At 66.2% G+C, this 115,468-nt stretch overlaps 5 protein-coding genes and 1 long non-coding RNA gene across 23 annotated transcripts; 3 read left to right on the top strand and 3 right to left on the bottom strand.

The window, feature by feature from the left end:
- Positions 1 to 5,961: 5,961 nt before the first annotated feature.
- On the bottom strand, positions 5,962 to 10,246 carry SPON2 (spondin 2). Its single transcript, XM_084878719.1, has 6 exons — positions 9,738 to 10,246; positions 9,083 to 9,308; positions 8,585 to 8,808; positions 8,312 to 8,503; positions 7,839 to 8,013; positions 5,962 to 6,691 (listed from the first exon to the last, which is right to left on the bottom strand). Exons 2-6 carry the CDS (start codon positions 9,303 to 9,305, stop codon positions 6,507 to 6,509), a joined length of 999 nt encoding a protein of 332 aa, XP_084734845.1. The 5' UTR covers positions 9,306 to 9,308; positions 9,738 to 10,246; the 3' UTR covers positions 5,962 to 6,506.
- A 16,659-nt stretch (positions 10,247 to 26,905) lies between these two features.
- Positions 26,906 to 46,332, bottom strand: CTBP1 (C-terminal binding protein 1). Of its 10 annotated transcripts, none has more exons than XM_084878435.1 (10): positions 46,219 to 46,322; positions 39,504 to 39,685; positions 37,199 to 37,353; positions 32,437 to 32,581; positions 30,915 to 31,121; positions 30,081 to 30,295; positions 29,368 to 29,498; positions 28,696 to 28,823; positions 28,112 to 28,229; positions 26,906 to 27,765 (listed from the first exon to the last, which is right to left on the bottom strand). In XM_084878435.1, exons 2-10 carry the CDS (start codon positions 39,508 to 39,510, stop codon positions 27,579 to 27,581), a joined length of 1,293 nt encoding a protein of 430 aa, XP_084734561.1. In that variant the 5' UTR covers positions 39,511 to 39,685; positions 46,219 to 46,322; the 3' UTR covers positions 26,906 to 27,578. The 10 variants fall into 10 exon arrangements, with proteins under 10 accessions (XP_084734561.1, XP_084734565.1, XP_084734562.1 ...); XM_084878439.1 differs by having other exon boundaries at positions 26,906 to 27,762; positions 39,504 to 39,689; positions 46,219 to 46,317; XM_084878436.1 differs by having other exon boundaries at positions 39,504 to 39,689; positions 46,219 to 46,315.
- A 3,455-nt stretch (positions 46,333 to 49,787) lies between these two features.
- On the top strand, positions 49,788 to 69,670 carry MAEA (macrophage erythroblast attacher, E3 ubiquitin ligase). 4 transcript variants are annotated; one of them, XM_084878391.1, is made up of 11 exons: positions 49,788 to 49,934; positions 61,017 to 61,199; positions 62,806 to 63,009; positions 63,904 to 64,026; positions 64,561 to 64,674; positions 65,855 to 65,911; positions 66,475 to 66,551; positions 66,812 to 66,920; positions 68,068 to 68,201; positions 68,700 to 68,895; positions 68,992 to 69,670. In XM_084878391.1, the coding sequence occupies exons 1-11, from the start codon at positions 49,866 to 49,868 to the stop codon at positions 69,085 to 69,087; spliced, it is 1,362 nt and encodes a 453-aa protein (XP_084734517.1). In that variant the 5' UTR covers positions 49,788 to 49,865; the 3' UTR covers positions 69,088 to 69,670. The 4 variants fall into 4 exon arrangements, with proteins under 4 accessions (XP_084734517.1, XP_084734518.1, XP_084734519.1 ...); XM_084878392.1 differs by lacking the exon at positions 65,855 to 65,911; XM_084878393.1 differs by lacking the exons at positions 64,561 to 64,674; positions 65,855 to 65,911.
- A 2,555-nt stretch (positions 69,671 to 72,225) lies between these two features.
- Positions 72,226 to 90,695, top strand: UVSSA (UV stimulated scaffold protein A). 6 transcript variants are annotated; one of them, XM_084878269.1, is made up of 14 exons: positions 72,226 to 72,287; positions 73,053 to 73,152; positions 74,174 to 74,504; positions 74,991 to 75,111; positions 75,758 to 76,120; positions 76,879 to 76,991; positions 77,818 to 77,950; positions 83,498 to 83,611; positions 85,316 to 85,454; positions 85,779 to 85,904; positions 86,162 to 86,345; positions 86,540 to 86,651; positions 88,885 to 89,059; positions 90,446 to 90,695. In XM_084878269.1, exons 2-14 carry the CDS (start codon positions 73,055 to 73,057, stop codon positions 90,537 to 90,539), a joined length of 2,103 nt encoding a protein of 700 aa, XP_084734395.1. In that variant the 5' UTR covers positions 72,226 to 72,287; positions 73,053 to 73,054; the 3' UTR covers positions 90,540 to 90,695. The 6 variants fall into 6 exon arrangements, with proteins under 6 accessions (XP_084734395.1, XP_084734398.1, XP_084734397.1 ...); XM_084878272.1 differs by lacking the exon at positions 72,226 to 72,287 and adding an exon at positions 72,299 to 72,317; XM_084878271.1 differs by lacking the exon at positions 72,226 to 72,287 and adding an exon at positions 72,303 to 72,321.
- Positions 90,696 to 90,932: 237 nt separating this feature from the next.
- Positions 90,933 to 95,122, top strand: LOC311619975. Its single transcript, XR_014794616.1, has 2 exons — positions 90,933 to 94,630; positions 94,802 to 95,122. It is a non-coding gene; the product is annotated as an uncharacterized lncRNA (long non-coding RNA).
- Positions 95,123 to 99,615: 4,493 nt separating this feature from the next.
- NKX1-1 (NK1 homeobox 1) lies at positions 99,616 to 102,682 on the bottom strand (the record flags this gene model as incomplete). The annotated part of the gene is made up of 2 exons (XM_084878523.1): positions 99,616 to 100,463; positions 102,241 to 102,682. 2 exons carry the CDS (start codon positions 102,680 to 102,682, stop codon positions 99,616 to 99,618), a joined length of 1,290 nt encoding a protein of 429 aa, XP_084734649.1.
- Positions 102,683 to 115,468: the final 12,786 nt, after the last annotated feature.

The following is a 115,468-nucleotide window of genomic DNA, read 5'->3' as shown; positions in this document are numbered from 1 at the left end:
AAATATATTTTAAAAAAAACAAAAAAAAACAGGCCTTTGTCCGCTAGATCTGCCATTGGAGCTTTTTCACGGGCAACTTCGTTGACTTAGTCTTTTCCTTTGAACGGGCCGTACCTTCCTATTTCTCTGTAGCCCGTGATCATTTGTTGGGCACGAGCTGTTTGGATGGACTCTCGTGGTAACTCTGGAAACCACATCCTCCCCTTCCCAGGCAGGGTGCTGTCTGTTACTACTGTTCGAGTGCTGTAGGCTGTCTGTCAAGGCCACCGGAGGATGGCCCTAAGGTCCCCTCAGTCTCTCCTGAGACGTCCCCCGGCATGCCCAGTCACTCTCGCTTTCCCTGTGTGCACAGCTGTGTTAATACCTTCTCCTCCTGTTTGGCTCTGAAAGGGGAAAAAGTGAAAAATTAAGGGGGAGGGGACAGAAAAGGAGACCAGCTCTTTAAATCTCCTGCAAGCCGCTTCCCCTGGAGAGGGCGGGGCTTGTAAACCCCCCCCCCCCCACCGCTCCCTCCCCCCCACCGCTGTGATCAGAAGCACCAGTCACCAGATCCCTGGCCGACAAGGCCCTGTTGCCCGCCTGGTCCCTGCAGGCTGCACGTAGGCTGCTCCAGGAGCAGGCACAGCCGCCCGGCCCTGGCTGGAGTCCGGACGGGCAGCTGCTCCTGTGCTAAGAGCTGATGTTGAGCAAAATAAACACAATGTGCCGTCCACGTCTTCCCCGGGCGTGGCTGGCCGTCCTCAGACTCCATGCTCCAGGGCATTGCATCGACCGATTCTGGTGGTGGCCCGGGTGGACCGCGCCTCCTGCTCCCCGGCGCCCGGCCTTGGGCTCCTTCGGTACAAATAAGACGCTGGGTGAAGGGTGTTTGTTCCCACGCTGTCTTTGCGTTGCTTTTCCAGGGCAGAGGGGTGCTTTATGCCCCGCTCCTCCTCCAGGAGCTCCTCCTCCAGGAGCTCCTTCCCGGCGGCGGCCTGGTGTGAGCTCGGTTTTCTTCACGTGAGAGCGTGCGCTCCATCCTGGGAGCGGTGCTGCCTCGCCGCTCCGGCTGACAGTTCCTCTCAGCATGTGGACGGCGGCGTTGGCTGCCTCTGACCCCGTGGCTGCTGCTGGAAAACGCTGTCGCTCCAGCAGATATGCCTTCAGGGTGATCGGCCCCCGCTCCGGGCCTTTGAAGGCCGCCTCCTGTGTTGGTGGGGCACGGGCGTGGTGGCTTTTCTCTGTCCTGTTTGAGATCTATTAGCTTTCTGGTTGTAAAGATACCTTTTTTTAAAAAAGTTTTATTGTTTAAGGTGTTACAAATAGTAGTACATATGTCTCTTTTTCCCCCCCACTGACCTGCCCCCGCCTCCCCTCCCCCCCGGCACTGCCCTCGTCCCCCCTCGCCCAGTGTCTTGCGTCCGTTGGCTGTGCTTATATGCATGCACACACGTCCTTCGGGTGATCTCTTACCTCCCCCAACCCTCCACTATCTTCCCGCTGTAGTTTGATAGTCTGTTTGACACTTCTTTGCCTCTATCTATTTTTGTTCAACAGTTTGTAATGTTCTTTATGATCCATAAATGAGTGAGATCATGTGGTGTTTATCTTTCACTGACTGGCTTATTTCACTTAGCATAATGCTCTCCAGATCCATCCACGCTGTTGCTATTTTAGCTTTCTCCGCTACCACTGGTATATCCTCAGCGTGTCAGGAGTAAGGCTTCCCATTTTATCTTCTGTATCTTCTGGGAGTTTCCTGCCTCTTTGCCTCCTCTGTGATGCATTCTGGGGAATGTCCAGTAATGCCTTCCAGATCCCTAGCTCCTCCTCCGTCTGTGCCTGGATGGGCTCTTAAACCCACTGACCGAGGCCTGGCGGCCCACACCGTCTTTTCTTTCCGAAGGTAGCTGTTCCTTTATAATCATCCCTGTTGATTGGTCATTTCTGTTGTAGCTGCTGTGTTCTAGTTCTAATCATTTCATTATCTTGGCTCTCAGAATCTATTGGGAGTTTTTTCTGTTTACTTTCTATCAATTATAGGGACTTGCTTTTTGGTTTAACTGGGGCTTCTGGGGGGCACTCATGGCTTGAATTTGATTGGTGGAAGGCCTGAGACCCCACTGGGAGTTGGGGAAGCTTCCTGCAGAGAGAATCCATCTGCTCTTCCCTGGTGTCGAGGGACTCCGCTGCTGGGAGGGCCGGTTGAGCAGGAGAGCGCCAGGCTGTCTTCTGGACTCTGCTCTGGCCCACGCTCAGCAGCAGCCCCAGGGGCCCTGCCCTTCCAGCTGCTTACATAGTTGGCCTGACCCCAGTGCCTCTGCTCCAGGCCCAGTTAATGCTTTTGTTTGCTTATTTGTGAAAGTGGGAGGAAGTGAGAGCTCTCCCGACCTCTTATGGAATGTCAGTGTCTCAGATGGTGTTTCCGCCCGGGGTTAGGGTCCAGCAGAGTGTGTAGCGGTGGAGGAGGGGTGGGAGGTCCTTTCAGAGCGCCTGGGCAGACCCAGTGCCCAAGGCAGCCTCTGGGTTATGCCATCCACACATCCTTTTCTGTGGTCTTAGTGGAGTGTGGACAGACGTGGGGTTAGATGTGAGTGTTCAGCCCACCATCTCTGCCAGGACACCCCTCCCATCACTTCTCAATGTCCCGCCCCTACCTTCTTACCCCCCAATGCCGCCAGCTGATCCGCCCTGCCCTGGTCACGTGCTTGGTGTTGCTGAGCACGGAGGACCGTTGCCATGATCCTCCCTTTCTCCTGTATTTAGCACTGCAGATCACTTCTGCCTCCTCCTCAACGTGCCAGCTCTGGGCCCCACCCCTGCTGGGCCAGCCGGCAGCCCCCGAAGCCCAGGGCACACGTTCCCAGCCTGCCCGAGAGACCTGCCGGTATCACAGTAGACGCTGGGTCAACCACATTTGGCCCTTCAGCCACCCAGTGCATGGTAGCACCCTGAACCCACCTGTGCCTCAGAGTGTAGCTGTCCTCCTCATTCCCTCACTCTCCCTGGGCTGACCCAGGCAGCCAAAACCTTCCTGTACTGAATGTTGTGACTAGGGTCAACACCACCACCATCATCTTCACCACCATCACATTGTCACCGTCATCATCACCATCATCACCACCACTGTCACCGTCATCAACACATTGTCACTGTTATCCTCACCACCACCATCACTATTATCATCACTGTCACCATCATCATCACTATCCATTATCACCACCATCATCACCATCATCACCACCACTGTCACTGTCATCATCACCTCCATCATCACCACCACTGCCACCATCATCATCACATTGTCACTGTTATCCTCACCACCACCATCACCATCACCATTATCATCACTGTCACCATCATCATCACCATCACCATTATCACCACCATCACCATCATCACTACCACTGCCATCATCATCGTTTTCAGCACCATCACCACCATCACCACTGTCACCATCACCATCACCATCATCATCATAACCAGCATTCCTACTATCATCATCACTGTCACTGTCATCACCGTCACCACCACCACCAGCATCACTACTATCCACCAGCACCAGCACCATCGTCACCACTCTTCTCCAGAGCTGAGCACAGTGTAACGCAAGATTCCTTTACTGTTTACTTCCATCCTCTGCCTCCAAATCTCCGTGCCTGAACAGGACAAAGGCTGTATCTAAGTTGGCTGCAGGCTCAAGGCACTCTCCAGGGGGCGGCCTCAGTGTGTTAGCTCCAGGTGGCATCTGCGAAGGCGCCTCCATGTTGTCACAGGCTTTGGGGTCTGGAGCATCTGACATGAGCAGTAAAAGTTCTGGCCCCAAATGACACCTGTCACTTCTCCCGCTGCCCCGGAAGGAGGGGAGGCAACACGGTGTCGACGGCTTTGTACCGCTCTGTCTGCCCCCACCTGCAGTGTGCTTTTGGGACTGCACACGCCCTGTGTAGAGCCCATGGTCCTGGGAGACCTGCCTGCCTGCCGGTCTGTCACGTATAGTCTGTCAAGTCTGTGCTTGGTTCTGTGGAACGCTCTCAAGTTCGCTCTCTGGCTGCATAACACAGTCACGTGCTCAATCCGTTCTCCCCGTGACGATCCCGCGCCTGGCACGGTGGGTCTGACTGCAGTTTGCTGTTCCCTCTTTAGGGGGCCCTGCTGACTCCTGTGTGTCCGTGCGTTCAGACTGTGAACTCAGGTTACAGCGGGGATTCTGTGAGTCCCGAGTCCACGGCAGGGTCTCCGGGGAGGACTTGTGCTCAGGCCTTCCGGAGCCTCAGGGCGGCACCAGCCCAGGAATTTTCAAGCAAAACTCTTAACGGGTGTTTCAGCTCCCGCCTGTGTGTGTGAGCAGAGGCTGACGTTCAGGGATTTTCAGGGACAGTTTTCTTCTCTGCAGAGCCACGTGCAAGAGAGGCCGTGCCCTCGTAGGCCAGCTGTTCGCTCGCTCTTCACTCGGGGGAGGGGGCGCTGTGAGATGAGAGCCTCGGGCATCCCGGCAGGGCCTCCAGGGTGGAGGCTGGCTCCTGCGTGTGCTGCGCTTACCCAGCGGCTGGCTGTTTGGGCCTTGGAGGAATTCTGTGCTTCTGCCGCTTGGTCAGGGCATTGCTTTTTTTAAAATTTTTTAATTTTTAATTTTAATTTTTAATATATTTTTTACAGAGAGGAAGGGAGAGAGATAGAGAGCTAGAAACGTCGATGAGAGAGGAACATCGACCAGCTGCCTCTTGCACGCCCCCCACTGGGGATGTGCCCGCAACCAACGTACATGCCCCTGACCGGAATCGAACCTGGGACCTTTCGGTCCGCAGATTGACGCTCTACCACTGAGCCAAACCGGTTTCCGCAGGGCATTACTTTTTAAAAGGGTGTCTCATTTTGTCTGTATCCTATGTGTTCATTGTCAGACTCCGGCAAAACAGATGAGGAGCGTGGAGTCTCTGCTCATTTAACAAGCATTTGCCGTGTCTGCCACATGCCCAAGCGGTGCTGTGTGACTGTCAGCACGTGGGTGCCCTTCACCCCAAACCGTTCACTAGGAGCCTGCAAGGCCAGCTCCTAGGCGCAAGGGTGCCCGTGAGCAGACACCCAGCACGGGGCCTGAGGAGCCTGGCCAGTACCCCTCCCTGGGGAGCGCTGTCAGGAAGCGTCTCTGAGGGGAGCCCCAAGATTACATGCCCAGAACATTCCGCAGAACAGTGCCTCCCTCAGGGACACTGCCAGTCTGTTAGCAGCACTTCCAGGCGTGAGCGTGTGTTTAAGGCACTTGCTGGGCCTTCACCCGCCCTCCCCCCAAACCCCAGGCCTTCAGCAAAATGGTCACAGGCAGCTGCTTTCCCTCCTTCCGCCCCAAGGCCGAGGGTCAAGGTGACCTTTGGGGATCGGAATCCGGAGAGAGGAATGGGGCCAAGGAGGGGGTGTCTGCAGAGGATGGAAGGGCTCTGAGGTCGGGTTTGCAGGAAGGCCTGTCAGGGAGGGGAAGGGGCTCTCCTGGCCAGGAACTGGCTGTGTCAAGGGGGAGCTGAGCCCCCGTTCCTAAGAGGGCCAGCAATATGGCCCCTGGGTCCTGGAAGGCATAAGGGGGCGGCCCTCTCCAACCCCTGGCTGCAGGGTGGGTGAGAGAGGAACCCAAGCAGGAAGAATAAAGGCCTGAAAGTGTCTCCATCTCCCACCGTCCTCTGAGGCCCAGCCCAGCCTCCACTCCGCTCCATGGGGCGTCCCTGAGGGGTCCATGCTGGTAGCACAAGGTTTTGAATCCCCAACCTCAGACAAGGGCCAGGGCAGGCAAGCGGTGAGCCGTCAGGGCCATCTCTGAGGTGGGGGCCTGGGGAGGGGACTGCAGATGTGCAGGGAGCCTGGCACCATGATTTCATGTTCTCACGCTGTGTGCTCTTCAAGGAAGTCTGGGGGAGACCCTGCTCCAGGGCAGGTGGGCGGCCCTTGTCTGCCCTCATGCAGTGCCCGCCAGGCGATGGCCACCAATGTCAGGAATCATAGTCTTTATTCAAGTGCAAGATCAGTCATGTGACAATGCCAGGTGAGATACCCCAGCCTGACCCCTTTTTATCTCCTATGGCGTCACTGCTTGGATGCCAGGAGCAGCCAGTGCCCGGGCAGCCTTGCTCTGAGGAGCAGGCATGGTGAGGGCTCCTGTGCCAGCGGCGCCCGGGCACCAGGACCGAGGTATTTCACAGCCAGCTCGTGCGGCTCGCGCTCCTGGGCCGGGGCGGGTGGCTGTCCTGCAGGGCACCCAGCCAGGCATTGTGCACGGAGGACCACGGCCGCACGGCGGCGTACGCGCCGGACGTGGGTTGGAGCAGACGTGTGCGTCTCCGCACGAGGGGACCTTAGGACGTGGGGCCACAGCCACGAGGGGGGCTTGCAGGAAGGAGACGCCTGCTCCGATGCGCCTCCGGCCCGCGGGCGCTGTGCAGAGCGGCCGGCCCGCAGTGCGGCTCAGAGGTGAAGCTGCGCTCGGCCTGCTCGCTGAGCGGCCCAGCCGGGCGGGGGGCAGCAGCCTGGCTCAGGGCTCACACACAGTTGTCAGGGACGCACTGGGCCTCCTCTTCCAGCGCGGGGCAGGGTGCCCCGTGGTTGGCGGGCTGCACGCGGACATAGCGCGTCCGGATCCTGGCCCCCAGCTTCCCGCACAGGCCCTCGCACAGCCCCCAGGACGACCAGAGGGAGACCTCGCAGTCCAGCGGCGTCTCTGGAGCTGGACCAAGCACAGAGGGCCGTGAGCGCGGGGAGGAGGAGCTGGTGGCAGAAGGGCACCCCAGGGTGGTCGCCCGTGAGCCCAGTTCTAGACCGCGGAGTGGAGAGGAAGCAGAGTGGAGAGGAAGCTCAGTCCATGACAGGAAAGGCCGCCCACCCTCCTAAGGAACCACGGAGACGACCTGGCTTAATGCTCCTCCCACAGGCAGCGTGGGGACCACATTCCTGGGGAGGGGACCCCTGCTGTGAGCCCAGTCACTGACCGGCTCAGAGCTAGCCGGCGACCATGGCCCCGCACTCAACAGGCCTGACACAGGTATCCGCCCCCGTGGGCAGGCCACCTCCACGTCTGCCGTGGAGGCACCGAGGGGTCCACTTAGTGAAGCCCTTCCCGTCTGCCGTCTTCTGGGGGGCTGGGCCTCCCTCCCACCTCCTTTCGGCTGCACTTACCAATGTAGGTAAGTTTAGAGCTTGAATCAAGCAATTACCACGTCTTCCAGAATTCTAGTCATCCTCACAGAATGCTCTGAACCGCCAAACCCCAAGTTGTCCTGCCCCAAATGCTTGGAACCCCCACAACCCCATCTTCTCGCATCGCCTGCTGTGAACCACCAGGACCCTGGAGGTTTGTGCTAAAACCTGAGCTCGGGGCCCTGGGCTGCCTGGTGTGACTACCTCCCTGCCCCTGGTGTTGCTGGGGTCCTGGCCCAGCCTGGTGGTGGGCAATCCCCCCCAAAGCCTGGCTTAGAATGGGGTGCCCTCCATGGCAGGTTGGAGTGCTGCAGGGGAGCACCATGGGGGTGGACGACGTGACCTGGCCCCTGGACCGTCACTCCCTGTGGGGTCACGTGGGCGGCTGGCCTCGGGAGAGTGCGGGGTGTGAGGGGGTGTTATTGCCACGTCAGACAGTCCCTCTTGGGACAGTGCTTCAGGGTTACTCTTGGGTGAGAGGTGAAGCCGGTGCAGGGCTGGGCGTCGGCGCTGCCGTTGCCGTGAAAGCTGAGCTCAGCCCGTGTGACCCACTCACCGAGTGGTTCTCGGCCCCCGGCGCCAGTGGTGGCGTGGTGGCTCCCGCGGGCCTGGGCACTTGGCCAGGAGCACGCGGTTGAGGGCAGGGAGGGCGGTAGTGGGGGTGGGACTGGGCTTACCCGAGAGGCCGTCCCCGATCTCGTTGCCCCTGCCGGCCAGGTCGATGGCGGGAGGCACGAAGGCCCTGGGGCTCTGCCGGAGACGCACCAGGGTCACCCTGGCGATGGGGGGCAGGGCCTTCAGCCGTGGGTAGTAGAAGGAGTTTGCCGGGTGGCTGGGAGAGGAGGAGGTGATCTGGGGAGACGGAAGAAGGGCTGTCAGCTCGGTCGGAGGCCCAGGAGCCCACCTGCACCTGCTGTGTGCTTGGCCCAGGTGGGAGCCACAGGGCAGCGTGGACACACCCCCACTGGCCTTCGCGGCCCATCGGGGCGCCTGGCTCATGGTCCGGGCCCCCACCTCGTTACCCACCCCCCATCCTGCACACCCCTGTTCACCGTGACCCTACGGACAGGATGCTGTCCCAACAAGAGACAAAGCTGGGAAACAGGAGCTGCCCGAGTGGCCCGCGCTGTGACCGCCTCCCGTCCCTCACCTCGGTCACCGTGTCCTGCGGGATGGTCGCGAAGTTGGGGGAGGAGAAGGTGAAGCCGCTGTCTGTCCCCGCGTCATGTGGGAAAAGGTCCACGGTGACCTGCTCCCTCCAGCGGTTCCCGTCACACAGGTCCAGGCTGTCGGCGCCCACAAACCAGTCGGGGCTGGGGACAATCCGGACCACAAAGGACACCTGGGGGGGAGGGGGGCAGGGGCTCAGCCGGGTAGCCACCACGCCCACGCCTCTGCCCTCCTGCCCACCATCTGCACCTACCAGTGAGTGCCGGGCGTGCACCTCGAACTCCGCGGAGGTGTGCCCCATGCCGCTGGGCACGGCGGGGGCCGAGAACACCTCGTGCACGCTCTGGAGCTTCTCGCCGGCCGCCTCGATCTCCTTCATCAGGGCCCAGGCCTCGCCCCGCTCCGCGAAGTCCCGCAGCCCATTGCTGGCGTACTGGTTCTCCCGCCACATGCTGTAGTCGGAGCTGTGCGCTGCCCCTGTGGGCCCGATGCTGCATGAGCAGCCGCCCCACGTGAGTGCACCCCCCGTTCCCTGCCCCCCCCCCATTACATGGGGACACCCTGGGGCCTCGTGCTGCCCGGAGACACTGCCGGTGACCAGCTCACCGGCCAGCATGCAGTCGGCGTCCAGCAAACACAGCCGGCACCCAAGTGAGTTGGATTGGAGTGCCCCCAAACTGCGAGGGGCGGTGCTGCTGCCAGGTGCCGTCCCCCTGTGTGGACGTGCCAGGCAGGGCAGGGCTGCGCTTACCCAGCAGGGAAGACCATTGTGCGGGCGGCCGGAACAGTGGGTACTGCTTGGGAAAGGCCGTCTGGCTCCACTTGCCCGTGAAGGTGATGCGGTACTTGGCCAGGGGCCGGGCCGTGCACACGGAGTCTCCCCGCAGCGGCTGGCCGGCTGTGGTGCCAAGTGTGGCCAGGAGGAGAGCCCAGAGGGCCCTGCCCTGGGCGGCGGCCAGGGTCCGGGTGTCCATCACCTAGAAGAGGGGTGAGCTCCACAGGCTGCACAGCTGGTCCCCAGACACCCTGCTGCGTGCCAGCCCAGACGGGGACTTCAGGGACAGCCTGAGCCGCCCCGCCCTGCTCCGCCTCTGCCTCCGCTCGGGCTTGGCCTGGCCCCCATTCTGGAAGGTGGAAGCTGGATGTGCAGGTGTGTGTCTAGGAACCTAGGGTGCCCGGCAGGTGTGGGGCCCTGGCGCCCAGGCATGGTATCCCCGGTTATATACTCTGGTGTTGCCGTCCGAGGGAACCCAGAACCTGGAGGTCAGCCTTTGGACTCACTGTGCCAGAACTGCGTGGCCAACCCGGGCCTCCCTCCGGCGTGCTGCGGGTTTCTGTCGGGGTGGGGAATGCCGGGAGGCCGGTGACTTAGGGGTTGGGGTCAGAGGCGCACCCGCAGTACTCACCCAGAGGAGCAGCAGGAAGGCAGGCAGCTGGGCTGTGGCCTGGGGTGGTCCCCGCAAGAGCCCAGCACTCCAATTTGTGCTGAGGATGGCACCCGGCTGGCCAGCGGGCCCGGGTCCCCTCTGCGGCCGGCGGAGCGCAGACGAGAAAGGGACTGTGCCCCGCAGCTGCCCTGGCCGCCGGCTCTGAGGCTGAGAGGCTGCTCCGGCGCTGAGGTCACTCTGCTCTGGTCGGGTGCCTGCCAGTTGCCGCACCCCTTTCTTTGTCTTCCCCTCCCTCCCAGCCTCCCGCCCTCTCCTCTCCCTGCTGCTCTCTGCTTTCCCAACAGGCCTTCCCAGTGTCTCTGGAGGTGGTGCCAAAGCCAGCGTGTTGCCGCCGCAGCCGCAGCCTGCTGGTGGTGGGAGTGCCGGGGCCAGGCTGCGAGAGGGGCCTGGGGCGCCGCTTGCTTAGAACACAGCCGCCTCCTTCGCATCCAGCTGCCGAGAGCCGGGCGGGCGCCCCCCGGGAATCAGAACCACAGGCGGGCGGCGTGCTCAGAGAGACCTCCCTCCCTCAGGGCTGCCAGGTCCCTCGGGGCAGGAGGCGCCCGTCCCTGACCCACAGAGGGACAGAGGTCAGAGGCGCTTGGCACGCAGGAGGTGGCTGTCAGATCCCAGTCTCTCTGCTCACTGTCAGGAGGATGTTCCTAGGACCGAGCCACAGGCCTGGCAACGGGCAGGGGCAGGATGGTCTCGTTCCTACGAGCCGGGAGCCTTCGGCGTGAACAGAAAGCGTGCTGGTCTTAGGATGTTTCCCGAGTTCGAAAAGGAGAGGAAAAGGACCAACGAGAACAGAGTGCAGACAGACACAAGCCATGTCGCCTGCATTTCAAAGCAATAGCGGGCTCAGGGACGGGGCTGAGCACCGTGTGGAGGCCGAGGCCCGCGCTGGACCAAAGAGCTCCTGTGTGGGTGATGGCAGTCACTCAGGACACGCCACTCACTGAACACAACAGGGAACTGCCGCACGCTCACAGGAACAGCAGTGTGTGTGGGAGCCACTGCTGTTTCCAAGAAACCTTTGTGAGCAAGTGGCCCGGCTCCGCCTGCAGGCCCATCTTCCCGTCCGGCTCCTGCGCGGCCGGGCCGGCGAGCCGGGGTCGTCGTCTGTGCGGCCTCGGTGGGTCTGTGTGGACCCGCCGTCAGCCCGCGCCCTCGAGGGAGCGTGAGCAACGGCAGATGGCAGCTCCCAGCTCCTGGCGCCGGGTCCTCCCGGGAAGCAGCATCCCGGGTTTGAGGACAGGCAGGACATGCCTGGGATAGCTCGTCTGCTCTCCCACCGATCGCTCAGGCACAGTCCAGTCTGTTCACAGCCACGGGGGCCTCCGGGCTCACCCCACTTGACAGTAAGCCCAGGATGGCTAAGAGGCAGCCCAGCGTGCTCGGGGGCCCTTCCCAGCCACCACACCCATCGAAGAGCTCTCACCCCTCCAGTCCTACCTGGGGCATGCTGCCGGACCAGCGGCCAGGAGACAGGGTGGGGGCTGGGAGGAGGCTGGCCAGGAAGGCGCTGCCTTTGGTGGTAGAATGCCCCTCTTCAGGATCGTGCCTGAGGGGGTTCTTAGGACACGGGGCGGGGAAGTGCCCACTGTTTGCTGTGCTCGGAGAGGGGCATAGGAGAGTTCCGGGGCAGGTGGCCCCTGGCCCTTGGTCTGGGCTGGGCGTGGGTGGGGAGCCCAGCTATAGGGACTAGGCCTCCTTTGTGGGTCCTGACTCTGCTGCAAACCACTCTGACCTCAGGCTCCTCTTCTGCAAACCAGGACACTCTGTCTTGTCTCCTGCCGAGGACTGAGTGCTAGTGCTCTCTGGGTCTTGGTGGTGGGGACACAGAGTGGCCTCCAAGGCTTCAGGAGGAGGGACTGGAGGGGATGGAAAAGACACTTTTCGGGGTTCTGTTCTTCAGAGTGCTTGGTATACGTCAACACTGACTCGGGCCCCTTCCTGTAAGTCACTGTGCTCAGTCACCCCCGAGGTGGTGTCAGAGGATGAGGCCCAGGGTGTGGCTGTAAGCCAGGACTGTGCACCCCCACACTCCTGTCTGCACCCCACGCTCCCTGCCTGCTCCCCTCCCCGGTGACTCTAACAGCTACGGGGGACATTGCTGGCCCCTGGCCCCCGACCTCAGCGCCTGCCGTAGTCCGAGGAGTGTAAGTAGAGTGGACTCTGCAGGCCTCATGGCTGCAGCGTGTAGAGGTGTCCAACCCCAGGTGCTGCTGATGGGGAGCCTTGGGCAGCTGTGCAGGCTTCCGCGTGGGGAGGTGGGTGGTGCTGCTCAGATGGCCTCAGGGGCGGGGGTTTCCAGGAGCCCGAGTTGTGAGTTGCCGAGGACAGGCCTGGCATACAGGGATGCTGGGTAAGCAGTGTCATTCTCCTATCGCCAGCTTGGCCCTGCCGTGGACCCCAGACCCAGGATGCCCCGGGGCGCTATGCATCTATCTGGACCTGATGACCTTGGAGAACCCGTCATGTGGCTTCTGGCCCAGCGGCCTCTAGGCCTGGCCTGACCAGGCTCTTTCAGGGCCCTCCCTGGGCGTGGCACAGCCCGACGTGGGTGGGGAGAGGGTGGGGACAGGCAGGCTTCTCAGCACAGACTCGGGCCTGTGTCTGGCTTCCTGGGGGGATTAAGTGCCAGTCACACAGGCACACACTTGTCTGCTCACCCATTCAGCAGACATCCACCCGGGTCGTTCCCGCCAGACACCACAGACCGCACACTGCTTCCCCAGGGCGGCTCCGTCCTGCAGGCTGAGCTTCCCACCTCCGCCCGGTCCCCCTCTCTGCACCTTCCCTGCACCCATCTGGGCCAGGGCACTCCCAGGAGTCTTCCTGGTGCCCCCCTCAGGTCTGGGAGGAGTGCCTGGTCATGGCCAGGAGCTGGACTGGTGTAGGCAGAGGGTTTGCCTCGGGTAAGCCGTGTCCAGAGTCATTAAGACTGGGCAGACTGGCTGCGCTGCCAAAGCCACCATCTGCTCCTCGCCCACCTCCCTCCAGCTCGGCTCCCTCTGGCTCAGGTTGCTCAGAGCACCCCTGACCCATGAGGAACCCCAAGTCCCAGGCTTACACCCCCTCTGCAGTTCAGGATCTGGGAGGTGTCGAGCAAGGGAGCCCCACAGCTATCCCAGTGGGGGCCTTGCCTGCAGCCTTGCTCAGTAACCATGCCCCCTTTGACCGAGCTGGGGGTCGGGAGGCCCAGGGCTCAGACCAAGCGTGGCTGTGGCCTCCAGCTCCGCACTCCGAGGGGGCTGGGCCACACTCGGCCGCAGAGCTGGGCGGTGTGCCGTCCTGGCTGTGAGCCTGATGTGCCCGCCGCCCGGGAACACGGGTCTGTCTGTGCCGCGGCTCATTCACAGTGGAAGGCAGGACTTGGGCAAGCATGGCACCGGGGGGTTTCCGAAAATGCCCGTCCTTCGTCAGAGAGCACAGGCAGAAAGGTCAGAACAGGCTTCGTTTCAGCCGCATGCATGACCCGTGGCCTCCACGGGTTCTGCGCCTTTAAGCAAAACCATAGGAGACAAAGGCAGCCGTGCCCCGGCTCGTGGTGTGAGCGAGGGAGAGGTCCGGAGCACCTTCGGGGTCAGAGCCGAACAGCCCGGCGGTCTGACCTGACGCGGGCAGCCAAAGGCTGGCTCAGGTTCCGGTTTTACCGAGAAAACTGCTGAGCCGTGCGAAGAGCAGGAGGCCACGTTGCGAGGTGGCTCTGTCTGTCTGTCTGTCTGTCTTTACCATCTTCAGTGCCTGGCTCAGTGGTCTTAGGTCAGTCCCACTGCTGGGCACTGTCAGCACCACCAGCCCATCGTGAGGGGCAGTTCTTTCTGCTCGTGACCCTGTCCGACGCTCACGTCCCTCCTCCGCCCGGCGGGGCACCCCTTCTCCCCGCGAACGTGGCTGCGGAGAACCGCGTGAGGGGGACCTTACAGTGTTTGCCCTTCGCGACCTGCAGGCTGATGCACCCGAGTTGTAGCCGGCGTGTCCTTCCTCTCTGAGGCTGACGGCAGCCCCCTGCACGGAGGGGCCACGTTTGCTCATCTATTCATCCGCCCACCGACGCGGGTGCTCCCATGTCTGTAACCATGGGCACACAAAGACCTCTCCCGACCCGCTGCAGTTCTGTGGGGCACCCAGGAGTGGAGTCGCTGGGTCATAGCGTGGCTGTACTTTCCCTTCTTTGAGGAGCCTCCGTGGCTGTGCCATTTTGCATCCCCACCCACAGTGTACAGAGTCCCAGTGTCTCCACTTCCCCGGCAGCAATGAGGTGGCTGCGTTTACCCAGGCTCCCCCGCTGCCCCGCTCTGTGCCGCCTTCGTGGTGAAAACCAGGAATAGCCTGTCTGTCTGTCCCGGACGGAAAGGGCCGGGCTGGAGCCCGTTCCCAGCGCATTCCCGGAAAGTGCCGCTCCGACCTGTCCCGTGGTTTCTGGGAAGACCTGCTTGCAGGCCGCCTGTGCTCACTTGGCTCAGGGCTCCCCCAGCATGAAAGCTTTCCCCAGGAGACACAGCCTGGGCGTGGCCCCTCTCCAGCTCCTCACTCCTGCGGGCTGGGGGGGCTGTGTCCGAACCCCTGGAGGGGAGGGCGGCGGAGGGCCTGTCCCTGGCTGTGGGAGCAGCGGGCCCTGCGGTGCAGGAGCAGGGAGCGCCTTCGGTTCTCACCCCGTCAGGCGTGGCCCAGCACCCTCGCCTCCACTGCTGGCCCTGCGAGGACAGGCGTCCGCGCTGGCCTCTGGGTGCTCCTGGCTGGAGGAGTGAGCGCTCCTCACGTTTGTGTAGTCATCCTGAGTCACTCCTCCTGACTGACTTCTAATTTTTTAAACCAGGGCAAAGGGAAGTCTCTAGGTTTGCAATCACGTCATCAGCACAGATGGTTTCATCTATTTTTCTTCATGTTTATGTCACTTATTTGATTTTCTTATTCTGCGGTGTTTGCTCGGCCCTCCCAGAAAACGCTGAGTAACCATGGCAACGGCTGGCACCACCAGGCGCCTACAGGTCTTGGCCGGTTTTGTGTTCCTGTGTAGAATGAGCGCGGCCTCTGTTTGTGTGCCAAGCCTTTGATTTCTTCCGTTTTAATTAGTGTTACTAATAATGGCTGCTGGATTCCGCCACACTTCTCGTCGGCACTTACTGATCGGTTCTCTGAATTCTCTGTGCTGTTAACGAAATTGCGTCAGTCGGCCCCGGAGCCTGTGCAGGCCTGCGGGGTCCTGATGGACAGGCCTGCGGGGTCCTGATGGACAGGCCTGCAGCTGCTTCTCCCGGGGTTCTCTTCGCTTATCTCTTACTTGATGTTTTTCTCATCTTCATTTATAAGCGACATTTGTCCGTAGTTTTCTTTGTACCGCATCAGGTTTGAGTATTAAATTATACTGGTTTCATGCGATGAACTGCAGAGTTTTCATCTTCTTTTGTCTTGGGAAAGTTAGAACAGCACTAGAATGACTTCTCTCCCGAGCTAAGGCCAGAGCCTCCTGGGCCGTGAGCATCTTCCTCCATCTTTCCTGTATTCCTGTGGTTGGCAAACTCATCAGTCCGCAGAGCCAAATAGCAGCAGTACAACAATTGAAATTTCTTTTGAGAGCCACATTTTTTAAACTTAGACTTCTTGTAACGCTACTTCTTCAAAATAGACTCACCCAGGCCGTGGTATTTTGTGGAAGAGCCACACTCAAGGAGCCAAAGAGCTGCACGTGGCTCGCCAGCCCTGGTTTGCAGACCCCTGCTTTATTCTTTCACCTTCAATCACCGTCCCAGGACACACACACACACACACACACCCGTTCAGCTTTTCCCCTACTTTAAGTCATTGCGGTAATTTACATTCACTGGAAAACTACCTGTTTGCCCCAGACTGTCGAACAGCTGCTCAGATTCGCAGGTGATGGCACTGAGCACGCTCCCACCCCTCCCCCGTGGGCCCTTCTCCTTCCTAATCACGGTCTCCGGGCCCAGCCACAGCAGAGACGTGGGTCCTAGTCCGCCTTCATCGGACGGGTGTCTGCTTCGTGTGTTTTAGCAAGAACAGGATCATTTCTCCTTTCACCGGTCTGTTTTCTCTTAGCCTCTGGCTGTTCCTTCCCTGTTCCTTCATATCGTCCTCACGCCGGCTTCCTGAGCTGACTCGCCCCCCGCCGCCGAGTCCCGAGTCAGGGAGCCCTGGCTCTGCCCAGACGTGTTTACTTTCTGTGGCTTCCCCAGCAGCTCGCGTGTTCAGGTTTCATGTCCCGTCGTAAATAAGGGCTGCCTGTGAGCGTCTTAGTTTCCAGCTGCTAACACGGAGGGCATGTGCGTGACGTCCTTATTTGTTTTAAATCTTGTTGGATTACACTAAGATCGTTTTGATTAATGGACCTTCTTCAGACAGGCGCAGACCTCGTGGCCGGGAGCGCGTGCTGTTTTCCCTCTGAGGCCGGGAGGCTCGGTGTCCCCACGCCTGCTGGTGTCCCGGAGCCAGGAGCCGGATGTGGGGGACCCGTGAGCACGCCTGCCGTGGGCGGCCCTCCCTTCCCTCGGCCCGCGTGGCGTCTGGGCGTCTGGCCGTGGGCTTTCCGGTGCGCGTCCTGGCCGCTCGCTCACCGGTGCAGGGGCGAGTGTGGCAGCTCCCTCATGGCGCCCCATCTTGGCATTGGCCCCACGGCCTCCGTCTGACTGGGGGCACTTCGCTGGTCTCCCGGCGTTCCCGTGCACAGGGTGCAGGATGACGGATGCTCCCGTGCTCACAGGACCCCTGGCTGGCTGCCCGGGCAGTCCTCCTCCCTCAGCGGCCCACGCTGTCCCCGCACCGTCCTCCGCCCAGGGCTGCAGACGGGAGCTCCGGCCTCGGTGGTGGTTTCTCCCTTGAACCACACGCTCTTCTGGTCGGCAGGCCCATAGCTTTCCCGGCCCGCTGCGCCGGGCCTCCGGAGGGCCGTGGGGTGGTGAGGTGAGGCGAGGAGAGCGGAGGCCCCTGCGGAGGGCATGGCGGCAGCACCACCAGCCCTCTGCCAGCACTCACGGTCTCGCCCCTGTAAGAGCCTCCCCCGGCTCTCACGGACGCCTGAGGTCAATAACGCTGTGTTGGGATGCAGCCACGCACCTCCTTGTCTGTGAGCCTGTGGCCACTTTCCGGGTGTCCCTCCGACGGCAGAGTCTGTGACCGCCCCAGGCTGTGGAGACGTACTCCGACAGAGAGGAGCCTGGGCCCAGAGAAGCTGAGGAACAACTGAGGCCCCACAGCTGGCGAGGGAGGAGCCTAACGCTCCTGGCCTCCCGCCCCCAGAGCGCGTGGCCTCCTGTGGGGGCACCCGGTGGGAGACGGGGCTTCCCTGCAGCCCCAGCCGAGCCCTCGCTGGGAACCGGGCTGGGTACTCCAGGTGCGGCTTCCCGGTCTGGCGCTGAGAAGGCTGTGGGCGTGTGGGGCCGAGCGTGATGCTGGGGGGTGGGCGGCCTTGGGCTCCTGAGCCTGCTCCACAGGAGGCAGTGCCCCCGGTTCAACCACCCAGCACAGGCCTCCAGGACCCCGGGGTGGGCTCCACAGCCCTGCCCGCCCCCCTCACATCCCCCTCACCCCCAGAGGAGACCTGCTGGGGCTCCCTCGCCCTCCCTCTCACTTCTGGGTGGTGGGAGGAGAGCGGACCCTTCCTTTATTTTTTTCAAAATATATTTTATTGATTTTTTACAGAGCGGAAGTGAGAGGGATAGAGCCAGAAACATCAATGAGAGAGAGAATCATCGATCAGCTGCCTCCTGCACACCCCCACTGGGGATATGCCCGCAACCAAGGTACATGCCCTTGACCGGAATCGAACCTGGGACCCTTCAGCTCCCAGGCCAACGCTCTCTCCACTGAGCGGACCCTTCCTTTAAACCCGAGGTGGCCACCGGATTGAAATGGGCGACCGCCACTTTAAATCCTGTGAGGAGGCCGCCTCCTCCGCGGTGACACAGCCGGGGGAGTTCCTAGAAGGAGGCGTGGGCGCGTGGCAGAGGCGCCGCTCCACACCCAGGCTCTGCCTCCGTGGCCTGCAGCAGGGCCGCGCCCGGGCACCGGCCCTTCGAGAGGCAGCCCTGGAGCTCTGGGGCCTCGGGGCGCCCCGGCAGCCGAGGGTGCAGACACCTGGAGGGGTGAAGGCACCAGGGGCGGGTGCAGCGGGAGAGGGGCCCTCCAGGTCAGCCCAGCTGGGTGAGGCTTGTGGGCAAAGTAGACCAGGGAGGGGGGGCGCTGGCCTCTGGTGCCGAGCCAGCCACCCCAGTCCGATGGAGTCACGGCAGGACGGGCGCGGGAGAGACCCGGGCGGCGCCTTGGATTTCGGGGGAGGCTCCTGTGCCAGGGCCCTCCCTCTGGCCGGCCAGCAGGAGGTGGGGTCAGGGTCGCTGCTGGGGTTGGGCTGGGCCCCAGGCAGCCCCAGCTGGGTGTGCCTCCTTCCCCGGCTCTGGCCTGGAGCCAGTGAGCGAATGCTGACCCACATTTCCACTGAGCCGGCTGAAGTAGGCCACCGCAGGCCGGGCCAGGCCACAGGCTGTGGGCCGCCAGCACCTGCGCAGACTTCCCACCCGTGGGGGGAGGCAGGCTCCCGGTCCTCCTGGGGTGCTGGCCCTGCCAGGGGGTCGCTGGCGGTGGGTGCTGGTTGATTCCGCTCTGTCTGGGAGCCTGACCCCCTCCCCCTTCGCGTGCCCCTCTGCTCACTCTCACTGAAGCCGCCTTCTGGCTGCCACGTGTCCTCTGAGATGCTTTTCCTGTGGAGACAGCCGTGCCCTGGTGGTCACCGAGCACGGCATTGTGGGAAGGGTGGGAAGAGAGACTGAGGGGGCTAAAGCACAAGTCCCAGTTCCGGTCCCTTCCCAGGATCCAGCGTCAGCCCTGCCGACCGAGAGGGCTGCCAAGGCCGGGCTGACTCAGAGCAGCAAAGCCGCCTGGCCGCCTGCGGGTCACGCGGGAGGGGATTATCTCTCGGCTGAGGCGTGTGGGGCCGAGGAGCCCGGAGCCATCTGGTAAGCCCATCCCATCCCACACTCTGCGGAGGGAGACGGAGCCTCAGGAGGGTGTGGGCACGGGGTGAGGACGTGGGCCTGGGAGGGCCTGTGTGAACCCCGAGGAAGAGGGGGCCCCAGCACCCCTGAGCCTCTGCTGCCCTATCCGAGCCCAGGCAGTACCTGGAAAGGGACCTCTGGGGCAGGGGGCCCAGGAGGAAGAGGGCTGGCTGGGCCGGAGCCCCTGCACCCTCCACCCCCCCGGCCCCAGCCGTTGGGAACGTGTGCTGGGGAGGCCTGCACACACTTTGGTCTCTGTGACCCCTGTGTGACCCCGCCGGGCCCTGGTGGGGCACCCGCTGGCCCCGGGCCATCCCTGAGGAATTGGAGCCGGTCCAAGGACCGCTCCGGGGGTGGGTCCCAGAGGGGCGGGCGGGCGGCGATGTGGATAAGCTCCGCTGCGCTCCACGCTCCGGCGTCTGCTGTGAACGGGAATCTCAGTGTGATAGCCCCACGCTGCCGTCCCCCTGATGGTGGTGCTTCTTGGCGCTGAGGCCTGGACCAGCTTCTGTGAGCGAAGGCTCCTGGCCCGAGCTCGGGCCCAGGACACAGGTGCTGTTGGCGTCCGAGAGGCCGGCCGCCTCTCCCCGGCTTCGGCCTGGCTCTCCGTCAGGAGGACCAGGCAGTCTTTTCACCGACAGAAACTGTAACGCCTCGGACAGACAAGATGTAGAATGGACATGGGGAGGAGCAAACAGGAAGTCCTGGCCGATGTGAAGGCTCCATCAGCTCCCGAGGTCATGGGGGCCGGCACTTCCTGTTAGAATCCGAACTGTTGTTGTTGCTGTTCTTCTTTAATATATATATATATATATATATATATATATATATATATATATATATATATATATATATATTTATTGACTTCAGAGAGGACAGGAGAGGGAGATAGGAACATCAATGATGAGAGAGGATCATTGACCAGCTGCCTCCTGCACGCCCCCTACTGGGGATTGAACCTGCAGCCCAGGCATGTGCCCTTGTCTGGAATCGAACCCGGGACCCTTCAGTCCTCAGGCCGACGCTCTATCCACTGAGCCACACCGGCTGGGGCAGAATCCCAACTTTTCAAATTGGACGCAGCAACCTTCAAATTGCTGTGGAAGAACAGTGAAAGGGAAGACGGGGTGCCCTGGCCGGGGTGCAGGCCATCAGAACGTCATCTCAGCACGCCACGATCGGGGGCTCAGGCCCCTGGCAGGGCACACACAAGAACCAACCAGTTGCCCAGCTGGTGTTGCTCAGTGGCTGGGTGTTGATTCCCAGTCAGGGCACATGCCCAGGTTGCAAGCTTGATACTTAGTAGGGGGCAGGCTTGAAGCAGCTGATCAATGCTTTTCTCTCTCTCCCTCTCCCTTCCTGTCTCTAGAATAAAAGTATATATTTTTTTTTTAAAGAAGAGGAAGATGCAAAAATAAAAGCCAGCTCTTTTTTAAAAAAAAAAATCAGTGCACAATGAAGTGAAAACAAATTGATGTTTCTCTCCCATGTGCGCACTCTCAAATCCATGTATATTTGTTTAAATTAAAACTAAAAAGAAGGCCGGGCCCGGTTTGGCTCAATGGATAGAGCGTTGGCCTGCGGACTGAAAGGTCCCAGGTTCGATTCCGGTCAAGGGCATGTACCTTGGTTGCGGGCACATCCCCAGTAGGGGGTGTGCAAGAGGCAGCTGATCGATGGCTCTCTCATCGATGTTTCTAACTCTATCTCTCTCCCTTCCTCTCTGTACAAAATCAATAAAATTAAAAAAATAAAAAAAATAAAAAAAGGTCAGGGCGTGCCCAAACTCCGCCTCTGCCGTGGCCAGCTGAGGGACCTTAGTGCTAACTGCGCCTCCCTGTGCCTCAAGTTTCCACATTTGTCGAATGGGCGGCTGAGTGGGTGAGGGGACATGTGAGCGGTGCCAGCCCCCACAGCTGGCGTCCGGTGAGCTGGGTCGGGCTCAGCCCGTTAGTACCATTTGCAGGTCCAACTTGCGCCCTGTTGACATGGAGGGTGGCTCGTCCAGCGCCCCGGCATAGAGGCCGGAACATGTCAGAGGCCCCTGAATGAGAATCGGGGAAGATGGTGGCGAGGAGGTCCTTCCGGAACAGCGGGGGCCTGGGGCAGAGCAGGGGCGCTGGGAGAGCTGGTGAGGAGCTGGGGCGCCCAGCCCGCGTGACCTGCTCAGGCTGCCTCACTGCCTGGGGAACGTGGTTTCCGCTGGCCGCCCGCCTGCCGCGGACAGCTGTTCCCCATCAGGGCTCCTGGGCTGGCTGCCCTGTGTGCCAGCGGGAGCCTCGGCTGCTCCCTGCAGGCCCGGTGTGGACACCCCCAAATCACCCCTGCCCTGCGCCCGCCGCAGAGGGCAGGCCTGCGGGAGGACAGACGGCAGCAGAGCAGGAGGAGGCATGTGGGGGGCACGCTGTCCCGAGTGGGCTTCGCAGCCGGTGGAGGGGGAGAGGTGGTGACGGCATTGAGGACCCTCGGCCCAGGTCGGGGCCTACACCCCTGCTGCATAGTCTTGGGCACCCGAATCCCGGTGGATGGACCGCCCTCTAGACCTCTGGCTGGAAGCATTCCAGCTCCCTGCTGGACCCCACCTGTCATGGTCTCCAGGCCGGAACATTCTGGATGTTCAGACTGTCCTGCGTAGCAGGGCCCAGCCCCACAGGAGACTTCTTCTCTGGCTCTGGCCTCCCAGCAGGTGGGAGGTGCCAACTCGTCCGATTGGCCTCTGCTGGTGACGGGCGGCGTGGGCGTCCTTTCACAGTCTGCTGCCGCGTGTCCTCTGAGGGTGTCCGTTCGGGGTCTGTCGGTTTAGTCCTGGTTGCGTTCTTAGGGTGTGTAAGCGCCTCACCCTGCAGGTGACAGGCGCCTTCTGCTCTTCCCTGGCCTCCACCCGCTGGGGGACACGCAGCAGGGGGCCCTGAGGGCGGCCGGCCCCGTGGAACGCATCACTGGTCTCGGCGGATTGCACGGCCTCTCCAGACGCCGCTGCGTGTGCACTGAGCTCTGCCTCGCTCCGAGGGGGACAGCGGCCCTCCCCCCTGGGCTGCGATGTGGCCCCCTCACCGGACTCTGTGTTGTTTCGATCGGAACCTTCCGGTGGCGCGATGGAGAAACTGGTGATGCGATCGGCCGGTGGCACGTGAACCGCTCAGGCCGAGGGGCGCCGTGGCGAGGCCGGGCTCGGCCGGGCCCGCCTGTCCCGGCCTGCCCTCCTCGGCAGCACCTGGCACACGCGTGTGCACCTGCCTTCCCTTTCTCCTCTCCTCGCTGTGAGACGTGCTGGGCGCGGCTGCCTCCATCCTCCTATGGCGCCCACAGAGTTGGGGGGCCTTCGGGGGCTGCTCGAGGTGACGGGCGGAGGAGGGGTGTCCTGGACGCCTGCTGCTCCTGGCCAGCTGAGCCCTCCTGCCCTGTGCCCTCCTGGCTGGGGGCACACGGGGAGATGTGTGGAGGCCGGGGCCCCTGGCACAGAAGGCCGCGCTGGCATCGCCCTGGGAGGTCCTCTGGGCCAGGCCCCCTCCGCAGCAGCTGGACGGGGCGAACACCGGTCCCTCCTCTCACGTCCACGTCTTCATGGAACTGGTTGTGCCAGGTGGCTGAGAGCACAGTGCCTGACACGGTGGGCCTTGGGGCTCGATGAGCATTAGAGTTTAGAGCCACAGATGGAGGTTGAATGTCCCTGGGGTGGGGGGGCCCGCCTCAGCCCAGCACCCACTGTCCCCAGGGCCCCGTGGGAGCTGCTGGGCTCATCTCACCTGGCCACGCTGCCCAGTGTGTCACCAGAGGCCCCCAAGGACCGCAGCCTCAGGGGCCGCAGCCTCAGGGCCGGGCTGCAGGGGGCGGAGCATCATCTGTTGCTGATCAGGTACAGGCCCCTCCCCACACACCGGTCCTCGCTCACCGAATGCCCCACCCATGAATGCCCGGGCTGCCTGCTCCCCCCGTGGGCCCTGCCTGGGAAGCCCCTCTGAAGTGGACAGACGTTAACTGGTGGGGAGGCTCAGCGTCAGCAGCCAATAGGGATTGGGGTCCTGGGCCTCCAGGGACGGGGCAGCAGAAAGCAGCCTCTCCCCGGACTCCCAGCCTGGAGCCCTCCCGGGGACACCAGTGGACACGGAGGGCTGCCCTGCCCTGCCCTCTGCCTCCCCAGCCCCACTGGGAAGGGGCAGGAGCAGGAGTGGGGAAGGGAGCCCGTCCTGCTGGCCAGCTGGGGCCTGGGGAATGCCAGCCCAGCATGTGGTTCTCATTGTGGGTGCGCTGGCTCCTGTGTTCTCCCTCCCCATCCCCTGGGCTGCAGATGCCCCCAGGGTACGTAGTCCAGCCAGGCCGCACAGGAGCTTCCACAGCTCTGCGAGGGCCGGGAGCCAACAGCCAAGGTCACCAGGCCACTGGGTCACCCGGCCACTCCCCCCCGACTGCTGGGCACTCTGTCCATTCACTCTTGCCACCAGAGTGACACAGTGACCACACAACATTCTCACCCTCCCACAGGGACTCTGTCCTGGGGGCAGAGACCAGCTGAGAGCTGGGAGGGTGTGAGCCACTGTGGAGAGAAGGGCGGGCCCACAGCAGGGCACTGGAGGTGTGCCTGCTCAGTGGACAGCGGGCTCAGTGGGACATGGGGTGCCCCGGTGCCCAGACACAGCAGTGCCCAGCAGGCACTCATGCACCTCCACATAGGAGGCTCCCCAGGCTCAGCACTGGACCCGCCTCCGGGAGAGAGGGGGAGCAGGCCTTGTCCTGGGGGGCCTCAGTCAAGGATCAGAAGAGCTGGAGCCCCTGAGGGGCTGTGCTTTAAGCACCCCACTAGGAGCACAGAGGTCAGACCCAACCGTGGGTATGGGGGTGAGCAGGGTTTGCAGCCACTGGTGGGGGAGGGATAGGCAGGTGAGGGCGCAGCCTGGTCCGACTGGCCCCGCCAGGCCAGCTGAGCACCCCACGCCGCCCTGCACCCTGTCTGTGACCCTGGGAGCCGAGGCCGCTGCTCCCACCCATCACGGTCATCACCGGCCTGGCTGCGCCCGGGGCTGGTTCCCCTGCCGTTCCCAGGGCCTTCCATCTGCTGAGACAGCACTTCCACTGGAAAGCTGGCCTCAGCCCTGAGCTGGGGCTGCAGGGGAGTGTGCCAGGGCAGACAGCCATGGCCCGGGGAGGCCACGACCCCCCTGCTCAGGGCTGAGGGGGCGTGGAGGCTGGAAGTCCCCTGATTCCCACCAACAAGATGGAGGCAGCCTGTCCCTGGCCTCAGCTCAGCCTGCCCAGGCTTTTCCCCAAGTGCTGGGCTGGCCCCTCCCAGGACCTCCTCCCGCCCTGCCCTCCCAGCCCCCCTCCTCCCTGTGCCTGGGCAGGAGGGGGCAGGGCGCGTCCTGTTCTGGCCCCGCTGAGCTGCAACCCCCAGGGGACAGGCCCAGCTCACACCAGATGGACAGGTCAGGGGGCAGGCGGGGGGGGGGGGTGCTGGGAAGGCCACTTCCTGGAGCAGGGCCTCCCTGGAGAGCCAGGGAGGGGCCTTCCCTGCCGTGCGGGACGGAGCTGTGTGACAGGGTCTGGGGCTACTCTGGACAACCAGGAAGGACAGAGCAGGTGAGGGCCTGGCTGTGAGGGGGCGTCGCCGTGCCCGGGTGATCGGGAATTAGCCGAGAACAACGCCCTTGGCCTTCAAGGACAGAGAGGAGCCACCGGCCCTATCCCTGGCCTCCACGCGGCGGCATGAGCCCCACACAGGCCCCGAGCACCCTGGCCTGGCCCCGGCCCGGCCCCGGCCGATTGGGATGGTTTCCCTCCACGGTTTAGCTTCTGGGCCAATGAGACCTTCAGACGCTAGCTGTCTGGACCAGAATCCTTGGCCCTTATCAGCAGGGAGGCAGCCTGCCCCCCGTCAGGGCCTTGCCCTCGCCTTCACCCGCAGACTCTGGGCAAGGCAGGGTCCCCCTGAGCCTGTGCCCTGGACCTGGGCAGGAGGGCCTTCGGCTCCTGGGAGAGGGGGCCTTGTGTGTGGACTGCTCAGTCCCTGCCGACCGGCTGGCCATCAGGGGCGGAGGGAGGGTGAGTGTGAGCAGACCATGCAGTGACTGCACGTGAAGAGCCGCACTGACAGCTCACCTCACCGGTGACGTATTTAACGCGGACGGAGCCTTAAAACCGTACGAAAGTCCGCCGTCATCTCCCAAATGGAAGCTCGTGGGCCACAGGGACCTGGCAGTGCGGGCACCCTGGCCCCGGAGACGGCACATGAGCGGCCCCGAGGGGCCATACGGATGTGTCATGGCTCACGGCTCGGGGCCTGGGTGCTGTGGGAGCAGCTCTCCCAGCTGCTGGTGGGGACTGCGCCCCAGATTGGCCCAGGCTGAGCCGCCTTTGTGAAAGCAGGATGGGCAGGCAGGAGGAGCGGGCAGGTGCGGCCCTGGCGACCACGCAGCCTCCTGCACACTCAGTGCCGGCATCCCAGGGCCCCTGTGAGGGAGCGACTCCGGCTGTGGCCCAGGAGCTGGTGCGGCCGGGCACCGAGGGCCTCGGTCCATCTCCAGGAAAGCACCGAGCTCTGGGTTGGCTCCCGGGCCCTGGGCGGGGTGCCTGCCAAAGGCAACCAGTTGCTGTGACTCTTAGTCTCCCACCCCCCTCCTTCCCTCTCTTCTACTCTCTGAAAAACCAACGGAAAAAATATGCTTGGGTGAGGATTAACAACAACAAAAGAGCAGAGCCTGCGCCGGGGGGAGCGAGGTGATTTATGCACGGGGCTCACAGGAGCTGCCGGGTGCAGCTGCTGTGGTGGGGCCGAGCGGGGCCCTGGCCTCCTGCGCCTCCTGCTGCTGGTCTGGCACCCCGCAGGGCACCGCTGTCGGCAGAGGGCGGCGGGGCGTTCAGGCGGGAGATCACTGCTCTGGCCTCGGTGCCCCAGCTCTGTGTTGGGGACACGGCTGGGCTGATGCCTTCCTGTCAGGGCCCCTAGGCCAGGTGACCGGGCTCGGTGCCCGTGGCCATTGGCCTGAATGCCGGGTGCTGGGGAGAGGCTGCGGGGAAGCCGGGAGCAGTGCTGGTCATGGGGCCCCAGGTCGTCCTCCGGGGCCGGGCGCCGGCCCAGCACACCAGATGGCTCTCTTCACGCAGGCCTGGCCGCCGGAGTGGAAACCCTGAAGAGCTACCGCTGGCCCCGTCTCAGCCCTCCTGGTGTTGTTTTTGCTGGAAGACAATTCTACAAGCCCCATGGGCCTGGGGGGAGCAGCGGGCGCCAGGTGGTTTCGGACCTGCTGCCTCTGTCCTCCGAGCCTCTTGGGTCTGACGGCAGGGAGGCAGGGGCCAGGCTGGGTTGTGGGGGAGAGCTGCCTTGTTGCCCTGCCCCGGGCTCAGGACTGTCCCCAACTTCCTGTGCTCAGTGTCCCCAGGGCCTTGAACTCTCGGAGCAGCACCCACATTGAGGGGCGGAGCTGAGGCAATGGCTGCTGAGTTCCTTGGATGACCAGAGGCAGCCTGATGGAGGGGGGCCGGCACCACTGCACCAGGCCCGGGGAACCGCTCTTCACGCCAGCACCGGGGTCCACGCTGCTCTCGGGGACGCCGTGCCCTGAGCAGGGTGGCCAGGCCTCTGCAGTCTCAGCCCGACACCTGCCCAGGGAGCTCCGGCGCCTGCGAAAGGCGGGCCTCCCGACCGGTGCCCCGCAGCTAGGGCAGGGGTGACGGCTGGGAGGAACCGCCAGCGAAGGACGGCCCGGCCCGTCCGGTGGGTGAGGGAGCACAAACCCAGGCCGCACTGGCGCACAGGGCAGAGGTCAGGGGCGGAGTGGGTGCAGGGCCACACGGGGCTCGGGGCATCCTGAGGCCATGGGGTACAGGGTGGGCTCAGAGGTGAGGGTGCTGCCACATGCACAGGCTCCGCTCCGACTGACAGCAGGAGAGACATGGACTCGCCTTGAGCTGCTCCAGAACCAGCTGCCGTGAGAGCAGGTGAACCCACTGGCCAGGCTGGAGCTCCGCCCCCTCTGCCCGCTGGCAGCCCCTCCGCAGCCGTGCCCAGGCAGGAGGCTCCCTCGCACAAGGGTGGGGACCCGGCCCTGCAGTGTCCCAGGGCTGCCCACCCCGCCCCTGGCCCAGAGCCAGCACTGGACTCAGGGTCCTAGGAGAGCCACTGAAGTAGAAGCTGGCGTGCCGGCTCTTTCTGGGACTTTTATTTCTTTAAAATAATTCATACAAATGGTTACAGTCACGAACATGATTTTAACCAAAGTACTGCTAGCCTACCACATCAGCAGGACGGCACCGCCAAGGCCGGGCGCCGCGCCGAGGCCGGCACTGCGGCTCCCGCCCGCCTCCGCTGGTCCGCGGTGCTGCTGCATTTGGAACAGGGGTTCATGCCAAAATTAGGAAAAACAGCCTTGGTTTGTTTCTCTAAATTATTCTAAAGTAAGACAAGCGGATAGAAAAACAATGCACTGTGGCGTAGAAAGAAAGACGGGGAGGATCCATAGTCCTGAGAGGTTTGCCAACTGCACGTTCCGCGGAGAAGGAGCGATCGAGGGCTGCTGACGCCCTCGGCCGGCGGTGACAGCTAAGCAAACAAATCCTTGGTGATGTTCTAAAGGCTGCACACAGACAGGACATTCATGATAGAATTAACTACTAACTTCTTTTGCTTAACGAGGACGCAAAACACGGGGCAGCACGGGCCCAGGACGGGACTGGTCAGCAGGGAGGCCGGCGCCACCTCCGGCTGTGGGCGCCCGGACAGTCTGGAGTGCCGCCGCCATCCACGGCGCCTCCTCCGCGGCGCCTGTCCGAGGCCCGGCTCCGGCTCCGGCTCCGAGGCTGCGAGCTCCGCCCGCTACAACTGGTCGCTCGGATGGTCTCTATCCGCCTCGGGCTTGACGGTTTGGCCGGGAGAAGGGGCGTGGGGCGGGTGGGACACGGGGGGCAGGCCGTGGGACAGGGACATGGCGCTGGGGACAATGCCTTCCACGGCAGCCGGGATGCCGCTGGGAGCCACGCCCACCACGCCCGGGGGGTACCTGCTAGGAGAGGAGGAGGCCACCGTGAGCCCAGGGGCAGGGCAGGCGCTGCGCCCACACTGTCTGCTGGGAGGACCCGCCCTGGCCCCCTCCGCCTCCCCGTACCCCGCCCTGGCCCTCTCCGCCTCCCCGTATCCTGACCCCCTCCGCCTCCCCGTACCCTGGACCCTGCTCCCAGCATGGCCTCCACCTACATGGTCTTGTTCCCACCGCCTGAGGCCCCTGCTCAGGCTCTGGCTCCTGACCTTTGGGCCCACTGGGCCCGGGAGCAGACATCCAGGCCAGAGCCCAGGCTGAGCCCCTCTCCCCTGAGAACCGTCCCTGACCACGGCCCCCTCCGCCCGCTCACCTGTAGGCGGCCCCGTTGAGCTCGGGGTGCACGACGGCCGGGTCCATGCTGGCCCAGGGGGCGGCGGCGGCCAGGTGGTCCTTGTTGACGCAGTTCTTCAGGCTGTCGGGGACCCGGCCTGGGCGGCAGGGGCACGGGAGGGCGGCATCCGTGTTACACAGCGGCCGCTGGGGGCCCCGGGAGAGGCAGCTCGGTGGAGAACACGGGTCTCCCCCCATGCCTCCCTCCCCCCCGCTCCCCCCAGCACGGGTCCTGTCGGCCTGGCAGGGCCACCCCACCCCATGGGCTAGGCCTGGGGCTTTCGGAGAGCAGCTCAGGCCCAGCCCAGGCTGACACGTGTCCTCTGACTTACGCTCTGCTGAACCCAGGGGTGACCGCAAGGAGGGTCATAGGGCGGCGCGGGAGAGGCCTGGGCCGCACGTGCTCGCCCAGAGGGAAGACCGACCGGGCTGCCTCCCCAGCCTCGGCCCTGATGTCCCCCAGGGCGGGCCGCTCTCCCCGCCCGGGGCCAGCACAGGACGGGCTCAGCTGGAAGGGTGAGAGTGGAGGTGCCCTCCCCGGCCCTGCTGGCGCCCCCCGCCCACCTGTGATGGCTCTCCGGATCTCCCGGGCCGCCTCCTCGCGCATCTCGATGGACGCCTGCTCGCTGTACCAGGCCGCGTGGGGGGTGCAGATCAGGTTCGGGGCGTCCTTCAGGGGGCCCTGGCTGAAGCTAGGACAGCACAGCGCAGTCAGATCCACAGCCTGGCCCCCTCGTCAGACCCGGTCCTCAAGGCACTCAGACCTGTCCATGGCTCCCACCATCGGGGAGGGGCCTCGCCTGGAGGGAGCACTGGTCCCGGGAGCTTCTGGCTCGGACCCGGGGCCCTCCTGGCACCACCCACCAGGCTGGCCTGCGGCCTCAGACTGGCTTCTCGGCTGTGAGCTCTGAACATTGCCACGTGGGGGGTGGCCACCTCGCACACCTGGGCAACCATCACACCATGCCCTGGGCGTCCACAGGAAGTGCAGGTCTGAGCCCACCCCTCAGCAGGTGCAGGCCCTGAGAGCAGTCCTGGCCCAGGCCTGTGCTGGCCGCCGCCCGCCGAGACCGGGCCGGGCCTGGGGAAGGTCCTCCTGGAAGGGGCGGTGGGCTGGGCACGAGCCCAGTTACGCCCGTCTGTGGAGGGCTGGCTGCTGGAGGCTGCGGCCCGTCACGGTGCTGCCACCAGCGAGGGCCCGCACCAGGGAGCGTGCCGGCGGGGGAGGGGGCTCACCTGAAGGGCTCGGACTCGTGCACGTCCAGCGCCGCGCCCCGGATCCGCCCCTCCTTCAGGGCCTGCGCCAGCGCCTTCTCGTCCACCAGGCCCCCGCGGGCCGTGTTCACCAGGAAGGCCCCTTGTCGCATCTGGAAGACACCCAACGCCAGAGCAAGCTCGCAGCCGCCTCGCTGCCCGCGGCTGGCGGGAGGGCACTTCCCAGGCGGGCCACCGGCCGCGGGCTCTGCCGTGAGGGCCTGGGCTGGGCCTGGTGGTCCTGGCTCCCCGGGCTGGCCGGAGGCCGCTGTGGGAGTGGCCTGGTTCCCAGTCCTCGGGGCACAGGGCAGCTCAGGACACACGGCGACACTGGGAGCCGCCCAGTGCCAACACTTCTGTGAGGTAAGCCTCAACCTCAGGCGGCTCCAAGTCCCTCCGGTGGCCGTGCCCACCCCATTTGCCGGGGACTTGGCACCCAAAGCTCAGCGGCTTCACACCTGCCACAGGTCACGGGCTTTCAGGGGCTCCTGGTGGGGAGCCCAAAGCAGCCTATGCGGCCAGCTTCCCAGCGGCACCAGGAGCAGAGGAGGGCACTGGCCCTGGGACCGAACGGGGTGGGGGGAGGGCAGCCAGCAGGAGCCCTCTGTCCAACTCTGCAGGCCCTGTGCTGGCGAGCAGGCCGACCGCCCCTCCCCTGGCTCCGCCTGACTCTGCCCCCGCCCCGCCCCGCCCACCTGCTTGACGGTGAAGTCGTTGACCAGGTGGTGGTTGTGCTCGTTGAGGCCGCAGTGCAGGCTCACGCAGTCGCTGTGGAACAGCAGGTCCTGCAGGGTGTTCACCCTCTGCAGCCCCAGGGCCCGCTCGGTGCCGTCCGGCAGGTAGGGGTCGTAGAAGAGCACGTTGAAGCCAAAGGCCTTGGCCCTCAGCGCCACCGCCTGCCCGACGCGGCCTGCGGGGAGAGCGGCGTCACCTCGGCCAGGCCCCGCTCCGCCCGCTCTGCGCACACGCTCAGCGTGCGGCAGGCCTCGGCTCCGGGGCTTCTGAGCATGGGGCCCCGTCAGTCACCGGGGACCCCCGGGCCATGCAGGGGGTGGGCTCAGGAAAGGGCTGGAGGCAGCCCCCGGGAGCACAGACGCTCAGTGGGGGCAGCCCACGGGGCGGGCCGTGGGTCCAGCCTGCCCCCATGTGCTGGGCCAGACGCCACCCACCCGGGACAGGGGCCACGGATGAGCCGAGGGTGAATGAGGGACGGTATGTCAGCGGGAACACCTGCCTCCCCCACAGCCGCTGGGGACAGGCCCTGGTGGGCAACGTGGCAAAGGGACCTCGGGGCCACCTGGCCCGCCTGAGGGCCACGTCCTCAGCATCACACAGCAGGGAGGGCAGCAGGTGAGCGTGAGTGTGCGTGATTGTGGGCCCCTGGGTGATGTCTGCAGAGCCCGTGGCTGGTGTCCCTGGGCACAGAGGCCCGCACAGCCTCGGGGCGGAGCCCCTGCACCCCTCACCTCTCGGTGGGGACCTCACCGTCCGCCGAGCCCACATGGAGGGTGGGGCAGAGGCCGACTCACCTAGTCCAATGATGCCCAAGGTCTCGCCACGGATCCTGGCGGCTCCGGAAGCCACTTCCCGGATCTGCTCGACGCTCTGGACGCGAGTGCCTTCCCGCAGCGCCTGGTGCAGCCAGGTGGTCCTGCGGTACAGGTTGAGGATGTGGCACATGGTGGAGTCGGCCGTCTCCTCCACGGATGCTGCCGGCACATTGCAGACAGCGATGCCTGGGGACACAAGACATGCTGGGTGGTCACATGGCATCCCGTGCTCCACGCGTGAGTGGCCAAGGTCACGCCAAGGCCACCCAGAGGCCACAGACAAACACCCGGTGGGAAGCCGCCCCCGGGGCCGATGGAAGAGACGGGACAACTGGACGCCTGGGTCCTGGCTGGACCACCTGCTCCACCTCCGGGAAGGGGTCAAGGTCAGGGAAGAATCTGGAACCAGCCCCACAGCCACACGCCTACAAGCCTTGCTCCTGTCTTCCCGGCTCCCGGGCCAATGGAGGCTTCACTTTGGAGGGAAGGGCCCATCCTCTCATCCCCCACAGCCCCCATGGCCACTCCCCCCCCCCCCTCCCTGACCGCCAGCCTGACGGGCCCCTCAGCAGCAGAGTGACCCTGCAAAGTGAGCTGCCTCAAGCTTCTGCCTCGCCCCCACTTCTCTCCACGGAGCCTCGCCGACGCCTGTGGGCCCAGCGTGAGCCCTGGCCCTCACCCCCGTCCCACCAACGCATGGCGCACCCCTCGTCCCCGTCTCCTGACGAGGCCCATGCTGGGTTGGGCCCAGTAACAAACAGCTGCAGGAGGACCAGGAAGGGCCGCACCCCAGCTCCCTGGGAAAGCAGGAGGGGCGCAGGGAGGCCGGGTGGGAAGAAGCTGCCCGGCCGCCCCCCGGCAAAGGGGGAGCAGGTCCCGGACTTCCGCATCCCCAGGCCCGGCCTGCACATGACAGCAGGGTGTGCCCAGACTCCCTGCTGAGGGTCAGCCCAGCTGTGAGATGGTGACTGAGGGCCGATGCGCAGGGACAGGACAGTCCAGGCCACAGCCCCACCGAGGCGCCTCCCGGAGACACTGCCTAGGGAAGGTCAGCAGGGACCCAGGCCTGTGAGGCCCCCCCCGCTGCACGGGGGGGGGGGGCCAACACCAGACACCAGAGGTGCAGCTCGGCCTCAGTCTGCTTGGTGTGGCTGCACCTCCCTGGCTGTGCTGCATGGTACCGTCCACATCAAATCCGCTTCGCTGTGTCATGTGCATGTGTGTGCATGGAGTCACACGTGTACACACTCATGCATGTCCTAACTCACGACACGTACAGCCTTTCCCCTGTCTCCTGGACGGGGACGTGTGAAACCCAAGGACACACTGGCGGCCGGCCCGGGGGTGCCAGCTGCCCCGGACGGTACAGGCGCGGCAGGCCGAGGAGGCACTGGAGCCCATGACGCCAGCTTGGCTGCGGGGGAGGCGTGCTGTGCGGCAGGGCAGGCACAGCCCAGTGGGGGCCACACCCAGGACACCGCGCTGCGGAGAAGGCCCGTACCCAAGTCCCCGGCCGACTTGATGTCGATGTTGTCGAAGCCGCTGCCGATGCGGACAATGATCCGGAGGGCCTTGAACTTCTCCAGGTCCTCCCGCGTCAGCGTGATGGTGTGGTACATGAGCGCGCCCACCGCCTCGTTCAGCACCTGCGGGGGGACAGCGGCCTGAGTGCCCCGGCCGCCCCGCCGGCCTGGCCCAGCGTGGCAGCAGCCGTGGACACCTCCTCAGCCCCGCCCTGGCTGGGCCACCGCGGGCCGGCTTCCTGTGCGTCAGCAGGCTGGCTGGGGTCGGAAGCCACCAGAGCCGACCAGGTGCCCCAGCCAGGAGAGCGGTGCACGGGGACTGGGAGGGAGGTGGGCACAGACACTGCGTGGATGAGAAGGCTGAGCACCGGGGCACAGTGTCCCCGGAGTCCAGAGGGCTCGCCCCTCTCCCTGCAGAACCACCGGCAGAGCGCACACCCCCGGGGCAGCGCCGGCACAGGTCCCCTGGGCCCTCTGTGGGGGCAGCTCCGTGGGCTCCTCCTGGGTCGAGGAGAAATGCGCTGGCAGCAGCCAGATGCTGGAGGGTGACCCACAGCGTCCCATCTCCTGGCTCCAGGGCCGAGCGTGGGCGGGCCCTCGGGATGGCCGGGGCACTGGTATGACCGGCCGTGTCATCATTGGGGGCAGGGCTTTTCTTCCCGAGGACAGAGCCATGGCCCTGCAGCAAGGGCACCTCGGAGCCGCTGAACAGTGGCCGGCGGAGCCCTGGCTGCTCCCCCCCCCCCCCCCCATGCAGGCTGAGCCCTCTGGATGGCAGGGGCCGAGTCCCCGCCGCGCACAGCTTGCTGGGCTCCTAGACGCCACGTGAGCTGAGGGAGAAGCCCGCGCACCCAGCAGAGCCTGGACAGACCCGTTAGGTGGACGGGTGGAGCCGGTTTCCACGTGTGGGATGCAGGGCTACGGCCCGCCGCCTCCCACAACAGCCTCCACTGTAGCTGGACACGCAGCCAACCAGCACCCAGCTCCCTGGAGGCGGCGGCCCGGGGCCACCTGTGGGCCAGGCAGACAGAAGGCCGGCGGCGGGGCCTGGAGCCAGGGCAGCCCTGAGGGTGTGCGGCTGACCTGCTGGGTACCTGCCCAGGCCCCGGGGTCGGGGGAAGTCAGGCAGCGCAGGCAACAGACCTCTGTGCCAGGACGGACCTGGTGCAGGAGGGTCTGTGCCAGCAAGGAGCAGCCAGTGCCGACGGGCAGAGGGACAAACCAGGAGTGTGGGGAGGGCACAGCTGAGGCAGTGAGCGTGCGGAGGCCTCGGGGTGGAGGGGGTGGGCAGGCTCGGCCCCCTCTGCTGTGTGAATGGGGGGAGGGGGGGACACACAGAGCTGGTGAGGGGGCCCTGTGACAAGTGGAGTGGGCAGATGGAGGTGCCCACTGTGGGCGGGCACAGCCGCGCCCTAGAAACGGAGGTGGACCCATCGATGGAGTCTGAGGAGCAGCAGCCCGGCCTCGGAGACACGAGGGCGAGGGCGGGCACACGTGGCCCTCGCCAGGCTGAGGCGCAGCCGCCGACAGGACAGACAGACCACCCTCGAGGTAAGGGGAGGCGCAGCATGCCCGCGGGCTTAATCCCGAGGTCCGCACTGCTGCCGGAACCATGCTCGGTCCCCGCGAGGGACCCGTGACCTGCGCTGCCACGGGGGGAGCACGGCTGCGTCCATGCCCTGGTGTCCGTTCTCAAACACAAACCACAGAGCCGCCAGCCACACCGGAGGGCGCCTCCGCCCGGCCACGCAGCGCTGGGCAGTTTGAATGGGAGCGGTGATGGAGGCCGACTGCTAGCCATGGTTTTAGCTGGAGCTTGCCGGCCCGTGTGTCTTCACAAGTTTCTTCACGTCCGGCTCCTTTTCCCAGCCCAGAGGTCGGCAAACTCATTGGTCAACAGAGAGGCAACCGCGGTGCCAGTTTGCCAACCTCTGTCCTGGCCTGTGTTTACCCGGGCACCAGGCGCAGGCTCGGTGCCCTCAGCTCCAGGGCACGGGACCAGGGCCCATTGCAGAGGCTCCGAGCAGGGCCCGGCACTCCATGGCAGCAGGTTCCCCAGGTGCTGTCAGGTACCATGGCAAAGCCAGAGTTTGGTGGGCACCGGGCATAAGCTTTCGGGGACGTCTTTCCACTTGACGGTCTCCTGAGCCCACATCTACAGGCAGTCCCTCTGAAGCCTTCCAGAAGGTTCCTTGACCAGCCGCCATGTGCAGGCCCAGCATTGATGCTTCAGATGTCTCTCTGCAAGAGCCCGGCTGCCTGGAGCCACAGTGAGCAGTGCCCCAGTGCCTGGGGTCAGGGGGTCCCCTGCTGGTTTGTGGGTCGCAGGGCCCGGAGCATCGCCAACCACGTCTGTCGGTCCTCCTGCTGCAGGCCCTGCCAACATCCTGGTCTCCTCTGCCTCCGGCACTTCTGCATGTGACAGCTGCTTGCCGTCCAATCAGATGGCTCCTACCCACTGCTTCCTGGTCTCCCTCCTCACGGTCCTCAGTGCCCACACGTCAGGGACCCCTCGGTGTCACCAGGGCTCCCCAGGCCTTCGCCCCGACTGGAGGCCACTCCGTGTCCCCTTGGAGGGGCTGTTCCAGTGTCCGGTCCACTCAGCACGGGCGCAGCACCGGCAGCCGCCGGCCGCCACGACCGCGGTTCTGCGTTTCCCTGGACCTCCCCCCTTCCCCCCGTGCCAGTGCCTTCCTCCTGGCACGCTCCGGCGAGAGGGGCCGGGCGCCTGTGTCCCTTCCCAGTGCCATCTCCACCAGCCGTCCCATCCGTGCGCCCAGCAGCTCTGAGGCACCGGTGGCTGGGCTGGCCTTGGCTTTGCCGGGAGCGCCCCCCGCTGGCAGAACCCAAACTCGCGGGGTGACCCCCTTTCCTTCCGCAGCACTTGGGTGAGGTCGACATTGAGCCGCGGAGGGGTCAGGGCTCCACCCAGTGACACGCAGCCAGCCCCCCTCGCCACACCTGTGCAGGCGGGCGGGCGGGGAGCCTGCGTGTGTGACGCTCCTGGTGCCGGGGCATTCCCACCCCGAGGGCGGCGAGGCGCCAGCCGCCAGGCGGTTCCAGCGGGGAGAAGGCGGTGCCGACAGCGCTGGCACGTGGCCACCAGAGGGCGCCGGGGCGGCCGCCCCTCCCTCCTCTCCCATCACCTCTGGGCGTCGGGGGACTGTCCTTCCAGCTCCCCGTTCACACTGGCTGCCGGGCGAGCGAGCGGGCTGCTGGCTGAGGTGCTCCCTGACAGTCCGAGCACACTCCTCTGGGAGGCGATGTCTGTCTGTCTGTCCGCCCGCCAGGTGGGGGGCTCCCGGGAGGGGTTCCCTGGCCGAGGTGGTCCTGGCCAGTGACCACTGCAGAAGCCGGCGGCTGGGTCTTAGTTTTCAGATCCATCGGGAAACGTGTTTGAACACCCTGGTGGCCTTTTACCATTCCTCTTCGTCTCTCCCATCCCATGAACTTTTAGGAACGTCTTCCCAGTCTGAGAGCTTTGGGATTCACAAGTCGCCAGCGCTGCAAAGGGTGCCTGCCCCCAGCCAGCTCCCTCGGGACACCTCGCCCACCTCCAGCGGCCTTGCCCGGGGCGTGCGCCCAGCTCCAGGCTGTTACCACCTGTCCCTGGAGCAGCCACCACGGACACAGGCCTGGCCGCCAGCACACAGACACTGCCTGTCAGCTCCTGTCACGTGGGCCCCCAGCCCCCGGCACCGCTGCCCCCACAGCATCCCCTCGCCGGAGAGACCAGCGTGGCACCCCCTCAGACCTGACCTCAGCCCCAGCACCGCGGCTCTAGCGCCTCCTGCAGGTCGCTGGTTTCTGGGCAGCTCGCTCCCTTTGCAGCGTCTCAGGGAGGAGGGAGGAAGCCAGGCTGGGGGAACCTCACGCACTGAGCTGTTTCTCTGGCATAAAAGCCAAAGGTGAGGCCGAGGGGGTGACAGGCAGGTGCCCAGCCTAACGGGGACCACAGGCGTCTGGCCCACCGTGTTCTGAGACTCCGATCGGAGCGTGTGGACGCCACACGGGGCCCTCTCTCTCCCATCCATGCCCTTGTCCGGCCTCCTGCCCCGGACCTCCCACAGCCGCTCTTTCGGATCGAGATCCTCGGCAGCGTTTGCCACTTGCCAAGTCATCAGTTCCGGGGGAAGGTCGCGCTCTCTCCCGTTGGCTGTGCTCATGGCCTGGCTCTCCGCTCAGCGAGCCCCTCCACTGCCCGTTTCCCTGGACGCATGAGGCCGAAGCCACCAGCCTCCCCTCCGGGGGCGGCAGCCTCGGCTGGGCAGGAGCCGGCGGCCTGCGGCCGAGCTCACAGCTCGTGCGGGGTGGAGGCTGCTGGGTTCCGCCGCGTCCTTCTCAGGCCTGACCCAGACGGAGGCCCGGCAGGAGCCGGCGCCCGCAGCCGCCTCTCCCAGAGCAGCAGCCTGCCGGCCACACCAGGCCCGGCCCTCCCATGGACCGGCTCTGGGATGCTGCTCTTCTAAAACCGTGTCCAGTTCCCGCCTGTCTCAGTGGGAAGGTGGTTCTGAAGGTCTTAGCCGGGACTACAAACAGAAAACCGGGTTAACCCACTTCCCTTCCGGGGGACCCCAGCAGACACCACCGCGGCCCACCGCCCGCCGCCGGCTGCCGGGCCCCGGGCCCACAGCCCAGCTCCGCCCGCTGGCAAAGCTGCTGGACGGAGAGGACGGGAGCTCCTCGGAGTGAGGCCCTCTCCGCTTCCTGCCCGTCCGGTCCCGCCGAGCCCACGTGTACCTTCTCGTGGATCTCCTGCGTGGACTGCGCGTCACAGAAGGCCACCGTGGCCACGTCCTTCAGGATGGGCATCTCCACCGTGCAGTCCCGGCCGTCCAGCAGGGCCACCAGGGGCCGGGGGTGCAGGGGCCCGTTCATGATCGGGGGTCGGACGCCTGCAACGACAGACACGGTGCTCAGCCTCCGCTCGGCCCGGCCACCCCCACGCCGCCACCCCCAGCCCGCCACCATCCTGGGGACGCGCGCCCCTCAGACTGAGCGGAAACCAGTGGGAAAAGGACCCCTCGCTGACAGACCACTGGTGAGTGGACCCGCGGGGGGGACAGCCAGGGGCGGGGCCCGGGGCCGGCAGGGGGGGACGGGGGGGGGGGACAGCCAGGCGCGGGGGCCTGGGACCGGCGAGGGGGGACGGGGGGGGGGACAGCCAGGCACGGGGGCCGGGGCCGGCGGGGGGCACAGCCAGGGGTGGGGGCCGGGCCGGCGGGGGGGGGGGGGGGGACAGGCAGCCAGGGGTGGGGGCCGGGGCCGGCGGGGGGGGGGGGGGGGGGACAGCCAGGCGCGGGGGCCGGGGCCGGCGGGGGGCACAGCCAGGGGCGGGGCCCGGGGCCGGCAGGGGGGGCCGGGGGGGGGGGGACAGCCAGGGGTGGGGGCCGGGGCCGGCGGGGGGGGGGGGGGGGGACAGCCAGGCGCGGGGGCCGGGGCCGGCGGGGGGCACAGCCAGGCGCGGGGGCCGGGCCGGCGGGGGGCCAGCCAGGCGCGGGGGCCGGGCGGCGGGGTGGTCTCCACGTGGCACTGGGACACGTTTCCTTTCTGCCTCAGGCTGCGGCCTGGCTGCCCCTGGTGCCCAGGCAGACGGGTGGACACGGGGACCCTCTCCCGAAGGTGAGGCGGCGGGGCCTCGCTCTGGGCCTGTGGGGAACGGCTCCCCGTGCCCGTGCGTGCTGGCACCCGGCCCCTCGCGGGGACTGGCAGGAACCCACCGCACGGGCCAGCGCCCGGGGCTCAGGAGCAGCGGGAGGGGGTGACCATGCCAGCCCACTGCCACACCGCCCAGCACGCCACTGCTGCCGCGGGTGCTGCCCACCCACCGCCTTCACAGACAGCAAAGATGTGGACGTGCCGAGACCTGGCCAGCGGCCCCGTGTGGGGTCTGCAAGGCCCGCCCACGCCTCCGGGTCCCCCGACCACCAACCACTGCCTCCGGGTCCCCCTGCCCACCGCCTCCCTGCCCACCACCTCCGGTCCCCAGACCACCGCCTCCGGGTCCCCGCCCACCGCCTCCCCGCCCACCGCCTCCGGTCCCCGCCGCCCAGCAGCAGAGAGCCACGCCCCAGCTCGCCCGGCTCCACCTTCGTTTCGGGAGAACTAGGTTCCCACTGCCGTTTCCACGTGGCGTGGCCAGCGCCTGCTTCCACGTCCAGCAGGTCCACACAACAACCACCCACACGTGCAGGGCCCTCATCCCACGTCAGGACCCTGCACACTCTGACCCCGCAGCCCGACCTGACTCAAGGGAAGCAGACTGCCCTCGCCCAGCGCCAGGGCTCCTGGCCACGGCCGTGTGTGTGTGTGTGTGTGTGTGTGTGTACACATGTACATGCGTGTGTGTGTTGTGTGTTACATGTGTGTTGTGTATGTGTGTGTGAGCGCGTACGTGTGGGGGAGTACGTGTGTGTGAGCGTGTGTGTGGGGAGTACGTGTGTGTGAGCGTGTATGTGTGTGTGGGGGGGAGTACATGTGTGTGTGAGCGTGTACCTGTGTGTGAGTGTGTGAGCGTGTGTATGTGTGTGGGGAGTACATGTGAGTGAGCGTGTACCTGTGTGTGTGAGCGTGTATGTGTGTGTGTGTGAGCCTGTACCTGTGTGTGTGGGGGGGGGGGGGAGGAATGGAACCATCAAGGTGGTGCAGGTACGGGGCTCAGCAGGAGACCCTCACCCACACCGAGGCCACAGACACCAGAGCAAACGCGGCGCCCGCCTGCCGGGCGGAACTGCAGGCCTCCATCGGCCCCAGGACCACCCCCACCCCCCACCCCCACCCCCCCCTCCAGTCTGAGTACACACACACACACACACACACACACACCCCGCCGAGCACGGCAGCAAACACGCAGCTAACACGGCGGCGGTGCCATCCCGTACAGGAGCCCCCACGTCCTCTGACGCCGCGTGGGGGGTGCAGGCCCGCGGCACCGGCGGGCGTGCGGGCGGGCGGGCGGACGGACGGACGGACGGACGACGCCCCCAGGCGCAGCGCCCTGGCGGGGAGGGGCGTGCACGGCCTCCACTCCGGCTCTCCTACCAACCTGACATTGCCTAAAATGGGCTGGGCTTCCACGACCATGAATTCGACTTTCAACACGTTTATCTTCCGTCCCCGGGCAGACCTGGTCCTGTCACTGGATGCTCATCCCACGTCTTTAACCTCTCGAACCAAAGCTCGAGCTCCGGGTCCACGGCAGCCACGGGCGCCCGCCCGGCTCAGAGTCTGACTAAAAATCAAACACAAGAGACACGTTAGCGCTGCCGAGCGCCCGGGCCTCAGACGGCGCGACCCCGGGGAGCCGGGCCGGGCCACCCGCTGGGGCGGGCCCGACGCCGGCGAGGGAGTGGCCGAGAGAGGCCTGCCTGCGTCCGGCCGACGTCCCCTCCCTGCACCGGCCACAGAGCTCTGCCCGCCGGAGCCAGTGCCCGCAGCCCAGGAGGCGGGCCGGTCTGCAGCCAGTTCCGAAGCTTCTGCCTCAGGCCCTGGGAGGGGCAGTGCAGCCCCAGCCGGGATGCCAGCTTCCCACAGCCAGCCTGTGGGGGGGGTCCCGGGCCAGCACATGCACCACTGGCCTCCGGGCAGCCAGGGACGGCGCTCAGACGGTGGCCAGGCCTGAGGGCAGAGGCTCCCCGCAGGGACCAGCGCGAGGAGGTTCCGGCCTGGGCACGTGCAGGGTGACCGACAGGGCCGGGACACAGGTGGGCATGGACCACAGCAGCCGTGTGGCAGCGCAGGGGGCCCCGGGCAGCCAGGCCGGGACCGCCCAGGAGGCTGCCCGGGCCTCGCGTCCGGAAGGATCTCCCCCCATTCGCTCTGTGGGGCTGAGAGCCACGACCCGCATCGCGGCCGCACGCAGGCTCCCGGGGCGGAGGGGGCTGGGCACACGGGTCCACGCAGGCCGCCGCCCCCCACCGGATCCTGGCTCCTGGCTGCACCGGCTCCACCGGGCTGACCCTCAGCTGTGGCCGCAGAGCCCGTCCCTGCCGGTCCCTCTCACCGCCATCAGCTCTGCACGGGCCAGGCCGGCCGCGGCCCCGCCACGCCCACGCGGCGTGGACCGCGGCTCCGTGACCGACAGCTCCCCGAGGAGGGCCCTCCACCGCTCACTGGGGGTGGGCTTTGTGACGCGCGACTAGAACACGGGAACGAGTTTTCCACTGCGAACGCCGGGCCCTTTCACTTCCCGCATAAAGCGCCCCGGGGGCAGCCACCGCAGCCGCCCCACGGGCAGCACAGGACACCAGTCTCGCCCCAGCCCTGACCTCACAGAGGACGCTGTGGACGGCGCCAGGGGCGAGGCCGGGGCCCGGATGGCCAGCAGGGTGGAGCCCGGCCCGGTCTCAGCGGCCCAGCTGGCTTCCTGGGGACACCAGGCCTGAGCGTCCCTCAGCCAGGCGGCCTGCGGTGGCTCTGCCCGCGGTGGGACTGCCCTGCAGGAGGGGCTCCCCAGACCCCAAAGGCCTCCACCTCCTCTCGCTCCCGGCCACCCAGCTGCCACGAGCTCGTTCCAAACAGGCAGCGCCCCCTCCGGGCAGCGAGCCCCGTCCCCTCCGAGGGGCCCAGGCCTGCCTCCGAGGGGCCCAGGGCTCAGCCCGGTGCCGTCCGAGGGTCCTCCCGCCCTCGGAGTGAACCCGCGCGGTGCTCGGGCGTCCCGCCCTGTGGCCCCCGTGCCCCCCACCTCTCCTGAGAGCGGCATCGAGGAAGCTCTGCTCTGCCCAGGCTGGCCACCGAGCGGCTGGGGCCGCGGGTCCCCGGCTCGGCGTGCGGGCCGTACAGGGACAGCCCGCCCCCGGCACTGGTCGGTCCGTGGTGGGGAGGGGGTGGCCGGTGCCCAGCGCACCTCCCAGGCAGCGACGGTGCTCTCGGCCTCAGGCCAACGGGAGCACGGACGGGTCACCTCAGGTTGCCCAGGCTGCCCAGGGCTCAGGCAGGAGACTGCCCTGGCCGGGCTGCCCTGTCCCCCTCCCTCTCCCCTCACAGACGGGCGGGGGGAGGGCTGTCAGAGTGCCCTCGGCCCGGCTGCACCTGCACGTCCCAGCACCCGGAACCCCAGCCCCTTCTCTTCCCTTGGGCCTTCCTTCCTCCTTCCCCCCTCGCCTCGGCGTTCACCCCGGGACACGGGTTGTGCTGGCTCACAGCCAGGATGTCCACACACCTGCCCCCCACACAGGCACCTCTGCTCCTGCCTCCGTGCCTGAGGGGAGCGAGTTCCCACAACCCCTGCCTTCGCCTGCTGACCCGTCCCACGGCCAGATTCGGCTCCGGGGCTGTGACACGCCCACTCCTGCAGCCCGTGGCTCAGAAAGGTGACCGCGGCAGGCGTCCAGGACAGGCGGCCTGCTCCCCACAGCACAGCCCAGCACACCGCAGCAGCCCGGCCAGAGGGACGGCCGACGGCAACTGACCCAGCACCACACGCGGCATCGCCAGCCGCAGCGCAGGCAGGCCTCTGACCACCACCGCTCACCACCTCCTCCGCCCACCCCCCCCCACCTCCGCCCCCCCCACCTCCGCCCACCCCCACCTCCGCCCCCCCCCACCTCCGCCCACCCCCACCTCCGCCCACCACCGCCCACCCCCACCTCCGCCCACCCCCACCTCCGCCCACCACCGCCCACCCCCACCTCCGCCCACCCCCACCTCCGCCCACCCCCACCTCCGCCCACCACCGCCCACCCCCACCTCCGCCCACCCCCACCTCCGCCCACCCCCACCTCCGCCCACCCCCACCTCCGCCCACCCCCACCTCCGCCCACCCCCACCTCCGCCCACCCCCACCTCCGCCCACCCCCACCTCCGCCCACCCCCCCCCGCCCACCACCTCCTCCGCCCCCCCCCCCGCCACCTCCGCCCACCCCCCCCGCCCACCCCCACCTCCGCCCCCCCCCCCGCCCACCCCCACCTCCGCCCACCCCCACCTCCGCCCACCCCCACCTCCGCCCACCACCGCCCACCACCGCCCACCCCCACCTCCGCCCACCCCCCCGCCCACCCCCACCTCCGCCCACCCCCACCTCCGCCCACCACCGCCCACCACCGCCCACCACCACCTCCGCCCACCCCCACCTCCGCCCACCCCCACCTCCGCCCACCCCCACCTCCGCCCACCACCGCCCACCACCGCCCACCACCACCTCCGCCCACCCCCACCTCCGCCCACCCCCACCTCCGCCCACCCCCACCTCCGCCCACCCCCCCCCGCCCACCACCTCCTCCGCCCCCCCCCCGCCACCTCCGCCCACCCCCCCCGCCCACCCCCACCTCCGCCCACCCCCACCTCCGCCCCCCCCCCCCGCCCACCACCTCCTCCGCCCACACACACCCCCCCCCCCGCCCACCACCACCTCCGCCCACCACCACCTCCGCCCACCCCCCCCCGCCCACCACCTCCTCCGCCCCCCCCCCACCCCCCCCCCCCCCCGCCCACCGCCACCTCGGCCTGGGCCGTTCACCTGAGAAGGCGGAGCAGGGAGGGGTGTGTCGGGGACGGGATGGCGCACCCTCAGGCCAGGTGCTGCTGCCCGCTGCCCGGCGGCCGGGCCTGCACTGCACGGCGCTCTCAGGAAGGGCGGTGCAGCTGGCACACGCCGTCACAGGAGGCGCCGAGCCCTCTGGAAGCTCACCCGGAACTCGGACCCCAACGCCCAGCTCCTTTCCGCCCCGAACCCAGCCCCTCTGCTCGGCCCCTCGCTCAGATCCCGGAGGTGAGAACACGGGGCTCCTGGGAGAGCACAGGGCGCCCCCATGCACCCGCTGCAGGGAGACCCGAGGGCTGAGGACTCGCACGGATCCAGAACGCCGTGGTCACCGCCTCCGCCACGGCGCACCCACCAGTCACCACGGACACACCAAGCCCGTCCACAGCACAGCCCCCCTGGCTGCAGTGCTGCCCGGCCCCACCAGGGGGCCACCCGCCCTCCGCGCCCAGCCCCCGCCCTGGCACGGTGCGGCGACCCCCCAGAATGACAGACAGAAACAGCACCAAGGGCCCCCTGTTGTCCCCGGCTCTGTAGGAAGAGGGGTTTCCTCTCGGGAGGCCGAGGGGCCTGAGGGGCGGAGGCTGAGCTTCTGGAAGAGGTGAGCCCTGGCGTGGGGAGGTCCTGACCTGGGGGGCAGCCGGAGGTGTGGTGTGGTTACCCCACCTGCATGGACGGCAGGGCAGGGCTGGGCCGGCTGCCCACAGTGAGGACACCCGGCACGGGTGCTCGCGGCCCAGCAGGCTGGGTGCTCGGGGAGCTGGCACAGGACGCGTGCCTCACAGCGTTGGCCCTGGCACCGGGGCCCCAGGACCGACCAGCGGGGTCTTGGCCAGCACAGGGGCCGCACTGCCCGGCTGCGTGCGGACATTCCCACGGAGGCCCTGCTCTGGGCCTGGGCTGTGGGGAGCCGCGGCCAGACCGGCTCTGAACCCCACGCGCCTCTCCTGCGGAGCCGTGCTCTCTGCCTGCAGAGGACAGTCCCGGATGCCACCACGCAGGGGGCAGGCGGCAGTGCCCTCAGCCCGATGCCAGCTTCCCAAAGCCAAGTGCATTTCCATGCAGAGGAAGCCGCTGCTTTGAAGAGAAGTGGCCCTCGGCGGTCCAGGCCCTCAGCCCTCATGTGCCGGCAGCTGACCCTCTGACCCTCCACCACCCGGAGCGCTCGGCACCAGCAGGCCCTCCTCACGCCCGCCCGCCCGCCCGCCCGCCGGCCTGCCCGCCGGGCCTGAGGAAGTGAATCTGGTGAATCTGCCCTGACCCCGGCCAATCGCAGAGGTCATCGCCGAGGGCTGGCTCCGCGCCAGGGGCTGGCTGCTCCAGAACTGCCAGCTTACAGCCGGCTCCGGGCCCCTGGCTGCTGCGAGCAGGGAGAGCCGGGCTGGGCGCCCGCCGAACAAAGCTCCGAGGCCTCCCTCCGGCTCAGGTGTGGTGGCAGCCCCTCCCTCCTCCCTCCTCCGCCGGAGCCGACCCCGCAGGCCGAGAGGGCGGGGTGGGGCGGGGCGAGGAAGCCGCAGACCCCAAGGCCGGCAGGCGGCCGCTCCCGCCACGCCCGCCCGCCCTTCCCGGGAGGAGGCCCCAGCCGGGCAGGCGGGGAGTCGACCAGGACTGGAGTGCAAGATGGCCTCCGGGAGTCGGCAGGGCAGGGAGGCGGCTGCCAGCGGGCCGCCGCCACCCAGGGCCCTCCCCAGCCCGCCTGCAACCCCTCAGCCCCGAGCTCGGGCCCCCCAGCGTGGCCTGGAGCCCCCGCAGAGGCCCGTTCCCGACACCTTCCAACGCGAAGGGGGAAGGTGCCAACATAGCTGGGTCCAAAGCTCTTGAATTATTAAGGTGGAAACATCGGCTCGGGGAGGGCCTGCGGTTTGCAAAGTTCTGGCGGTGCCCCCGGCTGCAGGGCCGTGCCCACCTCCACCTGTGCGCCTGCAGCGGCTGCAGGCTGTGCCCGCCGAGGGCCACGAGCTGGACGTCTTTATAAATGGACAAAAACACCCCAATGGCAGCACAGGGCCGGCTATAAAACATCCCACTGGGACCGCCGGGCTGGAGGGCAAGGCGCCCGGGCACCTGTTGCTCAGAAAAAAACCTCCGTTTTGAGGGTTGCAACCTTCCAAGCAGCCCAGCATCCAGGGCAGCAAACAGGCTGGAGGAGCCCCCGCAGGGCCACAGACCCCCTGGGCCAGAACAGTTACTTTCCTTTTCTGCAGAGCAATTTGTTTGCAGTTAATCAGTCATTCCACTCCGGTGGCCTCCCGGGGCCGCTAAGCCCAGGGCAGTCACCGCGGGGAGTGACAGACACGGCCGGCCCCCGGGCAGCGAAGGGCCCAGAGCCTCTGGCCGGCCCCGGCCCCGGGGCACACGCTGGGGTCTGGCATCTCAGGTCTGAGGCCCGGACCTCAGGGTCTGATCTGAGGCCAGGGGGTGGACACCCGGGACCTGGGAGGTGGGAGCTACCGTTTGGGGGCGGACACCGGGACCTGAGGCCAGGCGGGTGCGGGCCCCGAGGGTCTGGGGGAGCCGGGATCGGGGGACCCGACAGGCCGGGGACTGTGAACCTCGGAGCCAGAAGGCCGGGGGCGGCTGGGCCGGGGGCTGGAAGGTCGAGGACCCGCGCCCCTTTGTGTCACCTGCGCGGTGGCGGGCGGGAGGGCGGCGCCGGCGCACGCGCACGCCCACGCAGCAGCACGCGCACGCGCTCGGCGCGCCCCGGCCCCGCCCCGCCCCCCGGCCGCCGGCGCGCGCACGCCGGCGCGCACGCGCACTCGCACACAAAGCCGCGGCCCCGCCCGCCGCCCCGCCCCCGCGGCCGGAAATGCGCGCGCGCGGCCTTACCGAGCGGCAGGCCCTTGTTGAGCAAGTGCGAGCTGCCCATTGAAAGGCGCGGGCGGCCGCGGGCCCCGACGAGTCCGGCGCGCTCCGCCGCGAGCCCGGCGCCTGGGGCGGCCTGGGCGCCGTCCGCTGCTCCGCCCGCTCGCCTGCGCCCCGGCGCCGCCGTCCGAGCCGCGCCGCGCCGCGCCAGCAGCCGCTCCACCGGGCGGGCGGGGACAGGCGCGCGCGCGCGCACGCGGGCGGGGCTTCCGGCCCAGCGGCCTCCTGTTTCCCGGCGCGGGCACCGCGCAGCACCACGCGGGCGGCTGCAGACCGCGCCCGCCCGCCCCTCCCGCCCCGCCCGGGGCCGGTCTGCCCACGCCCGCCTCGGCCCCGCACCAGCATCTGCCAGGCCCGGGCTCCATGCTTCCTCCTTCCGGTTGCACCCAACACACGCCCGCCCCGCACACCTACCTCCCTAGGTACGGGCAGCCCGGATGGAGGCGCCCGGCGAGCTCCCTGGGCCCCGGTGAGCTCAGCGCTGGAAACCAGCTCCCAGACCGAAGGCAGAGCCCGGGTTTCCGGGGCCTGCCCTGGGGGGCGGGGAGGGGGCGTCCCGGGAGGTGGCCGGGTGTGGCCGAAAAGAGCTCCCCGCCCCGGTCTGCCTGGCATCACCTCCCGCCCGTGCTTCCGTCCAGAGGTCCGGCGGGCCCTGGCCCCAAGGCAGGTGCTCCGCTCCGGAATGAGGATGAGGAGGACCCGGCAGCCGGGGGAGGCCCTCATGCTCGGAAGGGGCGAGCACTGGGCTGTGTCAGTTCTGTGGAACAGGTGGACCATCCCGAAGTCATTCCTGTTGTCTGTTTTAATAATTCATGTCAGTGAGAAAGTCGGGGATCCATAAAGGATGTGGAGAACTAGGTGTCAATGCTTTTAACCCCTCACTTGGTGCTCATCTAAGAAAATATGGCCCAGCCACTGCGGCTCAGGGGTTGAGCGTCAGCCTAGGAACCAGGAGGTCACGGTTCAATTCTGGGTCAGGCCAAAGGTCCGGGTGGCCGGCTCCATCCCCAGTGTGGGGCAAGCAGAGGCATAACTCTCATTCGTGTTTCTATCTCTCCCTCTCCGAAATAAGTATATTTTAGAGAAAAATAGAAAGAAAACCCCGTGTTGGAGAGGATGAACAAAGCCAAAAGCTGGCGTTTTGAAAAGGCGGGTGGTGGGCAGCCTCCGATGACCCCAGCCCTGGCTCTCACACACACTGTGGCGGCCGCTCCATGACCAGAACCCAGCAGGATGGGTTCCCCTCCCTCTGGGCAAACGCGGCTCAGGGCCACAAAGAATGCTGAGGGAGCCAGAGCTGCCCCCACCCCCGACGGAAGCCCTGATGCGGGCTGGCTTCACCCCCAGGGGAGGGGCAGAGGACACCACCAGGAATGAGGACCCTCACCAGCAGCAGCAGGCGACCAACCGCCTCCGGCCCCAGGACAGATCCAAACCCGCGCAGACACAGGAGGCGTTTATGACAGGAAAAGGGTCATTACACTGTGTCCGCAGGAAGTGGGGCCGCGGCCGTCCAGGCGGGAGGGCCCCTCCGGAGCCCAGCAGGCCCGGGACGTGAAGACGCAGGTGCTGGTCCTGCCTGGGCACACTCCCCGCGGCCCGTCCCCGCCCTGCACACACCCCACTGCCTGTCCCTGCCCTGCACGCCCCAGGACCCTCCAGGTCCACTGAGAGCAGAAAGCTGGTCCCCTCATCGCCCACGTCTTTAGCACCCGCCTCTGCGGGAAGCGAGCAGCAGGACAGGAGGACACGGGAAGGGAGGCAGGGCTTTGTCCGTGGCCCGTCTCGGCAGGAGAATTGCTGGCCTTGGAAGCGAGCAGGTGGGCGGGGCACAGAAGCACACAGAGGATGCTGGGGAGACGTGGGCCCGCGAGGATGCCTCCGCTCGAGCACCGGGACTTCCGGCCCAAAGCCGGCGCCGTGATTGTCGTCGCCCCAGGAGCCGCGGCGTCAGGCTCCGGCGTGGGTCACCCGTCCGGTCACGGAGACCGCCTTTGCACCAGCCCCTGGGGCTCCCATCCCCTCTCTTCTCAACGCCTCGTTTTAGCATCACACACTCGCCCTCACAGATCAAAGACAAAGGGCCACGACTGGTCCCTGCCATCTGCCTTTTTTTATTTTTATTTTTTAAATATATTTTATTGATTTTTTACAGAAAAGAAGGGAGAGAAATACAAACATCAATGAGAGTAATCAATCAGCTGCCCCTTGCACACCCCCTACTGGGGATGTGCCCACAACCAAGGTACATGCCCTTGACCGGAATCGAATCTGGGACCCTTCAGTGCCCAGGCTGACGCTCTATCCACTGAGCCACACCGGTTTCGGCCATCTGCCTTTTTTTTTTTAGTGTAAAGCAGGACGCCCCAGCCCACCTGCCTCCTCAGCAGGCACCCTCGCAGGCTCTATTGGCTGGGAGTGGGTCAGTCCCAGCAGCGAGGAAGGGGCAGACCGTGGTAAATGCCCCGCCCCCGTTGGCGGGCAGTCCCTGGGAATGCCTCTGCCTGTGCCCACTGCACGCAGAGACTGGGACAGCGGAACGGACCAGTACCTGCGATGTTTAGTGTCACCCATTCAGAGAGAAAGGGGGTCGGGGGGGGGGGGGCGGCTGGGAAAGACCGAGGACGTTCTCCACAGCAGGTCCCGGACCCGAAGTGCAGGTATAGAATGAGCTGTTTGTCGAGGGCGCAGTGGTGAGACCGGAGGGTGGTGGGCGGGAGGGTGGGGTGCTGTCCCTGGGCTCTCCCCTCCCTATGATGACCCTTCCCCTCCCCGCAGTGCCGCCTCCTCTGTCCCGGCCCCAGGCCGCCCGCGGCCTGCCAGCCCTGACCATCTTTCTCCGCGGTCTAGGCCATCAGATGGGAGAAGCATTGCGGCGTCCGGCCGGGCTGCGATCACCGTGGAAACCCCTGGGCCAGCACCGCCCGCTCTCGGGTTTCCCAGGGCCGCCCCAGGCCTGGGAGGCTCAGGGTCCGGTCGGGTAGAAGGGGTCTGGCGCCGCTGGGGGCCAGGCAGGCCCGGGGTGCGGAGTGGGAAAGGGGCCCGGGAGAGCCCCCCCATTGGCTGTGGCGCGGGGTGACGTCACGAGGAGGCACTGTGAAGCCAGGGGGTGCCGGAGGGGAGGGGTGGCCGGCTCCCGCTGGTCCTGCGGGTCCCAGGCCTGGCGCCCCACCTTCGCTCACTTTGAGGCACCCCCTGGGAAGTGATGACTGTTCTGCCGAAGCCCTGAGATTCCCGCCCGCGGGAAGGAAGGATGAAAGCGCCCTGAGGACGGACGCAATGCGGGCTCCCTGGGCTAGCACACCGCGCCCCATCCTGGGGAATGAGCCTTTTATTTCTGCACCCGGAGCCGTGCCGTGCAGTTCGGCCCACGTCTTTTTATTCCCTGCAAGTTAGCTGTGAACGCCCCCCTTCTCTCTCCCGGCAGGAAACCCGGGGTCCCCCCTTTTCTCTCCCGGCAGGAAACCCGGGGTTCCGATGCGACTCCAGCAGCTGTTAACCGGGAAATGGGGCCCAGACGCTGATCTGCAGCGCGGGCTGCGGACATTGTGGCCACGTCGCCGGAGGACAAACTCGGAGGACCAGCCCCAAGGGGGTCACTTCCTGGGGAGTCGCTGACACGAGGGATCACAGCCTCTTAAGGGCCGTTCCGCGGGTGACCCCACCCCCTTCGCCCCCACAGCCGCGCCCCCCACGGGTCCCAGCCCAGCGACTCCGTCCATATCCTCTCCAACCGCGGGCGCTGCGGGCGGCTGACGGCCGGGAGCAACCCGGGGCCAAGAGGCCAGCCCGCCCCGCCCCCGGTTCAAGGAGAGATCCGCCCGACGGGTCTTCCAGCTGATTGGCTGGACGACAGACAGGCCGGCGGTGATTGGTCCGGCCGGACGCCTCTCGGCGCGCACGCCGCGGCCGCGCCTTCTTCCGCCGCCGGGCTGAGGGGCGGACGCGATTGGTGCGGACGCGCCGCCCCGCCCACCAGGCCCCGCCCTCCGCGCAGCATCACTACCCGGCGTGCCGCGCGGCGCTTCCCCTCCGCCCGCTAATGTTTTGGCCGACGCAAGATGGCGGTGCAGGAGTCGGCCGCCCAGCTCTCCATGACCCTGAAGGTGCAGGAGTACCCGACCCTCAAGGTGGGTCCGCGGGCGGCGGCCGCGTCTGGCCGGACCGGCGGGCCGTTGCGGCGGGGCGGGGCGCGCCCCGGGCGAAGGGCGGGCCTGGGGCCGGGCCCCCGGCTCTGAGGGCCGGGGGTGTCGGGCACCCCGGGGGCGGGGGGCCGGCGGGTGTGGGGTCCACGGGGCAGGGTCCACGGGGCCTGCGGGTGCGGGGTCACAGGGTTCAGGGGGCCGGGCTCCTGGGGTGGCGAGGCCTGGGGCCTGCGGGGCGGCGGGCCGGCTTCCCAGGGTCTGCGGGGCCCGAGGGCCGGGCTCTCGGTCCGCCGGGTGCGGGCCGGCCTCGCTGGCGTGGCGGGCGGTGCGGCTGTCCCGGCCGGCCTGCCGGGGCTTCGTGGCAGGCGGGGAGCCGCTCAGCCCGCCGCCGGCTTCGCCCCCCGAGCCGCCCGTGGCCCCGGCGTCGGATCCGCCTGAGCTGCCCCCTGACGGCCCGGCGGCGGGCGGGCTCGGGCCGGGCTCTGCGCGGGGCTGCGGGGGCCAGCCCCCTCCCTGTGCTGTCGGAAGGTGGTGTGTGGCTCCCAGTCCTTAATCGGGGGAGTTGCCAGGAGAGCCCCACTAGCTAAAGGGGAACGCGTTTTGCGGGGACGGGGGGGGGGGCGGGTACCAAACCAGAAATACAGCCCTTTCCGGTTGGTGACCTTGGGTGGCCCCTTAGCCAAGGCGCATTCCATCAGGTGAAATGGTGTTCCCTGCCGAGGCCTGTGCCGGGGAGGATCGGGGGGGGGGGGGACACACACACACACACACACACACACACACACACACACACACACCTGGGGATAAGTTCCTTCCGGGGTCAGGGCACAGCCTCCCCGGGAGAGCTGTGGTGAGCAGTATGGGTGGCTCCGGTTCCTTCCCGGGTCCCCCTCCGAGGTGACCGGCGGTAGTCGGTGTGGTAGTGGGTGCAGGGTGGCGGGGAGGCATGCCCCCCGTGGTCACCACTTGCTGGGCGGCCTCAGGCTCAGCCACGTTCACTCCTGTCCGAGGCAGGTGCAGGGAGCCCCGCTGCCACCTGAGTGTGAAATGGGAGCCTCCTATTAGAAAGCTGATGGGGAGCCCGCTGCCGGCTCGGGCCTGCTCTTCTTTCACCGGCGGTCGGGCAGGAGGGGACCCTGTCAGGGCGTAGGTGCCAGCGTGCGGCCCACCGGGGCCCCTACCAAGGTGCCCGAGACCCCGCACCCGTGTGGACCGTTACCTGCAGGCCCGTGTCTTCGCCCGCCATCGAGTCGTCATCCGAGGATAGACCAGGTTCGAAGGTCAGCACTGGGGGCCCTTTTTGGACCTGGCTGGCGACAGAGACAGACAGGAAGTGGTTCCTCCTCCCGTCACTCGGCGGTCACGCCGGCTTGGTCCCGCAGAGGTTAGGTAGCCGGCGGTGGAAGTGGGTGTGCGCGGTCCCGCAGAGGTTAGGTAGCCGGCGGTGGAGGTGGGTGTGCGCGGTCCCGCAGAGGTTAGGTAGCCGGCGGTGGAGGTGGGTGTGCGCGGTCCCGCAGAGGTTAGGTAGCCGGCGGTGGAGGTGGGTGTGCGCGGTCCCGCAGAGGTTAGGTAGCCGGCGGTGGAGGTGGGTGTGCGCGGTCCCGCAGAGGTTTAGGTAGCCGGCGGTGGAGGTGGGTGTGCGCGGTCACAGGGAAAGAAACGCTGCGGCCATTTCAGGAGAGCTCAGCTTCGCCAGGAGGTGGAACTCCTTCAGAACGACTCAGGGCAGAGTGCTGGCAGCTAGAGACCTGCCTCCCGTCAGCCCTTCCTGTTCCGTGGACACGTGTCAGCGGCACTGCCGAGCTAGCGTTTTCCCAGAAGGACTGATTCCCAGTGGATAAGGACGTTTCCGTGGGAAATGGGGTCTTTGATTTGGATGTTTGTTAGCGGGACTTTGGAAGAGCTGATGGCCCAGCCGTGCTGTGCAGCCCGGCAGGGTCCAGGCCCCGGGCACAGGGCGGGCACACAATGCCGACCTCGAAGAAGGGGGCAGGGGGCTGGTGCCGGACTGCGGGTGGCGCTGCTGTGCCGCAGGCTGATGGGGTGGGGCCCCTGAGTGCCCAGGAAGAGAAAGGAGCTGTGATGAGGGGCAACAGCTGGCACCTGTCCTCGCTGCACCCGATCCTGCCAGGAGGGTGGGTGGCCTGGGCCTCCACCGCGGCGGACTTTTGGGCCGGGGCTGCTGTGCTGTGGGGCTGTGGGTGCTCAGCACGCTGGCTTCCAGCACCAGGTGCCAGTGTGTGGCCTCGGGTCTCCAGACCCGGCTGGGGGTGCCCTGGGGGAACCACCCCTGAGAACCACGGCTGCTCTGGCTTCAGGGGTGGTGGTAGTTCCTAGAAGGGTTGGGGGACGCAGCCCCGCACCCGGGCCCTGGCTGCTCCTCACCTGGAGGGCCTTGGGCCTCCGAGGACGGAATGGGCAGAAACGTGGGTGCCTCGCCCGGTATCTTGAACCAGTTTTATTTTTGATAGTTTTTTTCTGATTACAAAAGTAACGAATGTTTATTCTCCAAATTATTCTGCTAATCACTCCGTTACTGTTTTGGTAGATTTCATTTCTTCCCTTCAGGCAGTTGATGTCCAATAGCATCTTAGAGACCTTCTTTGTTATTACCAGACTGGGTGGTCCACCCCACCTGGAGCAGGGGCTGGGCATGGCCTCCGGGCCTCCTGGCGTCTCCCCTGGCCGCCTCCGTCCTCCCCTGGGGCCTCAGCTCAGCCCCCCAGCTGTCCCCTCCTCACAGGCGCAGGCGGGGGAGCGGTGGTCTGTGAAGGACTTCTCTACCAGGACGTGTAAATTGTGCTTTTAATTTGGCGACAGTCTACCAAGTCCTGCCCTGCAGTTCCAGAGCCTGGTCTGTTCTTGTCGTGGAGGGTCTGGGTGGCGCCTGCGTGCCTGAGTGTAGCTAGCAGGCAGCTTTCCGCACCCGCCGTGGCGGGGCTTGGGGGTCTGTGGTCTCTGGGTGGAGAAACTCTGGGAGCATGGAGTGTGGGCGGGGCTTTGCTCCTGGTGTGCGGGGTGCTGGGGGGTGGCTAGCGGGGTCTTCACTCCCCCCGTAGGCTTTTCTACGCACAGTCAGCGTCCCTCCCTCAAAGGGTGGCCGCCCTACAGTGCCGACTGCTGCTCACACCCCCTGAGGCGTAATTCCTGCCCTCTCCGAGCCTCCAGCTGTCAGACCTCACACCAGCTCCTCCCCACCAGCAGGCCCGCACTGCCTTTCCCGCCCAGACCCGCAGGCCGAGCGCAGGTGGAACCCTTCTCGGAGGAGCTGCGCTGAGCCTGCAGCCTTTCCCTCTCTCTTCCTCACCTGGCCCGGAGGTGTGACACAGGTGTCTGCCCTGGGCGAGCTGGCCCTCCTGCAGTGCAGGCTGGTGGGGGAGGCCTCCCGCCCTGCTGCAGGTGGCTGTTTAGTATTTTCTCAAACGATGTCACGTCGGGAAAAGAAGGGCTTTCTGATGCCCAGCTCTGTGCCCGGCCAGCTCAGCTGGAGTCAGTGCAGCACCCAGCCGGCAGGTGGCCGCAGCCGCAGTCCCCGGCTTCAGGGTCCTGCTCTCCCTCGCGCCCCATGACGCCCAGACCGGTCCTGCTTCTCGGGGCCTTTGTCTCACCGTTCGGGACGGAGGCAGAGGGCGGGCTGGGCTCCAGGCACAGGCCCGCCGAGGCTCCTCAGCGGCTGGGGGCGAGGGGATGGCCTCTGAGTGCTGCTCTGTGGGGGTGCCATCCTGCCCTGTGCGGCTCCTGGTGGTGGGAGGGAGGCACTGATTGCGTGGACAGTACATTTCAGAGCTTTATCGACCAGGATGAAGGCGGGGCCCGTGGACGGCTGGGAGTGGTGGCAGGGGAGGCTGCCGAGGCGCGTGTTTTGGGAGGGCTTGTGGCCGTTGGCACTCAGCCCCGTGGAGCATTCCCAAAGCCCCACAGAGGTGTGACTGAAGGGCCCCCGGTGCTCAGCTGCAGGCCAGCAGGTCCCAGGACAGGGAGCAGCCAGGACGACAGACCCCAGAGCAAAGCGGTGACACTGGCGAGAGCACCTGAGCTTCCCTAGGGGCTGCGGCGGAGCTTGGCCGAGGGCTGGCAGGTGTGTCAGGTGCAGCATGCCCTGGCCCAGTGGTCGGCAAACTCATTAGTCAACAGCCAAATATCAGCACAAGGATTGAAATTTCTTTTGAGAGCCACAACTTCTTCTAATGCCACTTCAACTTCTTCTAACGCCACTTCTTCAAAACAGACTCGCCCAGGCCATGGTATTTTGTGGAAGAGCCACACCCAAGGGGCCAAAGAGCCGCACGTGGTCGCGAGCCGCAGCTCTAGAGTCTTTATACCCAGACACCGTTATTTTGAAAACCTGTGAAAAAAAGAATTATTTACTGTTTCAACAATTGCAAACTAATAGTTAACAACTAAGCCCGGGCAGGGAGGGGCTAGAGGGTCAGTGGGAGAAGAAGGGGGACATAAAGGTTTAAAAGGAACAGCCGAGTAAAGTGAGCTCAGCCTGGAGGAGAACCCCAGCTGTGCTGATGGTCTGGCCACAGTCCTGACCGCCGTCTCCGCCTCCACCCTCAGCACACAGCCTCCCCACCTCCGTCAGCTTGTGCCCTGGGCCCACACCTTAGTGCCTACTGCTGCAGCACCTGGCTCTCCCCTCTGCCTCAGTTTCCCCCTGACAGCCTGATTGCCCATCCTGAGCCCTCTTTTCCAGCTGCTGGTCCTCCCTGCCCTCCCTCCTGTCTCTGGGGGCTTCTGGTCTTCCTTGGGTTGGCACCAGAGGTGCAGTGTCCCAGGCCCTTCTGCTGTCCCCTCTCCTCTCCTCTGGGACTGAGTCGCCGAGGCCTCCCTGCCAGAGCAGGCCTTGGCACGTGCTTCTCTGCCCAGAACCCTGCCCCATGCCACACAGCTAGCTGCTCGCCTGCTCTGGTCCCTTCCCAGAGGTCACCGACTTGAACCGGAAACCACCATCTCCTGCATTTGCTGCCCTGACTCTCTAACCAGGGCTTACAGCTGGGGGGCAGAGAAGGAATAACACTTCAGTTAAAAGTAGACTGTTCAATATTACTTGGGCAATTCTGTCCAAAGCAGTGAGGATCACAACCGAAGCAAACATCACTGTTAGGATGGATGAGACATCACGTGTGTATACCGTTACACACAAGCCAGCCGCTGGGAAGGACGCGGTGACAGAGGTCAGCACGGTAAGGCACATGATAACTGCACCCAGCCCGGCGCTCAGCGCACCTAGCAGAGCCTCCCACGGCCGCGGCGTCCCCGGCAGCCTCGAAGGGGCTGCCCGTGCCTGTCTGCAGAGCATGGCCGCTGTGCAGGCCCTGCCTGTGTGCGCCTCCTCAGAAATTCCTTCCTTAGGACGAGGAAGCGGCAGCTGGGGCTGGGCCCTGCCTGACGCCACAGTGGGGTGTGAAGTGCTACAGTGACACCGTGACAGAAAGTGGCTGCCTTCCATTTATCTTCTTTCTCTGAAAAGGGCCTCGGTGTGGCTCAGTGGTTAGCGCATCGGTCCGTGCACAGAAGGCCACCTGCCGAGGCTGTGGGTTTGCTCCCTCCCTGGCTGGGGCGGTGCAGGAGGCACCAGGCGATGTCTCCTTCACATCGCTCACGCTCCCCCCTTCACTCTCTGAGAAGCAAAAGGAAAACACTCTCATTGAGGATTAATTCCCCAAACCAACAAACAGACAACAGTCGGTAAAAGCCAGGAAGTGCCCGGCCGGTGAGTCTCGTTGGTTGGGCATGCCCTGTGCACCCAGAGGTCGCCAGTGCGATTCCAGGTCAGGGCACACGCCTGGGCTGCAGGCTTGGCCCCCAGTGGAGGGCGTGTGGGAGGCAGGTGATCAAGGTTCTCTCTCATCCTCGATGTTTCTCCCTCTCCCTTCCTCTGTTTCTGAAATCAGTAAACACTTTTAAAGTGAGGGTGTAAGCTGTGCTGGTGTTACTTGTGCCGCTCGACGTGGGTGCCGTGGTTTGTGATGGGCTTGGTCAGCTAGCCGTCCTCGGTGGGGCCTGGCCCTGCCCCCGGCGTCGGTGGGCTTACTCGGAGGTGCGGCTCGTGTGGCTTACTTCCGCCTCTGGAAAGGCCCGCGGCACGGCAGGACCTCTGCAGGTGACCGCGGGCGGGGCTGGGACGGCCATGAGCACCAAGAGGAGCCTGGAGTGCTGACCGCTCTGCCTCTGAGCTGGTCTCTTGGCACCCCGGACACTGACCAGAAGCCTGTCCTTCAGGGAGCCTGTGAAAACGGGCCTGAGCCGCTGCTGTCCGCGGTGGCCTCCCTCGGGGAGAGTGCCCTGCTGGGGAAGGTCAGTCCAGGACGCATGCAGCCACCGGGGCCGAAGGCTGCCCCAGGCACACACCGGAACAGGCAGCTCTGCCGGGCCCACACCAGCACCGGGGGGCCCACACCAGCACCGGGGGGCCCACACCAGCACCGGGGGGTTCACGCCAGCACCGGGGGATTCACGCCAGCACCGGGGGGCCCACACCAGCACCCGGGGGGGTTCACGCCAGCACCGGGGGGGTTCACGCCAGCACCGGGGGGCCCACACCAGCACCCGGGGGGGTTCACGCCAGCACCGGGGGGGTTCACGCCAGCACCGGGGGGCCCACACCAGCACCCGGGGGGGTTCACGCCAGCACCCGGGGGGGTTCACGCCAGCACCGGGGGGGTTCACGCCAGCACCGGGGGGCCCACACCAGCACCCGGGGGGGTTCACGCCAGCACCGGGGGGGTTCACGCCAGCACCCGGGGGCCCACGCCAGCACCGGGGGGTTCACGCCAGCACCGGGGGGGTTCACGCCAGCACCGGGGGGCCCACACCAGCACCGGGGGGCCCACACCAGCACCGGGGGGTTCACACCAGCACCGGGGGGGTTCACGCCAGCACCGGGGGGTTCACGCCAGCACCGGGGGGGTTCACGCCAGCACCCGGGGGCCTACACCAGCACCGGGGGGGTTCACGCCAGCACCGGGGGGTTCACGCCAGCACCGGGGATGAGCTTGGCTTTGTGACCTGTTGAGAAGCCTCTTCTGAGCTGCTCCTTCGGGAAGATGAAAGCCTCGTGCCATTGGGAGTCCGTCCTTTCTGTGCGGGTGGAGATGGCGGAAGGCACGTGATGACGACGGAAAGGCATTCCCTTGTCAGCACATTCCGGCGGCGCCCCAGCAGACGCGGCAGAAGCCACAGAGCTGGGCACACGAGCACACCGCCCTGTGCGGGGGCGTGCGGGCTGGCGGGAGCACCGCGTTTTGTGCGGGTCTCAGCTGCACTGCCAGGACCCGTTTCAGCTATGAAAACCGGAAGGTTCTTTCTGAGAGCCATGGGGTGGGGGGGACGGGGGAGGTATGCTGGAGAGACAGATTGCTGGCTGGAGGAAGCCCATGATCTTAACAGCTGAAACTCGACCAGTTCCCAAGGAAAAACCAAGCAGATCCGAGTCAGGCAGACTTAAGTCTCCGGTTGGGCAGATAAGGTAAAGCCAGAATTTAAAAGCCAATAACAAACTTAAAAACCCACCAAATAGGAACTAGGAAGAGCTGATTCAAACTGAGAGGGAGACCCAGGACCTCTCTTCCTCGTGGAGTTGACTCGGCACAAACGGGAAAAGTGCTGAATTGAAGCTGTGAAACCGATGCCTGAACGGCCTGTAACGTTTGAAGAGGTTCAGAGGAAGCTTGGCCGGGAGAGCCGCCCAGCACCGGCGGCTTCACCGGTGAATCCTGTCGCTTAAAGGCTATGCTGGGTCCTCGGCCCCCTTCCAAACACAGGAAGGAACGCTCCCCAGCTTGTTCTGGGACGTCACTACCACCTGACCCCAGAGCCAGAGCAGACATCTCCGAAACTGGCCATCATTCCGTGTGATCAATGTGGTGCCAGTCATCGCCAGCAGAATGCTGGGAGATGGAATGGACCAGGGAGCGGAAGGAGTGCTGGCCTCCCCTGGCCACAGGAATGAAGGTTGGTTCAACACGCAAACGTCCTAACGGCCCAGGCAGCGCCACTCTGTCTTCGCCTCGGTGACGGGCGGACGGTCGGCGAGCTCGGCACTTCCCGATGACGAAACACTCAGCAGACCAGGGAGCTTCCTCAGCCTGGTCAGCCCAGGACGCTGGTCAGGGGGGTCTGAGAACCCACAGTTGGAACCCCCCTCTGCTGCCATCAGGCACCGACGGGTGTCCCTCTCGCACTGCTGGGCAACGTCCCGAGGGCCTGGTCAGGGCAGGAAAAGGAACAGCGAAGCCCCTCTCAGGTGGATGTCTTGTACCAGGAAAATTCTCAGGCGTGCACGCCTAGGAGAACACACACGGAGGATACAGAGTCCGAATGGGAGGCATTTCTATACCTTAGAAATGAAAACCGAAAAGGAAACCGAGAATGAAATATCTAGGAATAAGACTTACTGTTAAAATAGCAGTACTTTCCAGATTAATCTGCAGATTCAGCACAAGCTGTAAGAAAATTGTAGCTGGTTCTTTGCAGAAATTGACAAAGCAAATCCTGAAATTCGTAGGGAAATGCAAGGGACCCAGAATAACCAGATAAGGTAAAGTTTTTCAGCTCAGGCTGCGGCCACTCCAGAGACGCCGCGGGTGGGGGCTGGAGGTCCAAGGTCGGGCAGCGTGGCTGGCTCTGGGGAGGCCACTTCCAGGTGCAGAGGCGGGCGAGGCGGAGAGGGCGTCCTGGGGACCCTGCTGAGGCCCTGATCCCGTTCCTGAGGCTGCACCTCGTGGCGGACCACCTCAGCGGCCCATCTTGTCGGGTGGATCTCACCTTGAATTGTGGGGGCATCGTGGGTCCATGGCACCACTGAACAGCAGCTCCCCAGCCCTCCACACCCGGCACCCACCCTCTCCCCTCCCGTCTGGATGTGGCCAGCTCCAGGACTTCATGGGAGTGGGCTGGCGGCACAGGCTTAGCTCGTGGGCGCCATGTTCTCCGGGTCCGCGTGCCGTCGCCTCTGGCAGGCCCTGCCTGTGAGGCTGAGCGGCAGCCACTGTTGTGGGTCGTGTTAATCTCACCAGGGATGGTTTCCATCGCTTTTTTCAGATCGTGGAAGCGAGGGAAGGAGGTGGGAGAGAAACATCCGTGTGAGAGACATACTGACTGGCTGCCTCCTGCACGTGCCCCACAGGGCGGGGAACAAGCCTGCCGCCCAGGTGCATGCCCTGGACTGGGACTCAAAGCCAGACCCTTCTTCCAAGGGCCAATGCTCTAACCATCGAGCAACCGGCCAGGCCAGACCACATTTTCTTGAGCCCTTCGTCCGTAGCTGGACCCTCGGGCTCCTCCGTTCTCAGCTCTGGGCAGGGCTGCAGAGGTCTCTGAGGGGCACGGGCACCCTCCAGCAGCCCCGTGTGGACTGACGGGTGCTCTCACCGGGAATGCCTCCTGTATCCCCGGGGGTCCCGTCCACGGTTTGACCAACAGCCACTGGACACGGGACCTTTGCCCTGAGGTCGGGAACCCGTCTCTGTGGAGGCAGGCTTACCAGTAAGTGTGCGGTATTCCCTTTTCTGTGCACCTGTGAGCGGGAGGGCTGGCCATGCCCGTTTCCACAGCGGCTGCACCTACCGCCCCCACAGCGAGCAGGGTCCGGCCCGCGTCCGCCAGCACTTGGTTCTGTTGGCGGCCGTCCTGGTGGGCGTGAGCTGGTCTCTGCAGTCCACGCCCTCCCTGGAGTGACGCGAGCCCTCTCCGAGGTGCTGCCTGGGGGCGGAGGTGTCTGTGGAGACCTCTGCCGGGGTTTTGCTGCGCTGTAGGAGTTCTCTGTGTAGTCTGGGCTGCTGCCCTCAGCAGTTTCCGTTCGATGGGGTCCCATTGGCTGCTTTAGGTTGTGTTGCCTGAGCCTTTAGGGACACATTTTTATTTATTTTGAATTCTTCCAAAGTCTGTTTCCTTTCTAGCCATGTTGTTACCCACGTTTATTTAGGCAGTGTGTGTTTTCCCTGTTAGGCCAACTGCATTTTTTCAGCCTGACGGTCTCTCTCCCTGGTTTCTTCCCTGCTGCTCCTGTCTCCGTCGTCTCGCTCGCCTCATTGGCTGTCTGTTTTGGCTGAGGGCTTCCTCCACGTCCTTTCCCCCCGAGGTGGGGATGCTGGCCCCGGCCCCGGAGCGGCTGGTCTGCCCTGTCTCCCTCGCTCAGTGATGGGTGGCTGTGGCCGGAATCTCATGGCCTCTGGAATCCATTGTTTCGTCCAGAGCCCTCTGAGGAGGAGCCAGGGAAGGAGCTGTGGGACCCACGCAGGGTGGCTGTGGAAGGGCAGGAGCGGCTGGGCTGGGCGCCCTGGGCGGAGGCTGAGCAGCCGCTGGCAGGAGAGACTGCCACGTGGCTCAGCACCCACACAGCCTGGGAGGCCAGCTCTAGGGGCTCCTGCGGGGCGGGCTGGCCACACCCAAGGTCCTGGGCTCCGGCCAGACTGTGGGGAGGGAGGGGCAGGGCAGGAAGTACGGGTCAGGGCCACTTGGAGGTGAGTGAGTGGAGGTGCTGGGCTGGCTCAGCCGAGAGGAGGGGCTGAGGTGAGTGCTGGCAGCTGTAGGAGCGAGCGTGAGGGGCCGTGACCCGGGGGGGCAGCGCTGTACCCGTGGACACTGGGCCTCAGGCCCACCTGCGATTCTGCAGCAGTGGGTGCCTGCACCCCGACATGCACTGATCCCCAGGGATTTCTTTCCTCGGAAGGTGACCAGGTGAAGGTGACTCGAGCCTTAGGGTGTAAACGGCAGGACTGGGGGCTGGGGCGGACTGCGGGTGAGAGAGATCACAGCGCCTCCTGCTCCGGTCTGCCGTGGCACCCGTTTCCGCCGCTCGGAGGTGTGGGGACGGTTTGCTTTGTACGCTTTTTATCCTCCCCAAGGAGCGGCTCACTGAATTCAGGGAGAGGGAAGGAGGGAGGAAGGAGGATTGCTCGGTGCCTCCCGCAGCTCAGCCACCGGCCCGCGGTGTGCATCTTCCCATGGGTCTCTGCGTTCAGGAGCCGAGGGGCCGTCCGCTGGTGCCGTCCTCCACGCCATTCGGGTCTCCTGAGGGAGTGCCCGGGGCACGGGTGGTCAGCACCCTCTCTCCTCCAGGTGCCTTACGAAACCCTGAACAAACGCTTCCGAGCTGCTCAGAAGAACATCGACCGTGAGACCAGCCACGTCACCATGGTGGTGGCCGAGCTGGAGAAGACCCTGAGCAGCTGCCCTGCTGTGGACTCCGTGGTCAGCCTTCTGGACGGAGTGGTGGAGAAGCTCAGCGTCCTCAAGAGGAAGGTGGGTCCTGGCCGGCCTGCCGCCCTCGCTGGCCGAAGTGGGCGGCTGTGCTGGCTGCCGCCCTCCCTGCCGCCTGCACTCAGAGCCTCAGGCCGGCTCCCAGCCCCTTCTTCCTGGGGCCGGCCGTCCTGGCTCCCAGTGCCCGAGCCCCCAGGCAGGCCGGGCGGGGGCGGGGGCGGGGATGTGTTTGGAATTGCACCCAGAACAGCACGTGGGCGTTGTTTCTAGGAATGGTAGGCAGGGCGTTGGCACTGGTTTGCCCACGGAGACAACCAAAGATTGAGAAGCTTTAAATGTCAGAGAACTCGGAGAAGAAGGGCTCCCCAGGGGGACAGGGCCCGCGCGGAGCAGGGGCGGAGGCCTGGCAGACAGTGACCCGGGCCCTGAGCACTGCCCCCCCGGAGGACGCCCAGGCGCGGTGCCCCCAGCAGGCATTGCAGTCCTTCACTTGGCGTAGCTGCCCGCAAAGATGCCAGGCAGGGTAAGCGCAGTTCTGTGGTGTGAGGTGTGTGTCCCATCCCCCACACGCTGGGCAGGCACCCGGGCACCGCGGACAGGCGGGAGACAGTGCAGCGAGGGCCGCCCAGACCTCAGACTCAGCAGCTGTAGAGACTGGTTCGCTGTGTTTAAGGACGGAAGAACAGTTGAAAGTTTTTGCAGAAAATAGACCAAGTGGTTCAGTTTCAAAAGAGCCAAATAAAACTTCAAGAAATGAAAAACAAATGACGTGAAAACAAGTGCTTGCTTACGACACAGTCGAGCACTTGAGCCTCAGACAGACAGCTGCCGTGAGAGCTGGGGAGCCGGAGGCGGGCGGGACCGGGAGCCGGAGCCGCGCGGGGACGTGGAGGTCCGGCGGAGGGCAGGTGGGAGCAGACGCGGGGACGAGGGTAGTTGCTGGGCGGTGGGCAGAGACACAAAGCAGGGCCAGTTCATATCCTAAGCCTGTGGTCTGCAAACTGCGCCTCGAGAGCCACATGCGGCTCTTTGGCCCCTTGAGTGTGGCTCTTCCACAAAATACCATGGCCTGGGCTTATCTGTTTTGAAGAAGTGGTGTTAGAAGTTGAAGTTTAAAAAATGTGGCTCTCAAAGAAATTTCAATTGTACTGCTGCTATTTGGCTCTGTGGACTAACGAGTTTGCCGACCACGGCCCTAAGCGGTACACGAAACGGTGAAACACTGAGACGGACATTAAAAGCAGGAGAGGGAGAGAGAGACCTGCTTGTAAGGAGCAGCAGATGCCCTGATGGCAGCTGGCCGCCCCGAAGCTGGCGACTGTGGGAAGGGGGTGCCCGGAGCTGTGTGGACGGCTGGGCTAGGGCACTGCAGAGCAATGTGTTGGTTTGAACAAAACTGACTTTAAGGAAGAGGGTTTGTAGCGACAAAAGGTCAGTTTGTAACGATAAAGGTCTAGAGGAAGCTGTGACAGTGAACTCTGTGCGTGGCAGCGCCTAAGCAGTACAGCAGAACACCTGGGCCATAGCCAGCAGGTGCGGTCCCCAGGGGAGGGAGCACCAGCGCCCGCGGGGAGGCGCCACGGGGGAGGGGTGTGGCGGGGGATGGAGTGACCGCCGGCCTCGCGCTGAGCCCCCGCCCCTGTCGCAGGCGGTGGAGTCCATCCAGGCCGAGGACGAGAGCGCCAAGCTGTGCAAGCGCAGGATCGAGCACCTCAAGGAGCACAGCAGCGACCAGCCGGCGGCCGCCAGCCTGTGGAAGCGGAAGCGCATGGACCGCATGATGGTGGAGCACCTGCTGCGCTGCGGCTACTACAACACGGCCGTGAAGCTGGCGCGGCAGAGCGGCATCGAGGTGGGCGTCCTGGGCGCCGAGCGCGCACACACCCGCCCCCTGCCTGCGCCCCATGCGCCCCGCCCCGCGCGGTCCCGTCCCGAACCCAGGCCTGACCTGGTGAGGAAGCAGGCCCTCCGGCACCCTCTCGCTGGGCGCTGCTCGCTGGTGGGACCTGTTTCCGGGGGGCTCGCTCCCCACGGCCCCGCCACGGCGCCGCTGGGACGGCTGCTGCCCGTGACCCGCTCTGCCGAACTGCCACGTTTGAACTCTGGAGAGCAGTCTTCAGCCTTATGTCCCCGGGGAGCCCCTCGGCGGCGGCTCTGCCCTCTGCGGGGAGCCCCTTCCCCCTCAGAGACACACCGCCCCCCGGGACCCCCTGCCCCCTGAGCTTCAGCCCTGACCTGCGCCTTCCCCACCGGCCCCGGGGACCCGCCTGGGCCAGCGGCGCTCCGGGCTGGTTCTCCGAGCCCAGGGCCTGCTTGTGGGCCGTGCCGCAGCCCGTCCTGGCGGAGGGACATTTACGCTGAGTGTCCGTCTTCTCCGGGGGCGCCTTTCTGCCCTGGGGCCCTGCCTGGCCTGGCGCCTGTCCCGCCGCCTTGAACCCCACCCACCCGTCCCCTCTGGCCCCTTTAGAAAACTTCCGGCTTCGGTCCCCAGGGGAAGGGCTGCTGGCGGCTCCCTGCTTCCTGTGAAGGGTGGGGTGGGCCAGCCCCAGCTCCTCCCGTGTCCAAGGGCTTGCTGGCGGGGGCTCCCCTGTGCCCTGCCCTGGGCGGACCCCTGCGCGCCCCTGGAGCGGCCGGCGAGGGGTGCATGCGCCATCAGAGGGGCCTGGCCGGGCCGGGCCATGCGGGGGGCCTGGGGAGGGGCCGGGTGCGGGGCCGTGCTCTGAGCGTGCGCCGCTGCCCCCCCAAGGACCTGGTGAACATCGAGATGTTCCTGACGGCCAAAGAGGTGGAGGAGTCCCTGGAGAGGCGCGAGACGGCCACGTGCCTGGCCTGGTGCCACGACAACAAGTCCCGGCTGCGCAAGATGAAGGTGCTGGGGGCTCCCGGAGGGCGGGGCTTGGGGGGCTGAGGCGGAGCCGCCTGCGCCTGCTGGGTCTGAGTGTTAGTTCCGGACACTGCGGGCTGCTGGGTGTGGTGCGGGGGTTTGCTATTCCGGGTGGTGCACCCCCTTCTGCATTGGGGTTTGGACCGATGTTAGCATGAGGCTCGGAGGGAGCCATGGCGGCCACGTGCAAGCAGCATGGGCGCCGCTGGGCTTGGAGCCCGGCCGCCGCCTGCATCGTCCGTGCCAGGCGCCTGCAGGAAGCTGGTGTCCGCCTGCAGGGTGCAGAGCTCCGGGCGGGTGTTCGCGAATGCAGCTTCACTTAGGCCCACAGCAGCCTGTGAACGCCCCTGCGCACCGCAGAGTAACGCTGTGGAGAGGTGCTTCCGGCCCGCAGACACGGCGGCCGTTACCTCCGCCTCCCCTAGCGAGCCTGTCCTGTCTCCTGACGAGCGCCTCCCCGCCCGTGTGCTTGTCATGTGCACGTGGTGACCAGCCAGGGTGACACTCTCTGCCACTCAGGGCCGCCAGGGCGAGCATGACGCGAAGCCGGGACGGAAAAGTAGAGTGGCCAGTGGCTCCCCTAAGGAGAGTGAGGATCTTGGTATGGAAACCATAAGAGGAAAGCCAGAATTGGTACGTAACTCCCGCCCGCCCCGCCCCGCCTCCCCACAGCGTGCTGCCCGCAGGCGGGACCCGGACAGGTTGTCCCCGCGAGCCCGTGGCCTCCCAGACCCCCGGCTGCTTGGCAAGGGCCCCAGTGCGCCCAGAGGCCTCGCAGCCAGTGGGCGAGCGGGCGGCTGGGCCGAGCCGAGCCGGCGGCCGGGGCCTCGGAGGCAGTCACACAGCACGCTGGGAGACGCCCTCACGTCCTGACCGGAGGGCACCGCTGCCTCCACACGTGTGCATGTGTGCACGCAGGGGGCACACCAGGGCCAGGGGTCCACGGGGCAGGCAGGAGGCTGGAGGAGGGAAGGCGCTCGGAGTGCCACGTAGCTGGAGGTGCCGGGTTCGTGCCCGGTGTGTGCGCTGACCGGGGTCTGCAGACGCTTGAGGTGGTGTGCACAGAGCCTGGAAGCCATGGAGTTCAGGCGTGGTCCGTGGTCAGTGCTCTCGGCCACCCAACCACGGTGCTTCCGTGACAGTCACTGCGAGGGGCCTGCCGTCGGTCCTCGCCTGACGCACCGCGGGTCTGGCTGTGGGACGGTGACGGTGCAGAGGAGCTGTTCCTGGGCCCCTCGTCAGCGTTACACAGACGGGCGGGTGGGGAGCTGCTGTGAGAGAGCCTGGGAGCAGAGCACCTGTGAACACAGACGTCCGTGCGGAGCTGTCCAGTGCCCGGTGTGCCTCTGGCTCAGCCCTGAGCGGCTGGAGGCGGTCGCTCTCTCCCTCACCCAGGCCGGGCACGGGGGCAGGGCGAGAGCGGGAGCCCCGAGGGGCAGGTGGGCACAGGTAAGCGGCTCTCGCACCTTTGCCTGCTGGCCCAGGGTCCGGGAAGAGCGTCCGTGGTGGACCACGTGGTCCGTGGCGCAGGGGTGGGGCTCGAGTCACTGCGGAGCGGGGCTGCCTGCAGCCAGGAGTTGGGGCGGGAGAAGCACACGTGAGCCGAGAACAGATCTGGACGTGGGGGCTGACCTGACCTGGCCTGCTGTGGGCAGTCTCCAGTCAGGCCACTGGGGTCTGGGTGTCGGGAAACTCGAAGGGTGAGGGGCGACGAGGCTGTGCCTCCTGCTCCGTCCCCGACTGCGCTCCGGGTGGAGCCCCGGGAGTTCTCTGAAGGCGGAGACGGCGCCGCCCGCTTGTCCCCTCCCCCCAGGGCTGGGTGTCTGAGATCTCGGCGTTACAGCCCGGGTGTCTGTACCGGGACCTGCTGGTGGGTGCTAGTGCCCCACAATGTCATGTGCAGCTTGTGGGCTGGCCCCTGTCAGACACGCAGCCGTCCTGGGGCTCCTGACTCCGTCACGCTCTGCCGAGGCCAGCCTCCCGGGGTCTGTGTGGGACAGCCTGGCGGTCAGGGTGGGTGTGGCTTTGATGCTGTGACTTAGGCTGGCGCCCAGGAAGAGGGGCGGGTGGAGAAGGGCTCGCGCAGAGGGAGCTGTCCCCCGTGGCACCTGCTTTGCCCAGGATGTCTGTCCCCACACTCTGACCTGCTCGGTGACCCCTGCAGCTTCTCACCTTGGTCACACCTGTGGGGTTCACCCCGCTTCCCAGGGCTTCGGCCAGGGTGGCAGTGCTGCTCCCACCATGCTTTGCCGAGGCTGCGCCAGGAGAGGCCAGGCTCTGACCCACAGACCCTGAGCCGTGGGCTGTGGACGGGTCGGGGCCGGCGGCAGGCCTGCCTGGAGCGCCGGGTGCCCGGCACCAAGCTGGTCTGGGGCTTGGCCGGGCGACGGCTCCGAGGCGCCACCGTGAAGCTTGTCCTGCCTTTGCCCGCAGAGCTGCCTGGAGTTCAGCCTCCGGATCCAGGAGTTCATCGAGCTCATCCGGCAGAACAAGAGGCTGGACGCCGTGCGGTACGCAGCGGTGGGCGTGCGGGCCGCCCGGGAGGGCTGCCGTCCTGTCCCCGGGCCCGGGGCACTGTGGGTCCCGAGGGCTCGGGCCCGGGCGGCATAGCTGTCTCCAGTGTCCGTGGGGCACTCGCTGGGGCACCTCACACCGTCCCATCCCAGTCCCTCGGTGGGGTGGGCCCCGGCGAACTGCGCTTCCCACAGATCCTCCCACAGCTCAGGCTCTGGAAGGTGAGCAAACTGAGGAGAACAACGTTGTCTCGTAGACACGCACGGAAGCACTTCAGCCAGGCCGAGGGGAGCCAGCTGGACGAGGTCCGGCAGGTCATGGGCATGCTGGCCTTCCCGCCAGACACACACATCTCCCCCTACAAGGTAACCGCAGCCCCTCCCTCAGCCCTCCACCCGCTGCCCGTCCACAGCCACTCCTGTGCTTTGTGCAGCCGTGTCGCGCCCGTGTCTGCTGTGTCTCGCCATCCTGGAGGCTGGGGGTGGGCATGGGGGTGGGTGTGGGTGTGGACACTGCTCGTCAGGATGCTGCCGTAAGCTCTGAGTCCTCCCCACGGCCACCTCCCGCCCTGCCTGAGACCCAAGTGACGTCCTTCCTTGGCTGAGCCAGCCCTGCTGCCTGAACTTTGAAACTGCTGCGCCCAGCCCAGCGCTTCCCCTGCAGCCTCTCCCATCCCAGGCGGGGCCACCCCCAGGGTGCCAGCAGCCTCTGGCGGCCCCACCCCCTGCAGGGTGTCTGGAGCTTCCCCGAATGAATCCCCTTCTGAGGCACCGGTCCCGCGTCCTGGTGTGAGCCACACGCAGTCTGGCCACGCCCGGCCCTGCTCTGGGGGAAGCTCCTGGGCAGGACAGGCTGTGCCTCCTCCGCGGGGCCTGGTGCTGCTGCCTGGGGTCCCAGCATGGCCACGGCCCCCGGGAGGAGCTTGGCCCGGAGGCGGCAGCTCCAGCACAGGAAGCGTAGAGCCGAGGCCGCGGAGCCCGGAGAGACCGGAGGCGTGGCAGCCCGAGCGCATGCCCGGCGCAGCTGCCTGGCCCGGCGGGGTCCTGGAGTGTGATGGCCACATGACACGCAGGACGAGGCTGAGCAGAGGCCGGGAGGAGGCCCAGAGCTGCCCTCTCCTGTGCTGGGCCGAGCGCCGGGCGCGCGGTGTGGTGGCGCTGGGCTTGGGGGGCCGGGCGCCTGACTGAGGTCTCCCGGGCTGACGTCAGGGATTTCCTTTTCATCTGTGTGCCCCCCCCCCTCACACACACACACGCATACACACACACACACACACCCGCCTTTGAGTGTAAACTCGATCACTGGGCAGACACGGCCAGGCTGAGCCTTTATATCCTGGAAGGAGGAGTTGGTTCACTCCGTGCTCCCGGCAGGAGGCTCCTGCTTGCTCAGCCCTGTGCTGCCAGCTCACAGCTCACGGAGACCCGTCCGTGCCCCACGGCTGCGGGACCCCACCCTCAGCGCCCGTGGGGAGGGGCCCGGCCGGGAGCCCAGCTCTGCCTTCCCTTCCAGGACCTGCTGGACCCGGCCCGGTGGAGGATGCTCATCCAGCAGTTCCGGTACGACAACTACCGGCTGCACCAGCTGGGGAACAACTCCGTGTTCACCCTCACCCTGCAGGCCGGCCTCTCGGCCATCAAGACTCCGTATCCTTCTGGCTGTGCCCTGGTCACGCGTGCTGGCCCCACCCGGGTGGCACCGGCTGTCGTAGAAACCTGCCCCGCCACACCCCTCCACGGAGAGCAAGCCTGCGTGCCTCTGGCAGGGGACGGCCGTTTAGAATGGTTTTCCGGTGGGTTCCGGGCCTGCGGTGTCTGCTGTCCCAGCAGGCATGCTCCCCCGAGCGGAGCCTCCCTGGGCCAGAGCGCTGGCTGGGCTCCGGGCTGGTCTGTGGGTCCCTCGAGTGCACCACAGGGCTGTGCGCCTTTGCTCGTCCTCTGGCGCTGGCGTGCTGGGCAGCCCTGCCTGTGGGGAAGGCGGCCGTCCTGGCCGTGTGAGTGCTCCACGCGCGGCGCTGCCATGCAGGGTCCCTGCTCCCGCGTGGGCTCTGGGCTCTGCCTCCATCGGCCTCCGGCTGCGTTCCTGCCGAGCCCGTGTCTCCGCCTCGGGGGAGTGGGCCCGTGACCTTCCTTAACCGGCGCCAGGCAGTGCTACAAGGAGGACGGCAGCTCCCGGAGCCCCGACTGCCCCGTGTGCAGCCGCTCCCTGAACAAGCTGGCGCAGCCCCTGCCCATGGCCCACTGCGCCAACTCCCGCCTGGTCTGCAAGATCTCTGGCGACGTGATGAACGAGAACAACCCGCCCATGATGCTGCCCAACGGCTACGTCTACGGCTACAACGTGAGCGGGGCCTGGGGCCGCGGGGCGGGCTGCGGGGTTCTGGGGCCCCCTCCTGCAGGACACTGCCGGTCACCGGCGGTCCCTCTTCTCGCGCAGTCTCTGCTCTCCATCCGCCAAGACGACAAGGTGGTGTGCCCGCGAACCAAAGAGGTCTTCCACTTCTCCCAGGCCGAGAAGGTGTACATCATGTAGGCGGCCCCGCCACCCTCCGTGCCTGTCTCTTGCGACCAAAGACCGTGAGCAACAGCAGACGCTTAGGAGCAGAGGGAGGAGAGGAGGAGAGGGAGGAGAGGGAGCAGCCTGTACTCGGAGCCACACGTGAGTGTAGGACTTGGTAACCGGAGTCGACTAGCTGATGCTTCTGGGAGGACCGGCACCTTCCGGCGCCTTCCGGAGACTCGAGACCACTGGACACCAGGGAGAGCCGAGGACGTCTCAGAAAGTGTCCTCCCTGTTGCTCGTGACCAGCCTGGGAGCAGGCGGGCCCTGCGTGGCGGCGCCTCGCGTGGACAGCTCTCACCTCCTGCCTGCGTGGCCGTGCCCCCGTGGGGCCCCTGGCCATCTGCGAGGCCGGCGTGTGGTGACACTCGGCTCCGAACGCCGTCGTCACAGACAAACGTCCAGCCGAGTGACCACCGCGACTAGGACCAGGGACCCGAGTAGCCGCCGCCGCTGTCCGTAGTTTGTGCTTAGTGCTCAGTTGCATGTGGATGTTGCTTAGCTAATAAACTGTACATGTAACCATGTCAATAAAAGGGTTTCTATTTCTCGTTTCCGTGTGAGTGGGAGCGGCTCTGCCTTCCTGACACCGTGGCCCTGTCTGCTGTCCCCACGCCCACCCTGTCGTCAGCAGCTCGAAGGTGGGCCTGGCTCAGGCCCCCTGGGCCGCAGGCCCCTTCCCCTCCTAACCCAGTGGTCAGCACACTGTGGCTCGTAAGCTGCTGTGGTTTGCGGCTCTGTTGACTAATGACTTTGCCAACCACTGAGATAGGGGCTTAATCACAAGGAACAACAGCCTGCAATTACTGGAATGGAGAGTCTAGGTCAGTGGTCGGCAAATGCATCAGTTAACAGAGCGACACTGTCCTGACCCCATGATGGAGCGACCATTGCCTCGTGTCCGTCCAGCCGGCCAGGTGGTTCTTCACGTTGACCAGAGGAGCTCGGCCAGGGCCACCCGCAGCCACGCCTCCTGGGCCCGGGCGTGGCCGTGAGGATGGGCGGGACCCGGTGAATCTGGCCAAACGGCCGCACCGGCGGCCTCCAGTCCTTCGTGGCACAGACACCCTCCGTTCAGGACAGCTGTCGCTGCCCACGAGCTTCTGGAGTCAGCTGCTCCAAGCGCTGCGCCGAAGAGATGAGCCTCCGCCGGGCGTCTTGCTCGAATCCGCCTTCGGCTGCCCTCCCACCAGGGGTCTAGCGTGTCCACCAGCGCCTTCCGCGCCTCCACCTGCCACTGGGCTTGCGTGGTGAGCAGCAGCTTCCCAGGCCCGCCCTGGCCTTGGGGTGAACCAGGCCCCCGTGCTGGGTCCCCGCCGGCAGCAAGGGCTCCCTCCGAGCAGTTCCCCAGGAATCTTTAGCTGGAAGGTTTTAAATCCACACCCAAGGATGCTTTTTTCATTGATTTTATTTTTTTTAATTATTTTACTGATTTTTTACAGAGAGGAAGGGAGAGGGACAGAGAGCTAGAAACATCGATGAGAAACATGGACCAGCTGCCCTCCGCACACCCCCCACTGGGGACGTGCCCACATCCAATGTACATGCCCTTGACCGGAATCGAACCTGGGACCTTTCAGTCCCCAGGCCAACACTCTATCCACTGAGCCAAACCGATTTCAGCTTCCATTGATTTTTAGAGGGGAAGTGAGGGAAGAGGGAAAGAGAAATATTGATATGAGAGAGATACATTGATTGGTTGCCTCCTACACATGTCCCGATGGCCGGGATCGAACCTACAACCCAGGTGCAGGCCCTTGACCGAGAGTCAAACCCTGAGCTCCTGGTTCATAGGTCGATGCTCAACCATTAGCCACACCAACTGGGCCTCAAGTCAGTCTTGAAAGAGAGCGAGTCCCTCTTGCAATACTTATTTTCTACTTCTGAGTTGTCTTGGCTTTTCTAGTTTCCTTGCATACATTTTAGGATCAGCTCATAAAAGTCTGCAAAAAAGCTTCCTTGTGGGCCCACGTCCTTAGTCGTCCACCCCGTTTTCCCAGCCTTGAGCACCTGTGTGCGCTGGGTGCCACGCTGAGCACCAGGCCGAGCAGGTCCCCGAGACCAAAGCACAGGGGCCAAGCAGGCCTCTGGGAGGAAAGGCTGAGGCAGGCGGCACGTGGCCTGTGGGGCAAGGGCAGGGCACAGAGCATGTGCAAAGGCCCGGAGGCCCAGTACAGAGCTCGGTGGGCATGGGTGCAGGGCCTGGCTGTGAGTGGAGAGTGAGCCAGGGCCTTCCTCTGGGCTGCTGGCCTGGAGCCCAGGAACAGGTGATGGCCAGTTGGGGTGCTTGGGGAGCACTGGGTGCAAAGGTCCAATGTGGCTGGACCCCAGTTCCCAGGCTGCACCAGGAGCCCCCGCGGTCAGGATGTCCACACCCCTCAACCTCCCAGGATGCGGGCCGTGGAGCAGCCATTGGGCAGGGCGAGGGGAGTCCCGGGAAGGAGACTGGGGTCCAGGCAGGTGGGTCACCTGCAGAGGCGGCTCCGAAAAGGGTGCTGGGCAGGGGCTGGAGCCGGTCCACGGCCCTTCCCCTCTGCAACGGAGCCCACGGAACCAGTCCACGGCCCTTCCCCTTCGCATCGGGCCCCACGGAGCCGGCCCGTGTGCCCGCCCCAGGGGCAGCCCTATCAGGATGTTCCTGGCACCAGGGGCGGTGGCCTGGGCACCTTGGGAGAAACGCGCACCAGCTCCCACCCGGCCCGGCTCCGGCGAGCCTCCTGGCGGCCGCGACGTGAACCCCGATCCCGCACCCCTCCGGCCAGCCCGGCACGCGCAGGCGCAGGCGCGCGCGGCCCCTTTAAAGACTTGCTGCGCCCTCCCGCCTCCTTTTTGTCCCGCGTCGTCCGCGGCGGACGCTCTATCCCTTCCCGCCCCTGCAGGGAGCGCGCTCATGTCACCGCGCAGACTTCGGCCCCGCCCCCGCCCCCAGGGTCAGGCCGACCCATTGGCTGCGATCTCGGATCACGTGATAGAGGGCGGGCCCTCCACCGGAACAGGCGGGGCTCGGGCCAGAGCGGCTGCGTCGCGCCGTAGTAAACGCGGACGTCACCTCACTGATCTCCGCGCTCCGCCTGGACCGGGGCGAGCCAATGACTGGCGCGGTCTTGGGCACGTGGCAGGAGGCGGGCCCTTCGCCGGAAGGGGCGGGGCGAGACCAGCTACCGGGTGGCGCGGTAGGTGCTGTGGTGGCTGCGTCGTTGGACGTGGGTGCGAGTTCCGCTTTGGGGGCTGGCGGGCGGGGCGGAGCGGAGCGGGGCGGGGCGGGGGTCGGGTCCCCGGGACGCCGGCCGAGCCCGCCCGCAGGGCCCCTGTGGAGCCGCCCCCGAAGTTACTGCTCTCGAGCGCTCCTTCCGGGACGCGCCAGCCCGGTGCCCGCCGCCCTGCTCCTGCCCGGCCTCCAGGTGCCCCCGGGCGCAAGTCCGCTCCCGGAGAGAGGCGGCGGCCCCCGGCCCCGCGGCCGGGCCTGGGTGCGGAGTGGGCAGGACGTGGGCGTGGGCTCTGCGGACGGCAGACCCTTCAACTCCAGGCGGCCGCCCCACGGCCCCTCCCACCTCCGCATCGGGTCCCCCGGAGCAGGTCCGCGTCCCCGCCCAGGGCAGCCCCGTCCGGAGGCTCATGGCAGCTCCCTGCCGCGCGCCCCACTCCCCAGAGGTAGCTTCGGCTGTTGCACTTTCCCTCGTTCCCGCCCACAGCGCCTTGCTGCCCTCGGCCGGGACGTGCCTTGCACGGCTCTTCTTTGGCACCAGGAGGCTGTGTCCTGGGGCGGGCGGTGGACCCCGGCCTCGGCCCCGCCTCCCGGTCCCGCCTCCGGGTCCCGCCTCTGCCTCCGCCTCCGCCCCAGGCCCGGCCCCGCCCCACTGTGGGCGCTAGAGGCCGGGCCCTCGGAGCCGGGGAAGGAAGCACTGGCTGCCCCTGAGCTCCCTGCCTTCCGCGTCTAGAGATGGACCAGAGACTCTCCGAGCTGATCGAAGACCTCACAACCTCCGGAGAGCCCCAGCTGAACCCCGCGAAGATGAAGGAGCTGAAGAAGATCTGCAAGTATGTCAGGTTCGGCGTCCCGCGGGGACTGGCCGCCCAGCGAGCCCGAGCCCCTCCCGCGGGCTTCCCCTGGGCCCCCGGCATGTCTCACTGGCCTACGTCTCAGGCCCCCACCGGCGCCTCAGCGGGGAAAGAACCCCAAACGGGCCGCCCGGCCGCTGCCCCAGGCCCTGCAGCGTTGGGGGCAGTGGTCCCGGTGGGGGTGCGGGAACACGGTGGGACCGGGGCGGAGTCCGGTCTCCCGTGTGGGTGATGGGTGTGTCTCTGGAGGGCACACGTCTGCTGCTGTAATGGGCGGCCTAGGCCATGGGGGAAGGGGAGGGGTCCCAGGAGGGCAGGTGGCCCCTGGGGGTGGCCTGTGTGGCACCCCGCCCTCCTCTCCCGCTCAGACCCCGGGGACGTGGGCGGAGCTTTGTGGGTCATCCTTACAAAGCAGGAGATTGGGAGGATTGCTCATTAAGTGATGAAAAACTTACATTTCCACCAAAAGGTGTCAGCCCAGACCGGGTTTCACGGTTTTCCCAGAAAACCCCCATCAGCAGTGGCGCTCGGGCAGTCGGCAGGTAGTGGGTGCACCTGCTCAGCAGAGGAAAGCCAGGGGGCTTGACCCGGCTGCGACCCCAGTCCCGTTTCCCTGATGCTGTGTCCTGTAACTTCCACGTGTCTGAGGCTCACTCGATTCAACCGTTTAAGACTAAAAACCATTCTTGGCTTGTGGGCTTCTTTTGTTATGTCTTTTTGCTTAAGCTCACTTGAGGATATTTAGAGAGAGGAAGAAAGAGGAAGAGGACCATCCAGGGGCCGCCTCCCGTACCCTCCTAACTGGCGTTGAACCCACACCCTTTGGTGTGCAGGACGACCTCTAACCCACGGAGCACCGGCCGGGCCGGGCTCCGGTTCTCCAGAAGCAGAAGGGGGCTGGGGCTGGCCGCTCGAAGGGGAGAGTGAGGGCAGAGGGCGCGCGTCCCTGCCTCTTGTGGATACCCCCCACGCGGCGTGTAACGGCTGTGCTGGGTCCCAGGTCCTCGGAGGAGCAGCTGAGCCGCACCTACCACCTGCTGACGGCCCAGCTGAGGCAGGAGCACGCCGAGATCCGCCTCTCCGCCTTCCAGATCGTGGACGAGCTCTTCGCCCGCTCCCACCTGTTCAGGCTGCTGGTCGTGTCGGACTTCCAGGGGTTCCTGGAGCTCACGCTGGGCACCGACCCCCGGCAGCCCCTGCCGCCGCCCCGGGAGGCGGCCCAGAGGCTGAGGCAGGCCGCGGCCCGGGCCGTCCAGGGCTGGAGCGAGAAGTTCGGCGCGGCCTATAAGAAGCTCGCCTTGGGCTACCACTTCCTGAGACACAGCCAGCAGGTGGGCGGGCCGTGGCCCGCGTCGAGGGGGCCAGATCTGCGGGGACCTCGGCGGCTGGGCCGGGGCTGGGGACGGAGCAGGCCTGAGAGTGGCCAGCAGGTGGAGGCAATGCTCTGGGAGGAAGCCGGGACGCCCTCCCTGGGTGAGTGGGGCGGAGCCTGCCGACCTGGTGCCTGCAGGTGGGCGGGGGAAGGAAGGACAGGGAGTCCGCTTCTCAGCTAACAAGCCCCCACCCTCGGCCCCTCCCACCCTTTGGGTGCCGCCTGTCCCAGCGTCCTCGCCAGCAGCCACCCTCCCTGCCGATGGGAGTGACCGCCTGGCTGTTGGATGGCGCTGCAGGCTGGGCTCTTGCAGGGTCCCCTGTGACCCTGAACTGGGCACACTGAGGCCTGGCCGTGGGCCGTGGGCCGATGTGCTTCTCTTGGGCCTGTTTTGACTTTTTTGGCTTCTGTTCAGTTGGGTCTTATCTGTATCTCAATTTCTCAGGTGGATTTCCAGGATGTGAACGCCAGGACTCTGGCGGAGAGAAAGCGCGAGGAGGAGAAGCAGAGGCGTTTGGACAGAATCTACCGGGAAAGGTCCGAGCAGGCCGTGCGGGAGATGGAGGGTGAGTCTCCAGGACGCGGCAGGGGAGAGGGGCGGCAGGTGGACAGACCAGCTGGGCAGGACCCCTGCTCTGGCCCAAGAAACCTCTCCTGGTGGGAGGCCGGAGGGGCCCTGTGAGCCGCGCCCGCCTCTCCCCACCCCCAGGTGGCCACGCTGACAGCCCCTCCCCACGTTGCCCAGGCAGGGAGATAAGATGTGTGTCCTTCGGTGGCCTGTGGTCTGAGCTTTACTCCTCGTCTCCCGGCCTCACTTGCTCTTGCCAGCCCCGCCAACCCCAGCACTTGCTTTCACAGCCAGGGTGTGAGCAGGGTGAGGTGGCCCTGCCTCTGGCCGGGGCGAGGCAGGTGCACAGCAGGTCCCTGGGCCCAAGGTGGGCATGGGTGCAGGTGCGCTCAGGCTGGGGTGGGGGGTCCTCATGGCCTGAGGCAGCTCGTGCACGTGTAACTCAGACCTGCGGAGGAGGGGCTGTCGCCGCTGCGAGAAGACCCTCGGGCAGCAGGACGTGGGAGGACGGCCTGGGGCTGCGGCTGCAGCCGGGTGCTGGGCTGGGGGGCCTGAGCTGCGGCAGCCCGCCTGCTGCTGGATGGGTCTCCTCGGTGGGCGGTGCTATCCTGGGACGTGACTGACGAGCGTCTTGATCTTCGCAGAAATGTGCGGGGACATCCGGGGCTGCCTCGCGGAGGTGGACAGCTGCTTCCAGCTGCTGGTGCCCTTTGACCTGGGGCTGTGCCGGGGGGCCGTCTCGCCTGCCACAGCCTCTGGTGCACCCGAAGTGGGCCCCCCTCGCCCAGCCAGCGCCCCAGACCTGGGGGATGAGGAGCAGCCCTGCTGCAGCAAGAGCCTGCCTGCCTGTGTGCGCCACCCGGTGGCTGCCACGGGGGCCTCCTCGGAGGACGAGGAGGACGAGGAGGAGGAGGAGGAGGAGGAGGGGGACAGCGACCAGGAGGACTTTGTGCGGAGCCACGGGCTGGGCTCCCACAAGTACACGCTGGCCGTGGAGCTCTCCTCAGGTGCCTGCCCTCCGCTGCTCCGGCTCCTCATGGCCGCGGCCAGGGCCTCGGCGCTTTCCGCAGCCCAGACTTCTTGGGGCTGAGAGCAGGGCCCGGCCCCCGGGTGGGGTGAGGTTGTGGGTCCCAAGGCCCGCCCTGCACCCTCATGGGGACGTGCAGCGAGGCCGCCAGCTGTCCTGGAGCACGGGGGTGGCTGTGGCTGCTGCCCAGTCCGTCAGGGTCACAGGGTGGCCGCCAGAGCCGGGGAGAAACGAGGTGGAGAAGCAGCTTCTCTCTGCGTCTGCAAAGATACAGGTGTGCCGCTCAGAGCCCACAGGGCCTGGTGCCCCAGCCTCGCAGCTTCACCCCAGACATCCGCCGCCTCTCGCCTCGCTACCTCCTGGCCCCAAAGGCCATGACTGGGGTGTGGGCGGTGAGCCCCAAGGACCTGCCCACCTGTGCCCGGGCAGGGAGCTGGCAGCTGGTGGGAGGTGAGGTGCAGCTGGACTGGCTGGGCACAGGGAGAAGCCGGCCCTCACCCTGAGCAGTGGGGGCAGCGTGGAGGTCCGGTCTGTCTGTCCGGGAAGCTCCAGAGGTCTAGGGCTGGGGGAAAGGACGGTCAGGTCAGGCTGACCTGGTCTTCGCCAAAATCATAAAGCAGCAGGTCTTCTTGGGCGTCAGGCTTGGGGTCCCACGGGGTTGTGACGCGGTTGGGATGGGCAGGAGTGCCGGTGACCTGCCGGACCCTGGTCCCTCTGGTGACCCCCGCGCCCTTGCAGACGGCCTCAGGGTGCAGGAGACCGAGGACAATCGCGCTGTCATCCAGTCGGCCCAGGATGCCCTCAAGCTCATCCAGAACAAGTTCCTGCCGGCCGTGCGCGCCTGGGTCCAGGTGAGGCCGGGGTCCTGGGTCCGGGGAGGCCAGGCGCCTGGGTCCGGGGGAGGCTGGGTCAGGGGAGGCCGGGCTCCTGGGTCCAGGTGAGCCTGGGCTCCTGAGTCCTGGGTCCGGGGAGGCCGGGCTCCTGGGTCCAGGTGAGGCTGGGCTCCTGAGTCCTGGGTCTTGGGGAGGCTGGGTCCGGGGAGGCTGTGTGCCTGGGTCCTGGGTCCGGGGGAGGCTGTGTGCCTGGGTCCTGGGTCCTGGGTCCGGGGAGGCTGTGCGCCTGGGTCCTGGGTCCGGGGAGGCTGGGCGACTGGGTCCTGGGTCAGGGGAGGCTGTGTGCCTGGGTCCTGGGTCCGGGGAGGCTGTGTGCCTGGGTCCTGGGACCGGGGAGGCTGTGTGCCTGGGTCCTGGGACCAGGGAGGCTGTGCGCCTGGGTCCTGGGTCCGGGGAGGCGGGGAGGCTGTGTGCCTGGGTCCTGGGTCTGGGGAGGCTGTGTGCCTGGGTCCTGGGTCTGGGGAGGCTGTGTGCCTGGGTCCTGGGTCAGGGGAGGCTGTGTGCCTGGGTCCTGGGTCCGGGGAGGCTGTGTGCCTGGGTCCGGGGAGGCTGTGTGCCTGGGTCCTGGGTCCGGGGAGGCTGTGTGCCTGGGTCCTGGGTCCGGGGAGGCTGTGTGCCTGGGTCCTGGGTCCGGGGAGGCTGTGTGCCTGGGTCCTGGGTCCGGGGAGGCTGTGTGCCTGGGTCCTGGGACCGGGGAGGCTGTGCTCCCGGGTCCGGGGAGGCGTGCTTGGGGAGTGCAGGGGGGGTGCCCAGCCCCCCGGGTGACGCGCCCCCTTGCTGGCAGCTGTTCACCCGCGCAGGTACCCGTGGCCAGCACTTGGAGGCCGCCATCGACTTGAAGGCTGACCTGGAAACCGCCCTGCGGAGATCCCAGGAACTGCACATTGAGCCCGAGGGGCCTCGCAGCAGGCAGGCGAGTGGGGTGAGGAGGGGAGGGAGCTGGGGGGGGCGGCGAAGTCTCTGGCCCTGGCTCAGCCCTCTAAGCAGAGCGCTGGGCTCTGGTGCATTCTGTCCCTCCTCACCAGACCCTGAGGAGGGAGAGGGGCTGGGTCAGGGAGCCCCAGTCCCTGCTCAGTTTCTGAGCAGTTGGGCCTCAGCTTTGTGGGGTGTGCAGCCGCCTGGGACCAGCAGAGGGCGATCTTGTCTTCTTCAGGGAAATGCCCAGCAGAGGGTGCAGGCGGTGGTGAGCCCAGTGGCTGGCGGTGTGGCCATGGGCATGTGAGCTGCTTGCAGAGGCTGTGTCAGCACCTCCACCACCTCCGAGCTCACAGGGACACGCGCCTCTCACGGGTGGGAGCCTGAGTGCTGCCCCAGGCGTCTGGGTGCTGTGTGGGTGGGAGAGTCAGTGTCCAGCCTGGTGGTCTGGGGCAGCTCCAGGCCGCGTGGGGCAGGAGCAGCTCGGGGAGCGGGAAGCGGTTGGTCGAGGAGATGCCCATTCTGAAGGCTGGAGAGCCTGGCCAGGCGAGAGACTGACTGGGGGCGTGTGTGTCCAACAGGGTAAACTGAGGCGGGCGCTGTGCGTGCGGCAGGGCAGGCAGGGGTCTGATTGAGTGCAGGGAGCAGCGGAGGCGCCTCCGCCTCGTCTCTGCCTGTCAGGAGAGCAGGGAAGGAGGGGCGGGCGCGGAGACGAGACCGGCTCGGAGCTGATGTGCAGGCGCTCGCCGGAGTCCTTGGAGACAGTGCTCATTCCCGGGGCTGTAGATGGAGCGATTGGGTGGCTGAGTGGCAGCGCCCGGCTCAGGTGCGCGCCGTTCCCAGAATAGACGCCGCTATCTGTGCATCAGCTCCGTGCGTCCGCGCCGGCGGCTGCTGCGGGCTGCGGTTAGAAATGAGGATCGCCTTGTTCTCGGCTGGCTTTCGTGTAAGATGCCCGGGGTTAGATCCCGGCCTCCGGGTCCCCCTTCGTCCGGGGCCCGGCGGAGTGGGTGCTGGTTCCGGAAGTGACTTACACATCTGAGAACGGGCCACAGGTGTGAGAGGGCGGGCGCACCTGGTCCAGCGACCCCGAGCCCCAGACGCGGGCGGGAGCCTGGCCTCCGAGGTCCGGCCGCGGGCCCTCTGCTCTCAGCTGCTCTGTAACTGTGCCTTTTTCTTTGATTTCTGCATCTGTCTGTGTAGCCACTGGTTCCTACGTACTGTTTTGCTCTTGATGTAGAGGTCCTGTCTTTAAGAAATATCTGAGCCGGTTTAAATGGTCTGACTGTGCTTTATAGAGGTCTCGCCGCCTCCGCCGGGAGACGCCGGGATAAATCTCGCCCCGATCGATAGGCGCATCCCTGGGAGAGTCCGTCTCCGCGGCCGGCGGTGATCGCGGCTGCCTGCCCGCTACCCTGATAAACATCCCCTGGAAACTTCTAATTATGGAGCTAAGATCAGCAATTACTTAGTGTTGTGTAATTAACAGAATAGTAATTTCCCCTAACCAATACGTCAGAAAAAAATAATCTTAGTGTCAGTCCGTGTGAACTGCCCGCAGTGGGTTGGAATAACACTGGCTTTGTGCTTAAAGGGCAGAAACCCACACGGGCGCCCTTGCTCTCACCGTCGTCCTGGCGGGGCCTCGGCACGTGCGGGCCCCTGGTCTGTGCCGCGCGGTGAGGCCTGTGGGCCTGGCTTCCTGTAGGTGAAAAGGACAGAGCAGGAGACGCAGGAATGAAATGTTGGACGTGTCAGGCTCCCCGAGAGGCAGAGGAGCTAAATCAGGGACGTGGGGACCTTGTGCTCGGCAGGGCCGGTAAACAACCTTCCTGTGACGGGCCCTCCATCACACTGAAGGCCAGGCCGCTGCCTCGAGGGCTGAGGAGGGAGGTCCGCATGCCGCTCTCCCGAGGACCGGGCGCATCGCAGCCAGGCCTCTCCCTCCAGCCGCCCAAACACCGTCTCCCCCCACCCCCCCTGTCCTGTGAGCACCTGCACCAGTCACCCTCCCACCACCCTGCCAGCCTCTGCTCCAGCACCTTCACGTGCTCCTCACTCCTAAGCCAGCTCCCCCAGGGGTTGTGCTGCAGCCCATTTTACAGGTGGGAAGACTGAGTCGGGCAGTTGTGAGCCTTGCCTTCCTCCCAGGGCTGAGGCTGAGCCACCCAGGGAGGGCGCCACCCACAGTGTCACAGGGTGGGAGTCCTGCCTCAGAGCTCCGGGAGGCCAGGCTGAGACAGAGAGCCAGACTCCTCTTCGAGCTTCCTCTCCATGCTGGGCGCGCCTCGCCAGCCGGGAAGCGATTGTCCCATCAGGTGCAGGAGCTGGGGGAGGAGGCTCTGTGCCCCTGCCCTCTCCCACGGCCGGGGCCTCCATGGCACTCTTGTGGTCGCTGGAGGAGAGGGCTGTCCGTGTGGACCAAGCCTGGCGTGGGCACCCGGCCTGTCTCTGGCTGCCATCCGCCTGAGGTTCGTGGATGCGCCCGCCTGTCTGCCTGCTGCCCATTCGCCCAGACCCAGCAGGGCTGGCCCCCAGCCTCACCCCGAGATGGCCCCAGGCGGCAGCTGGAGCCCCACAGCCCGGCTGTGCGCAGCTCACTCCTGAGCCGTCGGACCAGAGGGGAGGGACAGCCCTTCGCGGACGGGCGGCCGCGTCCCCAGCTCGCGGCTGGCCACGCAAGCCGTGGGTCCCTGCTCACCACCGTCAGCCCGCACCGCGTCCTCTGCTCCGATGCTGCCGAGATAGCGGCCTGGCTGGGCAATTTGCACGGCCTTCTGGGAGGGCATTAGCATATAAATAGCCGCCGGATGACGGCCATCACAGCTGAGCACGTTTAATTTTTAGTTTATAAGATAGAATGGGGTTTTAAACGCATAGCCATCAAGGCTGAGAGACAAATGCAGGTGGGAGCTCACTTGTCTGACGAGGCCCTACATCATTTTTTTTTAAAGGGAAACACACATAAACCGAACAAAAGTGATTTCTTGGGTGAAAAGTAATTGAGATTGCGCACCAAGTTAATTAGATCGCACAGAATTTATTTAATGTCCCAGCTGTATCGGGCGGGCCGGCGGGCGGGCGGGCTGGCGGCCGTGCCCTGTGCGAGCTGCTTCCCATTCCTTCTCAGTAATTAGCAACCCCGCTGCCGCACTCTGCAGACGAACTGCGTTGTGTATTTCAGCCGTTTTATCGCTTGTTTAATTATGAGTGTGGAGGCTCATTTTTCTAAATCCTTTTAACTGTGGTGAGAGTCTGTCCGTAGAGCCAGCGAGGCCATGGCCGCCTCCGGGCCTCCTGGCCGCGGCGGGCTGTGCGTCTGAAAGCTGGGAACAGCGCAGGAGGAGCCTGGTGGCCGCAGAACTGACCGCCTGCCGGGCCCTCACCGGTCAGCATGAGCATGTGGCTGCCGTGGCCTTGATGAGCTCCCGACGAGGCCAGGCCTCGTGGCGATCTGAAGCTGCTCCAGGGAGCTGGCAAGGAAAGCCCAAGGGCCTGCCTCCAGCGGAGGCCCCCTCAGGGCGGGACCTCCTCCTGGGCCTGCTCTTCCTGCCCCCAGTGTCTCCCCCCCCCTCAGTGCAGGCTTCCAACCCCATCCGTGACCTTTGCCACGTGGGGAGGTTGTTGCTGCTGCTCGGGGCTGGCCCAGGCGCTCAGGTGCAGGCCTCCGAGGCCAGCTGTGCTGTGGCCGTGGCCGTGGCCGTGAGAGGAGTGGGAGGCCCACGGGCAGGCCACCCATGGAGGCCACGGAGGGCTGGCAGCAGAGCCTTCCACGAAGTGGAGCTTCTGGCTTTCCCTGCCTTCCAGGGCGAACAGCTGCCTGGAGCCCCATGCAGGCTCCCTGGGACCGGACCCGGCAGCGGGAGCTGTCGAGCTGAGGGTGGTGCTGGCCAGAGGCTGCTCTCGGCCGCAGTGAGCTGTGACCAGCGCCCAGGGCGAGCCCTGCGGGCACCTCCCGCAGCGGGCACCTCCCGCAGGCAGTTCTCACAGGCCCGGCCGCCTGCCCTGGCAGAGGCCCCCGCCCAGCCTGCCCTGGACTCCGAGCGGAGGCCACGCTCCAGGCTAAGGAGTGGAGTGGACACTTCGGGGAAGAAGGTGTGGCTCCTGGTAGTTAGCTCGGCAGCTAAGTATTTTTTAGAAAGTGGAAATTTAATACACGTCCCTGGTGAAACTCGAGGGTGGGAGCAATCAGCATACTACTTTATGAAAATGACCCCCATATTTAAAACCTGGCATCCATGTTATGCATTGTAGCACGGCCGGTCCACATCTACCTTTTAGAAAATTAAAAGACATAAATTCTGTTTAGTGTTGGATGCGCAGTGTGCAGGCCGGGCCGTCATGCCCTCAAACCTTGGGCTGCTTTCCACCTTTCATAAATTCCTGGGGAGATTCTATACAAAAATAATTTTCAGGTCTGCGGCTCATTGTTATTCAAACGTGATTGATTGTCGTCATTTGCTCAGCTTGGGAGTTAAGTGCCCCTGTCATTTCCGAAGAGCATAATTGGGACGTTTCACAGGTCAGCGGCGGAGACAGGCTTCCCTTTGATCAGTGTTAGGCCGATAACAAAAATTGCCGTTTCCAGTGATTGATGTCCCCGCACTCAGATGCAGGGCTGCGGGAACCCAAACCGAGTGCATTTGCATCTGATTATGCCTCTGGGCGGCCAACCGCAGGTACCGCCTGCAGCCGAGGGTGCCAGCGACGGCTGTGGGGCCACGAGAGGCCGCCCCCCTCTGGTCGGCGTTGTGTCGGGATTTCAGGAGCGAGGGCCTGTGTCAGATGACCGCCTCCTGCGTTTGCCTGACACCTGAACAGCCCAGCCCGTCTTGGTGCGCCTGCGACAGGGTCTCCCTTCCGGCCCTGCCTTAGGGGCCTGGCCGGAAGGCACAGTGGGTGGGGTTTCTGGGTGCCTCCTGCTGTGGCCCTCTCCTCTCCAGGACCGCTGACGGGTGGCTCCCCTGGGGTGGGGGCGGAGCAGTCCTGGGCTGTGGAAGCTTCTGGCAGGACGCTGGCCGCCTCCCAGTGTGTGTGGCCCTGCACACGGGTGTGTGCGTGGCCTTGGGCGCCGTGTGGCAGCTCCCACTGAGCTGTGCTGCCAGAAAGGGGCGGGACCTCGTCCAGAGGGACCTTTGGGTGGGTGGGTGGGGCTTTGTAACATCGTGTTAAGGACAGAATGTTCCAGAAGTGCTGTGGTCACATCAGCATCCGAGGCCTGAGTGAGGAGCTGGCCCCAAACAGGCACGGTGCTGGGCCGCGCCGAGCTGGGCTGTCACCCCCCTGGCCTTGCCTTTCAGGGTGAGACCTGCTCTGGGGGGCTCTGAGGTGGTGCCTGCTGCAGGTCTGGCCGCGGGCAGCAGGCAGGTTCGTGTTGGGTATGAAGGGGGCGCTGAGGGGTGCACAGCGCTGGTGGTTTAGGAGCGAGGGGACGGGCGTGGAGACAGGTCAGGGAGCACAGCCACCACGCTGACCCCAGCTGGGGCCCCGCCACCTCCACCTCCACCTCTGCCTGCTCCTCCACTCAGCCTTGGGTGTCCCACAGACAGCGGCCCAGGTGGACGGGGACGAGGACGAGGACGAGGACGATGGCGACTTCGTGGAGGTGCCGGAGAAGGAGGGGTACGAGGCCTGTGTCCCTGAACACCTGTGGCCTGAGGACGGTGAGTGCGGAGGGCGGGCACGGGCCTCGGTGGGGTCTGGGCCACGGAGGGGGAGCTGAGCGCGGTCGGGCCACGGTGCTGAGGTGGCGCGGTGCCCTGGCGCGCTGCAGCCGCCCCCGTCCGCCTCCGCACTGCCCTCAGGAGCCCGGCCGCTGCGGCTGCTCCTGCTCCGTGGAGCCGGGCGGACACGGCCCGTTTCCGGGAGGGGCTTTATCTCCCTAATCCTGCGTCTGTCAGGACGCCATCTCTTCCTCACATTTACATTTTAATTACAAGGCCAGCTGCACTGGGCAAAATCAATAGTGTCAGGCGGAGGCTGGCTGCGGGCCGCCTCCCCGGATTGATCCATCCACCGCGGCCTCCGCACTCCGGCGTCGGTGCCACTCGTCAGCGCACACAAAAGGAGGTGTGGGCATCCCCTGGTTCTCATGGAAGCAGCGTGGGAGCCGTGGCCGTGGCCGTGGCCGTGGCCTGCCCTTCCAGTCTTCCCCTGAAAGTTCCCCGAACGCCACGTGTGCCCCGCCTGCTCTCTGGCTTCACGTGGAAAGTCTGTCAGCGAGATTGATTTTCTACCGCGGTGTGAAAACGGTGGTTTTCTTAGTGCCGGAGTATTTACCCCTCTAACACGCTTACCCATCTTTTTAATGGCTTAAAACAACAAATCAATGAAAAATATATTTCATTCTTGTAACTCAGGAATTCTCATATTGATCCTGGCTGTGACTGTATCCACCCAGACCCAGTGTCATTACCAGCCTCTCCTGTGCGGGCACGCATGTTCGCGTGCTTTGCAGGCCACCGCGTGTTCCTGATGGCGTGCCGTCAGACTCCCAAGTGGGCGTGTGGCGCCTTCGTCAGAGGGGCCTGGGCCTCTGAGCTCGTGCTCAGGTGGCCAGAGGGGGACACAGTCCCTCTGATGGGCTCTGTCCTGGGTCCCCCCCCTCAGCATGGGACCCAAGAACGGGGTGGACCCCATGGTCACTCGGCAGACAGCAGAGCTCCAGGGTGTCTGGGGCAGGGCGGGCCGACATCTGTGACAGGCGGTGGGCCACGTGCGCCCTGGCAGCTGCTCCCCTCCACTCACCCCTGCTTGCTCCCCTCCGCTCCTCTCTCCTCACCCCTGCTCCCCTCTGCACCCCTGCTCCCCTCCGCTCACCCCCTCTCCCCTCTCCTCCCCTCCCCCCTGCTCTCCTCTTCACCTCTGCTCCCCTCCGCTCTCCTCTGCTCCCCTTTGCATATGGCAGGCAACTGATCAATGGTTCCCTCTCCATGTTTCTCTCTCCTTTCCTCTCTATCTAAACTCAGGGAGCGTGTCCTCAGGTGAGGATTAAAACCCAAACATTCGTGCTGATGGTCATCCCTAATAACTAAAGACTCACACTTGTATTTGCCGTCCACTGTTTGCTTCTGCGGTTTGCCAGTGTCTGCCCTCGTCGGCCCCAGGAACGTGGGGTGGACGCTGGCCTGCAGAGGCCAGGGCGTGCCGGCCTCAGGGTTGTGGTGTCCTGTGGGGATGCCGGGAGGTGCCAGCATCGAGGCTTCAGTGCCTGGTGGCAGGGCCAGCCCTCTGAGGGCTAAGCCATGGCCGCTGGAGGGTTTGGTGCACGGACCTGCAGGCCAGTGTCCACCCCACGTTCCTCCTGGGGAGGGAGCACAGTACGCGGGTCTGCCAGGACGGGGACCAGGAGGAGGACTGTGTTTCAGGGCCGGAGAAGGGCCTGGCTGCGCAGGGCTTGCTGGCGAGGAAGAGGAGGAGGACGGACGAGGAGGCGAGCGACCCCACCTCTGCTGCCGCCCAGCTCCATCGGCTCCGGGGCCACGTGCCCCCGAGCCCGAGCCCCAGGTGACTCCCGCCAGCCGCCTCCGCCCAGAGCGGGGCCTCGCGCTCCCAAGCCTGCTCCGACTCCTTGGTGACAGCCCTGGGGGCACCTCCAGCACCTGTGCCTCCGGGGGCAGTGGGGGGCGCAGGAGCAGGCGGGGGCACCCAGCACAGGGTCCGGGCCCCAGATCCAAGGCCAGCTCCCCTGCCACCCCCTGAACAGTGGGAGCTGGGCTGCCCACGGCCCCAGTGCTCCCTGGAGCCGGCCGGCCTGCACGGGGAGGGAGGGCGGCTGTGGCCGCCTCGGTGTGCGGGTCCGAGCGCCCGCTCTGTCTGTGGCCCCGGCAGCGCACCGCTGGGACCGGAGGAAGCTGGGCGGCTGGCGGCAGAGCGGGCCCGGGCACCCGTGGTGCCCTTCGGCGTGGACCTGTGCAACTGGGGCCAGGAGCAGCCTGCGGCCGGGAAGGTCCTCAAGTGAGTGCAGGCAGTCAGGTCTGGGCCCTGCCCTGCTCCCCCTCCGCCCCAGACACTCCCCTCCAGCCCTGTCACCGCGGTCTGGCCCCCTGCCCTCGCCCTCGGGCCTCCTCGCCCTGAGGGGCTGGGCCTGGGGCCCTGCGGAGGAGGAAGCTCCTCGCTGGGCTGGCCTGCTCTCCGGCCCGCAGACGGCGCGCTCTGACCTGACCTCAGCCCAGCGGGCGCTCCTGCGTGGCTCTGACAGCAGCCGCCTGCAGGGTGGAGTCTCAGCACCGCTTCTGGAAGCCCAGCGAGGTGGACGAGGAGGTGGCCAGCGCCGAGGTCTCGGAGATGCTGCGCAGCCGCCACATCACCTTCGCCGGGAGCTTCGAGCCCGTGCAGCACCGGTGCCGGGCGCCCAGGCCCGACGGCCGGCTCTGTGAGCGCCAGGACCGGCTGAAGGTGAGGCGCGGCCGGGGCCGGGCGGAGGGAGAGCGGGCTGGTGCCGGGCCGCGCCTGGGCCTGTGCCGGCTGCAGCCGTCGCTGGGCCCTGGCCGTGCGGGCCCTTCGCCTCGCTCCGTGCCGGCAGCTCCCTGGCGCCTGCCGGGACGGGGCGTGTGGCGCGCGGAGGGTGATGCCGCTCTGCTCTGCCGCAGTGCCCGTTCCACGGCAGGATCGTCCCCAGGGACGACGCGGGGCGGCCCCTGCGCCCGGAGGACAGGGCCCGGGAGCAGAGGCAGCAGCTGCAGAGGCAGGCCGGGCGCTCAGGTGAGCACTGGGTGGATCTGTGGGCACCCGGCCTCCCCCTGGGCCCCTGGGCCCACCGGCCGTGGGTCTCAGGACGCCTGTGGGAGCGGCGGGTACGCCCCTCGGAAGCCCGTCCTCACCGGCGTGTAGGCCCTGGGCTCTGAAGCAGGCTTTGCAGGCAAATGAGGGGATCGAGGCAAGAAAGCCGATTGGCTGGGCCCATGCTGCTTAGAGGGGACGGCTCGCTTCTGCCCTGATGCCTGTGACCCGGCTCTCACCAGCCCACCCTCCGCAGAGCACGTGCGCTGGGTGCGGTTTCTGTGCGTCTGCAGTGCGTGCGGCATGGGCATCCATGCGTTGGTGTGCTGTGCTGGTGTTTTACATGCCGCGTGCCTGTGCGTGTCTGGGCAGAGGCGAGGGGCGCTGGGTCTCCGGTGCTCCTCGGGGTCCTCGCCAGGGCTCCCCGTCTTCTGGCAGAGGCCGGTTCAGATGAGCTGGCCGGTGGGCTGCAGCCCCTCATCCTCACGGTCAGGACAAGGCGGGAGCTGTCTCATCCTGGTGCTGGTGCGGGTCGGCCTGGTGTGGGCACACGCTGTGGCTGGCAGCCCTCGGCCCCAAGGGGGACCCCGAGCAGCAGGCCGCGAGGTGACGTGGGCAGTGCCGTCTCCGCTGGGCAGCACGTGGGCACTCAGTAGACTGTGGTCTCAAGGCCTGGCCACCAGGTGTCTTCTCCCCAGACCCCCACAGAAGGTGGGAGGCAGCTGAGTCTGGGGGCGGGTGCTGGCCAGCGTGTGGGGTCCCCGCCGCTGTTTGTCGTCATTGTGGGTGTTTCCTTTGTGCTGAGAGACGGAGCTTAGATTGAGCCCCAGGCCCGGCCGGCGCCAGGCCCGGCCGATGGGCAGGCGGGTCGGCACCTGCTGGTCCGCGGCGCCCTCCGGAGGGGCGCGGAGCAGACTGAGTGCCTGCCTGTGTCAGCCTGGGCGGCGTTCCTGCCGCGAGGACTTGTTAACAACAGGTATGGCCGCGGCCGGGCCGGCTGGCCAGTCAGATGTGAAATAGCATCTCGGCACTAACTACAGTATCGATCCCGCCTCCCTGCACGCGGGGCAATTTTCTCTCCCGGCGCCCTCCGCGGCGACAATGCCCGGCTCAGCCGTCGCAGGATGGCGCGCCCCGGCAGCTATTGATTTTCCTCAAAGGCTTTTAAATTGCTCCTTCATTTTCCCGAGATGCTCATTCCATCTCGCGCGGGCGCCGCGTTTTCCGTTGTGTTTAAACAATTGCTCCATTCACCGGGTTCCTAAACTGTGACGCCTTCTTATTACTGGGAGATAAACTGTTTAGACAGTTTTCCTTAATCTTGGATTAATCGTCTCTGTATCTGAGCCGTGCAGCCCGCTTTCCTTCACTTCAAAAAATCAACCTGGGGAGCCTGGCCATCTGTCTGTCTGAGCACCGCTCCCCCGTGCCCTGCGTGCTCTGCCCCCCCCCTTTCCCCGCCACCTTCCCGAGTGCGTGGTGGGGGCCCAGCGCCCCCTGCGGGTCCGTCTGGGTGAGCCAGGGCGCTGTGCTGTGATCCCTCACCTGTGTGGCCCTCTGAGCTGCTGGCTGGACCGCCACCGTGTCTCCTGGTCCCCACGTGGCCTCGCAGAGCCGACCCTCCCCCAGGGGTGCGGGAGCAAGGCCCCAGGCAGGAAGGAGCACGGCCAGGCCCTGGCTGCCAGAGCGGCACCGTGGCCTCTGACCCCCTGCCTGCCCCCTGCCCGGGCCAGAGCCCCCTTAGAGCTCTTGGCAGCCCGCACACGAGCACACGGGCCGGGCCTGGGGCGGCCTGCGGCCACTGCTGCCCGGGGCCTGGCCGTGCGGGCGGTGTGGGAAGGACAGGGTCAGGGGAACACGCCTCCTCTGAGACCTGTGGTCAGGCCGCCTTTGGACCAGCCCTGTCTGCCCCCTCCGCCAGGGCCCGCCTGCTACGCACGCCCTCGGCCAGCAGCTGGTCAAGAGGCGGGGATGGGGTCTGGTGGGGCAGTCAGCCCGATGCCGGGAGGCAGCCAGCGGAGGGCCTGTCCGGGCCAGTTCTCCCGCTGGCTGTGCGGTGCTGCGTCCCGGGGCGCAGGCGTGGGGGAGCTCTGCCCTGGCCTCCGCCTGGGGAGCGGCCAGCAGCCTCCCTGCCTCCCTCCCCCGTCACCGTGGCGATCGGGAGAGGCTCGGGGTTGGTGCCGGATGATTTCTGAAGTCCCGGGTCTGTGTGCAGACTGGCAGGATCACGAGTTGATGAGAGACGTGGAGGCGGCCACGGGGGTGGACCTCGGCTCGTCCAGGGCCGGCAGGAGGGGCAGAGGCAAGAAGAGGAAGCACCCCGGCCTCACGGACCTGAAGCAGCAGGCGGACACCGCCCGCACACGCATCGCCAAGAAGGTCTTCGCCAAGTAAGAGCCCCCCCAGCCCCGGGCCTGGGGGTCCCCGGGGCCCGCAGCACCCCCTCTGCTGTGCCACCGGGCCCTGGCAGACGGGCTCCCGGCCATGGAGGGGCAGCAGGCCATTGGGTGGGGCCCGGAGCGGTTGCCGTGGTGATGGGTGAGCCTCTTCCTGAGCGGGGCTGCTGGTGCGGAGCCGGCCTGGGTCTTCTCTGGCCGGCCGACCCGGAGGGCTGGGCACTGGCCGGCGGGCCCTCATGGTCCGCGCCCAGAGGCGTCCGCCTGGCGACTTCAGGGAGGCCGCTCACCTCCAGAGCTCGGTGCCACCAGGACGGCGGTCACTCCCTGTGCTGCTCTCTCAGCCGCTTGGGTCAGGGGTCACCAGCTGGACCAGCCTGGCTGGTGGGCCTGGGCAGGGCCTGGTGGAAAGGCTGCCAGTTGTGGTCAGAAGCCGCTGTGGTCAGAGGCTCCCACCACGCGCAGGGTGTGGCCACAAAGCGTTTATGACTTCTGTCAGGGAACCCCAGGAGGCCAGGCCTCCCTCCTCAGAGGCATGCCGAGGCCTTGGGCTCTCAGCTGAGCATGCTGGGCGGTGATGCCCCTGCCCTCCTGGCTCTGTGCTGTCTCCCGGTCCAGGTGGGCTGGGCAGCAGAGCAGCTTCCTGGGTGCCCACAGGAGCCCACGGGCTCCTCCTGCTGGCTTGTCGTGTCCTTCCCTGTCCAGATGGGGCATGGCCCCAGGCCCAGGCAGGAGGCTGGTGTCCTAGATCCGCCGGGGTAAAGGGCACACTGGGTGCTGACCCCGAGAGGTGTCCTCGCTGCACCCTTGGGGCCCAGAGCGGGTGCTCGCAGCAGCTGTGTGATGGTGCCCCCTAAGGAGCCGTGGATGGCCGAGCCCCTGGGAGGGCAGAGCCTCTGGAACAGGGTCCAGCAGTCACTGCTTCGTGGCCTCGGTGGCTTCCTCCTGGGCACGGGCCCTGCTGAGCCCAGACCCACCACCACAGCCGTCGGCCGAGCGGGGTCCCGTCCGCATCTCTGCTGCACGTTCCCGAGTGTTTCCCACGGCGGTGGACGTGGCGCTGGTGTGGCTGGGCCACGGGGGCAGAGTCTGAGCTGTGCTCTCCAGCTGCACCGCCTGCATCTCGCTCCCGTCCTTGGCTGGGCGGGCCGTGCTGCCCGAGAGCCGTGGGCATTGGGAGGCCACCCTGGGATCGGGCTCCCCACTGTGGCCTCCAGCGCCGCGGGCATCGGTGAGGCCACCTCCCAGATCGGTCTCTCACCAGCTGGGAGTCCGTGAGAGGTCCGTGGGCCGTGCCTGCCTCAGGACTGATCCCCCCTCGCAGCCGGGCCTGCCAGGAACCCACCCGCTCCTGTCACATCTCGCTGTGCTCTCCCGCAGGGCAGCCGTGCAGAGGGTGGTCACCGCCATGAACCAGATGGACCAGAAGAAGCACGAGAAGTTTGCCAACCAGTTCAACTACGCGCTGAGCTAGGGGCCGGCGCTGTGCCCCCTGCTCTCAGCTCCTCTCCCTCTGCCAGGGCCGGAGGGGAGAGCCGACAGGCTGGGCCGTGGCCTCCGCCTCCAGATTGTGTTCAGTGTGAGGAACAGGTGCAGATTCCGATTAAATGCTGCGGCCGTGGGCCGCCACCATCGGGTTCCAGTCTGGCCTGCCTAAGGGCCCTGGGCGCACAGGCTCACCAGGCAGCTGTGTCCCAGCGGCATCGGCAGGACCGCGCACGCCACGTGTTCCGTGGGGAAGGGCTAGCCATGCATCTCCACGTCTGCTTGTCTGGGACCGTCTCCATTTCTCCCTCCCTCAGGGCGGAGAGCGTGTGTGTGGCCCCAGCCACCCGCAGCCCTCTGCTGGGCCGCCCTCAGGGCCTCTAGGAAAACACTGTGTGTGAATGCTGTTTGAGTGCCAGCACGGGAAGTGGGCCCTCCCGCCACGCGGTGCGTGTCCGTTCACCTGCCGTGGTGCCGGCTCCACAAGTCACGGTGTTTAAGGCACCATCTAACCCAGTGACAGCTCACGGGCCAGGACTCGCACTCCCAGGAGTGCGAGCAGAGGCACCATGTGTTTCCGAGCACCGCCCCCCCCCCCCCCCCCCCCACACACACACACACGTGGTTGCAGAGCTTTCATAGCCCTGAAAGGCAGCCACTCCCCACCCCCACCCCCACCTCCAGCCCAGGCACCCTCTGAGCTGCTGTCTGTCTGATTTCCCCTGTTCTGGTCCTGCAGGGAATGGAGCCCTGCTGGCCTGTCTGACTCATGTCTGTGCCAAGCTTCCGGGTGCAGCCAATCCGGAAAGGGGTTTCCGTTTCTGCCCACGTGCTCCGTCGTATGGAGGGGCCTGTGTATACCCGCTCGCTAGCGTCATGGACGTTGGCACGTTTTGACTTGTGAGTCCTGCTGGGAACATTTGCATGTTGTGTGGTCATTTCCACTTCTCGTGGGCATCTAACGGGAGCAGAATTGCTGGCTCAGGGCGACTGTTGCCTCCTGTGGGCCTGCTGACCTGCTTTCCATGCCACTGCACCTGTTCGTCTCCCAGCTGTGCAGCGCTCTGACTCCTCCACGCCCTCCGGGACCCTGACTGACAATGTCGAGCATCTTTTCTTTAACATATTTTTTATTCCAGAGAGGAAGAGAGAGCGAGAGAGAAATAGAAACATCAGTGATGAGAGAATCATTGATCAGCTGCCTCCTGCACACCCTCTACTGGGGATCGAGTTTGCACCCGGGCATGTGCCCTGACCGGGAATCGAACCATGAACTCCTGGTTCGCAGGTCGGTGCTCAGCCCCTGAGCCACACCAGCCGAGCCGGGGGATATTTTCGTGTGACTTTTGTACAAATGGGAAGTTTTCACTTGTCTTGCTACTAATTCAATGTTTTACTGATCTGTTTTGATCTTTTATTCCCGCTTGAGTCAGTTTCAGTAGTTTGTAGGAATTTCACCCAGGTTGTTACAATTTGTTGACATATAGTTGTTGATAGTATTCATTTATAATCTTTTTATTTCTGTAAGGTCGGAATAAATTATGTTGGGAATTAGAGCAAAATCATTTGGTCTGGCCCTGCCAGAGCCTTCGGGGTGAGTTATTAAGTGTCTGACCATGTCGAACAGCTGGTTTTAAGCTGATGATGTCGTGTGGCCATGAATGATGTCATAAACATCCACAGGGCCCTTGGCAGGAAAAGTTCCACTCTGCTCGATGCCGTAGTCTTAAGTCAGAGGGAAAAGAAGGTTCAGAAACAAAGTGCACCAGACTGCCTTTTATCTGGCTCCGTGCTGCCTGTATCAGCGCTCATCATTTCTTCGTGGGGTTTGATTCTAGGGTTTTTACTTTGGCCTAGAGATGCCCTTTTTATTTCTTGAAGGGAAGGTCTAACAGTTCTCTCTGTGTTTATTTGTCTCGGAATGTCTTAATTTCTCCTGTCTTCTCTTCTGAAGAACAGCTTTGCTGGCTGTAGAATTTTTTTTTTTTAATATATTTTATTGATTTTTACAGAGTGGAAGGTAGAGGGATAGAGAGCTAGAAACATCGATGAGAGAGAAACATCGATCAGCTGCCTCTTGCACACCCTCTATATGCCCGCAACCAAGATATATGCCCTTGACCGGAATCGAACCTGGGACCTTTCAGTCCGCAGGCCGACGCTCTATCCACTGAGCCAAACCGGTTTTGGCGGCTGTAGAATTCTTACCAACAGTCTTTTAAACACTGAACCTGTCATCCCATCACCCTCTGGCCTCGTGGACCTGATGAGAAGCTGCTGTCGCTGTCACTGTCACGGCAGAGCCCTGTGCACGTGGCACAGAGCCTTGTGCATGTGAAGTGGGTTTTCCTGCTGTTTCCGAGATGCCTGTCATTGACAGTGAAACTGGGAGGCACCAGGGTGGGTCTTTGTGTGTGTGTTCCACTTGGAATTTGTTGAGCTTCTTGGATGTAGAATTTGGAAGGTTTTTGACCGTTATTTCTTGACCACACCTCACTCTCAGCTTCCCACCCGCCTCCTCTTCTCGGGCTGCCATTGTGTGGGCGACCGGTTGGCCGATGGTGTCCACTCGTCTCTGAGGCTGTGTTTGTTGTTCTTCAGGCTTTTTTTTTTTTTTCCGGTTCCTCAGACTGGACCTGGTGGCTTATCTTCCAAGTCCAGGTTCTTCCTCCTGCCAATCAAGTCCGATGGTCCCTCTCGTGACTGTTTCACCAGAAGAAGGTCTTGTTCTTCTCCGTGCCAGCATTTCTGCTTGTTCTCTTCTGTCACTTCCTTTCCTGGCGTTCTATTTGGTGTAACCGTTCTCACACTCTGATTCTTCAGGTGTGTCTCCCTTTAGTTCTCTAAACGTATTTGTAGCAGTTGCGTTCAAGTCTTTGTCCAGTGAGTTCAACAGCTGGGCGGAGCCAGGGCGGTTTCCATGGGCTCCTTGTTTGCCTGGGTGTGGACCACACTTCCTGTTTCTTTGTGTATCATAATTGTTTTGTGATTGAAAATTGGACATTTTAAATAATAGGATGTAGCAACTCTGGGAATCAGACTGTACAGTGTCTGATGAGTTCTGTAAAGTCTGTGCTCTTTGTCCTGCTTGGCCATGAGGTCTCTGCTGGGCCAGCGTACTGGCCAGCCGTGATGGACAGAGGTTCCCTCCAATGGCCCACAAGCTGTGCGTTTGTGGTGGGGGCGGGGCCCCTTCACTCTGCCAGGCAGTGCCAGCTCTGCCTCACCTCCTCCTCCTCCTCCTCCCCGTGCAGAGCTTCACGTCAGCGGAGTTGAGGGCTTTGGGGTCGTGGTCAGCCTCTGGTGTGCCCAGCGGCTATCCCGCCAGGCAGCTGCATCGTTAAACCACACGCTGATGCCTGCTAACCCGCCCCGAGCCCTCAGGAGGCGCCAGAGAGGCGAGCCCAGCCCTGCGAGTGGGACCTCCAGGGAGCAGCTGGGCCAGCCATCTGGTGGCCATCCCCTGAGGACGAGCCCCTGGGGAGCCCAGGCCTGCGCTCTCCCGGGCCCCAGAGCTGGAGGGGCAGGGGAGCAGCGCCCACTCAGGTCCAGCCTTTTTCCTGGTGAACACTCCGTGGGCTGCTGAGTCTGTGTTCCCAGTTTGGGAAGTTCACTGTCGGGTTCTCTGTGGTCACAGGAGAGAGGCTCCGTCCGGGCCGTCCCTGCCACTGGAGGGGCTGCCTCCTGGGCGTGGCACCCGCTGCGTGGACCGCAGTGCGGACAGCGCCGCGTGTGCGTGGAGGTGCAGTGCTGGCAAGGCTCTGCCCCCTCGCCGTTACCAGCAGTCCTGCGGCAGTGCATGCACGTGTATCTTCTCACGCGTGTCTTACACGCGTGTCTTCTCACACGCGAATGCTTCCTGGGCTTCACTCCTGGGAGGGGGTTGCTGGTCAGGGCGGAGGGGCAAGTACGATGTGGTGAGACTACGGTGTGGCTCTCAGAAGTGGTGCCAGTCCACCCTCCCGCCACCACGGTCTGCCACCCCACCCTCGGCGTGTCCGTGACATCGGACCCAGGTCTGACCACGCGCCCTCGGCGTGTCCGTGACATTGGACCCAGGAATGACCACCCGCCCTCGGCGTGTCCATGACATTGGACCCAGGAATGACCACCCGCCCTCGGCGTGTCCGTGACATTGGACCCAGGAATGACCACCCGCCCTTAGCGTGTTCGTGACATCGGACCCAGGTCTGACCACCTGCCCTCGGCGTGTCCGTGACATTGGACCCAGGAATGACCACCCGCCCTTAGCGTGTCCATGACATCGGACCCAGGAATGACCACCCACCCTTAGCGTGTCCATGACATCGGACCCAGGAATGACCACCCGCCCTCGGCGTGTCCATGACATCGGACCCAGGAATGACCACCTGCCCTCGGCGTGTCCGTGACAGTCGATCTTCGCCAGGCGACATGGGAGGAGCAGCCTCAGAGTGGGTGTCTGTCTCAGAAGTGAGACATGTTTCCTTCCTGTGAACTGTCCTGGCCCTCGCTCTTTTCCTGTCGGCCTATTTGTTGCTTATTAAATTGTAGGTGCTCTTTATTCGTTAATAAAGTGAGCTCTACGCTGTACATTGCAAACATCTCCATTTGTCTTTTGATTTTGCTTATGTTGTTTTTTGGGGTGGTTTTTAAAAACATTTTTATTGACTTTTAGGGAGAGGGGGAGAGAGAGAGAAACATTGATGAGAGAGAACCATCGATCAGATGCCCCTGGCATGCCCTCTACTGAGGATCGAGCCCTCACCCTGGGCATGTGCTCTGACCAGGAATCCAGCCGTGGCCTCCTGGTGCGTGGGACCACGCTCCAGCGCTGAGCCACGCCCGCCGGGCTGTGGGGATCTTTCCTCTTTCGTGGCTCTGAGCTTGCGTTTTCCCCGAGCACCGTTTACGTAAAAATGCTGCCCGTCCTCTTCTCCGCTTGATGGGTTTGTGCTTACGTCTGAGTCACTCTGCAGCCCTGTTTAACGCACTGTGACCTGGGGACCCGGTTCTGTGACTCCATGGCTTGTCCCCACCGTTTACTAATGAGTCCAGCTTCCAGGTGGGCCCCTCGTGTGGCAGTGCTGTTTCTGAACTTACTCCGGCCCCCGCCCCTGCCTGCCTGTGTCACACACACCCTGAGATCGCAGCCGCTGTGTCCCTGCGTCTGGAGGCGGCGTCAGAGGAGGGGCCGGGGAGGGAGGGCGTGTTTCCCTGGCGTTGAGTCAGGAGCTGTGCTCCTGTGTCGCGTGCGTGGGTGCCGCTCTGAGTGCTCATGAAACACAGACCTGTGGCCTTTTCCTGTGTCTGCCAGAGGGGCCTTGGCGGCCGGCAGGCCCGGTGCAGGTTCCACACTCCAAGTCCAGGGTGTCCAGTGACTGGGCGCTGGGGGGGGGGGCTTCCCTTAGGCCCCGGGTGAGGGGCGAGGCTGCACCCCTCCCTCTGCCCTCCTCTACCTGTCAGTGAGGTTTGGGTCCCTGTGGGTCAGAGGCTTGGGACAGCCTGGCCAGTGGGTGAGCTGGGGCTGGGCATTCAGCCATGCCAGTGGGTGAGGTGGAGCCCCCCTGTGGGAGAGCACTCCACAGCTGGGAGGGCAGCTCCTCCCTCAGGCCCCACCGCTGGGCACGGAGGGCCACACACAGGATGTGGGGTGGGGAGGGGCAGTGTCCCGGAGTAGCTGCCAATCCAGGATGCGGGGGGTGGGGGGAGGGATGGATGAGACCCCCGAGGACCAGTGCCCCGCACTCAGCCCTGTGTCCCCTCGGGACTCCCTGCTCCCCTGAGTGACCAGCCCCCAGCCCCTCTCCCTGCCGCCCACCCCGTGCCCTCCCTGTGAGCACTGCCCTCTCGGCGCCTCCCTGGTCCCCACCGGCTGGGAAGGCCCTCCGAGCTGAGGGACATTTCCTGGTGGCAATTGAACCTCAAGTGACCCAGGAAGGAGACCTAGGGCCCTGGCTGCCACCCTGGGGGGTGACACTGCAGGCCGCTGGCAGGAGCAAGGGGCATGCGAGAAGTGGGCGGGGCCTGGGGGCCTGCGGGGAGTGCGGTGGGCGAGGGCACACAGGGTGCCAGGTTCACTGAGGTGGGCGGGGCCTGGGCATGGCTGTGGTCCCAGATGGGGGGGTGGGAACCTGGCCCTCCAGACCGACCAACCAGACTGGACAAGGGAGGGTAGGGGGAGGCGGCTGAGGGTGGGACAGGTGGGACCCAGGAGCCACAGGAACCCCGAGAGGGAGGGTGGTGGGAGGGAGGGAGATGCCAGTGCAGAGGGCAGTGCCCATAGCCCTCGGGTGGCTGGCTCTGAGGGGCCGAGCAGGGGGAGCGGAGGGCAGGTTTGGAGACTCCGCAGGGACAGGACAGAGGCACGTGGGAGAGGGGAGGGGCAGGTGCTGCAGGCCAGGGGGGTGCCCTCCCCCAGGGTGTGGCCATGGCGGGATAAGGCCGTCCCCAGCATGCCAGCGGGATGCCAGCAGGGAAGCGGGCAGCGCAGCGCTGGTGGAGCCCGCTGAGGGGGTGGCAGGTCCGCTCGCAGCCCCTGCCCGTCTCCTCCTCCGACTCGGACACCACTTCCCCAGTGACACCTGCATTTCCTGCCGCCTCAGCCAGGAACGGCCCTGGGCCGAGCTCTGGCCCAGGAGCGTGAGCAGCCGTGATGGCTGGGCAGGTGCAGAGGAAAGGGCCCGGTCCTCGTCCCCTGCCCGTTTGCCGAGTGGAAGAGGCCCTGGCGGCCGGAGCCTTGTCCTCCGTGTGCGTCTGCGGGCGAGGGCCCAGCCGGGCCAGCGGGAGACAGAGCAGAGCCGCCCGAGGACCTGAGGGAGTCCCAGTCCGGGGCCACCCCCCCGCCCCGGAGTTACCCCACAGGAGCGAAAACCTCACTGATGCTGGCCAGGGCGCTGTTTTCTCCCTGCAGCCAAAGCCAGTCCCCCCAGCCCGGACCCCCCGCGGAGCTGGCGGAGGCTGTGGGCGGGGCTCCGGGCGGGGCGGGGCGGGGCGGGGCGGAGGGAGCCCGGGCGGCGGGCGGCGGGCAGGGGTCCTGCCTCGTTATTTGCGAGGCTCCTTCCACTCTGCGGTTTGTCGCGGACACGACATGGGCTCAATATGGGGATTGTGGGTGGATGCTGCCTGGGCCAGGACACTCAGGTGGTGACAGCCCCCAAGACACTGACACCAAAGTGGAACCTGGGGAAGGGGGCGGGGACAAGGGACAGCAAGGCCACCGCCCGCCCTGGGGAGCTGGCCCCGAGTCAGGGGAGCTGGGCAGGCAGGGCCCGGGCCCAGGGGGAGCAGGAGGGGCGGGCCAGCCTGGAGGGCCTGGGCAGCAGCGGAGAGGCCAGCACCCAGCACCGCCCTCTCCCCAGGCACCATGGGAGAGCGAGAAGCTGGGCTCCAGGAGGAAGAGGGCCCATGGGGGCACGCCCCACCACCTCCCAGGCCTGTGTCCTCCAAGCAATAACCACAGCTCAGAGCCCACGGCTGCCCTGCAAGGGCCTGGCAGTGCCAGGTGTGCCCTACCGGGACTGGGCCCTCACCCACAGCAGGGCTCGCACAGGGCTCAGCGCCCCGGCCCCAGGGGGGAGCCTGGGGTGGACAGAGCACAGGGTGGGGGAGGGCGGGGGCGATGCATCCCTGGCTTCACGGCCTCCAAGCCGCCCTGCTCCCTGCTCCAGGCGGGTGACCTTGGGAGGTCAGCAGCTGAGGGTGGAGGGAGCAGGCGGGTGCAGGGGAGCGGGAGAGGCCAGCGCTGGTGAGCTTCTGTGTCCGAACACCCTGCCTCCCCTGCCGCTTCTCCGATGGGGCCAGGCACGGGGGAGAGGTCGGCCCTGCTGGCCGCTGAGGTCTGAGCCCTGGGCCGGGCTGGGCTCCCCGTGCGCCCGCACCGGGTCTGCGGAGCCGGCTGAGCTCCGCAGGGAGGCTGGGAGGCAGGGGCTCCTCCAGGTCCTGGCCTCTCCGTCCAGCCTCCCGCCCCGCCCCGGCTAAGTGCGCGGGGACGCTGGTGATTTTGAGGCCAAGAGCTTTCTGGGGCCTCTTCAGCAGCCTACCCCTGGGGGCCAGGTCTCAGCGCCCTCCTGTGAGCCACAGGTTGGGTGGTGCTGAGCCTGCGAGCAGGGTCGGGCCTCTGAGCCCCGCAGACCGGAGAGCAGAGGGGCATGGTGGAGGAGGAGCCGGTGGTGTGGGGGGCAGAGGGCAGGGCAGCGGGTGGCAGCACAGAGCGGGGTGGTCAATGCTGCCCTGTGCCCACCGGCGATGGGGAGCCCGGCGCTCTCTCCCACTCCTGCCAGGGTGAGTGGCCGCCCCCGGAGTTATGGTGCCGTGGCCTCAGCCCCACAGCCTGGCCCTGCGGCAGCGGAGGCGCCGGCTCACCAGCTCCGGGTTAGACCCTGAGGTCGGCGCAGCAGGATCCCTCCGCCAAGCGAGGCTCAGGCCACAGGACCCCGCGGCTCCGAGCCCAGAAGGTGGTGTCGCAGGACCCTCACCGCCCAGCAGTCCCTGACTCCGTACCCCGGGCCTGGGGCTGGGGGTCTCGCGTGGGGACGCGGTGGGGGCCGGGCTGGGGGCTCCCGGGCAGGCGACTCCACTCCGGAGCCCCAGCTCCCTCCCCTCCGCAAGGGCAGCGGCCAAGCCCAGCAGGAGATGCCCCACCGGCCCGGCGCTCAGGGGGACCCGCCTGTCTGTCCTCTGGGCGCGCCCCTCACTCCCAGGGGTCCCCGAGGCCGTGCGGGGATGGTGGGGCGGGGCCTCCGGTCCGGCGGAGGGAGGGTCTTGGGCGGGAACTCAAGCTCTTACGCGGCAACCTCCGCGCCCAGCCCGAGCGCACGGGGCGGGATCCAGCGAGTTTGGCTGCGGGACCCCGCGGGCGCCTCGGTAGCCCCAAGCTCCGGCCACAGGGCGGGAGGGGGACCGGCGCGGGCGGCGCAGGAGCTGGAGGGACGCGGCCAGTCTCTGCGTTTATTGATCGAATCGAGTTCGGCAAAAAACTTCCCGGGCCGAGCGCCCCGCGTCCTTCACGAACGTGAACCCTCCGCCCCACGGCCGCGCGGTCAGCGGTCACGGTCAACCGGGCCGGCCACGGCGCCCGGCCGCGCTCAGAGGTGCGGCGCGTAGAAGGCGGGCGCGCCGTAGGTCTGGGAGCCCAGCACGAAGGGCGAGAGCACCGGGCCGGACAGGAAGGGCAGCTGCGCGGCGCACACCAGGCCGCCGGGGCCGTGCGCCGGGTATCCCGCCGGGCCGTGCATGGCGAGCGGCGCGCCCATGGGCGGCGACGGGCTGAGCGGGCTGAGGCCGCCGGGCAGCCCGGCGCCCGGCCCCGCGCCCGGCCCAGGCCCCCCGCCGCCGCCGGCCGGGGCGCTGGTGTCGGCGCCCGGGTTCTGCTTCTTCCATTTGGTGCGGCGGTTCTGGAACCAGATCTTCACCTGCGTCTCCGTGAGGCTCAGCGACAGCGCCAGGTTGAGGCGCTCGCACACCGACAGGTAGCGCGTGGCCTTGAACTTGTTCTCCAGCGCCACGAGCTGCTCGTAGGTGAAGGCGGTGCGCGCCCGCCGCGGCTTCCCCGACTTGGAGTCCGAGCCGGTGCGCTTGCGCTTGGGCTTGGCTGCGCCCGCGGCGCCCTGCGGGGCCGTCCCCGCGCCCCCCGCCGCCGCCGGGGCTCCGGGCGAGGTCCCGCGGGGGCCGGGCGCCGCCGCCTCGTCCGCGGTGCCGGGCGCAGCCTCGGCCTCGGCTGCTCCGGGGCAGCCCGACCCGCGGGCCGCGAGCCCGCCGCTGCCTCGGGCCTCCTCCGCTCCGGGCGCCGCCCCCGCCTCGGCCGCCCCGGCCCGGTCCTGGTCCTCGTCCTCGTCGGGCCCTTCGTCCCCGCTGTCTGCGCTCGGGCTGCGGCCGCCGCCGCTGCTGTAGTCGTTGGGCTCCGCCTCGTCCGCCTGGAAGGGGTCGCCGGCGTCTGTGGGGGGACGGGCGGGAGGGGACGGGAGGGGACGCACAGTGAGACCCTTGCCCGCTTTCCTGGCCACCTCCCTCCGCGGCTCCCTCCACCGCTCCCGCGGCCTCGCTGAGACGACCCCTTCCCCTGGCCCATCCTCCCGCCGACGCTCCCTTCACGGCTCCCTCGCCACGACGACCCTTCCCCCCCCCCGTTCTGTTGCTTCTCTCCCTTTATTCGCTGCCTTTCCCCTCCCTTCGCCGGTGGTGTGGGGGGTCCCTCCCTGCGCTCCTCCCGCGCCCCGGCCGCGCGCCTGTGTCCGAGCCGGACCCCCGGAGCTTCCCACGCAGCGAAAACTCAGGGCAGAGACAAACTTAATTAGACCCATTTGTGGGAAGTCCAAACGAGTTCAGGCCACTGCGTCCCTTCCGGGTGTATTATGTCCCACCACGCCAGGCGCGGGCCGCTGTGCGTGGAAGCTGGAGCCGCCGGAGGGGCTCCTGGGACCCAGGCCGGCTCTGCCTTGGCCTCCGCCTGAAGCCACGCCGCCCTAGCGGGTCCCAGCAGCGGGGAGACAGGGCCTGGGGAGCACCCTCAGCCCAGCTGGTCCGCCCGGGGGCCCCGGGGCTGCGTTCTGAGTCCCGGAAATTGGGAAGAAAGTCTGGCCGGCGGGGTCTGTGAGCTCCCAACCACCAGGCATTACGGAGAGGGAAGCCAGGCCGGTGCCACTCCGCCTGGCACCGAGGTCCTGGCTGGTACCGAGACCAGGGAAACCAGGGACCAAACCACCAGTTTTCTCCAGCAGCTCCTCAGGGTGACCACAGGGGCTTGGGAGCCAGCAGGCCGATGGCCAGCCCCACTCCCGCTCACAGTGGCCAGGACCCTGGGCACCTTCCATCCGGCCTCTGCCCTGAGCAGGCGGGGGAGAAGGGAGCCTGGGCCTTCCCGGGGTGGGCTCCGCACGGGCGGAGGTGACTCCCAGCCACCTGGTCAGCCAGGCGGGAAGCAGGAAGGGCCCTCCCATCTCAGCCCCACTGGAGGGGCCCGGGACCGGCCCCAGCCCTGCGCCCCTCCTAGAGCTCCCAGGCCCCACAGTCCGGGGGGACGTGGAGGAGGACGGCCTGGGAGGGGGCACCCATCGCAATCAGGAGGCGGTCGAAGGCAGCGCTTGGTCGATCGCGGCCCTAATAAGTGTAATAGGTTTTAATCGAGTAATTATCCGAATTTTGACCCTATAATTTAGATGTTCAGGGGGGAGTTTGCAAGGTGCTTGAAAGAGATACGCGCGCCGCCGTAATGGGATATCGACCGGCCGGCGCGGGCCGCCCCATTACCGGCCGCTTTCCGCCGCTAAGCACATTTCTCCTTAACTGTAATCGAAGGGATTTAATTGTTTTTCCAGAGATAACCAGCGTTTTGTCACAATTAGTCTGATTTGTCAAAAAAAAAAAAAAAAAAAGCGGGGGGAGGGAAGGAGGCCTCGGGCGGCCGCGGCCGGGCAGGGAGGTCACCGGCCAGCGCGCGTCCTCGCCTCCAGCCCCCTCCAGTGCCGGGACCCGCGGGCCGAACCCGGCCGCCCTGCGGCCCCGCGGCTGGACCGGCCCGGTTTGGCGAGGGCCCGGAGTCCGGGTCGGACGGAGGCCGCGGGCGGGCGGCCGGGCGGGTGCGGGCCCCGCGCGCAGCGAACTTCCCGCCGAGCCTGGCCCGGCCGCTGGGCTCGCCGAGGGGGTCCCGGAGCCAAAGGCCGGAGGTCGGTCCCCGCCCCGCGCCCCGGACCCGCGCCCGGGCTCCCACTCACGCGGCGGCTCGGTTCCGGCGGCGGCTCCGGCTCCGGCGGCGGCGAGGGCGCGGCGGCCCGGCTCCTCCGCGCGCGGCGGGCGCCCCGGGGCCGCGGGGACCAGGGCGCACGGGGCCGGTGCGCACGGGGCGGGCGCGGGGCCCAGCAGCGCGCAGCGGCGCCTCCGGCTGTTGAACTTGTTGGGGTCCAGGATGTCCAGCACCGAGAAGGAGGTGGGGCGCGGCGGCGGCGCGGCGCGGGCGGCCCCGTTCCCCTCGGGCGCCTCGGGCACGGTGTCGCTGGCCGCCGGCGGCGGGGCTCCGGGCCGGGAGAGGGCGGGCGGCTCTGCCCGCCCGTCCATGGCGTCCCGGGCGGCGGCGGCGGGCGGTGCGGGCCCCGGGCCGGGAGGCGGCGGCGGCAGCGCCGGGCCGTCCCCCGGAGCCGCCGGGCCGCTCGCGCTCATGCCGGCTTCCCGCCCAGCCGGCCGCTCGGGGCTCGCCGGCTACTGGGCTCCCATCCCCGGCGGCCGGTGCGGGCGGAGGGCTCGGCTCGCTCCCGCGCCGCCTCCACGCTCGGTCGGCGCTGCGGGTCCTGTGGCCGCCGCCTCCCCAGGCGCCCGGCGCGCCCGGCCCACACCTTTATGGCCCCGCGCCCCGCGCCCCGCGCCCCGCGCCCACCGCCGCCCGCACGTGCGCCGCGGGCCCGGGCGCCGCCTCGTTAGCGCGCCGCCTAATTGGCTGCGATCGGCGGGGGGCGGGGGGCGGCGGCCCCGGGGGCGCACGGACCAGTCCCGGCCGGACCGACAGCCGCGCCGCCCGAGCCGCAGTGCCTTCCGCGCTCCAGTGCGGTCCGGTCCGCGCGCCCCGCTCCGGGCGGCGGGGGGAGACGCGGCGTTTAAATAACCGCGGGAGCGGCGGGCGGAGGCGGCGGGAGCCTGGAGCCGCTGTTTTCCCCGCGCGGGACGCGGCGCCCGCCGGCCTCTGCTCTGGATCCCGGCGCGGGGCCCTCACGCTGGGCGGGCTCCCTGGGCGCGGAGCGGGGCCTCCTCTCTGGATCCGGGCGCCCCCTCCTCCCGCGACCGCTCTGCCGGGCCTCCTCTCGGTCTGGGTCTCCTCTGCCCGGTCTCTGCCCCGTCTCCTCCCGCTCCCGCCCCTTCGCGCCGTCACATCAGGGTCCTCTCCACGGGGGCGGAGCGGCGGGGGGCTCCTTAGAGCGGAATGGAAAACGAGGGGGGCTGGCCAGTCCCCCGGCCCCGCCCCGCCCCGATCTGACCGGGAGCGGCAGCCACAGCGGGACTCCCAGGGGAGGAGGGCCCCCCCAGGCCTGCGCCCTCGCCCTCGGGGACCAGCTCAGCGGGCTCCCTCCTCCCGTCACCCCGGCTCGGGCCCAGGGCACCCCGGCCGCCGTGGCCCAGGAGGAGCCCGCGGGAGCGGCTGAGTGTGACGGCGGGAGCGCGCCGCCCGCCACGGGGTCCCCGGAGCCTGCCCCGCGCACAAGGACGGGTCCTTGGCAATTACCGCGGGCAATGATCCTTTGGAAGCAGAAATTAAAAGTTGGGAGGAATAATGGGGGACCGATCAGCTGTAATTTGGGCCGAGCTCCCGACACGCTGAGCCTCAGGGGGGCCGGGACTGAGGCTGGGCCTCCCCGCCCCCGCCCCGCCCAGCCCCCGCGTGCCGGTCCCTCTGAGATTCTAATCAGACCCACGACGCTGTGTCCTTCCCGGCCAGGACTTGATTATTCTTTATCTTTAAATTATAAATCACCTCTGGGGGAAGGAGGGCGTAATCTCCCATCTCAGGGAGGTAATTATCTCTTCCCGCCCACCTTCCTGTGGGGCTCGGAGGCCTCCCCCGCCCAGCCCAGCCGGGATGGAGATGTGTCCACCATTCACACACACACACACACACACACACACACACACACGCACGCACACACTCTCATTCACCGGCGCGCGCCACACACCAGCGCAGTCATTCATGATCACCCAGGCACGCCACCTGGGGCGCCTGCCGCAGAGCCGCCCTCCCTGCTCGGCTGCTGGGCACCCCGGGGCAGGCCGCAGTGCAGACCTCAGACTTGCTCGGGGTCTCAGGGACATCACAGCCCCTCGGGCACCCTCCACAAGCCGTGGCCTCGGGTGGGTGCACAGGGTGGCCACAGCCCCCCTCACTCCAGTGACACACTAGATGCTGGCGGGCGAGGAAGAGAAATTGGCTCTCGGGCATCTTCCATTCATTCCCGCGAACACAGCGGCAGTGAGTGCGCGGTGAGCTCGCCGAAGCCTGGGAAGCGGGGTGTGTGAGGAGCCTAATGCGCCCCACGCACACGCTCCACAGCCAGACACCCCTCTCCCCAGGGGCTGCCTCGGGGCTCAGGGCGACCTGGAAGAGCCTGGTGGCCGTCCGGTTTGGAGGTGCTGAGGCACCCCTCTCTGGTGCTCCCTCCCTCCCCCGCCCCTCCCCCTCTGTGCCCTGCGCAGCACACTCTGCAGGTGGGGGCAGGGTAGCGTGAGGGGGTCTCAGCTACACGGGGGCCTTGGGCCGCTTTCCCGCGGGGAGGGGCGACCACGGCATGCCCCCCCCATCCCTAAGGAACAGCTCTCCTCTCCCAGACACCCCGAGACACCCCTCCCTCCCCACTTCCACAGGAACCCAACGTCTGGGGCGATAAAGACGTCCTTTCTGTCCTAATCACAATTGATTGTCAATTAGACCCTCATTTGTGCAATCGTGGCCCATCTGCCATATCGGGTTATCGCGGCCACCAGCTCCTGGCAGGGCCCCAGGTGGGCACTGACAGGTGACAGCAGCGCTGGCGAGGCGATGCGGCTGCCAGCCCCGCGGGCAGAACGCACCCCACCCTTCGCGGCTGCAGGGCGGTCAAGGCTGGAGGGGTGGTGGGCGGGCTGGGAGGGGTGTTCAAACAGGAACCAACATGGGGCGGGACAGAAAGGGGGTTGGAAAAGGGATGAGAGCTGGGTTGTGCGGAAGGGGATGGGGCTCCGGGGAGTTTGGGGGGACAAGAGCAGAAAGGGTACCCCACCGCCCTAGCCACCGACTCGTCCTGCATTTCTGAACCCCCACCTCAATTTTCCATCTGCCGGCGTGGGGCTCGGATTCCACGCGCTCTGCATGGTGACGGGGTCAGAGCTCCCACTGCACACAGGGAGAGGTGGGCGGGCAGCAGTGTTCAGGGGTCTTCAGGGGCACATGGAGGAGTGACCCCCACTTTGTATAATGTCTGTGTCATGCAGGCCACACCCCCCTCATCCCAGGCCGCCTGGGGTCCTCCGGCCACGTGTGAAATACCCATGGACTTGCGTGCCTGCGCCCCAGTGCGGAGGAGGGAGAGAGGAAGGAGGGAGAGAGGGAGGAGGAGAGAGGGAGGGAGGGAGAGAGGGAGGAGGGAGGGAGGGAAGAGGGAGAGAGGGAGGAGAGAGAGAGGGAGGGAGGAGGGAGAGAGGGGAGGAGGGAGGGAGGGAGGAGGGAGGGAGGGAGGAGGGAGGGAGGGAGGAGGGAGGGAGAGAGGGAGAAAGGGAGGAGGGAGAGAGGGAGGAGGGAGGAGGGAGGGAGAGAGGGAGGGAGGAGGGAGAGAGGGAGGGAGAGAGGGAGGAAGGAGAGAGGGAGGAGGGAGAGGGGAGGAGGGAGAGAGGGAGGGAGGAGGGTGAGAGGGAGGGAAGAGGGAGAAAGAGAGGAGGGAAAGGGGAGGAGGGAGAGAGGGGAGGAGGGAGAGAGGGAGGGAGGAGGGAGAGAGGGAGGGAGGGAGGGAGAGAGGGAGGAGGGAGAGAGGGAGGGAGGAGGGAGAAAGAGAGGAGGGAAAGGGGAGGAGGGAGAGAGGGGAGGAGGGAGAGAGGGAGGGAGGGAGGGAGAGAGGGAGGGAGGAGGGAGAGAGGGAGGAGGGAGAAAGGGAGAGTGGACAGGGGCTCCTGCTCCCTCCTCTCGCCTCCCCATTTCCCCCCCCCCCCCCCCCCGCTCCGCGGTGAGCCTTTGGTAAAGGACTCGGCCTGTGGGCTTCCTCACTCATCCCCCCTCCGGAGCACCTCCCCGGGGCCCGGTCCCGGGAGGAGGGCGCCGCACATCCAGAACAGAGAGGAGAGGGGAACGCGGGCAGCCGGGCCATCACCACAGCCCGGGCCGGCCCAGAGCGTTCAGCACCGCGGACAGCGACACCGCCCCGGCCCGGCCTCGCTCTCCGCCGCCCGCGCCCCGCCCGGTCCCCCCCCAAACTCCAGGCCCCCCGCCCCAGGAGGAAGAGGGCCGGGCCGTGCGGCCGTGCGGGCCCAGGCAGGCCGTGCGGGCCGTGCGGGCCGGGCAGGCCGCCCTCCGCCGCCGGCGCGCGGGGTCCGGCTGGCGCGGCGGGCCAGCGCTCCGCTCCGGCCGGGCGGCGGAAGGGCGGCCAGAGGCCGGAGGCCGAGGCGGGTTGAACCCTCACAGGCCGCAGCCCGAGGCTCAGGCTGAGCATCCGCCCGGAGCCAGGAGGCCCGGGTTCGACCCCCCCCCACAACACTCCGTTTGGGGGTGCGGGAGGCAGCGGGTCCGCGATTCTCTCTTCACTGATGTTTCCTCTCTCCGTTCCTCGCTGAAATCAGTACAAATAAATTAAACTTAGAAAGAAAACAAAACCAGCAGCTGGAACCGCTGGAGTGGGCCCGGGGGCGGGGACGGAGGTGTCACCCGCGGGGCCACCGGCCGGGCGGGGAGTCCGAGGGCCCCGCGGCGCCCGGGACCCCGTGTCCCTCCCGCCGCCCGGAGCGTCCCTCCTCCGGCCGCCCCGCCGCCCCGCCGCCCCTGCTCCCCGGGACCCCGCGTCCCTCCCGCCGCCCGGAGCGTCCCTCCTCCGGCCGCCCCGCCGCCCCCGCTCCCCGCTCCCCGGGACCCCGCGTCCCTCCCGCCGCCCGGAGCGTCCCTCCTCCGGCCGCCCCGCCGCCCCCGCTCCCCGCTCCCCGGGACCCCGCGTCCCTCCCGCCGCCCGGAGCGTCCCTCCTCCGGCCGCCCCGCCGCCCCCGCTCCCCGCTCCCCGGGACCCCGCGTCCCTCCCGCCGCCCGGAGCGTCCCTCCTCCGGCCGCCCCGCCGCCCCTGCTCCCCGCTCCCCGGGACCCGTGTCCCTCCCGCAGCCCGGAGCGCCCCTCCTCCCCCCGCGCCCCGCTCCCGCTCCCCGGCGGCGCTGGGCCTGCGGGGCGGAGCCGCTGGCGGGCGGGGGCGCGGTGCCCGGGCGGGAGGCCGGAGGCGGGACCCCGAGGGGCGGGTGAGGCTGGGCGCGGGGAGGCGAGGCCCGCGGAGGGAGGGCCTCAGGGCGGAAGGGGGGCGGGAAGGGGGTATGGGATCCGGTGGGTCCCGTATGCAGTGGCGCTCAATGAGGGAGCCCCGCCCAGCGGGCCCGGGGCACGTGTGTGTGTGTGGGGGGGGGGGGGTCGTGCCGCGTAATGAGCTTAATTGAGGTTAATGCCTCTCGCGCGGCGGCTGATTATTAAATTATTATTATCGCCGCATGAATCATAATTAGAGGCTCAGGGGCTCCGGGGCCAGGGGAGCGGTCCCGGTGCGCCGCCCGCCCCAGGCGCCCCTCGGGGGTGCCCGCCCGCCCGGCCGCCCTGGTGTGTGTGCGGGGTGGGGGGGGGGTGCCCGCGGGGTGTGTGCGGGGGTGTCCGCGGGGTGTGTTCGCGGGGGGGGGGGATTGCCCGAGGGGTGTGTGCGGGGGCGGCCGAGGGGGCGTTGCCTCGGGTCGGCGTGGGGGGCGGTGGGCGAGTGCGGCGCTGGAGGCTGCGATGGGGCGGCCGGGCAGGGAGGGGCTGTGGCTTGTGCTCCCTCCACCCTCCCTTTCCACGGCTCCCTCCACCCACCCACCTCAGACCCCACCCGCGCCCGAGTCCCTGCGAGGAGCTGCCTCCAGGGCCCCTGGGTGATGCACATGGGTGGTGGGTGTGTGTGTGAGTGTGTGTGTGTGTGTGTATGTGTGTATGTATGTGTGAATGTGAGTGTGTGTGAGTGTGAATGTGTGTGTGTGTATGTGTGTATGTATGTGTGAATGTGTGTGTGTGAGTGTGTGTGTGTGTGTATGTGTGTATGTATGTGTGAATGTGAGTGTGTGTGAGTGTGAATGTGTGTGTGTGTGTATGTGTGTATGTATGTGTGAATGTGTGTGTGTGAGTGTGTGTGTATGTGTGTATGTATGTGTGAATGTGAGTGTGTGTGAATGTGTGTGAGTGTATGTGTGTGTGTGTGTCAGTGTGTGTCAGTGTCTGTGAGTGAGTGTGTGTGTGTATGTATGTGTGAATGTGTGTGTGAGTGTGAGTGTGTGTGTATGTGTGTGAGTGTGTGTGTGAGTGTGTGTGAGTGTATGTGTGTGAGTGTGTGCGAGTGTATGTGTGTGAGTGTGTGTGTGTCAGTGTGTGTGAGTGTGAGTGTGTGTGTGTGTCAGTGTGTGTGTGAGTGTGTAAGTGTGAGTGTGTGTGTGTGTGTGTCTGGGATCCACGTCACTGTGTGTCTGTGCACTGATGTGAGCCCAGCACGGGCTCCTGTGTGTGTGTCTGTGTCCACGTGTGTGTGCCTGAGTGTGCCGGGTGTCTGCACGTCTGTGTGACCGTGCTTGGTGTGTGGCTGTTGTGTGTCCCTCTGCGTGTGCCTGTGTCCACGTGAGTGTGAGTGTGTGGGTCTCTGTGTCCATCTGTGTGTGACTGCAGGGTGTGTGGGCGGCTTGTGCCTGTGTGTGAGGGTGAGGGTGGGTCTGTGTGTGCAGCTGTGTGCCTGGGACTGCAGGGACAGGGACGGAGACAGGCCGGGAGGGAGACACAGGGGTCCCGGGCCCTAGGGGTGCAGCCTGGGGGTGTCTTGTCTGTGTGGATGCGGAGCCCTGGCCCTGTCTTTCAGCCCCTCCCCGGCAGGCACAGCTCGGGGGATTCCCGGGAGAGGCGAGGGCGCGGGGCCGTGCAGGGTCCCGGAGAGGAGTCCCCGCTGGCCGGCCCCGCTCCCTCCGCGCCCTGCTCGGCCCTCTGTCCGGGCCGGGCCGTGAGGGAGAGAAAAGGAGCCGCAGGACCCTCTGGGCCGCGCAGGTTTAACGATTTCAAACGAGCGGCGTGGGCGCGGCTGACAGCCGTCAGCGCGGCGGATGACGGCTAAAATTGCCCGGAATCAATATTCCCGCCGGCTGTCCGGGGCTGATAAGCGCCGCCAAGACAATGTTGACTATTAAAGTCGACAGCTTGAGATATTACACTATTAGTTATGCTATTTTTAATAATCTATAATATTTGGGCTATAATTAATTAATTATACGGGTCAGATAATATCTCGGGCTGGAATGAGGTCTGAAGGACCTATTACGGTGGTAATGAGAAAGGAGAAATCTAATCTGAGGACAGGTGCTGAGGGCCGGCTCCTGAGCCCGGGACCGCCTCCGCCCGGCGGCCTGTCCCCGCCTCCCTGCGGGCCTGTCCCCGCCGCCGCCCGCACAGCCCGGCGCTGGGAGCCTGGGAGCCGGCCGCCGCGGGGCCCACGAAGGGGTCCGCGGTGTGGGGGGAGCAGGGTGTCTGCACGTCCCACGGGGCCCAGGTGTCACGTCCTGCCACCCTCTCCCCGCTTTCCCGCCTTCCTCTGAAGTGTGTGTGGGGGTCCCCGCTTTGCCATGCTCAGGGCATGCGCCCCAGGCCTCCCCAGCCCGGAGAGTGAGACCCAGACCGGAAGCTGTGGCTGGGACGCTCCTGCCGCAGAGGGGGGGGCGCTCAGGGCCGAGGGGGGGGCGGTGAGGGGGGAGCAGTATGGGATCCTTCCCCCCCCCCCCCAGGCCTCAGTGCCGCCCATTTCTCTGCCCGAGCCCACACCCAGCTTCTGCCCCACGCCCTCCCCAGTGCGGGACGGCGCCCCTGCTGGCGGCAGGAGGGAGTGGCGGGCGGTTCTGCTCCGGGAGCAGTGACCTCCGGTGAGGACAGCTGTCCCTGGGTTAAGCCAGGACACTCGTGGCCTCAGTGAGGGCTGCGGGGGCGGCAGGGGGCGTGGCGGCAGCAGTGGCTGCCCCATCCGGGTCCTGTGCAGGCGGCTCCTCGGGGACATGCAGCCCCTTCCCACCCCAGGGCCCAGCTGGTGCTCAGGAGGGTGCGGGCAGGCAGCCCCGGGGCCCAGAGCAGAGGCCTGGGGACCGAGTCCTGGCTGCTTTCTTCCCGGTGGGCTGAGTGTGCGTGTGTGCTGTGTGTGTCTATGTGGTGTCTGCGTGTGCTGTGTGATTGTACTGTGTGTATCTATGTGGTGTCTGTGTGTATGCATGTACCCTGTGTACATGTACCACGTGCTGCGTGTATGTATGTGTGTGCTGTCTGCGCTGTGTGTCTCTGTGATGTCTGTGTGTGTATGCTGTGTGTGTATGTGTTCTGTGTGTGTATCCATAGTGTCTGTCTCTCTGTGTGTACTGTGTGTGCATGTAGTGTCTGTGTGTGCTGTGTGTATGTACTGTGTGCATCTATGTGGTGTCTGTATGTATGCATGTACCATGTGTACATGTACTACGTGCTGCATGTATGTTGTGTGTGCTGTGTGTATGTGTGCTGTCTGTCTCTGTGACGTCTCTCTGTGTGTATGCTGTGTGTGTATGTGTTCTCTGTGTGTATCTATGCGATATCTGTCTCTCTGTGTGTACTGTGTGTGTGTGTGCTGTGTATATGGTGTATGTGTATGTGAATGTACTGTGTGCTTACTGTGTGTTTTGTGTTTGTGTGCTGTGTGCATGTGCTGTGTGCGTGCCCATGCACGAATTCAAGCACCAGGCCTCTAAAATACACACACACACACACACACACACACACACTGAGTGGCCAGGTTATTATGCATTCAGAGATCAGAATAATCTGGCCACTCAGTATATATTTGTATTGATTTTAGAGAGAAGAAGGGAGAGAGAGACAGAAACATCAACGATGAGAATCATTGATCGGCTGCCTCCGGCACACCCCCTACTGGTATCAAACCTGCAAACTGGGCATGTGCCCTTGACCGGAATTGAACCTGAGACCCTTCCATCCGCAGGTGGATGCTCTATCCACTGAGCCACACTGGCTGGGGGCCCCCTCGGCTGTCCTTTGATGACTGTTTCCATGGTATAGCCTACATCCTTCACCTTTAAGGCACCTTATAATTATATTTAAAGGCACAGCACGCCACAGGACTGTTCTGAATCCCGGGCAGGAATTCTTGCCTTTGAACTGGCGGCTTAGACTGCTGACAGGGACTGTCCCTGTGCGTGCCGGGTCTGCCTAGCGCCCTCTCCCGCTTCTTTACACCATCGGCGCCTCCCGCTGCCTGGCCAGCTGGCGCCGCTCCTTATGTGACGTCCTGAGCGATGGCGAGGAGCGCGCAGGGCGGTGCTGAGCTGGGCGCGGCTCCTGAGTCAGTGGTTTGCCGCCGCACGTGGGGTGTGGGAGACTCGGTGCCGCCGTCTCACCACAGCGCCTGCGCCCCCCACTCACCCAGTCCCCTCGAGGGTGTTCCGATTCCTGCTGTGAAGGAAGAGGAAAGAGGATTTTCACTCCGGACGCCCGTGCCCCTCGGGTGGCTCTCAGGCCGTCCGGCACGTCCCGTCTGTCTGTCTGTCACAGGGAGGCCTGCGGGCCCAGTCCCCGAGTGGCCCGTTACCGAGGACAGCATTGCTCTGCCTTCGTCTCCGAAGGGTTTGCCGGGTGTGGGGTCGGGGGTCTGAGGCTCGGGGTCTGAGGCCTGAGTGATGGCGGTTCCTTGCTGTCCGGGCCCCTCGGTTCTCAGCAGTTGGGGTCCATTTCTGGGCCTGGGTTTTTCTGTTTTTTGTTTTTTTTTTAGTTCATCTTTGGAGTCCACTGAGCTTCTTGAATCTTTAAATTTGTCTTTTACAGATTTTGGAAGTTTTAGGCCACTATATATTTTATTGACTTTTTACAGAGAGGAAGGGAGAGGGATAGATGACAGAGAAACATCAATCAGCTGCCTCCTGCACACCCCCCACTGGGGATGTGCCCGCAACCAAGGTACATGCCCTTGACCGGATTCGAACCTGGGACCTTCCAGTCTGCAGTCCCACGCTCTATCCACTGAGACATACCAGTCAGGGCTATTTTTCTTACTTTTGATGTATTTTTATTGATTTCAGTGGCCCCCCTCCCCCCCAGCACTGGGGATCGGGCCCACAATCCAGGCGTGTGCCCTGACCAGAGTGCAGCCATGACCTCCTGCTTCCGAGGGCGGCCACTGTTTCTTCACATATTTCCTCTGCACGGCCCCCCTCCCCGGTGACTCCGCGCTGTGACACCCCTTCCTTTCAGCCTGACCCTCTCCCCCACATGGGCTGGTCCGGCCCCCCTTGGGGCCTCCCTGCCGAGGGCAGCCCCCACACCTGTCCGCCTGCTGGGCTCGGAGCCAGGCTGGAGCCTGGGGGCCCTGGGTAGGTGCTGGGGGTCAGAGGCCAGGTGGTCACGTGTGGTGGGAGCTGGGTGGCCGCAGGGTGAGGGCAGCGTGAGGGGCTGGCCTCTCCCGGCCGGCACTCCGGTCGGGGTGGGTTGAGAGCAGGTCACACACATGGGTGGTCATGCCGGGCTCTGGTGTGGCCCTCCCCAGGGTGACCCCAGATCCCTGGTCCAATGCCAGCCCTGGGTGCCCGGCCACCCTGCCCTCGGACCGCCCGAGGCCCAGCTCTGTAGCTGCAGGAGCTCCTGGGGGGCAATGCCCACGGGGAGGACCCTCTCCGCCTGCAGAGCTGGTTCAGAGGAAAGGAGAGGGCAGGACGGCACCCCCCCCCCCGTGCCCTGAGATGTCCCCTCAGCACTAGGAACCCAGGTCCCGGGGCCGAGGGAGGGAGGGTGGAGCCTGGCACATCCACGGGCCTGGCAGGGCTGAGCTTCTCATTCTCCCGCCCCCGAGGGGCTCATGTGGGACCCCCAGCAGCCACAGCACCCACAGCACCCCACCGCCCCAGCAGCCGCCCCCAGCTGGGCGTGAGACCCGGATCCACTTATGCTCTGGAGGTGGTAGGGGACGGGGACGGAGGGGGCCCTGGCCGCCCCGAGTGGACAGACCCCGGACCCCGGGAGGCGCCCCCTCTCCCGCAGGTTGGGGTGGCCTCCCGCTCCCCGGGGGCTGGCAGGGCCTTCGGGGGCCGGGGAGGGAGCTGACCCCAGGCATCGGCATCGGAGGGGAGAGAACGGTCTGCGGTCTGCGCGTCACCCACAGCGGGCCTCCCGCTCCCAGAACTATTGTTAATTAAGACTGTCTCCATTATGGGGCTAATTAACAATTAGCATAAACATAATTAGCCCGCGCTGACATTTAACTCATTACATTGTTTAAATAATTTTCGGAAATTGCCCCAGCCGGCATCCTGTCAGCTCCCAATAATGGCGCCACTTTGTCATGTAAATTACATGACATTTGTGTGGTCGGTGCGAGACAGGCCCCAGCTGCTGCCCCCCCAGCCTCCATCCTGGCCGCGCGCCCCACGGGCACCCCCCTGGTCCCCGAGCCCACCCCAGCTCCCGGACCTGCCGCCTGCGGCAGAGGGTCAGGTCTCCCACCCCCGCCCCGCGGGTGGCTGGTTAGGACCCAGGACAGAGGGACTCGCCTTTGGGTGCCCTGGCACCGGAGAGACCTCGGCCGGCACTTCCAGCAGATTCCCGAGACCAGCGAGTGGGCCGGCCGGGAGGCCAGGTGGGAGGCGCCTTCGGGCCCTTCCGGGCAGGGGCGCACGGGCAGCTTCCAGAGGAGCGGCCAGAGCCAGGCCCCCGAGGGCGCTCCGCCAGGCCCGGAGCCTGCAGCCCGGCCAGGTCCCTCTAGGTCCCTAACCCCATGCCCTCCCCCTCCCCTGCCGTGGCTTCAGAGGCCCTGTGCCCAGAGCCAGTCCAGGCGGGGAACAGGGTGCAGTCCAGGGGTTCACCTCCAGGCGGCGCCCACACTGACCCTCCTCCCGGCCCCTCCGCCCCTCCCGGGCCAGGCGGGCTCAGAGGCTCCTGAGAAGGGGCGGCTCCGAGCCGGCTCTCTGCCCGGCTCAGGCCTCTCTGGGCCCGCAGAGCCCCCAGCCTCCGCCCAGCGGGTGAGCAGCCCCCGGGCAGCCCCAGGCCGGCCTCCACCCTCCTGTGCGAAGGGCAGTGCCCACGGAGGCCCCAGCGCCCGCGGCCGGAGGACACCCCTCGGCAGCCGCTCCGTGGTCACGCGTGTCTGCGCCCCGAGAGTGACAACGGGGGCGGGGGCGACAAGGGAAGGCGCGGAGCCCAGGAGCCCCGCCCATCACCTCGCTCCGTGTACACAGCGGCGGCTAAATCACAGCGGGGGGCCGGGTGGCCGGGTGGCGGGTGGCCGGGTGGCCGGGTGGCCGGTGGCCGGGTGGCGGGTGGCGGGGTCCCCGGCTTCACACGCGATGGCAGGACTGGGCCCAGGGGCTCTGGAGCCCCCCGATGTGCAAGACCCACCTGCCTGGGACCCTCCTGGGGGACCCTCCTGCGGGGACCCTCCTGGGGGGACCCTCCTGGGGGGACCCTCCTGCGGGGACCCTCCTGGGGGGACACTCCTGGGGGGACCCTCCTGGGGGGACCCTCCTGGGGGACCCTCCCTGGAGGAGGTGTGAGGCTCCACACGCGTGTCAGGAGGACAGAGAACGCTGAGCCACCAGGAGGGCGCGGGGACGAGGGGCCGGTCCAGCGGAGGGGCCGTGGCTGAAGGAGGCCCGAGAGCAGGGAGGCGGGCCCAGGCGGCAGCACCGGTGTGTCCGCCGGCCCGGGCCTGCGCGGCTCCGGCCGCAGAGGGAGGGAGGGGTCCTCACGTGTGTGTGTGTGTGTGTGTGTGTGTGTGTGTGTGTGTGTTCCCCGGTGCTGCTGACGGTCAGCGTGCTGAGGGGAGACAGGCCGCTGGGCCCCCGCACGCCCCCTGCTGGTAGGTGGGCTCCCGGGGTGGGGCCCGCAGGCCTGTCCCCCCACTTGCCTGGAGCCCGCAGTAGCCCTCGGGGACCCAGGACTCCCGCACCTCGCACCCCGTCCCGTGCCCCAGCTTGGGGGGCAGGAACAGCTCTGGACGGGGTCCTGACCTTGGGGCGCCCAGCGGGAGCAGTGCCCCGCCCCCTGTCGGGGCGGGTGACCAGCCGCTGAGACTGCCTGAGGCCAGCCTCCCCGAGGCCTCCCAGGGTCGGGTCGGGTCGGGTGGGGGGGACAGGGGCGTGGAGTCAGTGCCGCAGGCAGCCCGAGCCGCCCAGGCACCCGCCCACCGTGCCCGCCCACACCTCCTCGGCCCCCGGCCCCCGGAACCGGGC

Source organism: Pipistrellus hanaki, assembly GCF_964339955.1.
Source record: "Pipistrellus hanaki genome assembly, chromosome: 1".
NCBI lineage: Eukaryota > Metazoa > Chordata > Mammalia > Chiroptera > Vespertilionidae > Pipistrellus > Pipistrellus hanaki.
The sequence above is the reverse complement of the archived record's forward strand: the minus strand, read 5'-3'. Positions and strand labels throughout refer to the sequence as shown.

Coding starts and splice junctions, on each gene's coding strand:
- SPON2 (XM_084878719.1), bottom strand. CDS start 9,305: ATGGACACCCGGACCCTGGCCGCCGCCCAGGGCAGGGCCCTCTGGGCT. Junction 8,809..9,082: donor ACAATGGTCTTCCCTGCTGG/GTAAGCGCAGCC, acceptor TCGGGCCCACAG/GGGCAGCGCACAGCTCCGAC. Junction 6,692..7,838: donor GATCGGGGACGGCCTCTCGG/GTAAGCCCAGTC, acceptor TGCTTGGTCCAG/CTCCAGAGACGCCGCTGGAC.
- CTBP1 (XM_084878430.1), bottom strand. CDS start 45,808: ATGGGCAGCTCGCACTTGCTCAACAAGGGCCTGCCGCTCG. Junction 30,296..30,914: donor CTTGGGCATCATTGGACTAG/GTGAGTCGGCCT, acceptor CTCTCCCCGCAG/GCCGCGTCGGGCAGGCGGTG. Junction 27,766..28,111: donor CTCAACGGGGCCGCCTACAG/GTGAGCGGGCGG, acceptor CTCCTCTCCTAG/CAGGTACCCCCCGGGCGTGG.
- MAEA (XM_084878391.1), top strand. CDS start 49,866: ATGGCGGTGCAGGAGTCGGCCGCCCAGCTCTCCATGACCCTGAAGGTG. Junction 64,027..64,560: donor CCCGGCTGCGCAAGATGAAG/GTGCTGGGGGCT, acceptor TCTGCCACTCAG/GGCCGCCAGGGCGAGCATGA. Junction 68,896..68,991: donor GCTACGTCTACGGCTACAAC/GTGAGCGGGGCC, acceptor CTTCTCGCGCAG/TCTCTGCTCTCCATCCGCCA.
- UVSSA (XM_084878269.1), top strand. CDS start 73,055: ATGGACCAGAGACTCTCCGAGCTGATCGAAGACCTCACAACCTCCGGA. Junction 74,505..74,990: donor TCCTGAGACACAGCCAGCAG/GTGGGCGGGCCG, acceptor TCAATTTCTCAG/GTGGATTTCCAGGATGTGAA. Junction 75,112..75,757: donor GGCCGTGCGGGAGATGGAGG/GTGAGTCTCCAG, acceptor TGATCTTCGCAG/AAATGTGCGGGGACATCCGG.